The sequence below is a fragment of the Diabrotica virgifera genome, chromosome 7 (assembly GCF_917563875.1).
Source record: "Diabrotica virgifera virgifera chromosome 7, PGI_DIABVI_V3a".
Lineage (NCBI taxonomy): Eukaryota > Metazoa > Arthropoda > Insecta > Coleoptera > Chrysomelidae > Diabrotica > Diabrotica virgifera.
In genome coordinates, this window is record NC_065449.1 from 149,812,582 (window position 1) to 149,956,760 (window position 144,179).

A 144,179-nucleotide genomic window follows, 5' to 3' on the forward strand; every position below is an offset into this window, starting at 1 on the left:
AAAATTTAAAAAAAAAATTGCAAATTGCATATTCTCTACCTTAAGGAAATTTAATAAGTTAAGCTGCTGCATATATATGACACTCAAATATGGATTAAAATTCTACTGATACAATAAGAATAGGTACTGTACTTTCTAAAATCTGTATTTAGGTGGTAATAGTATATATTAGTCGGAGAGATAGAAGCGGATTTTGTGAGTGATAAGTAATATGGAAAAACTATACCGGGATATGTTGAATTAGTTGTGTACAGTACATGACTTTCCCCAACGCGCAACGGCCGGAAACCAGAGTGGGGGACGAGGGTAGTTATAAGGGGTCAAAGTTGCGGTTTTTATTATTTTTTTTGTGACGCTCATGATCGAGATTGTGCACCAAAATTTGGAAATAAGTCGGTCATGACGTCACTAAGTAAAATCTCTAGGGGCGGAACGCTGCGTGGCCGACAAAGGTGTGGGGGTAGGGGTGAATATAAAAAATATAAAGAGGCGACGCTCGTGATTGAAATAGTGATTTACTATGGAATCTCTAACGCGAGAATTTTACTGTCATCGTTGCATTTGGTTGTCTTTTTAAAGACAGATCACATGCTCTGATATTTTTTGTGACAGATATTCTTGAGTTGGGATTGATTTCATGTAATCGAATGAACTATCTTTTATAATAAAGTCGTCCCAGGAACGCAACTCATAAATATTGACGATATCATTTTAAAGTCTTCTACTTTAAAATGTATAATATACGTCTGAATTTCCAATATAAATGAGTCAGACTAAATAAATTATCAGAAGAATTTTTTTACTTAGCAACAACATTTTTGTTTATTTTAGTAGTATTTTGTATTTTGACAACGAAACCCGATTTGGGCTTCGAAACGTTAATAAAATCTTTTTTTGGTAAAATTGTGGCTTATTTCCCATTATAAATAGTTGATTATAAAAATGCCACAAGGAAATAGCTTCAGAACAACACTGAGAAATCTAATAAATATCTGTCCCTTAGAATAAACAAAAAGGTTCTTTTGAATGAGATATTTGGAATTAAAAATCACACTAAATTTTCTCTTTTTTCACCATGCACTGTAACTGATTAAAATAAACATTATGGAAGTTTGTAGGGTCTTTATCTTCCCTCGGTAATAATGTGTCCGTTCATTATTCTGCGTTTAAATTTTTCAAAAATAATTATTAGTTTTCTCAGGATTCTAAAGAAATGAATGCATTTAAAAAGCACTGGCCCGAAATTTTGCGCCTACGCTCTTAAGTCTTTATCTCATCCGAAATGTTGCTCTACCATTTTTCCATAGATTTCATATTTTCCGTCCTTCTTGCTTATTTTCTTTTTTGTGACTAATTTCACTAATTCTACAGAATTTTTTGTATTAGTTTTATTACAAATTATTTGGTTTGTTTATTATTCTTCATATATTTTTGTATTTTTGACTAATAATTTTTTTTTGCATGTCCTTTTTGGGTTCTACTTTAGTTTCCCGGTTCTATCTTTCCTTTTTCTCATATTATTTTGGAATTCTTGATATTTATCTGATTTATATTTCTTTTTTCCTTTTATACCCATTATTCTCCAATTCTGCTCTTCTATAGTCTATTTTTAATCCGTTTTTTTAATTCAGCTTAAAATTTATTTAATATATACTACTCTTCTTTCTACTTTTCATTTTTTTACTTTGCTCTTCTTTCCAGCTTAAATTTATCTTGATTTTCACTTTCTATTCCTTCTTTTGTTCATATGTAAATAATTTTTCTTAGGGCCGGTTGTTCGAACGCCAATCAAGAAGTTGATTATAATTAAGTCCCCTTAACAACGATCAAATAACAACACCCCTCATTCGTACGCCAATCAGTTGATTGTAATCAATTATGTTAATTATTATCATTATGATAATTAACATAATTGATTGAATAATTAATTATTAATTATCATAACAATTATATTAACATAATTGATTAATAAATCATAAATCTCATAATTGTAATCAATTATGTTTTCAGCAACCCAAACAAATTTGACATTGACAGTTGGTGACAGTAATTAAATATTTGATAATGTAATGACCAGTTAGTTGATTCCATTTTTGATTAGCGTTGGAACAACCTGCCCTTAACCTATTATTGGCCAATTTCTTTGAAATATGTTATTTACTACACTATTAGGCAACATTGTAACGTACGTCCGCAAATTACTCAATCAAGAACAGAGATAGACAGCAGAGAAAGAGAAGGAAAAAAACTCACGCACGACAGACAGACAGACAGAACAAGAACAAGAACAAACTGTGAAAGAACAGACACACGTTGTGGTCACGTCCTCGTTACCTTCTGTGCAAAAATTGTGACTTAAAAAAAGTTGAATTACATTGTCGAAGTATTTTAAAAAGTATTTTTGTAAATTCTAAATTAGTGAGATATATTTATTTTACATATTAATAATACGTGAGTATGAGCTTTAAAATTATGTTAAAGTAAATCGTAGTAACCGGTGCTTGCCAGTCAAAATGGTTAAAAATAATCAAAACGTTGCATGATAGGCTCTTGTTTAATATTCAGTTGTTTTTTAACTCGTAAGACGTTTATATGAGGGAATTTTGAATAGTTTAATTTACGAATATATGATTTGACTGAGTTATGTAATTTATGAATGATCCATCGATTTGTTCCTTGTGTAATGTTTGTAATGTAGCATATTACAACTACAAAATGTAACAATATTAATATTATGCACCTGTTTTGTAATTTTATTGTTCTTTAAATCATTGCAATTTTCATTTGTTTTAACAAATTGCGGCCATGTTGCCATACCTTGTGACATGGCGTGACCTAAGATCATAAAACTAGTGCAGGCAGGCGGTACCGTTATTTTGGGATATTTTACGGATTTTCAGAGGATCCCTGAAGATGGAGGAAGCGTAGCACTATTTTTTGACTGACGATCTATTTAAAAATAAATATCCCTTTCCTTGCCAAAGCCAGAGTCTTATTCATTGTCAAGTTCATTGAGTTCAGGATTTTAATCCAATTTACATTTTGTTCATTTAAATGTACATAATAATTTTTTGAAATTTTATTCTACAATACCAAGGAACTAGTTTTAGATTTCCTTGGAGAAAGTCAGTGGATTTCCTAGTAATGTCATACAATTATTTTTTGAAGTAAAATCCTTTGATTTTATATTACCTGTTGAGATTATACAATTCCTGTTTGTAGAAATATTAAATATGTGAATCCCAAATAGTTATGTTATATGGATCATAATATTATGGTATAATGGGAGGGTTTTTTCTTCAGCACAAATTGCCATCATTATAAAAGCTTACTTATTTAAGCCATCCTCTTGTACCTTAAGGTGTTAAGTGCATTTCGCTCAGGGGCTAGTCTCTCTCTCTCCACTCAATATTTCTTTTTTCACAAGCCTTTCCAATATCCCTGTTCCATGTTCTTGCTGACCCGCCTCTTCGTTTCAAGACTGTCTAAATAATTCCGATAACACACCTTTCATGAATTACTGCATTTTTTATACATTCACATCTGGTCTGCCAAGCTGTCTAACATAAATAAACTACGGAGTTACCTAAAAATTAAAGTTAAAAAAAAATAAACTAGTAGCGAGTACTGCCTCCTCTGGCATTTATTGCTGCTTGACAACAATCTCTCATACTGAAAATTACCATTTTCAACTATCAAATTAAAAATTTCCAAACAACTTCCAAATTTCAACTAATCTTAAAACAGTTGATCTAATGGGTTGGTGTGCGTTAGGTAGTTGTCATAATTGTCTCCCTACGATGTCCCAAACATGTTCTATTGGGTTGAGATCGAGACTTCTCCCAGACTAAACCATGGCAGGAATCCTAACCTCCTGACGATATTGCTGCACAATTCTTACAATGTGTGGCCTGGCACTATATTGCATGAGCATGAAATTATCCCCAATAAATAGTGCAAATGGCACGATATGCTCTTTTAAAATGTCTGTAATATACCTGTGTGATGTAAGCCGCCATGATGTATTCTAACTCCATACATGCCACCAAATTAATCCCATCTCACACCATTACTGAGTCGCTACCATACTGTACAGTCCCTACAGTGTTACACTGTGCATACTGTTCTCCAGGCCTTCTGTACACTCTGTTACTCATATCATCAGCAAAAAGACAGTGCCTGGATTAATCAGTGAACAATATTCTTCCCTGACCGTTATTATTCCAAACAACATGTTCACAACCAAAATGCTCTTTGCCTTTTATGGTCTCTGGTCAATAATGGACCAGTGGGTGCCCTTCCAGGGATCAGGTTATTTGTGACAAGTCTTCTCTTTATAGTATTTTGACTGATCCTAAAGTTATAATCCAAAAATTCATTTTGTAGAGAAATACTGGTAGTCGACCTTTGTCTCAGTGTACAAAGTGTAACAACTGATTTTGATTAGGAGTTGTAACACTTCTACTGCCTTGACCGGGTCTTCTTGAGCTACTTCCAATAACAGTAAAACGTGTTAAGACTCTTGAAATAGTTGACTGAGTGACATTAAACTGTTCAGAGATTTCAACTTAACTGTTGATACAGTCACTTTATGACAAATTTCGATTTTTCTGCTGCTGGTGCTTCATTTTAAAGGAAAAATCACTTATGAAGCTTGAAAAACGCCTTTGAACATGCAGCTCAACATTCTAACCCAAATAAATTGGAATTAATATGAAGCACAACTAGCATGTTTTTAATTTGTTTACAAAAAATGATAAAAACATCAGCATTTTTTACCATTCTTTCCAGTTTACAGTATACTGAAGATACCAATAATATTATATTATCACAAAAGTCTAAACAATAAAATTATGGGATTTACCAGAATTTTTAAAATGATGCATTAATTTTGGCGCACATTGTATAGCTATTGGTGATTGGTTTCAAAATTGATCTGAAAGAGGATTCAAAGCAAGTGAAGATTTAAATTCTTAGTTTGGAGAGATTGAATTGAAAAAACCACGAATTATGACTGATGAGGAAATATGTGATGCAGTACAAGAAGAAGAAGAAAGCCTAGCAGAAATATTGGAGCCACCAACTACTACAACTGTAAAAATGGCTTATCTACTAAAGATACATTTCTTCAAAACATGTAAGAAAAAGTTTTTAAACAAGGACTATAAGTTGCAAAAAAGCAACTCTATCTTATGAGATTCCCAATTTATATCGTCCTGTTTGCAATACTTTCAGTTATATCAAGTTCACCTAATAAACTGAGATTTTCGGTTATGATTTTTCGAAGTTTTTTGTGAAGAATAATATCAAATTGTTTTAGAGACTGCTGTATCTGTCCTTTAATCTTCTTAAAATGTTAGTTTTTTGTAGAGAATAATATCAAATTGTTTTGAGACTGCTGCATCTGTCCTCGAATTTTCTTAAAATGTTACTATACCCTGTTTTTAAGCTATGGTCTGTTTTTAAACCAAGAGGAGTAATTTAAATTTACCACACTGTAATGCTTGTTTGTAATAGGGCTTTTCATCGATTGTCATTTGTTTCAAGCTTCTGTCATATGTTGTATAATCTGTGTATAATATTAATATACACGGATTATACGACATATGACAGAAGCTCTATTGGTCCAACCTCATGCAAGTTTACTCCCAGAGACATGTTAACCATAGACCGGGCTAGTCATATGCCACTCAATGCATCAGGGTTTAACACCGATATCAAGGACGCCATTGGTCAATATTCATTTTTAGTGGTCTAGCCATCTTTGTCCGTCATATGAGCGGTATCGCTTAATAAAAAGAGATAGATAGACACCGAGTTCAGAGACATGTTAAGGATAGACCGGGCTAGTCATATGCCTCTCAATGCATCGAGGTGTAACGCCAACATAGGATTGAGTGCCTAGCCATCTTTGTCTGTCACATGCGCGGGATCGCTTGATTAAAAGAGATAGATAGAACTCCGATCTACTGTTTCCATGCCGTTTCCACGTTACACGTTTTTGGTGAGTATGCCTTGTCTGCGCTTAATATGTCAATGCGAGCGTTACGCTTTTTTGCTCAGTATGCCTTGTCTACGGTTAACATGTCTCTGTTTACTCCACTGCTATGATATTTTGACACTAATGACATTTATGAAATGTTGACACTTCTATCAGTTTATAGGTTAATTAACACGTTAATCGCCATGACACCCGACATTTGGGTTTCAGATCCTGTGGTCGAATACGCCCCGACACCCATAGGGCAACCTTCACTACTAGCGTTAACATCAAAGCCTGTAACCCAACTGCAGTGCTTCGAAACGCATTTATCTATATGAAAGTTTTTACAGAAGGGCCTGGCAGGCAATACTAGTGAATGAGCTCAGCACTTTTTATGTGTTTACTATGATTAAAAATTTTTCAAAAAAGTTATAAGGATTTATGAAAAAATATTTTTATTTTAATTAAATAATAAAAACAGTTTTTATTAATTATACAGAATAATGTTGAACATCAAAAAAACATAACAAACAATAAAACTTATTACATGCATCACATGAAAATTTAGATTCTGGTCCCTTCTTCTGAGCGGTTTTTCTGCCTTCTTCAACGCTTATTTTCGCGTAACATTTACACATTTTCGACGATCTTTTGAAGCAACTTCATGTGAAATATGCTTTCTGTTACAATTTTCCGGCACTTTCCGGACATGTACTTCATCGATTTGTAACATACTTAGAGCAATGCTCTGTCTAAAATCCGTTATTGATATTTTGGCATTTGTCACCGTTTTGTATATTATAAAAATGTTTACTACTGTTAAGCCAAGTAATATTTCAAATGCAAGTTTTCTATACCACTTAATCCCTTTACGCAAAGGGGAAGAATATGATTTCAACTGATCGGATAGATCTATGAATGACTTACATGAATAATTATAGTCAACTATAAGAGATGGATTTTCTAGGTCTGTTCCTCTTCTTGTATATTTAGTGGTTGTGTCAGTATGAATAGAGCTTAGACAAAGAATATCACGTTTATCCTGCCATTTTAAAACACCTACCCCAGTATTACTTTCCTTTGCGTAAATGTGTCCTTTATTTAATTTTTGGGCCTCTACATCCTTTGGATTGTTTTTTCTACTTTTCTTTAAAGTACCGACAAGTTTCAACGAATGGATTGTAGACTAAATAAAACATCTGCAATTGTTAGAACTTCGACTTGTTAGAACTCGAAAAAAATGACAACCGATATTCGGGTTTCGCGGCGCTCGGTCGTCAGAGGATCTGAAACCCATAAGTAGGGTGTCATTTTCAAAATACATTTTTAGAGAATTTTGTTAACCTAGCACTTTATAACAGCCAGTGCATAATATCCAGTGTAAAAACCTAATGATTTACTAGAAAAACTAAGTTGGGCCTGGGGGTGGGATATTTTTCACTTCATTTGGGCGATTAACGTGTTAAGTTATATCAGCGATTTTTTGTGTTTTCTGCGTTATTCCTTTAATTAGTAGATTTTCAGTATACTTTTATATAAAAAAGTTGTTTTTAGAACTCTTTAGCGGCATATTAGTATAATATAATATGCATGAATTACCGTCGAAGGCCGTTAAGATAAAAATATGTAATATGTATTTGGTGATTTTTCAAGTGACTTTCTTGGGTGTGAATCTGTCTTTTTAGTTTACGCCTCCTGGTTTAAAAACGAACCATAGGAGGAGTAAACTCAAAAGACAGATTCATATCCAATAATGCCACTAGAAAAATCACCAGATTCAACTTCTTTTTTGGTTGATCATGTCGGCCTTCGCCAGTAATCTATAAATATTGTTACACTATTATCTAATCTATAAATATTATGTATTACACTAATATGTCGCTAAAGAGCTTTAAAACAATTGTATTTATATAAATGCAGACTAAAAATTAGAGGAATAACGCAGAAAACACAAATAATGGCTGATATAACTTAGTTAACCTACAAATATTTTTAATGCCAACAGTGTCAAAATTTCATAATTTAGTGGAGTAAACTTGCTTGAGGTTGGACCAATTACAAATAAGCATTATGGCGCGGTAATCCACAGAGAACGACAGTTCTCACCAGTGGCGCACAACACCCCTACAAGCGACACTATATATACACGAAATTTTCGATTTTCTAAACCTGACTGAATTGAAAATTGGGCCAAATCCCATCTTAAAGTTTAGGAAAAGACTCGTCCATCCATATGTTACCTCTCCATTTTGGTCCAAGGGTGTGGATTTTACGGCCCTTCCCATTTAAGGCCTGTTTTTCGTTCTCGTCCCCAAAACTCCCAAAAATTTCAAAAATTTAAGCTCGACCTTTGCGGCTTCTGATAGCACAGATCATTACCTTTCCAACGCATGTTTAATTTTGAAAATCGGTTATACCATTCAAAAGTTATCGAGCTCAGAAATATGACTCAATTTTTATTTAAAAAATGGAAAATGTTTGTGGATATGTATGTATGTATGTATGTATGTATGTATGTGTGTGGAAAAGTTACACCGATCTGAATTTTTTTTCTGTGTTTCAAGAAGGTGTGAGGGCCGATTCAGAACCGGTCTAATTTTTGACTTCTGACTACCCGTAAGCCAGCTAGAGGACTAGGTAGATACAAAATAGCATATTTTTTGGGCGTATATATCTTAGGTTCAAGGAAAGACAGGAAAACCGCAAATACACCAAATCAATAGGGTTGAGTTAAGCTTTCAAATGGCGTCTAAGCGATCAAGCTGAGACATACACACTGCTCACCATGGCCAAAAAACTGAAAGATTCAACTTTGAAAATTTTGGTTTTTCGACAATTACTCAAAATTTCAACCTACGAATTGCGCCAATAACTGAGCGTTTGTAGAAGAACTCAGGACGCGTCTAACGGTGTATACCTCATATCTGGGAAAATTCGAATTTTTAAGTTATAGGCTTCATAAGTATAATCAAATCTATTTCTTATGGGAAAAACGGTTTTTCAAGCTCAATAATTCCTGTAATACGTTCAGTTATCATACTCGATCTTGGATGCGTCAGATACTACTTGTCAATACGTTTCAAATTCATGTTTAGTGATCAACATCAGGTAAACCGTTCAGAAGTTATAGAGGTCCAAAAGTATAATTAGTCCAGGAACTGAAATTTTTCACTTCGCAATTTTTACAGAATGGATAGATTTGCTTGAAAATTTGACAATAAGTAGTGGATAGTCCAAGTGGATCCAAAATCTATATGATGCCGAAAGACGCTTTTACCATGGGGTGGTTGCCACCTCATCTTGAGGGTGGAAATTTTTTATTATATTTTGACCGCAAATGCTGGTAAAAATATTAATTATAAGCAAAAAATGTTCATTATACATTTTTTTGATAAAATTAATAGTTTTCGATTTATTGGTTAGCGAAGCTGTTAGTTTTATATCGAAAAAATTACCAGAGAACGGCAGTTCTCGCCAGTGGCGCAGAAATACACCCCCCTACACGCAACACTATTATATACACGAAATTTTCAATTTTCTAAATCTGACTGAATTGAAAATTGTGCCAACTCCCATCTTCAAGTTCAGAAAAAGACTCACCCATTCATATGTCAACCATCCATTTTGGTCCAAGGGTGTCGATTTTACGGCCCTTCCTATTTAGGGTCTGTTTTTCGTTCTGGTCCCCAAAACTCCCAAAAACTTCGAAAATTTAAGTCCGACCTTTGCGGCTTCTAACAGTACTGATCATTGCCTTTCCAACGCATGTCTAATTTTGAAAATTGGTTATAACATTCAAAAGTTATAGAGCTTAGAAATATGACTTAATTTTTATTTAAAAAAGGGAAAATGTTTGTGGATATATATGTATGTGTGTTTGAAAGTTAAACCGATTTGATATTTTTCCTCTGTGTTTGAAGAGGGGGTCAGGGCCGATTTAGAACCGGTGTAGTTTGTGACTTTTGACCACCCATAAGCCAGCTATAGGACTTGGTAAGTACAAAACGGCATATGTTTGGGGGTATATATATTCGGATCAAGAAGAGCCAGGAGAACCGCAAATACATCAAATTAATAGTGTTGACTTAAGCTTTCAAATGGTGTCTAAGCCGTCAGGATCAGACATATACACAGCTCAGTATAGCCGAAAAACTGAAAAACTAAACTTTGAAAATTTTGGTTTTTCGACAATTACTCAACATTTCAACCTACGAATTGCGCCAATAACTTAGCGTTTATAGAAGGACTCCAGACGAATTTAATGGTGTATACCTCATATCCCGGAAAATTTGAATTTTTTAGGTTATAGGCTTCATAAGTATGATAAAATCTATTTCCTGTGGGAAAAACGGTTTCTCAAGCTCAATAATTCCTGTAATAGCTTCAATTATCATACCTGACCTTAGATCCATCAGATACTACTGGTCAATAGGTTTTAAACTCATGTTTACTGATCAAAATCGGTTAAGCCGTTTAGAAGTTATTAAGCTACAAAAGTATAATCCAATTAACGATTATTCCCGAAATGGTTTATGTAGTTGTAGTGGTTACGACGCTAAATTTGATCTGGCAACGGGCAATCCGACTTCATTTACCGGTCATCTCAATTTTTTTTTTCAATCTATTTCGAATAAAAAAAAATCTAGTGTACATTCGATGGACACTAGATCATTTGGAAGATAATGCAACAAAGGTGACCATTTATAAAGCTTGACGTGTAATAGAGGAACATTGCATTCAACTTCATACATTTAATTTATAAATAACTTTGAAAAACTCCTGATACAAGAATAAAAAACCGCTAAACGCCGTAAAAATGAGTGGCGCATAAAATATTCCAGCTACAAAAGATCTGATATGAATATTACGTGGCGCGAAAATGGATTTTCATTTGATGCAAAACAAAATTCTAGTTTTATTTTAAAAGATTTTTCCATAATATTTGCTAAATTTGAAGTAAACGCGCCACAAAAGAGTTTCAAAATTCAAACTGTATCAAAGTTACTCTTTTGTGGCGCGTTTACTTCAAATTTAGCAAATATTATGGAAAAATCTTTTAAAATAAAACTAGAATTTTGTTTTGCATCAAATGAAAATCCATTTTCGCGCCACGTAATATTCATATCAGATCTTTTGTAGCTGGAATATTTTATGCGCCACTCATTTTTACGGCGTTTAGCGGTTTTTTATTCTTGTTTTGAATTATACTCCTAGTTTAAAAATGAGGTATAGCAACTAGGATATGATTCGGAATTGATGATTCTTTGTTGGTGATTCTAGAAATGATTAATTTCTTTGTTGGTGATTCTAGAAATGGGAAGTGGTCATATAATTGAATGTCTTCTCTGTTTGTGTTATGCTCACCGAATTGAGTATGCCTACAGTTTAAATAACCTGGTTTTTTTATTGAGCCTCCAAACTGGTGTTTTTATTTAAAGTTTTTAATACAGTTGCCACAAATGAAGAAAATTAAGATAAAAATAATTCATTTTTTTTTACTTTCGAACTTGTTATTTTGAATATTATTACGTTTGAAGAGGGTTTTTTGTTATAATAATTTTTTGTGTGTGTAAATAAAAATAAAAGTCATTTTTTTCATTGTTTAATACTATTATTTTATAAAATACTTTATTAATTTTTTTAAAATAAACCTGGTTTAAACCAAAAAAACCTGTTTTTTTTTTGTTTTTGCCAACATTTAAAAATAATTTTTTTGCACAGAAAAATTTTAAGATTAAGATTGACGCAACTGTAGATAGGGTTAAAAATGGGGGGATGAAATTAAGATAATGAAATTCGAACCAATAGGAATGAAACTAAAAGCCATGATTGTAAGAATGAACTCCATACCGATGCTCCGAACGGTTACTCTCTATTTTAAATATTTAAAAAATTTTAGATGAAGAATAACGCAGCTGTAAAAAGGGTTTACGGGCCGACGGCACGAGCCGTAGAACAATAGACGCCACACGTCCCTGTTGTCGCCCGTTCCGTTGTACTATTATAAACTAGCCACTGCTTTTCATATCACGCGATTAAGATAAATTAACCTTTATTGCCAGTTTAGTTGCGTGTTTGAATTCTAAGTTTCTTCGTAGAGTTAATTTTCATGCAGTTGAAAGACTTCGGGCATCATCTCTTGTATTCAATTTTTTTGGATATTTTTCAATATTTATTGCTTCATTATTATCTGTTGCTTCGTGACATTGATTAAGCATCGAAAATCTAAAAACGATCCAAGTTATTGTGATTGTATTGTTTGTAATTTTGCGATTGACAAATTTATCACTAATTACCAACATTTCAACCCTTCCTATTTCTTGTTTTAAATTTAGAAACTCGGGCATTTGAGTAATCTCGTCGTTTCGCCAGTCTACCGATTTATTTTAATGTTCTTAACCAGGAGACTATTCTAAAATTAGCTCCAAAGGTAATTGTACTCAAAGCTCATAGATAATCGCGGAAGAACAAACATGGTATTGGAATATATTGTCGTTTATTCGATAGTAAACAGTTAAACTATGTGTTTATTGATTATTCAATATACGTTTCGTTCATTTTAAAAGCGACGTATCTCAATATTTTTCATAATATGGGAGTTATAGGATAGGTGGTTATAGTACGTGAGGAAATCGGTTAGAAAATTTAAACGAATATAACAAAATTCAGTTTGCCAACATTGTGTAAATACCCAAGTCTTATAGGATATCAAAAGAACCGTAATTTAGTCCAGACAAATTAATATATTTTTTACCAACCAAAATGAGATGTTAATGAAATAATGTTTCAAATATGATGTGCAAAATAATTTTGATATTCGGTTCCGCTAATTAACTTGCTTTTCTTCTATGTTTGAAATTCGTTAAACCCATGATGTTAAACTGGACGGAAAACTGACGCTGTATTTTTGTTTTCCATTTCTCCTTTCAGGGTCTTCACGTATTAAAATATTGTTTTTATCTGTTTGACATTTTGTGGACCTTTTTTCATTCTACATGTATTCAAATCAACAAATTGTTGTTCTTTAAAATTATTTTTTACCAGCTATATCCTAACTCGTATTTTGACCACACCCGATGTAATTTATTTTTATCTTGTTTACTCTTTAATAATTTGAACATGGTCAATGATTTTAACTATTTAGAATGGGAAATAAGCCACAATATTATTAAAAAATGATTTTTATTAACGTTTTGACGCCCAAATCGGGTGCCGTTGTCAAAATACAAAATACTATTAATATAAACAAAAATGTTGTTGCTTAGTAAAAAAATTCTTCTAATAATTTATTTAATTTGACTCATTTATATCGGCAATTCAGATACATATGATACATTTTAAAGTAGAAGACTTTAAAATGATATTGCCAATATTTATGAGTTGCGTTCCTGGGACGACTTTACTGAAAGATAGTTCATTCGATTACATGAAATCAACCCCAACTCAAGAATATCCGTCACAAAAAAATCATAGCATGTGATCTGTCTTTAAAAAGACAACCACATGCAACGGTGACATTAAAATTCTCGCGTTAGAGATCTCATAGTAAATCACGAGGGAAAACCAGGAAAAAAACCTCGTGATACTATCCCGACATCGTAAGTATTTGGTCTTACATTTAATTTACTCTCAAAATTAATACCAAATTCTGACTTTACTATAATTTTGTTTAAATTATAAATAATATCAATAATATATGGGTATATAAGTAATACTAAAATATAAAATATGTACTAACTCGACTATTGACTTACTAATTGTGGTATTTTCTTTCTATTGACTTCCTCTTTCAGTATGGGTATCCACATCCTACTGCATTCCACCGAGGAATTTGCGACACAATTGGTTTCGTTTAGCATAATTAGAGCCGCTTCTTTGATTTTTCTCTTTTTACTATCTGTTTCTTTCAGGACTATACTTGAATCTCTCCACTGAACTCTATGTTCATTATCCCATGCGTGTTGACATATTTGAGATCTATCAAATTCTCTATTTTTAATATAAGATTGATGTTCACTTATTGTAACGTTTAATGGTCTTGATGTTTCACCTATATAAAACTGTTCGTATTCACAAGGTATTTTATAAATACAATTCTTTGTCCTTTCTTGTTCATTGTTAGGTTTAGTTTTAGATAGAATAGATCTCAATGTGTTGGTTGTTTTGAATGTTGTTGAAATGTTGAATTTATTTCCTATTGTTTTAAGTTTCTCGGATAGTCCTTTTATGTATGGTATTGATATTTTCCTCGTATTATTTCTTGTGAATGTTGTAGGATCCCGTTCTATGTTGTTCTGTTCCATTCGATCCAATCTTGACAATTCCTTATTTATAAACGATAAAGGATAATCATTTTTTAATAAAACAGATGTTAAGAATTGTTTTTCTTCTAAAAAGGAATTTTCGTTAGAACAAGTAATTTTGGCTCTATCATATAAGGATTTTATGATTCCCTTTTTAACGTTGATGTTGTGATTTGATTTGTAATTGAGATATCTGTTGGTATGTGTTGGTTTTCTATACACTTGAGTCTCATATCCAGTATCCTTCTTTAAGACTAAAACATCGAGGAAAGGCAGGGTGTTATTATATTCCTTTTCCATTGTAAATTTTATTGTCTCTTCTTGATCGTTTATAATATTCAGGAATGTATCCAACAATTCTGATCTATGAGGCCATATTGAAAACACATCATCTACATATCTCCACCATACAGTGGGTTTTAAATTTTGTTTAGAAATGATATTAGTTTCGAAATCCTCCATAAATATATTAGCCAATAATGGAGATAAAGAGGAGCCCATTGCTAGATATATATCAATACCATACATAAAAGGACTATCCGAGAAACTTAAAACAATAGGAAATAAATTCAACATTTCAACAACATTCAAAACAACCAACACATTGAGATCTATTCTATCTAAAACTAAACCTAACAATGAACAAGAAAGGACAAAGAATTGTATTTATAAAATACCTTGTGAATGCGAACAGTTTTATATAGGTGAAACATCAAGACCATTAAACGTTAGAATAAGTGAACATCAATCTTATATTAAAAATAGAGAATTTGATAGATCTCAAATATGTCAACACGCATGGGATAATGAACATAGAGTTCAGTGGAGAGATTCAAGTATAGTCCTGAAAGAAACAGATAGTAAAAAGAGAAAAATCAAAGAAGCGGCTCTAATTATGCTAAACGAAACCAATTGTGTCGCAAATTCCTCAGTGGAATGCAGTAGGATGTGGATACCCATACTGAAAGAGGAAGTCAATAGAAAGAAAATACCACAATTAGTAAGTCAATAGTCGAGTTAGTACATATTTTATATTTTAGTATTACTTATATACCCATGTATTATTGATATTATTTATAATTTAAACAAAATTATAGTAAAGTCAGAATTTGGTATTAATTTTGAGAGTAAATTAAATGTAAGACCAAATACTTACGATGTCGGGATAGTATCACGAGTTTTTTTCCTGGTTTTCCCTCGTGATTTACTATGAGATCTCTAACGCGAGAATTTTAATGTCACCGTTGCATGTGGTTGTCTTTTTAAAGACAGATCACATGCTATGATTTTTTTGTGACGGATATTCTTGAGTTGGGGTTGATTTCATGTAATCGAATGAACTATCTTTCAGTAAAGTCGTCCCAGGAACGCAACTCATAAATATTGGCAATATCATTCTTCATTGAACCATTCATTGGCAAAGTCTTCTACTTTAAAATGTATCATATGTATCTGAATTGCCGATATAAATGAGTCAAATTAAATAAATTATTAGAAGAATTTTTTTACTAAGCAACAACATTTTTGTTTATATTAATAGTATTTTGTATTTTGACAACGGCACCCGATTTGGGCGTCGAAACGTTAATAAAAATCATTTTTTAATAATATTGTGGCTTATTTCCCATTCTAAATAGTTAAAATTGTAAAAATGCCACAAGAAAATAGCTTCAGAACAACATGGTCAATGATATGCGTCATTCTTTATCAAATGATTGGTGTAGTAGTAATCTAAGCCAGTTATGAGCGAATATGTAAAACATTAAGTTCGTTAAACTAAGTTTATTACAGGGATATCACCTTTTGTGATAAAGTATATATCCGTTATTATAGAAGGTACCAATAAAAGTTATTTTCTAAAATTGTAGGTAGCTGTAAGTTTCACATTTTAAAATTCGTTACAGATATATAGAGATCCGTAACTAATGTCTTACTCTCTTGGCCTGTAAAACATTTAATTCAGTTTCTTCTGTAGTAACTGCTTTTGTTTTTTCTTTAGTCTCGTATGACACTGAATCATTGCGATTAAATCTATCCATTACATTTGAAATGCTCTTATTCGATTTTTTTGTGAGAGTGGTAATTTTCTAAAGACCGTACCATGTGAATCGTTACCTGGCGGGTTGGATTCAGAGTAAGCGGAGTACATCTGAAAGCAGTTCCTCCTCGGGGGATCTTGCCACCGGATGCACCCATATCCATCTGTGGTACAATGCCTACCAGTACCAACTAAAACCACTCTCGGCTTACGCGCGTAGCACGTCTGTCCAGATCGTTGTCTCGCGCGCGCTGTAACCCTTTCTCTGCTCTTTTTTCTCTCTGTTGCTTGTGTTTACCCCTGTTGTCTTTCTCTTTCTAAAATCTCTTTTCTTTTAATGCTTTTTGTGACAGCCTCTAGAATTTCTTTAAATTCACTTCCCCCCTTGTCATTGTGGTAATAAAATTGCGTGCTCCTAAGATGCTTACTCTTGCATATAGCTCCGCTCTTTCGTTGTGAAACTTTCTGCTTTCGAACACGCAATGTTCTGCTGTGTCGCTTACTCCACAATCCACACAGCTACCATCTATTGCCTTGCCACCTATCCTTAAAGGTATGCTCTAAATGACCCATAGGTGACCCATGACCCGTGAGGAATTACGTAAAAAAGTAATTCGTGCTTTTATACTTGCATTTCACCGACTCCTCCGAGACGAGCAGCAGAGTTCTTGTCTATGCAGCCCTCCTCTCACTTAGCCACTCTTCTTGCCACTTTGTAATGGTTTTCTCCTTTCTTGTCTTCTCCTGATTCGTTGTATCATCTGTTTTGGCCTCTTTTACCTGCAGGTGTATTGGTGGTACCCCAGCTATAACTTGTAGGGCTACTGTCGAGGTCGTTCTGTAGGCGCACCTACAGATAATAGGGCTTTTCTTTGGGCCTTCTCTAAAATGTTATTGTATTTTTGTTTGCTGATTACTTGATGCCACACCGGTGCCGCATATAGAATTGTGGAGTGGGCCACTTCCGTTAGAATCCTTCTTTTTCCCGTACCTGGGTCTTCTATAAGGGCTGCACTCCACTTGCGATTTTAGTCGCGGCGACTAAAAAATCGCTGTCGCAGAAAATCTGATGGGAGTGGTGGGTGCCTCCACTTGCGATTTTTAAGTCGCAGAATTACATCAGTTTTGCAATGGATAACATAGAAACTACTTGTGTTATCGCTCTTTTGCTTCGGGAGAGAAGTAAACGGTAAACATTAATATAATTATTTATACAGGGTGTCCAAAAAATGTTTTTTAAAATTAAATTAATTGGTACAAAAAGATGCATGTATGTAATTTGTTTAATTCTAAATATATTTTATTCGTGCGAGAAAACATAAAAATGTTTTATTTAAAAAATAAACATTGATTTTTCGCTTAAGCGTAATGTTAAACTTCCAAGAGGCAGGTGGGTGACAGCTCTAACATTTTTTTTTAATTTAAGCCAAAAGCAATATTATTATTTGTCAAATAAACATGCACATGTATTCCTGTTTTCTGACAAAAGTAAAACGAATTTTGAATGAAATAAGTTACATACATTCTTCTTTTTGTCTCAATTAATTGAATTAAAAAAAGTATTTTTGGACACCCTCTACAAATAATTATGTTATTGTTTGTATTAATAAATAGGGAATTACATACCCTTGCAAATGAGCTATCACAAGACCTCTATTCTCATTTAAAAAATTCATCGATTACGTTATCAAGCCCAGATGGATGACGTCACTAGTATGATATATAATATATATGCCAAAATATTGTAATTTAAAAATAAAAATCGACCTGTTTCGGAATTTTTCCTTAAAGTCGTCGGTTTAGGAAATAATGAATTTGTCCGTTACTTTATGGACGCACTGTACATTTAAAACACATTCAAAATTTTGACAGGCGACATATTGCTCCTTTCCCCTGAGTGAATAGAACAATTTTTTAGTCAAAATGCATTAATTTTGGAATAAACATTTTTAAAATTACATTTTTTTTATTTATACGCCGAATCCAATTATTAAAAAATTCACGGACATTTGTCTCGTTTGCGAGATCGTATACATTTGTATCTAGTTCCAAAAATTGTAGAATTGCTGAATTTATCTGAACTCATCCAACAAGTCTGGACAAAATATTTATATTAACAATATCATGTAACAGTGTTTCTATGAATCAACTGCCACTTCCGCTGATTAGAAGTTAACTGGCAACTGGTATATGGTATAAATAGGTATATGAAATAATAATTGTGATGCATGCATATGCTGGCCGGTATGATCCATAGAGAAATAAAAAGAGAAGAGAGTGCTTGGTTGCATACATTTGATTGTCACACTAGACGCTAGCGACTCGATGAACTACTTACCGAACTACACGGCTAAAAGCGGGCGTGGCGGGATATTTAAAATTATTTTAGATTTCACTTAGCTATGAAGATCTATTTACAAAAACAAAATAACTGTATTTTTAAGTTTTCTTTAACGTTTTAGTGTAAAAACCTAATTTCTATGAAATAATTTGGAAATTGTAATATTATTTACACATTATTTTATTTATGTCATAAATAATATTACAATTTTAAATTTTTTCATAGAAATTATATTTTTACACAAAAAAATTACAGAAAAAATATTAAAAATACAGTTATGTTGGTTTTGTAAATAGATCTTCGTAAAACATGGGAATAAACACTGGGAAAAAAACTACACACATTTTATTTTTATTAATCTTCACGGCGACCTCTTTATTCATCTTATATTTTACAAAATGCAGATATTACTAGTTTGATTAGTAGCCTAAAAATATCTAAAGAAAAATATTTTTTTTCAGAACTTTCAGAAAAATAGAAAATAATATAAACACTGGGAAAAAAACTACATATATTATATTTTTATTAATCCTCACGAGGACCCCCCACTTACCGCATGCATGTATGGAGTGCTGATAAGACAAAATAAGAAAATCTATGCAGTAAAATTGTTTTGAAATAATGATGTAAAACACAGATCAACACAAAATGCATGCATGTCCCCGCTCTTTATTCTTTAATTATCTTATCTTTTACAAAATGCAGATATATATTACAAATTTGTCTAGTAGCCTAAAAAACCTTATAAGTTATTCTACATTTCCCTCAGAACTTTTTAGAAAAATAGGATACATATATACAGAGTGTAACAAAAATACAGGTCATAAACTAAATCACCTATTCTTTGACCAAAAATAGTTTGAATGAACCTAACTTACCTTATTACAAATATACACATAAAAAAAGTTACAGCCCTTTGAAGTTACAAAATGAAAATCGATTTTTTCGAATATATTGAAAACTATTAGAGATTTTTTATTGAAAATGGACATGTGGCATTTTTATGGCAGGAATATCTTAAAGAAAAATTATAGTGAAATTTGTGTACCCCATAAAAATTTTATGGGGGTTTTGTTCCCTTAAACCCCCCAAACTCTTGTGTACGTTCCAATTAAATTATTATGGTGATACCATTAGTTAAATTCAATATTTTTAAAACTTTTCGGCTCTTAGTGTTTTTTCGACAAGGCAGTTTTATCGAGTTGCGGCTTTTTTTCTAATGTTTAGGTGTAATAAGTTTAGGTGTTTAGGTCTAAATTAGGTGTAATACTATACTCATTATCATGCTGACTGGAAATTGAGCGTTTATTCTTGACTGGGTTATTAATGGAGGAACTATTTCTTTGTTACTAAAAATGTGTACATTTGAAACAGAGATTTCATCAGAAGAATGTGCAGGTATAGGCAAAAGTTGATCATGAACATTGGATATGTGAATTATTTTGGAGGGCACTGCATTATTTAATAGTTTTGTTTTTAAACTGCTTGTAAATTGTGTTTCCTCAAAATGATCTTCACATAAATAACACCTAGTTTCAGTAAATTCAATACCAATAATTTCAAACCAGTCATGACGTCTTTTTAAATCTTTATCTGGAAATCTAAAAAACTTTTTATTTGTATACTCTGGGTCTGTGACAGGATGAAAATACTTGTTATTACAATAGGAAGCTAAACATCCGTGAACATATTTACTGGGTTTGGATTTAGAATTTGACATTGCAAAATGATAAACTAATATTACCTACATACAATATAACCACTATAAATTGTAACTAAACAGAACCTTTATTGATATTTAACCTACCTACTTACAAAACACTGACTTTTGTTACAATACTAGTTTTTTATTTGTATTTACACTATAAAATGATAAACTAATTTTACAGTCGAGTCCATTGGCAGAAAGTGGTTATGACAATCTGTGTGAATAAGGTGAACTTTGTATGTAAATTAATGCCAAAATAAAATTAGTTGTGAAAAACAAACAATAAACAAACCAGAAATGTTGTAAATTGTACTTAAATCTGAAAACGTCCCCAAGCGTCTTTTTTGCACCTCTATTTTTTCGATGTACTGAATCTAGAAAGTTCATAAAAATAACATGTATGTTTACTTAATAACAGGCAGTAGCTGGTTTGTCTTTAGTGTCATGTGTGGAACACAATGGTGCTAAGTAAAAAGTATGTGTTTTATCTCTCCAGGTATTAATGAGAACCATGGACTCAACTGTACCTACATACAATATAACTACCATACCTTTATTAACGTTTAACACCTTGGTTAGCGATCACTTAAACTAATAACCTGTAATTTTGTACCATTTTATCCTTATTTTGAAACCAATATGAGAAACTAAAAACTCTCGCTTTAGAGCATTTTAAATCATTTAATAACAATGGAAGCCAGCGTCTCACACGGTATTACAGTCAATATTTTGTGTGAAATGCTGGCATCTCACACGGTAGCCAAGGTGTTAACCTACCTACTTACATGTACTTACACTATACTTGTTATTCTATTAGTCTACTTGTCTACAAACATGGGAGGCCTATGTCCAGCAGTGGATCTAGAGGGGCTGATGATGATGATGATTAGTCTATATCACTTCTCTGTAATTCCAAGTTCCTGAAAATAAAACAGAAGGCAATTTTAATACAATGCATATAGAGCGTGAATATCGAGGTTAGGGAGTTAAACTAACTCAAAATGTAAAGTGATTTTCTTATTAAATTTGTAAAAGTATTTCTAAGAATACACAAATAGCATTTTGCAACTAAGAAAAAAATAATATTAATTACTGAAAAATATTGAATTAACATTACTTTTAGTAGAATGCAGTAATTAATCACATCATAGTTTTTGAGAAATTAACTCATAAAAGAAAGCAATTTTGATTTGTTGTAAACACCACATGAATGTAATTTAAAAATTTGGTTGTATGTAAATTTTTTACAATAATTATTAAAATTTATTGACCACCATTTTAAGGGTACATTTTTGGACATAGTTATTAATTTAAAAAGTCCACCGAACCCACTGCAGGAAACAGAGATTTTAGTTATCGAGGTCCATAAAACACAAAATATTTGTCATATACCTACCTACCAACAAAGTTCTTTTTTATCTTATGTCTCTGTGGATTAAAGTAAAAATATTTATTATAAATAAAATAATTATTTACCTACCTAATGACATTAATGTTATCTTCAATGTTGCTGTACTTCGTAATTATCCTTTTCAAAAGTTGATGTCTTTGTCGAGTCTGTCTATACTCCCAATCCTAGAACGAAAAAACAAATCAATTTTCTTTTAATGAAAACTAAAAATCAATAAAGAGATATGGTATGCATAGAGACCTATAATTTAAACTTGAATGGTATGAATTAAGAAGTCAATAAATAAAACTGATGATAACATGCTATACACTCTATGTTTTGCATATGATCAGATTCTTACGGCCTAGGGTTATAACGATATTGAATATTATATGACACACAAAATCTTAGAAGAGTACCTGCACTGGGGTTTGGAAATGAATACCAACAAAACGGAATATATGTGTGTTGGAGGTACACAGCAGGATCTATCATTGGAAAATGAAATAACTATTAATCACTGTCAGGAATATAAATACTTGGGTCTTAAAATTACACAAGATGGAACATTGGACAAGAATAGCCAAGAAAAATGCACGCAAGGAAGGAAAGCTATGGCATTATTAAACACATTCCTATGGGACCAAAAGTATCTCCAAAGAAAATAAACATAACATCTATAACAGCATTGTAACATATAGCAGCGAATTTTGACCACTAAAAGAAAAATCCGAAAATCCGAATTCTGGAGAAGAACTGCTCCTATATCAAGAATACATAAAATCAGAAATACAAGAATATTGGAGATAATGGATACGATATACAATACAATTCATACAATATAAAAACAAAGCAACTAAGATGTTTTAAGCCACTACAACGTACGGAAGACGACAGATTACCTACGAAAAGCTGGATAGAAGAAATTCATAGGGAAATGGGAAACTATACATATAGAGAAAGAGGCTTGAAGGAAGATATGTGTTAGGATACAGAAAAAGGCGATTATATAGTATATAAAAAATTGTATTTTCACCTACCGATATTCAATTTCAGCAATTCCGGCACTATCCAGTAATGAAAATATGTCCAGTTCAGTAATATTCAGTACAAACCGCCAAATTATCTATTTATGCCGGGCCGGGAAATTGCAAATTCTCACAACAAAATGGCGTCCTAAAAACACAAAGTCAATGTCAATTGTCAAAAATGTAAATTTTCTTCACGGTACAATCAAAATACTTTATTGTACCATGGGTAAATTTTAGTTTCAGAAACAGCAGCGCCCCTATGTGCTACTTACCTGCGCAGAAAGATTGTGCCAGTTATTCCCTATCCTTTGACGTCTCTCTTTTTTTTATTTCTCTATGGTATGATCCATTTCGATCGAGCGGCAATCGCGTCGAGGTAAAAAGCGTTTTTTTAATCGCTGTGATTATTTAGTCGCAAATGGATTGACTCGTATTTGAAACAATGTGTTCAATATTCGCGACAAAACAATCGCGCGACTAAAATCGCAAGTGGAGTGCAGCCCTAATTGTCATAATTATTATTATGTTGCTCTCTTTTCGATCCTGTTTGCAGCATACTTGACATGTTTGCCAAATATCTGCTTGCTGTCAAGCATTACTCCTAAGAATCTAACCTTTTTGGCCGACATTATTATTTCTCTCTTGAGGGTGAAGAAGATGTGTTCCCTGTTTCTATGTCCTTTTAGTATCAAGATTTCCGTTTTGTGCGTAGCGAGTGTCACCTCTCGAACGTTTAGCCACGTTTTCACCCTTTCTGTACCTGGCTATGTGACTGGCTCATCGCCATTTCAGTTTTACCATCTCTTTCACGACGTTTCCCGACTTTTGTTTCGGTGCTCTTCACTTAAAAAATACTGTACGTAACTACTTGAAAGTCATATAATTTAAAATAAGCAAGTTGTTATATCCTATTCTACGAACATACGACTGTGTTGGATTATCTCGACAACGAATATTTTATTGTGCAAAATATGAAGAACGAAAGTAAATTGCAAATTACATTGTTGTTTATTGGAATAATTATTAGAGCCATTTACTTTCGTACTTCTTATGTTGTACACTAAAATATTCGTTTTCGCGATAATCCAAAACATTCGTATATTCGTGGAATGAACCATAGGACATGAGGTAGGTCAGGCTGAAGCAAAATTAGATAAAATAATAAGATTGTTTGTAATGTGATAATATAAAGAAATCAATTGCTTTCTTATTTTGATAACCTCTGATAGTCAAAACGTTTCAAAGATATATTTTACTTTTATATAGTAGTTATTTACGATATCCGATAAACATGTCCATTCACCAATTTCATTCTACAAATTCTACTGTTATTTTCTAACGATATATCCGCTAAAGATAATATTATTATTGAAATGAAATTTCTTAACTTAATAATATTTCAAATACATGTACCTATAGGAACAGTATATTTGAAATTTCTGATTGACCGATAAAATTGCTGATATGACTTAAGTAATGGGTAACTATATGAGCTTCTCTTTGAAAGAAATAGTGTTATCACTGGCGTATTGTGGGACCGTTGTATACCTCTCTATAGAAACCTATTTCACAAATTTGAAAGAAATTTTTTCCTTTCAGGAAATGGCTCCTCCACCATACGCAGACCTCGGCAAAAGAGCAAGAGACGTATTCGGCAACGGTTATCACTTTGGCCTAATTAAATTAAATTGCAAAACCAAAACAGCCAGTGGGGTCCAATTTAGTACAGGTGGTAGTTCAGACCATGAATCTGGAAAAGTGTCTGGATCTTTGGAGAGCAAATACACCGTCAAAGATTATGGATTGACTTTCACAGAAAAATGGAATACAAATAATACTTTGGGGACTGAGATCGCCATTTCAGACCAAGGTATTAAGGGACTCAAGGTCTCTGGTAATGTTAACTTCTCCCCACAAGAAGGGTAAGTTTTGATTTATACCTTAATTAAGTTTTGTGAATACCAACTTCAATTTTTGTTATTTATTCAATTTCAGTTTAGAAATCAACAAGTGACTTTTATAAATTTTAATTTGTAACGGGTATTTCTTTTCGGACAACAGACTCAGTAAAATACAGGTTCAATTAAAATGAATAAATATATGCTTGTTCTTTCGATACAAAGTAAAATCAAAAATAATAAAGTAAAACAATATTCTGCTCTTCTGTAAAAGAAAAACAAAATGTTAGTCTAATACAAGAAGCTATCACGCTATTTCTCAATACGGGATAACTACACACAGTCTCGCAATCACGGAACCAAACATCAAAAACCACGCACAGATCCATGCGACGACCTCTACCCCCGGACTGACGGTCGCTCGTCGCTCAGTGCGCTACCAAGGTTAATAGATTAGGGCGTAGGTTGTCTCATAACTGTAGACCAATCAAAGGCTGGCTTTTTAAAGGCGGGAATACGTCATCCGTACGACAATTTTAAAATTGTCATAAGAGTCAATGCTAATAAAAGGTTCAAAAACCTAGGTTTTGCAATATATTTTGAGATTTTCTTGGGTATAGGTATATTAAGTGGTTCTTATATTGGTAAATTATATCAATTTTTCCCTTAAAAATCAATAGTGTACTAACAAAAAACTAGAATTCATTTAACACTTATTATGTGTGTTTTAAATGGAGAAAACAATTTAATTAGCACAAAAATCCAAAAAAATAGAAGAAAAAGTTTAAAATCAAAAATACTAATATATGCTAATATGTAGGTACTTACTTATTATGTTTTTCGTGGAATGTGCAGCACTTTTATCATTTTTGGTGGTATGCAACAACAAAAGAACGAATAATATAAATAATTTATTATTAGGTTAAAATATAAAAAAGACGTAACATAATATTAACATATTCAGGCACGAGGAAATGTTTGCTACCTATTTTCTTATGTTTAGAGGCCCATTTATCTTGTAACATTTTATTATCCATTATTGTTTGATAATGTTAAGGTATTTGGGAAATGTCCAAAAACATTATTTTGTTTCCATCTGGTTCAGGAATTTTGGAGTTGCTTTTACATATAGCTATGCTACAAATGTTACCACCACTCATCTAAAAAATGTTTTATTATGATAACATACAAAACTACATATTATTATGTGTAATATTATAATTGTTAAACTAACCTTACACGGTTACGAAAACACACTTCACAAGTCATTACTGCCTTTGTATAGGACCCAAATAAGTAATTATAGTAATATAGTCCTTATATGCTTAAAAACTCAACAAATATTAAACAAATAAACGATATTATAAGAAAATTCCACGGAAATATAACCACACACAACTGTCAAACTTGACTTTGTCGTACGAGTGACGTAGGCATTCCCCTCCCTCTCGCTTCCGCCCACATAGTTATGAGATAACCTAACCCCTATCTATGAACCTTGGTGCGCTACCACCAATGAAGCGATCTTTCAATTCAGAACCGCTCCGTGGCAGGCTCTGACTCAATACGTCGCAACACTGCGGTTGTTTCCAACTCAATTCGTTGGGAACTGGGTGGCCAGTGGCCAAGGTCCCTATACCATAGGTTGTATGGTAACTTTGACATTGACAAATGAAATATTGTCATCGTGACGTCACCCAGACGATCAATTTTACGAATTGTTTGTAAACATAATAGGATACGTGGTTTGGAGGCTATATTTTGTTATTAAATATCGTTAGTGTTTTAATTTGTGTTTATATCTTGAGATATAATGTATCTATAGATAGCATTAAGTGTTTTTAGTATAATAACTTAAACCCAAAACTCTTTTACAAGTGTTAAGATACATTTTAATGTGGTTGTATTAAGTACCTACTTACTTACTGGATTTTCTTTCTGCTGTATTGTATAGTAAAGGACATTCTTGTATAGAGACATTACAGTTCTGTAATGTCTCTTGATGTTCTTCACATCAAGTTTACATCATCTGTGTAGGTTACATTCTGCTTAGACTTATTGAACAATATATCTATAAGTCTATAGATAATAGATCTGTTATATGTAATTGTTTCATATAAAATTATAACCAATATTGCAGCCATCTCAAGATCGTTTGAATAAACAATTATAAATGAATATATAAAATGGGGAAAATTCCCTTTATTGCACTGAAATTGTATTTTTTTTATAATTTACTGTTAATGTAAAACTTCACAGGTATCTATTGAATGGAATCATAATGTTTTAATAGTTTTAGATATTATAATCCAGTACCTAACGTAATCAGATGCTCTTATATTAAACTTAAGGGAAAAACTACTAATTTTGATACATAAATCTTTAGTTGAATCTCTTTTTCACCATGGTTTACATGTTAGGAGGAATTTATAATAATGTGCTACATACATGCATTATCTCCAATTCAAAATTATTATATACCTACTCAAAATCATTTAAAAAGGTAAATTGTATTCAACCCATTATTAATATACCTAGAATATTTGAATGATTTAGTCCCATATATACACAAGAAAGAATCTCCTTCTGCTTTAATTAAGTATTAGTAATGCTATTCTACTGCGTATATTTAATTGCAATTATATTCTATGATTTTTGTAACTCTACAGGTATCTACCACATTTTTTAAAGAATATATGAAATAAATAGTCATTAAAAATCCAAACGTATTTTTTTTAAATATACACATTTTCAATACATTCCTACTTTCCGAGTTTATTTCAATGAGTGAAGTGAATGAATTTGAATGCAGCATTCTGGGTGACGTCACTCCCGCCATTAGATTCTCGACGCTGATTGGTGGAAAGTTACCATGCAACCTGTCTATTTATGAACCTTGGCCAGTGGCCACCGACTGGTGGTCCGTGTGAGTTCCTTTCAGCTCAGTACGCTGGATGCTGGATGGAACTGATTTTCTGTTTGCTGTTGCTCCTCTCTCTATTAAATACACTTTCGGCGGCCCATTTCCTAGCGTCCATCGGTAGTGATGGAATCTAGTGGGACTGCGTGGATTGCGATGCGCGTTCGATACCCTGCCGACAAGCTAGAGGCCAATCATTACAGACGAAACATTGTCATGTTAGAATATGCGGTCCTGGTCCTGACTAGGTACTAACGGAATAAGATGAGTTTCTAGTACGTGCACGGTGCACGTAACGTTCTCCTTGAGTTTGTCAATAGACCTATATAGAGTTTGCCGTGCTTTTATTTCTATGAGTAGTCCCAAGCTTCATTTAGATTGTATCACAATTATGTTATTTGCCAGTCTTTTAATTCAGTTTCTTGTACGTTTATTCTTAACGTTTTATTTATGTCCTTGCTGCTAATATTGGCCTTTGTCTTCTGTGTATTTAGTTCCATTTCGAATCCTTGACAAATTCTGCAATTGTATCAATAGAATAGTTTCTTGTTCTGTACTGTATTCAGTACAGATTGAAAACCTCATTGAATACCCTTAACGTCCGATTTCATAATAAAGTTAAAGAGTACTTTAAATTTAAAGTTGACTTTAACAATGCAATTTTTATAGTTAAAGTTAACTTTAAATTTAAAGTCTACTTTAACTTTATTATGAAATCGGGCGTAAATCGTATAAAGTCCAATGAGAGTGAACAAAGTCTGTGTTGGATCATAAAAATCCAACATTATATTGCTTTATAGTTTATACGTTTTATAACATGTTTGATACTTATTATTTGTAGCTTGGTACCATTTTTTTAGTTCCTTGAATAGGTTCTAGACATATAACTTAAGCCAGACTGAATTACTTTTCGTTCATAATGATTATTTTATGCATTTATTGTACCTGGATTATAAAAAACCAGTTTTTGTAATGAAAGTTGAGGTTGGTTTCATATCACTTGACTACTATTATTCATCATCATCAACCCGTACGCGTCCACTGCTGGACATAGGTCTCCCTCAGCTCTTTCCATTCATCTCTATTTTGTGCGGCTTGCATCCAGTTACCGACAACATGTTTCAAATCATCGGCCCATCTGGTTAGTGGGCGTCCTCTGCTCCGTAGTGCTTCTTCTCGCGGCCTCCACTCGACAATACGTTTTGTCCATCGGTTGTCTGGCAATCTGGCGACGTGTCCTGCCCAATTCCACTTAAGCGACGCGATTTTTTCGACAGCGTCTGTTGTTTTTGTTCTACGGCGTATTTCTTCGTTTGGGATTCGGTCTCTCAGGGAGACACCCAACATCTGGCGCTCCATAGCCCTCTGAGTTACGCGAATCTTGTTCACTACCTTTTTTGTTAGTGTTAATGTTTCGGCTCCATAAGTGAGTACAGGCAACACACATTGGTCAAAGATTTTCCTTTTGAGGCATATGGGCAAGCCCGATTTAAATACATAGTTAAGTTTACCAAACGCTGCCCAGGCTAATCCTATGCGACGTGGGAGTTCGCACGACTACTATTATTATACCAATATAAAACTAAGCGACCATGATGTTACACATTCGTGATTTTTAAGTTTTATTTTATAATCGTATTAAAGTAGTACATATTTGTTAGCCAATAATTAGCTGATAATGAAAATAGCGGCACATACTTAATGCCAATCCAAATGTGTGGAAGTAAACTTCATGACACGTAGTATAAACGGTCGGTACTCACCTGAGGGACCGTAGACGTTTGGATGCAAAATAAACGTCTCTTTGTAAAGACAGTGAAGTCAACTTTACTAGGTAACAAGACATTTACCCAACATACACACTACACATTACTCCGTTGAATACTAATTTATAATCTAAAAAATCATTATGAAATTGACAGGCCAGTTGGTTGTGAAAACCATTGCCAATGCAAAACACACACACACACACATAATAGTATAAACTTCAAAAATCGTAAAATTATAAGAAAATCCGCAATGATCTTCGAAGAATTGCGCAATAAAATCTCAAGAGTTCAACATAACATTACTACAGCGTGATCATCATCATCATTCATGCTGTCTACAGTTTAACATGACACCCCTCAAAGAGTTTCAACTTTCATCTGTTCTGATTTTGTACGTTAAAGTAAATCCAGTCCTACAAGAAAAACCAGGCACATGTGTAGATTTTAACGGTAAAATCGGAGTAAGCCAGGGTTTAACAAGTAAAAGGGAAATTTTCATGTTGTAGTGCTCAATTGTTTTATTGTTGGAAACGATAGAATGGTTAGAACACACATAAGAATATGGCTTAAAACAGAAAGTTACAAAAAATTAAAAAACAAACTAAGTATAAGGCAGACTAATGAATAAAAATAAATTTCTTTCTTGAAATAACTTTCAAAAGTCATAAAACTGTGAATATATAACTATGAAGAAAACAAGAGTATGCAATTATTCAGTGGGAACAAGACACACCAGAAAATTTACAAGATTTAAACAATAGAATTAGATTGGAAATTCCTATAATTCTAGAAGTGATCTACTAATAATGTTTTATAACTAGAAGATTGTTATAGTTTCAATTAGGCCGGATTTGTTAGGACGGGGACAGGGACGACACGGCTGTCTTACGGGGTACGTTGAAGAATCGTCTGATATGAAAAGCATTGATTAGCTTATCATACAACGGAACGGGGCGATACCGGGGACGTCGGGACGTGCGCTTTCTATTGTTCTACGGCACGTGTCGTCCACGCCCCTTTGTAAGATAAACTAGCCCTTACCGCCAAGAGAAAAGTGAGTGGAAATTTAAATATTTAATTTAAGCGAAAAGCTTATCACTGAATAGAAAATTAAATACCTTACAAACGACCCCCCATTCATTATCATTTAAAGAAATCGATTAAAAATCATAGTTTTAAAAATAAAAATAAAATAAAACGACTGTTTCGGGATTTGTCTAGAAAGACGCTTATTCTCGAAAAAATAAATTTATTTCATAAGTTATAAATCAATCAATATATTTAAAAATGAAGAGAGAGTAATCATCAAGTCGCTATGTTTTGGATATGTATTATAAATCACATATGTACATAGCAAATGAGTTTCCCTGATAACTTTGTTGTGTACGATAATTATAATGCAGTATGTAGATTAGATAATATTTTAACAACAATTACAGCTTAGCAATTAATAATTTTTTTCAAGTATCATGTAAAGGAATTAGTACATTCTTTAACGGTTTTTGCTGTAAATTTTAAAGAACCGCTTGGATTGACATGAAATTTGGCATAGGCATAGCTAACATGTCAAAGAAAAAAAGTGATATGGTGCCGATGTCTGCTTTTGCCCTGGGGGTGAGTTTCGCCCCATCTCGGGGATGAAAAAATATATGTCCAAGATAAGCCCCGAAATGGATAAACTGACTAATTTTAAGCAACTTTTGTTCTATAGAGTTTTATATTTTTATTTGCAAGTGAATATGTTCATTTTTCAACAAAATAACCACGTTTTTAGACGGTTTTTCGCAAATAACTCAAAACGTAAGCATTTTATCGAAAAAAATATTCTTTGCAAAACTATAGCCTATAAAAAAGTGAAAAAATGGTGTATAGTCTATTAGGTCTGTATACCTAGCAAAAGCTAATGAAAAATAGGTTCATATTCGAAAAATTTCAAATAGAATAATTCAATGTGAAATATCCAAATAATGAAGCATTTAATGTTGTTCTGAAGCTATTGTTTGGAATCTCTAGCGAGAATTTTACTGACATCGTTGCATTTGGTTGTCTTTTTAAAGACAGATCACATGCTATGATTTTTTGTGGCGGATATTCTTGAGTTGGGGTTGATTTCATGTAATCGAATGAACTATCTTTTAGTAAAGTCGTCCCAGGAGCGCAACTCATCAATATTGGCAATATCATTTTAAAGTCTTCTACTTTAAAATGTATAATGCCTGAATTGCCGATATAAATGAGTCAGATTAAATAAATTATTAGAAGAATTTTTTACTAAGCAACAACATTTTTGTTTATTTAGTATTATTTTGTATTTTGACGACACCCGACTTACGCGTCGAAACGTTAATAAATTCATTTTTTTGGTAAAATTGTGGCTTATTTCCCATTTAAAATAGTTCATAATGAAGCATTATTATAGAAAACACATTACAACTTTCTTAAAGTGTTTTAAAAAAAGCTTTATTTCTGTTTTTATAAAAATAAATTCTAGCATCAACTGTAAGCAAATTACGCTAAAAATAAAGTTGGCCCCTTTTGTTTTGGCAAAAAAAATCAGGAAGATCATCCCCCAATTAGCAATTTAAATGAAATTAATCGTTACCGCTTCACAAGTTACTTTACATATGTTGTGTTTATATGATCTGTAAGTTTCATGGATTCAAAGGTGCTTATTTTTGAAAAAAATTGGTTTTAAAGATAATTTTTAAAAATTTTTATTTTGAAAAAAAATGTTTTTTTTTTTCAAAATAACTTAAAAATTGTTAGAGATACCAAAAATCTTAAACAATAAAAAAAGTCGACTTTACTTTTCTGAATATTTTGTATTTTCTTGTTTTTCTGTAAAACAAAAATTGGTTAAGATTCGGTGTTTCTAAATTTGCATACACTCGTGATAAGTGACTCGTTCAAGCTCTTTTAACTACAGCTCTTTCAAAAATAAGGACTTTGAACCGATGAAACTTACAGATCATATGATCAATACATACGCGAGTAAAAAACTTGTGAAGTGGTAACAATTAAGTTAATTTCAAATGCTAATTAGGGGGTGATTTTCCCGATTTATTATCAAAAAAAGGGACCAACTTTATTTTGAACGTAACTTGTTTACTTTGATGCTAAAAATTTTTTTAAAAAGCAAAAATAAGCATTTTTTTAAACACTTTAAAAAAGTTAAAATGAGTTTTTCCCAAAAAAGTACTTCGTTTTTTGGTTATGGCACGTTAAAATATTTGATTTGGAATTTGACGAATATGAACCTGTTTACATTAGCTATAACTCTGCTTCTACTAGGTGTAATGACCTAAAATATACACAATGTTTTTCACTTTTTTACGTGATATATTTTTGATAAGAATTTTTTTTTCGACCAAATACTTACTTTTTGAGTTATTTGCGAAAAACCGTCTGAAAACGTGGTTATTTTGTAGAAAAATTAACATATTCACTCGCAAATAACTCGAAAAGCATTAACTTGGTGAAAAAACTTTATAGAACAAAAGTTGCTTAGAATTAGCCATTTTATCCATTTCCGGACTTATTTCGAACATATATTTTTTACCCCCAAAAGGAGGTGAAACTTAACCCTAGGGCAAAAGCACACATCGGCACAATATCACTTTTTTCTTTGACTTGTTAGCTATGTGTACGCCAAATTTCATGACAATCCAAGCGGTTCTTTAAAATTTAGAGGTTTTGCAATATTTTACCTTTATAGAACCTACTAAATGCACTATAAAATGTAAATAACTCGTTAAATAAGAAACAATTTATTTCATATTTGTGGGTTATTCAGAGGATATTTGAAAATTTTGATGCCACAAAAAACAGCTTTAAAGCACTGAATTCTTAGATTTATATCATCAATCGGCATTTGTAGTATAATTGTAAAACTTAGTTTTTATAAATGTTCCATGATACATCAATTCAATAGAGTTCATTAAGGGACCTTCAGTCAAATACATAGTTGACTTCCTGACCCCAATCGAAAGATTCTCAGGTTTATAGTGGGGCTGCTGATTGGACACCGTAGGCTCAATGAGCACTTGAGTCGTATGGGCTTGACGGAAGAGGAAACTCGTCGGTTCTGTCTAGAAGAGCAAACTTCTCTACACGTCAATTGTGAAAGCTTCACAAGGTTGCGGTATCTAGAACGCGGAGAAGAAAAACCAGAAGTATCAATCTATTCGCGGTGTGCAAGTACTTGGAAGGGGAAACGAGAAACGACCCTGCGCGAGTCGCGGAGAAATATTGCAACTATCTTAAATAATTCATATTGTCAATTTAAATTGTCAAATTGACGTATATTTCATACCTTCTGTCAATGAAGCAGAAAAATTATATATTGCTCCACAATATTGATATGATATGCAATTATTATATAAAGGTAAATTTAATTAATTTTATTTTGCTTGCAGTACTGCATTTTAATAACTAATTTTATTTACTACATACAATTGTTGACGATTTCATAACATAACCTGAATCTTATTTTTTCTTCTTATTATTTTTTTGGACTATGGCCTTGACAATTATCCAGTAACCAGGACTAATATAATTGGCCAATATAATTAAAAGTGCGAATTTTAGTATAGAGCGTAGAAATAGGGGTCGCTTTGCCGAACTTGCACGGTCCCAATATGAAAGGACCCCTCTCAAGGCTGTAGACGCTCTTTAAGAGGGTAAGGCTGGATGAGGAGATTTAAGTGATAAATGAAAGCACAAGTGGAAGATTTTTTAGTACATTGGAATTTATTTTGGTTAATCCGACACTACCTTTAACTCGTCTCTGCTTTGAGTTCAGGATGTACATCGACGACTTTAAACTGTTATTTGCCCAGGAAATGGTAATTTCTTATGAGTGAAGAACATCTACAAAGAGAACAAAAATATCAATGCGAGTGCTCGGATGTACACTAATAAAACGGTTTATGTATTAAATCTACTCTAGAGGGACATGAACATTTACTGGAGAAAAATACAAGTCACAAACTCATTAAAGATCGCATTACATTTTTACTAAATAGGCATTAATATTACTCCATTGAAATGTTACATTTAGGGTTGCATTTCTTAGAGGAGTCAATTTTATTTTTTTAATGTGTAGGGTGGTTCAGTAGAAGCTTAAGTTTCAAGTTTTTTACACATATAATTTAATTACACATAAAATGTAGCAAATTAAATTTTCTACAATTTTATATGTATTTCTTTTTATCGTTAAATGACCAACAAAAAAGTTATAAACAAAAATAAGAGAAAATTTTGTAAGAAGTTTCCTTTTGGAGGTTATAACTTTTTTCCGTTCATTTCACAATAAAATAACATCATAGCGATTTTGTAGAGGATTTTTCAACGAACAATTTCCACTATAAAGTTGTTTAATTTTATTTATTTATCTAGGTTTTTAGGTTTTACAGCGCTCCAAACTTGACCAGATTCTCGAATTCTAATAGAAATACAATAAAAACAAAACTTTAGGCTTACTTTTGTATCTATATATTTACTTATTATGATTTTAACATTCCTATGCCATTATTAAGCCATTTTTGACCCTTTTCCTTGTCACCTATGAGGGAGAGTCTATAGGCGCCTTTTTTGTGTGGTATCCCCAGTAGGCCTAATCCACGGACAATTTCTAGACAAAATAATATTATTTATTATTATAATAATATGTTGAAAAAGATATATCATAGTTATTATTTTGTCATTTTTTTCGATGATTCATGCTGCGAGTCAAGATCTGAATCAGTATCCGAGGTGAATTTTTGTGATATAATGAGACTCAGAGTTGGCGACATTGTCGGTAATTCATCTTCCAATTTATTTTCTTCAATAATTAATGTTCATGTGTCCACGATGTTGCTGCAACTTTCATCACCACAATGGAGGCACACTGCTGAACATTTTAGGTCTGCTTTTCGGCAACCACATGCACTTCTAGTTTCCATTGCATCTGCAAAAGATGAATTTAATAAGCTCAGGGGTACTGGAGGCTTGGAAGTCTGGATTGGTATCCAAAAATTTCCATGCTTTTTCCAGCCCCAATCTTCTGGATCACAATGTTTACCGAGCCATGACTGCATCTGGTGATACACTCGGAATCTATGGAAACGGGCTGCATCTTGTGTTGGAGGAAGTGAGAAGAGATTAAATGCATTTTTTGTCACTGTTTTAGCGAATCGTTTGTATCTCAGGGTTTCCCGAGAATCATCTTTATTTCCGCCATATAAAGAGACGAAAAACGTTCGCCGATAACAGTGAGTAAAGATGGCTCGACTTTCCCACTGACAAATAATTTTCCCCGGAGGTTTCTTACAAATAAAATAACCACCACTCATGATGCGCTCTTACAAAAACACAAAGTGCTTATCTAATCACAAAAATATAAATATTACTTACAAGACCCTCAATAGTATTATCTATAAAACTCAAAATACTTTTCACAATTTTTAATACGACTGCACGTGGCCAAATAGGTAGCACAACTGTAAGAATAAGTTAAGTAGAGGGGAACCGACTGTTGCGCCACCTAGGATAAATTATAATAATAAAAGCAATAGCAGGCAGATATTCAGTCCGGTACGGAAGAAGAATGACGTAACTGCAAATTTTGTCAATTCCTGTTTATTGCGTAATTAACTTCTAAAATACTATGTACAGATAATACAAAAACGACCGAACTGTAAAAATGTGCTGAGCTACTATTGGGACCGTGCAAGTTCGGAAAAGCGACACCTATTTCTATGCTCTGCACTTTTATTCGCCCTTTTGATTATATTGGCCAATCATATGGTCCTGGTTACTGGATAATTGTCAAGGCCATAGTCCAAAAAAATAATAAGAAAAAATAACATTTAGGTTATGTTATTTAAACGTAAACAATTGTATGTAGTAAATAAAACTAGTTATTAAAATGCAGTACTGCAAGCAAAATACAATTAATTAAATTTACCTTTATATAATAATTGCATATCATATCAGTACAGTGCAGCAATATATAATTTTTCTTCTTAAATGACAATAAGTATGAAATGTACGTCAATTTGACAATTTCAATTGACAATATGAATTATTTAAGAAAGTTGCAATATTTCTCCGCTATTCGCGCACGATCGTTTCGCGTATCCCTTCCAAGTACTTGCACACCGCGAATACGGTAGTTGCGTCGTTAATGAAATACGCGCTATGTTAGACCTTGTTTCTGATGCATAATGACGCAACTGTAGATAGGGTTGAAAATGGGGCGATTAAATTAAGATAATGAAATTCGAACCAATATCGATGAAAATAAAAGCCATCGTTGTCAAAAAACAAACGCCATACCGATGCTCCTGGACGATTACTTTTCATTTAATCCCTATTTTAGATATTAAAAAATCGTTTTTCCAATTTTGCATTTTACGGTTGCGTCATTCTTCTTCTGGACCGGCGAATTTGTCCTCAAACAACTTTGGGCCTTTCCTATATTTGCTTAGGGTTCTAAGTTTTATGGTGGGGAAGAAAGTCAAAAATACATTAATAATAGAATAGGAATGATACAATCATAATAAATTGTATGAATAAAAAAATATATAGATAGAAAAGTAAGCCTCACGTTTTGTTTTTATTATTTCCCTATGAACTTTCGAGAATCTGGTCAAGTTTGGAGCGCTGTAAAACCTAAATAAATAAGTAGAATTATACAACTTTATAGTGGATATTGTTAGCTGAAAAATTCTCTACAAAATTGATATAACGTTATTTTATTGTGAAATGAACTGAAAAAAAGTTATAACCTCCAAAAGGAAACTTGTTAAAAAATTATTACTTATTTTTGTTTATATCTTTTTTGTTGGTCACTTGACGATAAAAAGTAATAGAAGCAAAACTGTAGAAAATTTAATTTGCTACATTTTATGTTTTATTAGATTTTCCGTAGGGTTGGTAATTTACGAGATACAGCACGAGACCCATTTGCACCCTTTTTCCAAGATGGCGACCGGGGGACAAGGGTGGCGACCCCAAAAACTTAAGCTTCTACTGATCCCCCTACACATTATAAAAATAAAATTGACTCCTCTAACAAATGCAGGCTAGTCGCACTGCTAGTTCACAGAAAATTTGTACACCAAGTACAAGAGTGCCGATATATCTCCGAAAGAATAGTTAGTGTAAAAGTCAAACTGGATGTCAAACCTCTGAACGTGATAGCGATCTATGCACCTGAGAACAACAGGGATGCCACCATAAGAGAAAACTTCTATGAACACCTTCAGACTGTAATAAACGAGATCCCAAATGATAAATATATAATCATTATGGGTGACTTTAATGCCCGTGCTGGCAATGACACAGTTCCGGGAATAAAACAGCGATATAATGAGAATATCAGAAATGAAAACGGAGACCTTCTGACAGACCTCTGCAGCATAAATGAAATACGAATTAACAATACATTTTTCCCTCACAAAGAACAATACAAATACACTTTTGAAAACACTGAGGACAAAGATCTATGATAGACTATATTCTGTCGAATAGAGAGTTACACCCGTCTCTAATCTTGGATGTAAGAGCACTAACATCAGCAGAAATAGGAAGCGATCATAAATTGGTATTGTGCAAAATCAGAATGAAAACACATATATGTGATAACAAAACAGCAGAATACACCACCAAGATTAAAGTCGAAAGCTTACGGGACGACTCCACAAGATACCTATTCCAAAAAAGACTAACGGAAAAAAGCAGCAACACGTATATCACAGAAAGTGACGGAGTCGAAGAAAGCTGGGCAAAAATTAAGTCTAATATCTTAGCCTCAGCCAAGGAAGTTCTTGGTGAAAGAAACATTAATAAAAATAAATCGCTTCCAAGACGAAGAACTCCATGGTTTTGTACAGAAGTGAAGGAAAAATGTAAAGAGAAGAAAAAAGCATACCTAAAATACATGTCAACTAAAACACAAGAGGCATACGATTATTATAAGACTATAAGAAACGAAACACATTCATTAGTAAGAAGAATAAAAAATGATCACTGGGAACGTTTTTCGAAAGAAGTGGAACATGATTTTTATAGTCTCCAAAAGGAAATATGGCGCTTTATAAGAGGTCAAAGAACGGAGGTAAAGGAACTAATAGAACCAAAACACATAGAAAAGAATACATGGATTGACTACCTAAAAAAGCTCTATGCAGAGGAAGAACAAATGATGCTAAAACCGGAAACACCAGAAATTACCACAAATGAAGATGTTAATATAAGTGCACAGGAAGTACGAAAGACACTCGAAAAGCTGAAGAACAGAAAAGCTGCAGGTAAGGATGGAATACCAAACGAATTACTGAAATATTGTGGAGCAGCAATGACAGAACAATTAACAACATTAATTAACAAAATCATAAAACACAATAAAATACCGGAAGAGTGGAGAACGAGCGAACTAATTCTACTATTCAAAAAAGGAGATAAAAAGCAGCCAGAAAACTACAGAGGTATCAACTTGTTAAATACTACCCTAAAACTTACAACTAAAATCTTACAAGACGTAATGAATCAGAGGATAAGTTTAGCAGATAAGCAACATATTCGTCATGAAGCAAATTACTGAGAAATCACTAGAGTATAGTAGACCAGCATTTCTATGTCTGATTGACTTAAAGAAAGCATTTAAAAGAGAAAGACTCAAAGATGTAATCCATCTTCTGTATAATAGAGAAGTTCCTCTAGATATCATAAAAACTATTGAGAACATCTACCAAAATAACAAAATGGAAGTCAGAATAGATGGACAACTTACAGAACCTATAGATATAGGCAGCGGAATAAGACAGGGAGACTCATTGAGTCCTATGCTGTTCAATTTAATCATGGATGAAATCATTAAAAACGTCAACAAAGGAAGAGGTTATAGAATGGGAAACAAAGAAGTAAAAATACTCTGCTACGCAGACGACGCAATATTGATAGCCCAAGATGAAGGTAGTCTGCAAAAATTAGTCCACAGATTTAACATAAGAGCAAAAGAATTCAATATGACAATTTCATCTCAGAAAACCAAAACAATAGTAATCAGTAAAGAACCAATCAGATGCAAAATAGAAATTGATGGTATCAGTATTGAACAAGTAATGGAAGTAAAATACCTTGGAATTACATTGTCAAGTTACGGAGACCTAGACAAAGAAGTGAGAAATCAAGTACAAAAAGCAAATAGATTGGCAGGATGCCTTAATAACACTATATGGCGAAACCGACATATTAACACTGAGATGAAGTCAAGAATTTATAAAGCCAGTGTAAGACCAATAATGACATATGCATAAGAAACAAGACCCGATACAGCCACAACACAAAGACTATTGGAAACGGCAGAGATGAGAGTACTGAGAAGAATTACAGGAAATACACTGAGAGATCGAAAGAGGAGCGAAGATATTAGAAGACAATGTAACGTACAGTGTATAAACGAATGGACACTAAATAGAAAAAAAGAATGGAACAACCACATAACCAGAATGGGGGAGACACGTGTGGTCAAAATAGCACGAGATAAATCACCAATCGGCAGAAGAAGTATCGGCCGACCGCGCAAAAGATGGAGTGACAACCTTCCATAGAGGTATCAATCCGCCAATGAACAAGCAGAATTGCTTATAAAGAGGAAGAAGAAGAAGAACAAATGCAGGGTTAGGGCCTAAAAAATGTAACATTTCAATGGACTACATATTACAGTGATGAGCGCGCTAATAACCGGCAAAATAGCACAAAAGATGGAAAACGTATAAAGTTGTGAGATGAAAAGAAATGAAACTAGTCGAGCTGGGAAATTTAGCTATATTAACCTATTAATTTACATTATATTGATTGTTTCCCACCCTTTACACGTATCGCACGAGTTTGGCAACTACCACTGTCACATTGACAGTTTTAGTTGACATATTCCTCTGATACGTGTAAAGGTGGGAAACAATCAATATAATGTAAATTTAAAGGTTAATATCGCTAAAACCAGCTCGACTAGTTTCATTTCTTTTTATCTCACAACTTAATAGGTTTTCATCTTTTGTGCCATTTTGCCGGTTATTAGCGCGCGCATCACTGTATGGAGAGTTCCGTAAAATTATTGTTCCACACAATTATGTCACGAAATTCACATTGTTTTAAAAAGAGTTAAGACTAAATCTGTAAGTGTAGAGTATCAGGCAAATAAAAAAGTTTGGATAGCAAGTGAAATTTTCTGCAATATAACTTTTTCTGAAATAAACTGCAAATCTGTTGAACCGAAGAGGGTGAGCGCCGAGCGGTGAGCACCAATGTATCCATTATGTGGAGCTGCTACACCGAGCACGGCGCACCTACGTATGGATACGTACCTTTATAATCTTTGGATCAGGATGTCATAAAAAAATTTCAAACACATACAGGTCATTGTGAAAAATGTTGTTGTTACTTAATAGTCGAACAGGGCAAAAACAAAAGCTGCTCGGTTATCCCAGAATTCGTGGCGCCAAGTGGCACAGTCAACAATAATTTCAAACTGTACTCATAAATTTGGATGCAGTCATATTGAGGAAGAAAACGAAAACGCTGCAAAAGTTAGACCTATAGTGAATTGAAGAAATGGACCGTGCAAATGTTCGTTATGAGAATTAACTGCGTATGAAATATTGGCAATGTGCTGTGGGTTATTGATCATTGTGATGTACCACTCAGGATATACGAGTATCAAGAGATAATATGAAATAGAGGAATCAGAAGTTCCTGCAGTGCATGTCGTAAGCGCACAAATTTTCAAGGTTCTTAAAAAACAAAAAACCGTACAGCAAAGAGTATGATATATATTTTTTAATATCTTAAAATGGATGTAAACACTGATCCTTAACTGCATATCTACAAAGTGAACGTAATTTTCATTGGATTTTTGCCAATAACTGCTTGCTATTATGCTTTTTAGATGTGTATTAATTAGTAGATGCAAAAAATCGGAAGTATATATTTTAACAGAAAATGTTATAGAAAGTAGCTACTTTATTGTCACAATTTAAATTTCTAACATTATTTACTAACCTTCTTTGTAGTAAAAATCGTATTTTACGTCTTATTCTTATTGTTACGTATTTCCTGTGTATCTCAGTGTTTAAATTTGTGATGTCAAAATTTTTATAGCGTTTTTTTAATCGGTGAGTAGGATATATGTTTATTATCAAATAGAATAACGTCCTGGGTTTATGTGCTATGATATTAAACACGAATATATTCTAATATAGTCTAATTAGTATTATATTTCTTGGGAAATTAGTTTTTTCTAATTAATATTATATCTTTTTGTTTTAAATTAAACTCCGCAGGTTCGGAAAACCAACATACAAAGCATCTTACAAACGTAAAAATGACGCTTATACATTTTCTATCTCCGCGCTGTGTAAAAAGTAAGTACATTTTAGAAACGATTTTTTTTTTCATTTTGTAGCTATGGCTACGGTATATACGTACCATGTAGTTTAAATATTTGTCGCAAAAAGTACAAGGTTGTTTAAATTAATTCATTTTTATGTCTTAACGACTGTAACAATGATCGAAGTCTCAGAACTGTTTTGCACCACCAATATCTTGTGTCGATCACTTTTTTTTGTGTAAAAGATCTAGGGGAAAAATCCCCATAGAAAAATCTATCCCTATAAATATCACATACAGGCGAACACTAAAGGTTTTGCACAAATAATGAGTCTTCAAATAGGAGCTTTGGGTGTTTTTTGTGTCAGTATTTAGTCGTTGGTTGTCATCATGTTTACCAGTTCCTGAAACCTTTTTCTATCGTCTGCTGCGCGAAATAATTCTACTGTGGAACCACACCATTGTCTAATATTACTTGACCATGAAAGCTTCTTTCGACCAATCCGTCTCTTTTCCCTCCACCTTTCCTTGTATTATAAGGCGAAGTAGCTAATCATATAGCCGAAGTATTTTGTTTTTCTCCTCTTTATGATGTTTATAAGCAAACGTTCTGAATTCATTATTTGGAGAACATCTTCATTGGAAGTGTACGAAACCCACGATATCTTTAGGATTCGTGGATAACACCACAACTCGAATGCTTCTAATTTGTTTAGCATATTATATGACTTTTAAAGTCCATATCTCACAACCATACAATAAGATAGATCACACATAACATTTCAGGAGCTTCTTGCGAATATTAATCGACAGGTTTCTGTTCCTTAAAATTGGTTTACAGGTCTTAAAAGCCTTATGTTATTACCTCTTCAGCCGCAATTTACATTTAACACACTGCCAAGGTATTTAAAATAATGGTTTACCCGTTATAAATATCACCTCTCCATCAAGAGAAAGCACACATTGATATACATTAATCTTTCCAACTGCTATTCACTTTACCCTTGCAATATTGATTTTTAAGTCTCTCCGATAACTTGCTGCTTCACTGACTAGATTTACTGGAGATCTTGTAAATTTTCTGTAAGAAGGTATGTATCGTCAGCGTATCTGATATTGTCGATTACTTCTCCGCCCAGCTTTACTCCTTCTTGTCTGTCGTCCAAAGCCTCCCTAAATATTTCTTCAGAGTACAGATTAAAAAGACTGGGTGACAAAACACAACCCATTTCATACTCCACGTTTGATGGATAGTTTTTCGGTACGACTATCTCGAACTTGTATAGAGGCTACTTGATTTTAATATAAGTATTTTAACAGTTTTATATCGTAGTGGTCAAGTCCTGCTGCTCGCAGGTAATCGAAAAGTGTATCGTGTTGTTGAATCTACATCTGCCAAATTAGCTGTAATTTATTCAGTCTGTTTTGCGAAATGATCATGGATAAAATATCATACAACATACGTGCAAATGACAAAATGGTTTTATCAAAATGGATGTTGCGTTTAGGAAATGTTCGCCGCTCTTCTTCCATTTTACGGTCGCCATAATCGTCCTACCGAGAGAACGACTGGCAATGTGGTAAATTTTGAGTCCATTGGTTCAATAAACAATCAACTAACATCCAGATGACGACGAAACGCAAGATCTGCCAAAAACATCGCAGCTGTCCGTGAGATTGTGCAGGAGAATCCGAGCAAGTCGATTTCACGTCGCTCACAAGAGCTCTGCCTTTTACAGATTACAGAACAACGAATTTTGCATCTTGACTTAGGCCTGCACCCATACAAGATTCAACTAACCCAGATGCTGAAGATAAACGACCATAGAAAACGACGTGTGTTTGGTGAATGGGCTCGGAAGCAGTTGGAAAGTGCCCCTATTTTCCATCAAAACATTATCTTCATTGAATAGACCCAATTTTGGATGAATTAAGTGAATAGAATTGTGGAGTTTGGGACGATACTGATCTAGATGAGATGCTAAAAGGTCCAATGCATCCTGAAAAAGCCACTGTATGATGTAGATTTTGGGCTGACGGAGTCATCTCATATTTCTTTGAGAACTACTTTGGCTAGGCCATCACCGTCAACGGCGAGCGATAGGTATAGGTCGATTATTATCAACTTATTTTTGCCTGAATTGTTTAATATGACGTACCTACTCAGATTAAGTTTTAAGTGAGGGTATGTGATTTTTTCTCTCAGTCATGAGACAAACATGCTGATTTTTTTTTGTTTTATCCAATTTTTCAGTTCTAATAAATATAATGGTATCCAAATAAACTGAACTTCTGCATGATTGATATTTCGTATAAGAGCACATCACTAAAGTCCCCCAAATATGTAGTTAGTTCCCCCTTCAACAAAATATTATGTTTGTAGGGAACCAAATTCATAGTAATATATTCTTGAGTACTTAACTGAATCAATGCAATTGTTCATAGTTTTTATGACGCTGTATTAAAAATGGCGGACAGACACCATTCTGAAAAATATTTTAAATAAGTACATTATCATATAGCAAGTAATATGTAGTCTGTTGCAAGATAATCTAGAAAGCGGAAATTTATGGCAAACTCTTCACAGCTACGGTGATCAGAGTCGGCTTCGGTTGAGTAAAATTGTAATACTTAAAGCAAATTATAAAAAAATAATAAGATTACTATTGGCATATATTTCAAAAATATTAGTATAAAATGCTTGTTTATTAAAAAATATTACAACTAACAATAAAATGTTTGTTATGATACGACAATAAATAAATTTAATAAAAGTTATAGATATCTAAATCACTTTCACAGTTACATTGTTCATATTCTGAAAATCACTGTCATCAGTATCCTCGACATTTATTACAATGTTTTTGATTGTATGGTGAAATGACATATTTTTCTTCAATTTATATGGATGCTAGATAGCATATTGCACAACTGTTGACAATTGTCAACAGTTATGTGGTTTCATTCAAGTCAACAAATACATTCCTTAGTATGTTAATTACAGACGAACACCCCCTTGTGAGTTCGAATCTTATCAGGGATAGATTTTTCATTTATTAAAAATTAATAGGTGAAAATAGTTTCTATCCTTGTGGGATCAGTACTCACCAGAGGGACCGCAGACGTTCGGATACCATTAGCGTCTCTTTGTAAACACAATGAAGTCGACTTTTCAAAGTAACAAGACATTTACTCAACACACACATACTACACTAGGTATCTTATCTGCAAAATCAACTGTACCATGCTGCCAATGTTGTGGTCAATGGTCCACAATGGTAGTTGTCAATGGTCGAGGCATTAAGCTAAATAAAAAAATACAGAAGAAAAGGAATTCGTAGAAAGGTTATTTCCACGAGAAATGTTTTTTTAATTGTGTCCAATAGGGTTGATCATACCTACATTAGGAGGGTGTTAAACGTAAAACTTTAAATCCATGATTCTTGGTGATGTCTATAACATATTCAGATTTAACAATAATTGAAATTCTAGTACTTAACCATTTTTTAAATAATTCTGTTTTAAAAATTATATTATTCTCCATAAGAAATTCTTGGATTAAGAATTAAGTACAATTACGATTTGGGTTTTTTTTCGTACCAACTGGGAATGATATGGGACGTCATCTAAAAACTGTCTCGTACATCCTTTGCAGATAAAGGTCTCATATAAAAAATAAATAGTTCTTGTTATCTCGTCTATACTGAGTGAAGATAATCCATTTCCTATTTTTATAAATAGCTGGATTTCATGATTCTTCGTCTTTTATCGATTGTCTTAAATCCGTTGGATTTTAACAATCTCCATACAGCAGTTTTTTAATAGTCTTAATATTGTTTTTCTTTCAAAACTAAAATTAATTATTTATTTAAAATAAGAAAATTATTTACAACGGACATATTACAAATCTTTGCATCGGTTTAAAAATCTGTAATGTGGAACGAGATTATCCAGAATCTTTTCGTAGAATAGAATAGAAATATGTTTTATTGTCATTGAAAAGTGTACAATTTTATAGCCAAACCTTACAAAGAGTCAGAAAAATTAACAAATTTACTAAAATTACATAAATCGTCAATATAAAAAAATAATGAAGTAAAACAAAAACAATATATTGCAAAATTTAAATAAATTGCAAATTGCATAAACAACCTTAGGAACTAATAAGTTAAGCTGCTGCATACGATACAAATACAGATAAAAATACTACTTGTACATAAGGGTACTATAATTTCTTAGTTATTCAGTAAGAAACTCTTCTACTGACTAATAATATGGTCTTTAAGATAGATAGGCTTTTGTCATTTTACGGAACTTGGGGAAAGATGTTGCAAAATTAATGTAGAGCTAAATGTCATTAATCCATTATATTAATGATAGCCCATTATATCTATCAATTGTGTAAAAGTGATCTCCTGTTGCAATTAAAAGAAAGGAAAGAATTTTGTGTCACTAACCCTACCCAATAAGTCCCTACGAAGTAGAGGACGACCACGAAGAAGATGGATTGATGATGTGGAAGAAGACCTAAAGATTCTAAGGGTCAGAAGATGGAGGGAAGTGGCCAGGAATCGACAGGAGTGGCGACTTCTTTGCGAGCAGGCCAAGATCCACAACGGATTGTCGAGCCACTTATGATGATGATGAACCCTACCTAATGCTACCTTGCTACATTTCACTATCCCTAAACACAACTATCCCCAACTGTGTTATCGCCTGTGTGTTTTCCCCAACTTTGGTTAACGTATACTCAGAAATAATTTTTAACGAAGCCTTGGAAGGGCAATGTGGAGTTCGAATCGGGGGAGAAACTATTAACATCAGATATGCAGACGACACCGCGATCATCGCTGAAAGTATCGAAGATCTTCAATTCCTTATAGATCGAGTCACTAGAGAATGCTAAAATAACGGACTTGGCATAAATACAACAAAGACGAAGTTACTTGTGGTTAGCTAACAAGACGTGGGCCCTATGCATCTAATTGTCAATAATGAACCTTTAACAAAAGTTAACCATTTTAAACGAAACACTAAATCCCGATGAAGAAATTAAAACTCATATAGAAATTGCAAGAGGAGCAATAGGCCAAGGCGAAGGTGACTTAATCAAGATGATAAAAAAAAGCTTGAATATCTCAGACAAATAATGACAGGTAGCAGATACAGGATGCTGCAGTTAATACTCAACGGAAAAATCGACGGAAAAAGTGGAATTGGTAGGAAGAAATATTCATGGCTCCGAAACCTTCGTCAATGGACTGGCTTATCAGCAGATCAACTGTTGCATGCCGCACGTACTGTTGCATGCCACGCCTAACATTTGGGCACGGTACTTAAAGAAGGAGAAGAAACAAAACTAACGTAAGAAGTTTTACATTCCACGTGGCACATTTATAAGCACAATTATTATCAGGGCCCATATTCTTGAATTTCAGGGAGTAGAAATGGTAAGAGAAAGTGACGTAAAAGTAGGCGTGGCTCCCTAAAACCGAAAATGCTGTATTCTTGAAAAAAATTCTCTCAATCTTTGAGAGAAATGTCACTCCCCAAGGGAGTAATAATTTCTACTGGTAGTATGTAAGAGAAATTGAAAATGGGGGTGAAAATAACAATACATAACCTTAAAAAAGCGGAGAGAAGTCTCAAAACCGTTTATTTTATTTCTATATCTGCTTTCTTCAATATCCATGTTTCGAATACCTAATATTATGTGGCTATGGGAAAAATTAGAGCTCTTACCAGCTTTTACTTTGTTTGCATAGTTATGGTTAAATTTTTCCAAATTGTTATGTTTCATCATATTCATAGCTGTTTTTGTGATAGTAAGTCTTCTATGCATCTCTCTGTCACATAATATAATCTTTTCTGTCTGAAATATTTTAGCTGATCCAATTGTATCGAACTCTGGTTTTTAATTACAATTTAGAGAGGTTTTTTTATTGAGAGTTCCCAATGTCAGATTTTGTTGTTTTACACTGAAAGTCCACTGATTGAAGTTTACACTTCAATCCACATGTAGATGTTATAATGTAACTTCTATAAATATGCAGATTTATGGATAAATTTCTATCTATCTCCATATCTAAGTATGGAATAATGTCTATTAGATATCCATACAAAGCTATTCCAACAAGTCTGAATTATAGTGACTTCGAAGTAAATATTGGGAAGTCCTTCAATAACTAATATTTACGAATTACAAATGGTAACAACTCTATAACGTTTAGTGAAGATGTCACACATATAGTTTGTCATAAAATGGTAATTGTTTTAGTTCCATTAGTGTAACAATTCGAGTTATTTCATTTTGTAACTGATTTTTTTCCTAAGCGTTTTATTTTCTTAGTTGCAAACAGTTATATTTCTAAATTTTACACTTCAGAGTTAGCTTTGAATGTTAAAAAATTCAAAGACTGAATGTCCAAGGACAGGTGATGGAAGAAATATGTTTGCAAGAACAAGAAGGCATATATGTATATTCTTTTCCTGTAATGGAATCTCATTCATTACTGCTGAGCTCGCACACAGAGAATATATTTACAGGGGGGCTTGAACTTATCTGAAATGTATCGGTTGTATCTAAAGCAGTGCACAGAAAATAATTGTCAGTCTATTAAAGAGCATTTATATGGAAATATTTTTCAACATCAATACTCAAAACTGTAGTATGTATGTTGTTTTGACTTGTTAGCAGTTCAGGTTGTTCCAAACGAAGACAGAAGTGACGTTTTTTTATAAAAGAGGGCTTGCCTGTTACAATTACACAATTTACGATATACATAATAAACAAGGATATTGTTTTTTATGGCACGACAGGTAGTTTGTAGGGGTGTTAACAAAATAGGTGGTTGTTTGTTAAAATATTTGAGGGATCATGTTATAGTAAAATGTCATATTTGATTTTATTTATTCAGTTAAGCTCATTTGTACCTTTCGGCATTGGGCTCAAAAACGTCATATTTTACTCAGATAACTGCACTGGGCAAAATAAAAATAAATTTATATGGGCTCTTTAATCATACATTGTCTTAAATACACATATTAAAGCATTACTCGTAAGTTCTTTGTGGTAGGACACATCCAAAACTAGGGCGATACAATGCATGCTCTTATAGAATGTGAAAAATAAAATGCTCTGAAAGTAGGACCACTCTATGTGCCTTCACAACTAACACCTATATTAAATTCGGCAAATAAAACTGGAAACCCCTATATTACTATTGAATTTCGAGATTTCATGGATATTAAAGCTTTAGTTAAAAACGCAGCTAACTACACCAAAAATAACAGCGGGGAAACAATGAAATGGAATGATGTGCATATTGTTAAAGTACAAAAATTAGCCCCCTACACAATTTTATACAAAAAAATCATTTTTTGAGAAGAAATTCCAAAGTATAAATGTTGACTGGAGAACAAGAGGATAGCGAGCACATATTGATATCAGACTTCTCATATATGCTGATCAGTTATAATCAACGTATAATTTTATTATCGATAAATAAATATCGTCGCATCAAAGCAACAGTAGGGTATGTCATATCCTACTGTTGCAGGAGTGCACCGATCAACCAGTTAAGTGATATTGGACCGATGTGATGTGTGTGTATATACGCATATATGGTGCAATCATGCAACAGTAGGATATGACATCCTACTGTTGCTTTAAGGCGACAATATGTAAGTGGGTGTACAGATATTCCAGCCCTCATAAAATTCTTTTTTATACATACAAAAGTGTATGATCTCTCATTTTTTTTTTGGTTTAACATGAGGCCAAGTTATAATCATATTTTTGTGCTATTAAAATCATCTTTTGTATTATTTTATCCTGCTGTATAACAAAATTATTTTAAATAAAATAGATTAAAAAAATATGAATTTAATTTGTTGGTTACTTATTTATTCTACAAAGTTAGGTAGGTATAGTTTTATATATATTTAAAAAAAACAACCAATAGAGACACTGAATAACAAACAAAACATGTAACTTTAGTGAGACTAGGAGAAATCTTTGTCAACGTTGTGTACATACAGAAAGAGAAAATAAAGGCTGGCTTAATCTTAAACACAGTTTAATCAGTGGCGTAACTAGTCTGGCTGCGCCCCAATGCAAGTATTCCCCGTGCGCCCCTAATCGTAGACTCATTCTCCCCCTCCCCATAACCGGGAGTTTTGCTTCAAAATATTTCTTTGCTAAAAATTTTCCAGAATCAGTTTTTTGCGCCCCAATGCACCGCATTGGTTGCATTGGCGTTAGTTACGCCACTGAGTTTAATGTTGAGTTTAAGAAACCTTGACAAAGAAATAAAACTGGTAAACAATAATACTACTATCACAGCATGTATATGCAAAGCAACTGAAAGCCACAATCAAAACAACTAGCAGAGAGATCTATTTAGGAAAATACTCAGATACTCTACAGAAAAACTGTTTCTTTTTTGTTTGTCGAAGTCGAAAAATGGAAAAATCATTTAATGTAAACAAAAACAAATGATCAGGTTGACAGTGACAGTTGACGGTATCATGTCATTTGCCAATATTTAACTTTTGTGATTGGTTCAAATTTTCAACAACAATCCGGCAACACTGTTCGCAGTTTCTCTCATTCCTTTCTACTCCCTCGATTCAAGAATACAGCTTTTTAAAATCGAGAGAAATTATGAAGGAGTAGAAAAGTGAGTTAGCGTAGTGGGGAGTAAAATTTTCTCTCGATTCAAGAATAAGCGCACAGACTTAAATTCGGAAATGCTTCCTAACCTCAACATCTTTTTAAAATTAATGATGTAACAACTGATACATGTGAACATTGCGGGAAAAAGGAAATCTTAAACCATTTTTAGAGTGTTTAAAGCATATATGGATGCTTCAGAAGTCAAACGGTGTAAGTCACAGTCTCCCTAAAAATGACTTATGAGATGCAACACATATTACATACTATAATATTATATGTGTTACATATATTATATAATAATATTATAATTTCCTTATTTGTATTTATCAATATATTACCCATATTATGATAAATAAAGACGGTTTATTTGTTTTTAATAACTACGTACTTATATTTCTGTAACTACTTTCAGAAACATCTTAGTATCTCATTTTAAACACTTATTGACTTACACCAATTGGCTTCTGAGGCATCGATATGTAGATCGATCGAAAACCTTATTTTATAATCTTTTTAACATTATTTATTATTGACGTCTGCTGTACTTGTCGTTTTATTTCCAATAAAAATATTTCAAATACATCCTTGAATTTATTTTCCTTGCAGATACCAGTCAGGAGTTGTGAAGTCTGAATACGGCAACGAAAGAATACACCTCAACGCCGATGTTGACTTAAATAGTAACGGACCTGTCGTAAGAGGTTCGGCTGTCGTGGGCTATCAAGGATGGTTGGCTGGTTACCAGGCTGCCTTTGACGTTCAAAACTCAAAATTGGCCAAGAGCAATTTTGCATTAGGATTTTCAACATCAGACTTTGTTCTCCATACATGTGTGTAAGTATATAGTCTAAGCACAAACTATGGCCATACTACGAATATATGCGGATGTATTTATTGATTTTCATTCGCGTATTGATACCTCTATGGAAGGTTGTTACTGCATCTTTTGCGCGCCCGACCGATACTTCTTCTACCGATTGGTGATTTATCTCTTGCTATTTTGAATACTTTCTGCTTCCCCATTCTGCTTACGTGGTTATTCCATTCTTTTTTTTTTCATTTAGTGTCCATTCGTTTGTACACTGAACGTTACATTTTCTTCTAATGTTTTCACTACTCTTTTATGTTTCGTGTATTTTCGTATTTCCTGTAACTCTTCTCAGTACTGTCATCTCTGATGTTTCCAGTAGTCTTTGTGTTGTGGCTGTATCGGGACTTGTTTCTGATGCTTAATAGACAAGGCGAAAACGGCGGGTTCGAAGGGAAAAATATTCCCATGAGATATTTTTGCATAATCACATTCGTGAGACATCCCAGAATAAGGTTCAAGAAGTCGACCACGTGAAAAGTGGGCCAATTTTTTTTAACAATTCTTTTTTAATCAAATTGCAAGAATCATTATTTTGGCCCGAACAATTTTTTCTTTAATTTTTTGGACCATTCTGGACAAAAAAGGTCTCTTATAATTTTTCTCTAAAGTTGATTGTTTTCGACTTATAAGCAATTTAAAATTGAAAAAAAGAAAAATGGCGATTTTCAAGGCTTAATAACTCGGTTAAAAGTTATTATGAAAGTCAATATATGACTAAATTAAAGTTTAAAGCCCCCCCTACAAGATCCTGAAGAAATTTTTGTCATGATTTTATTACTAAGCTGTTATTTTTAAGTAATAATAATAAGCGCCATGCACGTGTGCGGGGCTGTAAATGCTGAGTGCGAGAGAGAAGCCATTCCAGTAGTCTAATTTTGCATCTTACTCGCACTCACATTTACAGCACCGTCAATACGATCTAACCACTCATTGTTATTAATTAAAAATAACAGCTTAGTAGTAAATTAATGACACATATTTCTTTAAGATCATGTAACGGCGACTTTAAGCTTTGATTTAGTCACTTTCTGACTTTCAAAATAATAATTTTTGACCGAGTTATTAAGTCTTAAAAATGGCCATTTTCGCGTTTTTCAAATTTTAACTTGCTTATAACTCGAAAAAGATCAACTTTAGAGAAAAATTATAAGAGACCTTTTTTGTCCAGAATGGTCCAAAAAACCTAAAAAAAATAGTCCCGGCCAAAAATATTGATTTTTGCAATTTGATTAAAAAAAAAATTGTTAAAAAAAATTGGCCCACTTTTCTCGTGGGCGACTTTTGAACCTTATTCTGGGATGTCTCACGAATGTGATTATGCAAAAATATCTCATGGGAATATTTTTCCCAACGAACCCGCCGTTTCCGCCTTGTCTAGAAATATGTCATTATTAGTCTTACACTGGCTTTATAAATTTTTGACTTCATCTCAGTGTTAATACAGGGTGAGTCATGAGGAACTGTACATACTCCTACCTCGTATAGAGGCTCCTATGGGGAATAACAAATGACCATTAAAAAGTGTCTGCTCCCATTGTTTAATAATATACAGGGCGAGTTTCGCATTTTGACAGAAATTTGTATTCGTCATAATTTTTGAACGGTCAGATCGATGTGTCTCTTATTTTGGCCAATCGTTACACTATTACCACCTAATCAACTAATTTATTCAAACTAGAGAAAAATCAGGTCCGGCTTTAAAAAAATTAGTTCGTTTGGGTCTTAGAAAAAATTTCACCCTGTATACGCTTTTTGAAAACTCTAATATGAATTTTACAAATTAAACAAATAGGCAATTAAAATGGCATATTTATTTTTTTCCGCACACGATGACTTAATTTTTTATAAAAAAATCAAATTTCATTATGAATTAAAAGTTTGGTAAAGTGAACCATAGATTTAAAAAAAATAACTTTTATTACAAAAATTAATTTTTTTTGCACAAATAAGTAATTTATGTTACCATCCAATCAACTGATTTATTCAAACTAGAGAAAAATCAGGTCCGGATTTAAAAAATTAGTTCGTTTTGGTCTTAGACAAAATTTCACCCTGTATACGCTTTTTGAAAACTCTAATATGAATTTTACAAATAAGACAAATAGGCAATTAAAATGGCATATTTATTTTTTTCCCCACACGATTACTTAATTTTTTATTAAAAAATCAAATTTGTCAAAATCGGAATTTTCTAAAAATGAAAAAAAATTAACTCACGGTTTAACTCGCTACAACTCTGTTCCATTTTAATATTTTTTTTCTGAAATTTTTACAGCACATACCTCTTACCATTATGAAGACTATGAAAATTGTTGTAGACTTTCAGTCTTCTTCTTGTAAAAGTTGCAAACTTGTAAATCACAAAAATTAGGTGGAAAAATTTAAAATTTACGTCTATCGTTTGATCACGTCTATGTTAAACTATAGAGTCCAAAAGAAGTGTTATGGGAAGTTTTAGATCTAGACGTGTTATAGAAAAAAAAAATGGTAAAACTTTTAATTTTAAGAAAAACGTTGTTTTTGTAAATTAATTTTTGTAAAAAAAGTTAATTTTTTTAAATCTATGCAAAAACTTTGCCAAACTTTTTATGCATAGTCAAATTTGATTTTTTAATAAAAAAATAAGTAATCGTGTGGGGAAAAAATAAATATGCCATTTTAATTGCCTATTTGTCTTATTTGTAAAATTCATATTCGAGTTTTCAAAAAACGTATACAAGGTGAAATTTTTTCTAAGACCCAAACAAACTAATTTTTTAAATCCGGGCCTGATTTTTTTCTAGTTTGAATAAATCAGTTGATTGGGTGATAACATAAATTAAATATTTGTTCAAAAAAAATTCATTTTTGTTATAAAAGTTATTTTTTTTAAATCTATGGTTCACTTTACCAATCTTTTAATTATTCATAGTCAAATTTGATTTTTTTTATAAAAAATTAAGTAATCGTGTGGGGAAAAAATAAATGTGCCATTTTAATTGCCTATTTGTCTAATTTGTAAGAATCATATTAGAGTTTTCAAATAATATTATAAATTTTTTGGTAATGTTCACATCCTTTATAATTTGCGGGGTGATACCCACCACATAATGCACATTTTGCTGGAGTTTCTCTAGTCTTCTTACAAGTTGTGGTATTATGGGCTTCTCCGCATTTGACGCAGACAAATGGTTTATTGCAATATGACTTGGAGTGACCGTATAATTGGCATCTCATGCATTGTATTATGTGATTTTTGGTTGTTCCGGAAGGTTCAATTTCAATAACTCTATTCTGTAGCCCCCTTAAGTTATAAATATCTTTGTTATTTGCTGCCGGTTCGAGATCCACAAAGAACAAATTAAGTGGCTTTTTAGTAATTCTGTGTTGTGCATTTATTATATTTCGAACTTTATGACCCAGTTTTAGGAGTTCGCTTTTATGTCCTCGGTGTTAGTAGAGTGGTGAAGGTATTTTATTACAACTCTATAGGCTCGATCCTGTTTTAACTGATATGTGTGGTGATAAATGTTATGTTCATTAAAGTATCTAACCATTTTTCTATATGTATCTAGCGTGCCACAACTTAATTTTACGACATTATTAGTTAAACTTTTTGTATGATATTCTTCCCTTTCTGCTACATCCTTAATTTTTTGTACCATTTTTTGATAGTCTTGTACACCGTGTATGAAAATTGGTGGAGGGTTTGCTGTGTTGTTCTCCTTGGGAGGGATAACTTCATTTTCTAGCGCTTCAAATCTATTTTCTGTTACAATAATATTTGTACTGTTTGAATTATTATTGTCTGTTGTTTTTCTGATTTTTCTTCTTTTTGTGCTTCTAATTTCTTGCCAATCGTTGCCGCTAGCTGGTTCGTTGTTTTCTTCCTCTTCTTCACTGGTGGATGGCAATCGTTGTAATTGATAATTTGAAGCAGAACTATGATATGTGATCGGCACTAGTGGAATTTGTGTCTGTGGTAGTGGAGGGTACAAGTTAGGTGGCATTGGTTTAGTTGGTGCTGGTTGCGACATCGATATTAGATATGGCGTGGTTTGTATTATTTCATGGCTATTTGCCCTTGGCTATTTCATGGCTATTTCATACATTCATGGCTAGTTGCCCTTGTGTGTTGACTTGTTGATACATTTGTGGGTTGGTTATTGAATTATTACTAAACTCTGTATTTATCCCGGATGGAAACATATTTTGAAAAATATATTTATCATCATTTGCGTACCTGTTTATTAGTTTTCCCGGACTGGGCTTGACACAGTCTCGAACAGGGTGTTTTTGCTGTACTAAATTACTTCGATATGTCGATACAAGAATGGACTGAACAAATTTTATCTACGTTAAATAATCTGTGGTTAAATCACAAAATTCGAAGAGAAACTTTGAATTATGTATTTAAACTTTGACAGTTATTTTGACAATAAGTTGGAAGTGACAGAAAAAGGTATGTCGGTGATTATACTCATTTATAAAATTTATTTTAGTTGTTGATAGATTTTTTTATGGCATAGACTTGGGTGTCAATTAGCCAGATGGCGCTATAATAAAACAATGATTACGTATTATCTATACGACTATAATAATCTGTACAATTTATACGACTTTAGAAATCAAAGAACATACCTTTTTATGAATGCAATAAACACGATTGATTTGTTTTTATACCAAATTGCAAATAAAAGGGTTATACTGCAATAACCTTTTCATATTTGGCTGGTTACGATTCTGACAACTGTCAGATTTAACTAAAATGTCATGTAATTATTATCTACCTCTACATTCTTAAAATCATATATTATGACGTCAAAATTAATGAAACACTGAAAGACTGAGAAGAACTTTAGATTTTAGTCGTATGGATATGTAATAGGTAAATCATTTTTTCCGATTATAGCGCCATCTACCAACAACTAGAATAAATGTTGTAAATGTGTATAATCACGGACATACCTTTTTTTCTGTCACTTGTGACGCACTGAAAAAAGCCTGTGAGAAGCACCATAATATCACTTGTGTATTTCGGCTGCTATAATGCGGCATTCCCGATTACAACTTTTTAACCGGATGTAATATAAAAACCGGAAGTACATATATATTTGTTGTCTTCTTGCTAAGACGCGTCAAATAATATATCGCTTGTACTATTTCGGTGTCATATGTACTATAATTCAAGGTTTTCACATTTTAATTTTGTGAAGTAGGTGAAAATAATATTTTACGTCAGTCTCGCTGTTTAATTGTCACATCTCGTAGGTACAATATAATATGGTACATACGCGCTGCAAAACCTATTGCGATATCTTGTTGATTTTTGCATTTTTTTAAAATTATTTTTTTATTGGAACACTAGTACCTAAAGGGCATATATTAGTTTGTTAGGCATTTTTTAAAATTAATGTTATTCTAATATTTAGTGAACATGACAGTAACGACGGCCAAACGTTTGGCGGTTCCATCTACCAAAAAATCAACCCCAAATTGGAAACAGCCATCAACTTGTCTTGGGCAGCTAGCGGAGAAAAGACCGACTTCGGTTTGGGCTGCAAGTATGACTTGGACGCCGACGCATCTCTTCGCGCTAAGATTAACAACGCCAGTCAAATCGGTTTAGGATACCAACAAAAACTACGTGATGGTAAGTTAAAATCATGTTATTTGCTATTTTCATTGTATGTGTTCATACAGTGATGAGTGCGGTAATAACTGACAAAATAACTTTAAAGGCGAGAAACATAATGCGTTGTGTAATAAAAAGAGATGGAACTTGTAGAGATGGGAAATTATCAATAGAAACCTATAAAATTACATTATATTAATAGTTTTCCACTTTTAGACGTATCGGTGGAGTTTGGAAACTACCATTGTGACAGTGATAGTTGACTTACTTCTCCAATACGTCTGAAGGTGGGAAACTTAGTGCACTCATCACTGTATATTCAGGCATAATTGCCTGTGTTTCGATAATTTGAAAGTAGAGTTATTTATCTAGTAAGTGTTATATTATATATTATTACTTTTAGTAACTTTTTTGTTTAAGTTATGATTTTAAATCTGCTTGCTGTCTTTACAGAGCACTTAGGAAAAAATCGATCAATTTTTAAATACAGCACCTGCAACTTTTTGCATAGTGTTCTAGGTGACGTCAAGAAAAAAATCTACAATAGAAAAATGGGTTTAAATGCATAATTGCAATTACAGTGCATAAAATGCATCAAAAAGTGCATAAACATCTAAAAATCACTATTTTAAGAGCCAAATTTTGTGACTCAGGGGTTCTTAGGGCCGCTGAACATGAATATGCCAGAACTGACTTCCAGAACACCTGGTGTCCAGGGTTAATAGTAAGGCATGTGGAGCTTCGACGGTTTTCGGCACTAAACTGATGCAAACAGATTATTCGGGGGATTTTTGGGGCCGTTGAACACGAATATGTCATCAGAACCGAGCACTGAAATACCTGATGCTCAGGATCACTGCTGAGGCACGTGATCTTCTGGAGTTTTGAAAGTTTACACACTAATTTGATGCAAACGATTTCTGGCAAGTTTTTGGGGTTGTTAAACATGAATATAACATCAGAATCCACCCTCGGAGCACCTAGTGCCCAGGGTGACTGCTATACACGTATCGGGCAACAAGTGCACTGAGGGGTCGGTTCTGATAGCGTGTTCATGTTCAGCAACCTCAAAAACACTCAATAATTTTTTAATCAATTTAGTACCGAAAACACTCGAAAACCCTGAAGATGACGTGCCTTAGCAGTGATTCTGGGTAGCAGGTGCTCAGGAGGTTGATTCTGATTACATATTCGTGTTCAGCAACCCCCAAAACCCCGTGTAATCTGTTTGCTTCAATTTAATGTCGAAATCCGCCCAAACTCTAGAAGATGATGTGCCTTAGCAGTGATTCTAGGGCCCCGGAAGTCGGTTCTGATGGTATACTCATGTTCAGCGACCCCAAAAAAAACCCGACAACAAAATCTGGCACTAATATACTGATCTTGACACGTTTATGCACTTTTGGATGCATGTCTACCAAGGGATGTGGTGTATAACCTGTATTATTATTACAGTGCCGGCAAAAAATCTTTAAAAAGTGAATATAAGTATAAGTTAACTAAATTGTAAAGCGGTAACGATGAATTTCATTTGGGATGTTAATTAGGGGGTAATTTTCACGATTTTTTACAAAAAAAAAGTGGCTAACTTTATTTTAAGTAACTTGCGTAGTTTTGATGTTAAAAACTTTTTAACACTTTAAAAAAGTTTTGATGAGTTTGAGGTGCCGAAGAAGAAACAAGTGACGGCCGTAGCTCAGCGGATAAGATACTGGCATATCTAGACGGACCAAGAGTTAGATTCTCGGCACGTAATTTTCAATTTCAAAAAATTATACTAGTCGTGTTTCGGAGGAGACATCAAGCCGTCGATCCCCTTGGCAATACGATATTATTATTATTATATAGTCGTAAGAAATCCTAACGGAAAAATTGGACACCAAGTATGACTAAAATCGGCGCACACTTGAACTATAACCCTAAACAAAATTAGGAGCGTTATAAAAACTTCGACGGATCGTGCTACCCAAATGTGTAAAGCCGGAGGAAGAATTTAAAAATCTAGAAAAGCCGTTAGTCGACAAAGATTTCTTGCTGCCTATTAAAAATGACGGATCAAATCGGGAAAATGTTGGCAGAACATTGTGCTTCAAAATAACGAAACAGACCAAAAAAATTTTAAGTCAGCCAAAGATACAAGAAAACAACGATGCTATAAATGATACTCATATTCGACAAGCACTTTTAGTTATGAAAGGTTGTTATAATATTTACTGCATCACTTTTGGGAGTATCTATCACAGTCTCAGACGAAATATCAGGATAAAGCAATTCCATACCACCGTTTAAGGTACGTACCCATACAAGGGTGAACCCCACTCCATGTTTCAGCTCCACATAGTGGATACGTTGGTGAACCCCGCTCGGCGCTCACCCTCTTCGATTCAACCGGTTGGCGGTTTATATGTAGGGGAGCGCATGTCGTATCCGTTTGTGCTGATACACGGAGCGGGGTTCACCCTTGTATGGATACGTACCTTAATACTCTCGGAAAACTATATTACTGCTTCATAACGTGTTTTCATACAGTTCATTCCTTCATGAAATATACATTTTTCCTTAATTGTACTAAAGTTATGGACTTTACAGTAACCGCCACACTAGTAGACACACGGGTACATTGAGCTAATACAGTCATGGGCTCTTAACTTATTTTACTGTTCACTTTTTTTTGTTATTGCTTTATTCATTGCTAATTTACCTTTACTTATTGAAGCTATACTTCTTTACAATTGAGAGTGACATTTTATAATTCTGGGCGCATGCGCACACAGACAGTATGTAGTTCGTTGCTAATCTTTCAAGTTATGTATGTACAGCGCAAATAAGTCATTAAAACAATATATTATTGTTTTTCGTAAATGTATTATTTATTATAATTTTTGTGTCTTTGGATTTCTCTTCCTCGGGAGTAAGATAATTAGTCCTGTCGCCAGGGGGGGTACAACGGCCTTCTTAATTCAGATGGACTTACACCCAAGTTTTTTTTATGTATTTTGGCCCGTAGAACACGAATTTTTTGGGTAACAGTTGATCCGGATGTCGATAAGATTGTTATAAACAAAGAACTTGAGGAATTACATAACAGCGATTTCTCGAAAAACAAAACATTTTTTTGTATTTTTTGGGTCATTCTAACCAAAAAATGTTCCTTCAAGTTTTTTCGTAGGATGCATAGTTTTCGAGATAAACGCGGTTGAACTTTCAAAAAATCGAAAAATTGCAATTTTTGAACCCGAATAACTTTTGATTAAAAAATAAAATAGCAATTCTGCTTACCGCCTTTAAAAGTTTGAGTCAAATTATATCTGTTTTGAATATTTGCATTGATAAAAATTTATTTTTTGATTGATAAAAAAAGCTGTAAACACATAGTGTTTCCCGTGCCTAATACATGCGTTTTAATGCATGCTACATAGAAATAGCCCCGCTTGCACTTCTACCTCTGCTACCTACTCGTTCGATTTTAAATGAGAAATCATTGAAAACATCACTCAAGCACTAGCTGTTTATAGCTTTGTTTAACAATAAAATAATAAATATTTGGCAATACAAATAATTAAAACCGATAAAATTTGACTTGAACTTTCAAATGCGGTAAGCAGAATTGCTATTTTATTTTTTAATCAAAAGTTATTCGGGTTCAAAAATTGCAATTTTTCGATTTTTTGAAATTTCAACCGCGTTTACCTCGAAAACTATGCATCCTACGAAAAAATTTGTAGAAACTTTTTTTGGTTAGAATGGCCCAAACAATACAAAAAAATGTTTTGTTTTGCGAGAAATCGCTGTTATGTGATTCCTCAACTTCTTGGTTTATAACAATCTTATCGACATCCGGATCAACTGTTACCCAAAAAATTCGTGTTCTACAGGTCAAAATACATAAAAAAATCTTGGGTAAGTCCATCTGAATACAGGAGGCCGTTGTACCCCCCCTGGCGACAGGACTAAATAAAATATCTATTATAACATTTTTATACTTCACTTGATCTATTTGTCACCGTGATGTGTAATTATATCCGAGACGTTACGTACACGGGGCTTGATAGCTTGGTTGGTAGAACATTGGACCAGAGATCGAGAGGTCCCGGGTTCAAATCCCGGACGAATCATATTCTTTTTTTTTGTATTGTTTTAATAAAATTTTTTTGAGTAGTGGTAGGTAAGAAAGTTAGTTTAATGTTTAAATAAAATACAAATAAATTGTTAAGTATATTTATTTCGATGAAATTATATAATAGAAGTATAACTTCTTACGTGCGTACAAAGTACACACACATTCTTTTTATTGCTAATTGTTTACTTTATGTCTAGTGAAAATTACATGACAGAAAATGTATAGAAACCGACTATAAACATAGACAGTTAACAGTTTATAGAACAGTAGTTGTATAAGTTATTTTAAAGCAGAGTAACAATTTATATTTTTGAAGTTATACTTATTTACGATTGAGAGTGAAATTTTATAATTATGGACGCATGCGCAATCAGACAGTATATCCGAGACGTCACGTACACGGGGCTTGATAGCTTGGTTGGTAGAGCATTGGACCAGAGATCGAGAAGTCCCGGGTTCAAATCCCGGACGATTTATACTTTTTTTTTTCTTATTTTTGGTATTGTTTTATCCGACGCCCTGAAAGGCACTAAGGATTATGAGAAAGAGTATTGTTTTAATAAAAAAATTTTGAAAGTGGTAGGTAAGAAAGTTAGTTTAATATTTAAGGGGGGGTATGGTTTGAAATCAACATATCAAGCACATTTTTGTGAATTTTTTCGACGCTATGGTAGAATTATTTTATTTTTAAATTAAATAAACATATTATGTACAATTCAAAGAATATTAAAAAAAATAAATCCAAAATATTGAAAAATAAGCCATTGGCGACAAATTTTGGCAGGCAGCTCAAAAGAAATTGATTTTGCGGTGGACATCAGAACTCATCACTGGATCATACGAAACAAAAAATTTAAAAAGATTTAATTAGCTTATGAGTTTCACGAGGTAACAACGTCGAGTTTTTTATTTTTAATGATTTTTGAATTTTTTTTATCACTCAGAAGTCAAAAATACGAAATTTTTGATAAAAATTGTGTGAAAACCAACAGATTTAATATTGTTGAACAAAAAATAAGCACAAAACGAAAAATATCTCGACGTTGTTACCTCAGGAAATGTCTAAAGAAAATCTATGCAAAATTTCAGGTAGATCGGTCAATAGTTTTTCAGTTACAATGTCCACCGCATTTGAAAAAGCAGTTTTGAGAAAAATGAGTTTAAAGTTTTGACAACTGCATCTTCATCTTCTTATTTGTCTGCCAAATCGTAAAGTGATGAACATTGGAATATGTTTTTTGAATTGCGGAGTAATCTACAAAAGAGAAGGCGAACAGTTGTTTAACGTTTCTCACTACGCTCAAGCGTGCTGGCGCGAAGCCGCGGCAAAGCGAGTCGAAGGTAGGGATATTCAACACCCTGTATCGCTGGTAATTTTACTCCGATTATTTTGAAATTTTCAGAGAGTATTCTTGAAAGTATGCACTTTTATTTGAAATAAAAAAAATTAATTATTTCAAACCATACCCCCCTTAAATAAAATACAAATAAACTGTTAAGTATATTTATTTCGTTGAAATTATATAATAGAAGTATAACTTCTTACGTGCGTACAAAGTACACACACATTCTTTTTTTTTATGGAAAAACAATAATTTTGAATAGTTTCATGAGTCACATGACATGACAGACATGAAAGTCACAGGTGAGAACGGGCCGATTTGCCCAAGCCTAGCAATTAGGTACCCGTGTGTCAACTAGCATGGCGCTTACTGTGCATTCTAAATATTTCTCATGGATTTTATAGTAATTTTAATAAATGCTCAATAACTTGTCACATTTACCTATTGTATTGCTGATTTTAAATAATCACGTTCACATGAAGTAAATATCTATTTATATGAAGCGTTTGTTTCAGGTGTAACTCTAACTTTGTCTACCCTCATCGACGGCAAGAACTTCAATCAAGGTGGTCACAAGATTGGTTTGGCCTTGGACCTGGAGGCTTAAATATGTTATTACATCTTGTTCCACAAATACATATTAGCGCCCATTTAATATATTTAAGAATCCTGTATTGTAGATAATAATTATTTAAACGGGACTTTAGTGTTATACTTTATTACTCCCGTTGTGTTTATTTCAGTTGCTCCTCCCAATTACTCCTTTTTTACACGCTATACGTATATATTGTTTTTATTATTAAACTCTGAAAGGCGCGCTTTTCTGGATATTTTCAAAGATTGATGTCAAGTTAGGAGCATATGCATTTTATGTCAAAAAATTAGATTGGGATTGTGGGTCTTAGATGGCTACAATCCGCTTTGTGTAGTTTTGCAATTTTGCAAAAAATTGCGAATTTTGCAGTAAATGTGGATTTAATAATAAAAACATTTCTTCTCTCCCAACGTGTTATTGTTGGTCTGTGGGGGAGTATCAAGTTTGACCTGTTTATTGTATGTCAAGCAGAGAAGAAGAAAGCTTCTAATGGTTCCAGTCTTTTTTTTATTTTAGTTGAAAGTTTTGTTTCAAATTGATTGTTCCGGAAAATAATATTGTACACAAAATGATTCAATATAAGATTTTAAAACTAGTTTTATTCAATAAATCCTAACCACATTATTCCATTAAAAAAATATATAAAATACACTCGTCACAAAAAGTATCGTATAAATGTATTAAGTCTAGATGTTGTGATTAGTATCTCCTAAATTTTTTTGGAAATGCCAAGGAATGAAACGAAGGAATATGTAACGGTGGTTTATTCCAGTAAAATGAAAAATTAAAGACTAACGCCAAAAAAATGAAAGTAACAATTGTTCAACAAAAATGAACAATACGAATGTACGAAATAAGGAATTTCAAGGACACATTGAACATTTTAGTATCTGGTATTAGCACCTCTGGCTCTAATGACGTCCCTCACTCACTGTGAAAGGTTTTTTTTTATCAGAGACTGTATATGCTCCAAATCCAAATTTTCCCATTCTTCCGTTAAAACATTTCCCAGTTCATCCTGGTTATCTGGAGCGACGGTACGGGCTCTTATATTCCTTTCTAGATAGTTCAAAACATGCTCAATTGGGTTTAGGTCTGGGCTGACTGCTGGCCAATCGAGAACTTAAATACCAACCCTTTGAAAATATTGCATTGTTATTCTAGCAAGGTGCGGGGGAGCGTTGTCTTAATAAGAACGAAGTTATCTCAAATAATTGACATAGTGAACAGGTCAAATAGGGAACTTGCGCATTTTTTTATTACATAATAATGTACAGTTTTGTTTAAAAATGAGATTTCCAAAATATCACACCTCAAAAACTGATAACAGCAATACAAATTTAAAATCTTCTGTGTATTTAAACCATTTCAAACGACCCAAAAAGCGTGCGAACACTTGTGACGTCACATCATTATATTTTATAATTACATTTGTCGTATGTCATTGTAATAATATATCGATGCCTCAGAAGCCAATCGGTGTAGTCAATAAGTGTCAAAATAAGATACTAAGATGTTTCTGAAAGTAGTTCCAGAAAAATAAGTAGTTATTAAAAACAAATAAACCGTCTTTATTTACCATAATATGGCTAATACAGTGTGTCTGCGTAACTTGGAACCATATGGGAAACTTTTTTAATATAAATTTTACGAAAAAAAGTATTCTTCATAAAGTGCTCTGCATAGTCTAAAACCTATGGTGGACTTTTTCGTTTCTGTTTTTTAATTATCGTCTATTGAAAAAAAAAATGGCCCGATTTTCATTGAAAAGTCCCGGATTTCAGGTATTTTTTTCAGCCTTGTCCCGGATTCGACTGAATTGGAGTTGGTCACATTAGATATGGTAGTGAGGAATAATGGGAAACACGTTCGAAAGAGGTGAATTGCGTAGCCACATAGATGTTATCCTGGCATCCAAAAACTACGCTAAAAAGATTACAAATACTTAACGTATGTTACTTTCCCAATGAAACACCCTGTATAACATTGATGTTTTTCTATTCTAACGCTTAATGGTCTTGATGTTTCACCTAAATAAAAATGTTCGCATTCAGAAGGTATTTTATAAATACAATTCTTTGTTCTTTCTTGTTCATTGTTAGGTTTAATTTTAGATAAAATATATCTCAATATTTTCATTTTTTTTTTAATTTTGAATTTATTTCCTACCGTTTTAAGTTTTCCCGATAATTCTTTTATGTGCGGTATTGTTATTTTCCTCGTAGTAGTAGGTATTTCTTGTGAGTGTTATAAAGTTGTTCTGTTCCATTCGGTCTATGCTTCATCATCATCTTGGTGCTACAGCCCTTAGAGGGCATCGACCTTCTCAAGCTTTCTACGCCATTCTCTTCTGTCCTTTGCTTGCATTTCCAGTTGCCGACTCCGATCTTCTAGGCATCTTGTGTTACCGCGTCCATTCACCTCAGCTTTGGTTTACCCCGTCTTCTCATTCCCACGGGTTGCGCTGTTAGAATCTTTTTTATCATGTTCGATTCAGGGGCCCGGCCTACATGTCCTGCCCACTGCAGGCGGATTCGCTTAATTATAGTGGTAATATCTTTTCCACCAAACGTATGCTTGTAGATATTCTGCAGTTCAAAATTATATCTACGCCTCCCTCCTCCATATTCCGTTCTCACAGACCGCTCCGAAAATCTTGCGAAGCACCTTTCTTTCAAATATTGATAGAGCGGATTCATCTGTTTTAGTTAGCGTCCATGACTCTGATCCATATGTAAGAACGGGGATTATCAATGTTCTATACAGCCTCATAAGAGTTTTTTGAGACAGACGTTTGTTAGCTAAGTACTTTGATAGACTATGATAACACCTGTTTGCAATTATTATCCGTCTTTTTATTTCCCCTGATGTGTTATTATTGGGGATTTGGGTTAACTGATGTCCCTAGATATATGAACTCTTTGACCCCTTCGAAGTTTTGGTCATTGATGATTAGATCTGCGTCAACATTTCCAGCTCTTGTGTTTGTGTTAGTCGCCATGAATTTGGTTTTATTTCGATTTATATGTAACCCCATTCGTTATGCTGCTGCTACTAGCCCGGTTAGGATTTCCGCAGTTCTCGCTCTGGTTCTTGTTATAATGTCCACGTCGTCTGCATGTGCTAGAATTTGGAATGATTTATTGAATATTTTTCCCTGCTATCTAAATTAGCGTCTCTTGCGACTTTTTCTAAGGCTACGGCTCCACGGGCGGGAAATTGACGCTAGCAGTAGCAGTAAAATGAACTTAAGGTTCCGCAAAACGGAATGGGAATAGCCGAACTGAACCGACTACGCACAAGCCCTGTAGTCGGTACAGTTCGGCTATCCCTATTCCGTTCCGCGGAACCTTAAATTCATTTTACTGCTACTGCTAGCGTCAATTTCCCGCCCGTGGAGCCGTAGCCTAAGGCTACATTAAAAGTTGACACGCCAGCGCATCTCCCTGCCTTAACCCCCTATGTATTTCAAATGGGGTTGACGAGTCGTTTTGAAATTTTACTTCATCTTCGCCATTGTCACTTTTATCACACATGAGTTTTTTTGGAATTCCTAACTCATTCATAGTGTTTTAAAGACCTGGTCTTGACGACAGATACTGGAAAAAGCGCAAGAGTGTAACATGGATATGTACCATATTTTTGTCGATTTTAAAGCTGCATATGACTTTCATCAGAACAATTAATTTTTATACAAGTAAATCATAATATAAGGATTTAATGATTCCCTTTTTAACCTTGATGTGATTTGATTTGTAATTTGGATATCTATTGGTATATGTTGGTTTTCTATACATTCCAGTCTCGTATCCAGTATCCTTTGAGATTAGAACATCGAGGAAAGTTAGTGTGTTATTATATTTCTATTCCATGCTAAATGTTATTGTCTCTTCTTTGCTGTTTTATTTAGGAATGTGCCCAACAACTCTGATCCATGAGACCATATTGAGAACAAATAAATAATAAAATAAATGTAGTAATGAAACACAGACTTACTCACAATCATTTAATTATACTTTGACGACCGGTTTCGATCTCTACATTATTCAGATCATCTTCAGGTCGGCGTTACAAGTAGTTAAATGCTACAATTAAAGAAAACCAGAGTTAGAACATTGTCTGGTTGCACAGATGCTAATAGAAAGCCAAATTTGAAAATTTTTGAAATAAAAGTTTGCAACTGTTGACATTTCAGAAATTCGATACATACAAATGCACACCTATAAGAAACATACTCATAAGCATGTATAAGCACATGGATGCATGCAGTTTATGACTATTTGTTGAGAAAAGGGTAAAACTTTAAAATATTAAAAAACTAATAAAAAATATTAATCAAAATTACATATGCTACCAAATTCAAAAAATATTTTTTGAATTTGGTAGCATATGTAATTTTGATTAATATTTTTTATTAGTTTTTTAATGTTTTTTAATATTTTAAAGTTTTACTCTTTTCTCAACAAATATTCATAAACTGCATGCATCCATGTGCTTATACATGCTTATGAGTATCTGTTTCTCATAGGTGTGCATTTGTATGTATCGAATTTCTGAAATGTCAACAGTTGCAAACCTTTATTTCAAAAATTTTCAAATTTGACTTTCTATTAGCATATGTGCAACCAGACAATGTTCTAACTCTGGTTTTCTTTAATTGTAGCATTTAACTACTTGTAACGCCGGCCTGAAGATGATCTGAATAATGTAGAGATCGAAACCGGTCGTCAAAGTATAATTAAATGATTGTGAGTAAGTCTGTGTTTCATTACTACATTTAATATGGACTCACATATGCAACCCATTCAATATTTGAATAATAAAATAATATTCAAATCGAAACTTCAAATAAACTTAATTTTAATAGGTTTGTTCTAGCATCAGTTTCAAACGGTTTGAAACCATCAGCGAATAGTGGACCAGCGCGAGTAGAGGGGATATCACTGGTGACTGTATTATGTTCTCTCACTGACCAACTGTTTGCTGACTAGTTTGACTGTTTGCTAGAACAAACCTAATGTAAAATTGTGGCTTATTTGATTTTAAAGAGAAAAAATGATTAAGGGCCGGTTGTTCAAACGCTAATCAAGAAGTTGATTATAATCAATCATTTATTGTAATCAATTTTCTTGATGGGAATCAAATCGCGACATGAAAAATACATGTAAAACACTAATCAGTTATTGATTGTAGGTAAAACAGTAATTAAAATATAGCCGCAGCTCTTAAATTATTAAAAATTGCTTATTATTATTATTGATTTGTAAGTAAAACAAGAAATTAACATCAGAAAGAGTTTAATTATGTTTTATTTTAAATTAAAACCAAAATAATAAAATAAATCAGTCAACATAACCTCAAAATGCGACATCTGTCAGAAGTACGCTTAATCAAATATAATTGTAATTAAATATTTGATAATGATCAGTTTTGATTAGCGTTCGAACAACCGGCCCTAAGTAAGCTTTGTGATTGATATTTAGATAATAAAAATGAATATTGACTGATTTATTCACTATTGCGAATAAATTGAGCTAAGAATCTTCTAAGGTAATGTTAATTGGTGATCAGTTTTGAAGAAGTAAGGTTGTTAGCTAATGGTTAATTAGGATGACACAGGATCAAATCAAACATGAGTTTAAGACAAGATTAAAGGGAAAGGTGAACAGTAAGTGTAATATTAAGCATAATTGACAATGGATTCCAAGTCTTCATACAGATATGATTGCAGTTTTCTCTTAGTTATTGTGTAGATTGACGCCATCTACACAAAAAATGGTGGTTGTTAAATTTTAAGTGAGGAGAAAAGCCGATGTGTTGTCTCTTTTAAAATGTCCTAACGATATGTATGGTCTGAAAAATGCAGGTGACATCACAATCGGAGCATGATAGTTTGTAAACCCCACAAAAAGGAAAGTAAGTCAACAGAAACAGCATTGGACCAAGTAGGTACTACTTAGAAAGAAAAACGTAGGCCTACCTAGGCAACGTTCCGTTCTCAACGTGAAACGCTCTATAGATGAAATATCAGTCATATAAGATCAAAATATAAGTCAAAAATGCTTCCAAATAATGCCGATAAAACCATAAAGCATCCACCAAGGAATATATTTTCAATTTATGGAAGACTAACTTCAGATATTTTAAGACAATATCCAACGAGTCAAAAATCTTACAGAAGCTGTTCGCACTAAATTACCACACCTACAAATCGGAAAAACGCATACTGCTCAAAGAAACAATGTGAAAACAAACAATAGAAGAAATCCAAGAAAAACAACTTTTCGTCTAAGATCCGAATAGGAGGTCAAAATGTACCCATCTGCTTGCCGGATGAAACATTTTTTTTATTAAATTTCATACATGGACAAACACGATCAGCATGGGTTGCCTATCAAAATCGTGTCACAGCTATCCTTAAGGGGGGGGCGTAGGGGTTGAAATCAACATTTCAAGCACATTTTTGTGAATTTTTTTGAAAGTAAGAGAAAATTATTTTGTTTTTAAATTTAATAAGCGTATTCAGTATAATTCAAACACTACTAAAAAAAATTCAAGGAAAAATAAGCCAGGCAAATTTTTAAAGACACCTCGAAAAAAAAATGGATTTTGCGGTGGACATTCGAATTTATCATTGGATCATAATAAACAAAAAATTCAAAAAGATTTTATTAGCTTATATGTTTATCGAGATAACTCTGTCGAATATTTTTTTAGTTATAACGATTTTTGACTTTTTGGTATCAGTCAGAAATCAAAACAACGAAATTTTTTGCACAAAAAAGGGCGAAAATCAACATTTATTATTAAATAAAAAATAAGCATAAACCAAAAAATATATCGACAGGGTTACCTCACCAAATGTCTAATGAATATATAAGCAAAATTTTAGGTGGATCGGCGTAGTAGTTTGTGAGTTACAATGTCCACCGCCTTCGAAAAAAGCAGTTTTGAGAAATAAGCGTGTGAAGTTTTGTTAACTTTTGTTTTTAATTTCTTTTTTGTGTATCAAATGGTAAAGTGATGCACACCGGAATATGTTTTTGAATAGCGGAGTTATTTATAAAAAAATGGGAACAGCTGTTGAACATTTCTCACTACGCTCAAACGCACTGGACAAAGCGTGTTATACGGGGTCCGAATATAGGTCGACCTGTACCCATCTGCTTGCCGGATGAAACATTTTTTATTAGATTTCATACATAGACAAATATTTCTAGCATGGGTTGCCTATCAAAATCGTCTCATAGCTATCTTTAAGGGGGGGGGGGGACGAAGGGGTTGAAATCAATATTCCAAACACATTTTTTTAAAGTATGGTAGAATTATTTTATTTTTAAATTAAATAGGCATATTCAGTACTATTCAATGATTACTCAAGAAAAAATTTAAGGAAAAATACTGAAAAATAAGCCAACGGTGGCAAATTTTTAGAAAACACCTCAAAATATAATGAATTTTGCAGTGGACATCAGAACTCATCACTGGAACATGGTAAACAAAAAATCCAAAAAGATTTTATTAGCTTACGAGTTTCTCGAGGTAACGCTGTCGAGTTTTTTAGTTTTATCTAATTTTGAGTTTTTGATATCACTCAGAAGTCTAAACAAAGAATTTTTTTGCAAAAAAGGGTGAAAATCAACATATTTATTATTGTTAAACAATAATAAGCATAAAACAAAAAATATCTCGACAGCATTACCTCAAGGAATGTCCAATGAAAATATATACAAAATTCCAGGTGAGTTGGTCAATTAGTTTTTGAGTAAGAATGTCTACAGCCTGAAAAAAAAAACAGTTTTGAGAAAAACGCGATTTAAGTATTGTCAACTTTAATTTTCAATTTCTTTTTCGTCTGTCAAATGGCAAAGTGATGCATACCGGAATATGTTTTTAAATCGCGGAGTAATTTACAAAAGAAAATAAGAACAGCTGTTGACCGTTTCTCACTACGCGCAAGCGTGCTGGCACGAACTTACTGCGAAGAGAGTCGAAGGTAGGGACGTAGGGAGATAGTGTTGAATAGCCCTATCTTCGACTCGAATTGCAGCAGGTTCGCGCTAGCACGCTTGAACGTAGTGAACAACGGTCAACAGCTGTTCTCATTTTGTTTAGTAAATTACTCCGCGATTCAAAAATATATTCCGGTGTGCATCATTTTACGATTTGAAAGACAGACAAAAAATAAATTGAAAATACTTTAAACGCTTTTTCCTCAAAACTGATTTTTTCAAAGGCTGTAGACATTGTAACTCAAAAACTACTTAACCGACCCACCTGGACTTTTGTATATATTTTCTTTAGACATTCCTTGAGGTAACGCTGTCGAGATATTTTTTGTTGTTGGGCCGGTGTAACTAAGCGGTAGTGTGCTTGGCTCGCATGCCGGTAGTCCGGAGTTTAAATCCTACCGTTGGCAAGAACAACTAGACATTTTTAAAATGTTTATAGACCCCAGGTTGACTCAGCCTGAATAAAATGATTACCTTGGGTAAAACCAGGGGTAATAATAGGCGGTTGAAGCGTAGCACTGGCCCTGTTACTTTGCTTGTATACCGTAGGCCCTAGATATAGCAGACTACCCTGCTATACTCCCAAAGCCACGTGAGCGGTATAAAACGGGAGACTATTATTATTATATTATTTTTGGTTTAACAATAATAAATATGTTAATTTTCACCCTTATTTGCAAAAAAAATCGTTTGTTTGATTTCTGAGTGATATCAAAAAGTCAAAATTAGATAAAGCTTAAAAACTCGACAGCATTACCTCGAGAAACTCATAAGCTAATAAAACCTTTTTGAATTTTTTGTCTACCATGATCCAATGATGCGTTCTGATGTCCACCGCAAAATTCATTATATTTTGAGGTGTCTTTTAAAAATTTGCCACCGTTGGCTTATTTTTCCTTGAGTAATCTATGAATTGTACTGAATATGCTTATTTAATTTAAAAATAAAATAACTCTACCATACTTTCAAAAAAAAATGTGCTTGAAGTATTGATTTCAACCCCTATGGCCCCCCCTTAAGGATAGCTATGACACAATTTTGATAGGCAACCCATGCTAGTCGTGTTTGTCTATGTATGAAATTTAATAAAAAAAATGTTTCATTCGCCAAGCAAATGGGTACATTTCGACCTCTTATTCGGGTCTCGTAATATTTGTTGATACGGCCATGTACAAAGAATGGAGGAACATCGACTCCCAAAGCTGATACTGGAATGGCAACCTCCGGAAAGAAGGAAATCAATGTCTGAGAGAGATTTACAACCAGGAGATTGGATAGATCGACGCGGCTGGAAAATAGGAACCGGAAGGCGCAGGATGCTATAACTCTGTGTTAAATAAATATGTTATCACTGTATACCGAGTAATGATTTGTAAATTGTCTTGAACCACTGCCAATAATTCTTAGCAATTGATGCAACATTATTTTTTTTTGTTCTTATTTTTGTTCAAAGAAGAACATATTTTAAAGTAAAAATAATAATAATGGCATTTATATAAAAAACATTTATTCAGTCTTTCCTTTTTACATACAAACAGCATCCACTGGCCATCTTAATTTTACTCCTTCAAATATTGCGCGAATCCATATACCCACGGCGTGAGCTCCAGGATCGGGATACTTTTTATCTCTCTTTGTCATACTGATAGCCTCTTCGGACTTGCGTACAGCTTTTTCAAAAGCTACTAACGCATCAGTACCTTTCCCCAACTCTTCTTTGGCGGTCACACAAAAGATGTAAATAGGATCGAAGAGTGTACCTTCTCCGAATCTCGTATTCCCGTACTTCTGCAACGCATCAGCAGCAGCCTTGAAAGATTCCAGCCACATATCTGTAGTAACATCTAAAATATCCTCAAAACCAGCGAATTTTTTGGCCGCGGCTTCAAAGAGAATACTGTATATGCAACCACTAGTACCTCCCAGACTTTTCTCCAGAAATCTGCTCATCGTTTCGAAAAACGTGAAAGGGTAATTAAGAATGACTTTGTCTTGGCGCATTCGTTTGATTAGAAGTTCTGCCACCGTTTTCATTCTTGTTCCAGTATCACCATCCCCTGCAAACAGAAACATGATTGTAAGTACTAATTTATGAATCAATGCATCATTACATCTGCATTGCAATACAGAATTTAGCAATGTTTACATAATTACATTTTTTATGAGAATATCAATTATGGAACCCCGAAAAGACGCAAAAAATTTTGCCGCTCCTACCCTAAAACTCACATACGAATAATAAAAAAAGGCCAGAATAAAAGCCTGGTATATATTATAAAAAATGGTATATATTATATTTCCACAAGCTGATAGAAATTGAATGAACAGTTTAGCAGCTATTAAATTGTTAATTAACAATTTACAGTTGCTATAATAACAATAATAATTATGATACATAAGAACAACTACGTATGCTGATTATTGTATCAAATGACACTATTCCTATGTAATGTACTTTACAGAATTGAAATTGAACTAACAAAATGAAGAGTATATACCAAATCGGTATAGACTCTTCCTGCACTCTCCGATTAGAGTATTATGTAGTCTCCTTACGAGTATTATGCAGCTGCTGCATTTTCGTGTTGCAAAGAAATTGAAAATGTTTATACATTTTTGAAATTGAACTATTTATGCGGCCTCAGGACAATTTTAAAATTATAAACAATTTTTTGGCTTATAAAACAAATAGAATATCGCGGCAACTATCAAATTAAATTAAATTATGAAAACGGTATTGGAAAGAACGTGACAGGACGCTTCTTTTAAAAGAAAAAACGTTTAATTATGATGAGTGGTTCCTCAGATACAACCGGTCAAAATTGACCTGCATTTAAGGCAAAGATATAAACAATAGGATCATAATTTTCGAACCATTACCTTTTTGTTTCGGTCCTCTTTCTCCACACCAATTTTCATATATTTAAAATACTCATAACATATATTATTATAATAAAAACTATCGATATTACGAGTGAAAATTGCAAAATAGCAAAATTCCAATTAAAAATTAGGTTATAGAAAATGTAATCTCAAAGTTCAAAATGGGTATTAAAAAAATGCATTTTCTCGGCTTCCCATGGAGCAATTTTCTTCATTCGTTTCTTGTTCCCAAGTAACTCGAGTAGAGCCATTAGTCCATTCTTTCACGGTTTTTGCTCTAAATTTTAAAGAACCGCTTGGATCGACATGAAATTTGGCATACGTATAGCTTACATGTCAAAGAAAAAAAGTGATATTGTGCCGATGTGTGCTTTTGCTATTGGGGTGACTTTCACCCCCTATTGGGGGTGAAAAAATATATGTCCAAAATAAGTCCGGAAATGGGTAAACTGACTAATTTTAAGTAACTTTTGTTCTATAGAGCTTTTCCGTTAAGTCAACACTTTTCGAGTTATTTGCTAGTGAATATGTTCATTTTTCAACAAAATAACCACATTTTTAGACGGCTTTTCGCAAATAACTCAAAAAGTAAGTATTCTGTCGAAAAAAACTTTCTTAGCAAAAATATTGCATATAAAAAAGTAAAAAAAATGGTGTACACGTTAGGTCTCTGGATATCGTAGAACCAGAGTTTTTATAGCCAATGAAAAATAGATTCATATTCACCAAATTTTATATAGAATATTTCGACGTGAAATATATAAAAAATTAAGCACTTTTTGGGGAAAACTCAATATAACTTTTTTAAAGTGTTAAAAAAAAGCTTTATTTCTGTTTTTACAAAAAGTTTCTAGCATTAAATTTAAGCAAGTTACGCTCAAAATAAAGTTGGTTACTTTTGTTTTTGCAAAAAAAAAATCGGGAAGACCACCCCCTAATTAGCAACTTAAATGAAATTAATCGTTACCGCTCCACAAATTATAATACTTATGTTGTGTTTATATGATTCAAAGTGCTTATTTTTGAAAAAATTTGGTTTCAAAGTAAAATTTTTAAAAATTTAAATTTTGAAAAATATTCTTTTTTTCAAAATAACTTAAAAATTGTTAGATACCAAAAATCTCGAAAAACAAAAAAAGTCAGATTTGCTTTTCTGAATATCACGTATTTTTTTGTTTTTCTGTTAGACAAAAATTGATTAAGATTTGGTGTTTCTAAATGTGCATACATTCGTGATCAGTGAGTCGTTGAACCCCTTTTAACTACAGCCCTTTCAATAATAAGGACTTTGAACCGATGAAACTTACAGATCGTATAAACAATATATACACGAGTCAAGAAACTTGTGAATTCGTAACGATTAAGTTCATTTAAGATACTAATTAGGGGGTGATTTTCTCGATTTTTTTTACCAAAACCAAAACTTTATTTTGAGCGTAACTTGTTTAATTTTGATGTTAGAAATTTTTTTTATCAAACAAAAATGAATCTTTTTTTAAACACTTTAAATAAGTTGTAATGAATTTTCCCCGAAATGTGCTTAATTTTTGGTTATTTCACGTTAAAGTATTCCATTTGGAATTTGACGAATATGAACCTATTTTTCATTAGCTATAACTCTGCTTCTACTAGGTGTAGAGACGTGATATATACACCATTTTTTTAAAATTTTTTACAGGCTATATTTTCGCTAAGAATGTTTTTTCGACAAAATACTTACTATTTGAGTTATTTACGAAAAACCGTCTAAAAGCGTGGTTATTTTGTTGAAAAAATGAACATATTCACTGCCAACTCAAAAAGTATTGACTTTGTGAAAAAACTCTATTCGCGGTGTGCAAGTACTTGGAAGGGGAAACGAGAAACGACCCTGCGCGAGTCGCAGAGAAATATTGCAACTATCTTCATATTGTCAATTGAAATTGTCAAATTGACGTATATTTCATACCTTCTGTCAATGAAGCAGAAAAATTATATATTGCTCCACAATATTGATATGATATGCAATTATTATATGAAGGTAAATTTAATTAATTTTATTTTGCTTGCAGTACTGCATTTTAATAACTAATTTTATTTACTACATACAATTGTTGACGTTTTCATAACATAACCTGAATCTTATTTTTTCTTATTATTTTTTTGGACTATGGCCTTGACAATTATCCAGTAACCAGGACTAATATAATTGGCCAATATAATTAAAAGTGCGAATTTTTGTATAGAGCGTAGAAATAGGGGTCGCTTTGCCGAACCTGCACGGTCCCAATAGAAGAAAAGTTACTTAAAATTAGCCAGTTTATCCATTTCCTGACTTTCTTTGGACGAATATTTTTTCACTCCCAAGAGGGGGTGAAAACCACCCCCAGGGCAAAAGCACATATCGGCAAATACCACTTTTTCTCTTTGACTTGTTTGCTATGTGTATGCCAAATTTCATGTCAATCCAAGGAACGGACTACATCTAACTAACGCGTTAGTAGCGATCAACAGGTAGCCAAAACGCGTTCCAAGATTGCGGCTGTAATTTTGAATATTTTTTCGAGATATTTGGCACACGTATTCGTAATATAATAAAGAATGGCGGTACAGAGCCCAATTTGAAAAATATATTAATATGTGGAAATTACTCTGTAATTAAATACAATATTAAAAAAACAAGTCTGTACCGCCATTAAGAAGAACAAAAAAATACACTTTCTTCAAATAAACTTTTTTATCCGATGCCTAGATTTTGTGTCATTTTGGAACTACTAATGAAATAAAAAAATTTAGTAGTTCCAAAATGACACAAAATCTAGGCATCTGATAAAAAAGTTTATTTGAAGAAAGTGTATTTTTTTGTTCTTCTTAATGGGCGGTACAGGCTCGTTTTTTTAATATTATATTTAATTACAGAGTAATCTCTACATATTAATATATTTTTCAAATTGGGCTCTGTACCGCCATTCTTTATTATATTACGAATACGTGTGCCAAATATCTCGAAAAAATATTCAAAATTACAGCCGTAATCTTGGAACGCGTTTTCGCTACCTGTTGATCGCTACTGTTTCCTCTTAAATGCCAAAGTTGCTTTTGTTATAATAAATTAATTTATTTATTATAACAAAAATGTTTAATTTGTTTAAACAAAGATTGTTTAAATAATTATACAGCTTTCAAATGAGAATATTTGTGTTTTTAACGTTAAAAGGTACACTTGTAGATTGTTTATCTAAAAAAAGTCAACTGAAAAAAATATGTAGTTTTCTTTTCTTATAAATAAATTAATCTATTATAACAAAACAAAAGTAAACTTGAGACATTTAATAATGCGTTAGTTAGATGACTCTACTCGAGTTACTTGGGAACAAAAAAAGAATGCAGAAAATTGCTCCATGGGAAGCCGAGAAAATGCATTTTTTAACGTATACCGATTTTAAACTTTGAGATTACATTTTCTCCAACCTAATTTTTGATTGAAATTTTGCTATTTTTGGCAATTTTCACTCGTAATATCGATAGTTTTTATTATAATAATATATTTTAGGAGTATTTTAAAGATATGAAAATTGGTGTGAAGCAAGAGGACCGAAAAAAAAGGTGATGGTTTGAAAATTATGATCCTATTGTTTATATCTTTGCCGTAAATGCCGGTCAACTTTGACCGGTTGTATCTCAGGAACCACTCATCACAATTAAACGTTTTTTTTTAAGAAGCGTCCTGCCCCTTTTTTTAATATTGTTTTCATGGGGTTTGTTCCAACTCGATACAAAACCGTTCTTGAACGGTTCGTGAACCGCGCAGTAACGAAAAATGTGTTACTGCGCATAATTATTCGTTATTGCGCATGAGCGTAACGATTCAAGAACGGTTTTGTATCCAGTTGGAACAAGCCTATGATTTAATTTAATTTAATATTTCCCGAGATATTTTATTTGTTTACAAGCCAAAAAATTGTTTATAATTTTAAAATATTCCTTAAATAGTCCAATTTCAATAGGGAACTTGCATAAAATTTTAAATTCGAAAAATATGTTATAAATCACAACAGAACATAATTTAAAACATGTATCAAAGATAAAAAAGTTTTGTTTGGCTTTCGTTTGGCCCCTAAAGACGATTAAAAATTCAAATTATTCCAGCCAGGCCAAAACGCGTCGTGACGTCATCCGTTTATATGTTTACATTCTTCCAACAAAGTAAACAGAATTTTAAATTAGACGTTATAAAGGTCAGTAGAAAATTCAGTTATGTGACGTTACAAGTGTTTTTGATCGTTTGAACTATTCATAGAAAACTTGTACTTTTACAAAATGGTTTTATTTTCCGTAGTAAACCTTCTTTCCTTTCCTTCAATAACTACATCAAACTCAAATGTCAACAAACTGGTATATATTATTACAATGACATACGATAAATGTTAATAGAATATAAATATTTTTCCTTTATTCCGCGACGAGGTATAACCAAGTAGGTGGAGGCCAATAAACTAAAGAAGAAGAAGAAGAATATACCTAATTATAACCATAAACGAAATCATATAGTTAAACTGTGTGACGTCACGGGTCGTTTGTAAAATACAAGACTTTAAATTTGTACTTCTAAGTTATTATGAGTTTTTGAAGCGTAAAATTTTGGAAATCTCATTTTTGTACAAAACTGAACATTATTATGTAATAAAAAAAATGCGCAAGTTCCCTATTCTGTAAAGTACATTAGATACGTTGTTCAGACCCTAGCTTAGCTTAAAAACATTGTCCAGCGCGATGCTTGGCAACGAGAGTTTATTAAAAGTTGTAAAAAGATACACACGTATTTTTTTATTGCTCTGCGAAAGTATAACTCAAAGTATTAATTTGCAATCGAAAGTACACAATAAAAAATCTAATTTAGTTCAGAGAAATAAGTAAAAAAATATCCTGTTAGTGACACAACCACCTCCAGGCCGAAACCAAATTTTTTGAGTAGTATGGAGATCTATAATAATACCCTATATGTTTCCTGCAGCCGATTTTGATGATATACATAGTTATAAACAAATGAAGATCAAGCAACGGCAAATTTTCGCTTTTTTCGTCTATTACCAAAAAGTTAAGCATTTTAAACAAATTTGAGAATAAGAAACTCATACATCATATAAAAAACTTTAATATAGTGTTCGCTGAATGTCTCTTTCCTTATTGGTTGCTTAGAAAATCGCAAAATAAATCATAAATTTTGAGTTTCTATAAATATTCATAACTTATGTAAAAATTAACTTAGAACGTTCTTATTAAACGGAATGCTGAGACTTCTGGTGCTTAAATCATACCCTAAATTTCAAAGCAATTGGTAAAATAGTTTAAAGTTATTTAATTTGTTTATCTCAAATTAATTTTTTTTGCAACACTATAAGTCAGAAAATGATGAAGTTACAGTAATACTTTGGATAGTTTATGAAAGAAGAAAATTTACACTATTAATTAATTAAAAATAAATGACAAAAAATAATTCTAAATATTGCAAAATTATTTTGCAAGAACATGTGAATTAAAAAAGGGGGCTAACTTTGTCCCTAATTGGCCTAGTCAATTGTTTTTCTTTCTAAATGTGTAGAAAAATACACTCTTTCTAAATATGAAAAAATAATTTTTCTACGGGTAACGGTTAAAAAGTTATTCTAATTGTTTGTAAGTAAGCAAAAAATCGACATGTTTTGCAAAATAATTTTACACTGTTTAAAATTACTTTTTGTCATTTTTTTGAATTAAGTTAATAGAATAAATGTTCTTTCATAAACTGTCGGAAGTATTACTGTAACCTCATAATTTTTTTACTAATAGTGTTGCAAAAAATGAGTTTGGGATAAACATATTAAATAACTTTTAGGGCCGGTTGTTCGAACGCTAATCAAAAATGATCATTATCAAATATTTAATTACTGTCATTAACTGTCAATGTCAACTTTGTTTGGGTTGCTGAAAACATAATTATGGATTACAATTATGAAATTAGTTAATCAATTATGTTAATAATTGTTATGTTAATTGATTAACTAATCTTATAATTATAATCAATTATGTTTTCAGCAACCCAATCAAAGTTAACATTGACAGTCGGTGACAGTAATTAAATATTTGATAGTGATCACTGTTGATTAGCGTTCGAACAACCGGCCCTTAAACTATTTTGCTAATTGCTTTGAAATTTAGGGTATAATTTCAGCACCAGAAGTCTCAGTAATCCGTGTAATAAGAAGGCTCAGGTTAAGATCAGAAGTTAATTTTTACATAAGTTATGAATATTTATAAAAACTCAAAATTTATGATTTATTTCGCAATTTTCTAAGCAACCAATAGGGATAGACATATTCAGCGAACGCCATATTGAAGTTTTTTATACGATTTATGAGTTTGTTACTCCCAAATTTGTTTAAAATGCTTAACTTTTTGGTAATAGACGAAAAAATCGAAAATTTACCGTTTTTTGATCTTCATTTGTTTATAACTATGTATATCGTTAAAATCGGCTGCAGGAAACATATAGGTTATTATTATAGATGCCCATACTACTCAAAAAATTTGGTTTCGGTCTGGAAGGGGATGTGTCACGAGAAAAATCTTATTTCTCTGGACTAATTATAAATCATAATCATAGGTACAGTATCTTTTTATACAAACATCATATGCTTCTTTTCATGAGCATTTTTCAGTGCGTCACAAATGATAGAAAAAAAGGTAAGTCCGTGATAATATACATTTATGACATTTATTCTAACATGACATTTTAGTTAAATCTGACAGTTGTCACATTTTATTTGCAATTTGGTATAAAAACAAATCAATATTGTTTATTGTATTTATAAAATGGTATTTTCTTTGATGTGTATAGTCTTATAAATTGTACAGATTATATTCGTAGATATATTATATAATTCGTAAATAAGTTTTCTTCGATTATAGCGCCATCTATCAACAACTAAAATAACTAGAATAAATGTTATAAATGTCAGACGTGCCTTTTTTTCTGTCATATACAATTTAATGCGTTAGAAAGAAATCGAAAAACTGTGACGCACTGAAAGATGCTCATGAGGAAAAGAATAGTTATTCTTATGTATCATAATTATTGTGATTATTATAGCGACCGTAAATTTTTAATTAACAATTCAATTGTTTCTAAACGGTTCATTCAATTTCCATCATCTTCTGGAATTATAATCTATACAAAAGAGCTTTTACATTACCAAGTTATTTAATTATTGATAAACAATTACTTATCTAAAATTTTAGTTGAAAATTAAAGATTTTGTGGAAAAACCCGCATTTTCCGGGGAAAATTTTCGTCGAATTAAATCGAGAAGAGCACGTCGCTATGCAGAATTTAATTACGGTGAATATTTATTTGGGTGTTTTTGGTGTAAAATTTTAATCTTTGGAGTTATAGAGCACAAATTAAAAAAAAAAACACCATTTTCGATCGCCATTTTGTGTACAAAAAAAAGTAGCACACTATCTGCGGACTTTGCATACCTATATTATTAATACATAGAATCATAAGATTCGATTCCAGCAATAAAATTGCTGGTAAATAACTTTTTCCACCTACCTCTACCGAAAGTATACTTTTCCGGACCTGATTGTAGGGAGCAAAGTTGTACTTTTCCTCCCTAGGGAGGAAAATATTTTTCGTCCCTAGGGAGGAAAAGTAAAAGTGACGTCATGGTATTTCATTCATGACGCCCTGTACAATATCTATTTTCTATTACGTAAGTATCTATACATTTTAACGTTTATTTAAAAACACTGTATTTTGCAGAATGGTAAAAAACAGTAAATTGTTATTTTAATTTAACAATGTTTACATAAATAATTTGACTTATATTTTGACAGTTGACAGTTATATTGTACCTACTTGTTAGTTTTAGTTCTAATAAATTTTGTTGGTTAGTTACATTAATAAATTAAGTAAAAATGAAAAAATGACTTGTTATTTGAGGAAGGTGGAAAAGCCATATGTATAACATGGGAGTAAAGTGCCTTTTCCTACCTTGAATGATTACTGCCCTCCGCTACGCGTCGGGCAGTAAACTTCATTCTCGGAAGGAAAAGTAGCACTTTCATCCCTTGTTATACAAATAGCTATTCCTTGTATGTTGCTAATTAGCCCAGAGTATAACAAATTTAACAAAAATGGTAAATAAATATTACAATATTAACATAAAATAATATGTCATATGTGCATCATAATCTGTTTAACGTCAAATTATTTTCGCCAAAAATTTCAGGCGACTACGCTAGGTGTCGCGTCAGTCATGCACGGAGCGAATACACGAATACATATAAATGAAAAGTTTTTTAATGCTAACCACAAACCATACATACTTATAGACGTTTCACGACCATGTTAATCTTTCGGATCGAATTAACGCCATCTCTTGATTGGAATGGGAACTAAATTGACAAATTTTAGTTACGTGAGAATTTCAAATTATAAATTTTGCGGGATTTTTGATGAAATTTCGCAAGAAATTAAAACAACAGAAAGACAATTCAATGTTTTATTCCATATTTTACTGAAAACTTCAAATATTCCAATTTGTTTTCAAAATGCTAAACACTACTGCTATGTGTCACGTGAAAGCACTGATGTGTATCGAGTTGAATGAAAATTTTTGAAAGAATCTTGTACATAGGATGATTGTTTAGATAAATATTACCTTATAATCTTTTACAAACTTCCAAAAATATATAGTTCCGAAATGTTGATGACACACTTGTCTATTGGAATAAACTGTTTCAGGATCTATTATATTGTTTTTTTTAATGTGGAGAAACATAACACGGGATGATTAATGTAAACTAAAAATTCTACTCATAAAAATGGAGAGGAGGTTAATACACTTATTAAAATTGTGATTAAATCTAATTAAAAACGTAACACCACTATAATAAAATAATTAAGCCACAAACTGTAAAATAAAAAGAAAATAAAAAATTAATTTAATTGTCAACTGTCAGTTGTTAAATATGACAAGAGAATTGACTGACAGCGACATCTCTGGATTGGAATGGTAACTAATTTGCTGTCTTGACCTTGACAATTTACGTGAAACGTCTATGAGTATGTATGGTTTGTGATGCTAACCTTTCTCGGAGTCAATAACATTGAGCTGCTTCTCACATGAAATTAAAGCATCACAGGCAAATTGCATAGCAAAGTACATAATGTTTGAAGCTTCATCGCTAAGTTTCGGTCCTCTAATGGGTGGTGTAATTCGCTCTTTCCTTTTTAGGTTACCTGGCATCGTGACTGTTGTTGTTAGTGATGGTCCAATACTTTGATTTACAGCCCTCCATCCTACAATTAAAAAATGTAGGTGATATTGTCGTTACCGTTATTATACATGGTGTTTGGTAAAGAATGGGCCATAGCTTTAGGTTAAAATAGACCGATTTAAGCTAACTTACCTTAGTACAAAGTTTATAATAACCGAGATACAGGGTGTCAAAGTTAAACTTTTTTTTATTTATTATTGAATATTTCCTGACAGGTATGAGATAACAACATGAAATTTGGTATGTGGGGGTTTTTTAGGTCGAGAAAACTAAATTCCCTACCAAAAATTATGTATTGCCCAGAGGACGCCACATACGCCTTTCAGCACTCATTTATTACGTTCATTTTTTTTATCCCTCACTCTGTATAATTTTGACATTAAAATTTATTCTCCTATTAATTTTACTTAAAATAGGTATACTTTTTTCATCTCCCTAAACTCAACCGTTTTCGAGATAAACGCATTTTAAATCTGCGATACACCATCATTTTTAGCATAATATCATTGTAGTTATGTACACCCGAAAAATAACTTAAAACCATAATAATTGTGCCAGTTCTCAAATTTATGTCATTGCATCGCAAATTCCATTTGAAGAAATTTGCGATACATATTTGGATAATTTTATGGTTTTAAGTTATTTTTCGGGTGTAACTACAATGATATTATGCTAAAAATGATGGTGTATCGCAGATTTAAAATGCGTTTATCTCGAAAACGGTTGAGTTTAGTGAGATGAAAGAAGTATACCTTTTTTTTAAGTAAAACTAATAGGAGAATACAAATTTTAATGTTAAAATTATGCAGAGTGAGGGATAAAAAAAATTGAACGTAATAAATGAGTGCTGAAAGGCGTATGGCCCTCTGGGCAATGCATAATTTTTGGTAGGGAATTTAGTTTTCTCGACCCAAAAAACCCCCACATACCAAATTTCATGTTGTTATCTCAAACCTGTCAGGAAATATTCAATAATAAATAAAAAAAGTTTAACTTTGACACCCTGTATCTCGGTTATTATAAACTTTGTACTAAGGTAAGTTAGCTTAAATCGGCCTATTTTAACCTTAGGAACCTGAGGTTAAGCTATGGCCCATTCTTTACCAAACACCCTGTACATATCTTAATGTACGACTAGTATATTATTTGACAAATAATGACATGATGTCAAAGTCAGTTAATGATATACACATCGCGTCAGAAAAAAAGGGCCACCCACAAAATTGGTCCTTTTTAATAAATGTCGAATTTTCTAAACCTGTTGTCCGATTTAAGTAATTTTTTAAATATTTTATAGCCTTTTACCAATTTCGCTGTAACAATATTGTTGCTAGACAGGTAAATTGCTATTGCAGCTATACCGGGTGTGCCAATCAAACTGTGATTGTTTCTGTTAAAGTTCGCGTGACCCTGTGGAATATTCTAACATTTATAAAATACTGAACTTAAAACCCAACTATAGCCTCAGGTTTTCTTAACATTATGTTTTTTGATTCATTAGCTTATGTTGGACAATAAAAAACTTAGGTACCTTAACAACTAGCCATGTTCTTCATCAATATAGGGTGTTTCTAAATAAGTGCGACAAACTTTAAGGGGTAACTCTGCATGAAAAACTTATAACTGTTTGCTTTATAAATATGTCCGCAAATGCTTCGTTTCCGAGATACGGGATGTTGAATGTTTTCTTACAAACTGACGATTTATTTTTTGCTCTAAAACCGGTTGAGATATGCAAATGAAATTTGGTAGGTTTTAAGAGGTAGTTATTGCGCATTTTTTGACATACAATTACATTACCATTGACGTGCATACGGGGAATATGACAGAGATGAGAGTATCCGAAAGAATTACAGGAAATATGCTGAGAGATCGAAAGAGGAGTGAAGATATCAGAAGCAAATGCTATGTACAGTGTATGAACGAATGAACACTAACTAGAAAAAAGGATGGAATATCCACAAAAGCAGAATGGGCGAGACCCGTGTGGACAGAATAGCGAGAAATAAATCACCAATCGACAGAAGTATCGGATGACGGCGCAAAAGATGGAGTGAGAACCTTCCAAAAGAGTTATTAATCTACCAATCAACAAGCAGGATTGCTTATAAAGAGGAAGAAGAAGAAGAATAATGTCCAATATCGTTCCTATGGCTCCCAAGTATATTTAATTTTATATCATTCGTGTTTCCTATCTTGTTCTCTTTTCCCGCATCGCTTTGTTCCCATCATTTCCCCTTTCAGACATCCTTTCCTTTTTCTTATCGGTTTCCACTCAGTTATTTTATATATTTACTATTATTTCTAGCTCTTCAATAATAGGGAACTTGCATAAAATTTTAAATTCGAAAAAAATGGTATAAATCACAACAGAACATAATTTAGAACCTGTATCAAAAATAAAAAAGTGTTGTTTGTCTTTCGTTTGGCCCCTAAAGACGACTAAAAATTCAACTTATACCAGCCACCCCAAAACGCGTCGTGACGTCACGGGGTTGTATGATTACATTCCACACCAATTGTATATATAATTTTAAATTAGACATTATAAACGTCAGTAGAAAATACAGTTATGTGACGTTACAAATGTTTTTGATCGTTTGAACTATTCATAGAAAATTTGTACTTTTACAAAATGGTTTTATTTTCAATAGTAAACCTTCTTTCCTTTCCTTCAAAAACTGTATCAAACTGCAATCCCAACAAACTGGTATATTTTATTACAATGACATAAGTACGATAAATGTCATTAGAATATAAATATTTTTCCTTTATTCCCCGACGACGATCTGGCTAAATACCCAAGTAGGTGGAGGCCAATAAACTAAAGAATAAGAAGAATATATGTAAATATAACTATAAACTGAACCACATAGTTAAACTCTGTGACGTCACGGGTCGTTTGAACTATTTTAAGATAAAGAAGACTTTAAATTTGTACTTCTAAGTTATTATGAGTTTTTGAAGCGTGAAATTTTGGAAGTCTCATTTTTATACAAAAGTGAACATTATTATGCAATAAAAAATGTGCAAGTTCCCTATTGTACATAATATTTATTTACTATAAAAGGTCTGGCCATTAGGTACCGAATCTGTTGGTATAACATCTTTATTTTTAACTATTTAGATGGGAAATAAGCCACAATTAAATTGAAAAATAAATTTATTAATGTTTCGACGCCCAAATCGGGTGCCGTTGTCAAAATACAAAATACTACTAAAATAAACAAAAATGTTGTTGCTAAGTAAAAAAATTCTTCTAATAATTTATTTAATCTGACTCATTTATATTGGCAATTCAGACGTATATTATACATTTTTAAGTATGTCGGGATAGTATCACGAGGTTTTTCCTGGTTTTCCCTCGTGATTTACTATGGAATTTTTAACGCGAGAATTTTACTGTCATCGTTGCATTTGGTTGTCTTTTTAAAGACAGATCACATGCTATGATTTTTTTTTGTGACGGATATTTTTGAGTTGGGATTGATTTCATGTAATCGACTGAACTATCTTTTAATAAAGTCGTCCCAGGAACGCAACTCATAAATATTGGCGATATCATTTTAAAGTCTTCTACTTTAAAATGTATAATATACGTCTGAATTGCCAATATAAATGAGTCAGATTAAATAAATTATTATAAGAATTTTTTTACTTAGCAACAACATTTTTGTTTATTTTAGTAGTATTTTGTATTTTGACAATGACATCCGATTTGGGCGTCGAAAAGTTAATAAAATTATTTTTCAATTTAATTGTGGCTTATTTCCGATCTAAATAGTTAATCATAAAAATGCCACAAGGAAATAGCTTCCGAACAACATCTTTATTTGTAATTTTTTATAATTTTCCCTTTCCCCTTCAATATACTCTTCTACCGCATCTATACACCGCTCAATCTATACACTCTTTTCTCGGAACCGCAGGGTGTTAAATCCGATGAATAGAGCGGGTGCTTAATGACTGCGGCCAAGTTTTAAGCCAAATAGTCCTTGACAGTGTACGCGTTGTGTTTCGTACGTTGTGTTCCACATTTCGGTCTTTTTTCGCAAATTTTTCTCGGAATCGTCGTAAAACCTCTAATTAATAATATTGATTAACTGTCCGACCTTGTGGTACCTCTTCTTGTGAACTACACCCAAGGTGAGAGAAGAAAACACTGAATATGAAAATATTTTCAAAAATGAATAACCATTTTCAATTTCGTTGCAAAACGAAAATACAGCCGAACCATATTCTAGTCCAATCAGAGAGTGCAGCAAGCACCTCTACCGATTTCGAAACTTATTAGTCTTTCATCAGGAGGCACATATGCTCCTCTCTCTGATCCAACCAAAACAAACCACAGCGTGCAGTCCCGGATTGCAACGAACGAAATGGCATAGATGCCCTAGCGGCAACTGCTAGCAAAAAGACTAAGTTTTCACTCTAATGGCATATAAAACAACACACATAATGCTATTCTACATCCCACCAGAATAAAAGCAATGGGAACCTTTGTAACGATCAGTTATTACTATCGTCACTAAAATAGTTATTTCGGTAGGAACTAGGTATGCAACCAACTTTACAGACACTTGTATATGAAGTTGCAGGTGATCGACGACGATGTTGGTAACTTTTGGGGAATTCAGGGTTTATAAGTTGGTTCGTGTGTCGATACGGCTTCCGACTGACGTGTTTGTCATTGCTGCAGGAAGAGCTAGTCGTCACTTAATTTTCAACTCTTGTGCTGTCAAGACATCAAGTCTCCAGTGGCCATTGTAAGAATTTACCTTTGGTTGAAATATTAAGTTATAAGAAGATTAATTTATGTTGGAGGATGTTTTGTTTTGTTTGGGGTTGTGGAGTGTTAAAGAAGAGTTTTTGTTTCCAATTGCTTTTTTTTTGGAAAGCAATGGGTACGTAGATATGTTTTTTTCATTTCTTTTCACTGTTAAAAAAAATAACCATCTAAATCATTTTAATACCATATTCAGATTATATTAAAAGTTGCTGTCCTTCAATTATCACATTTTCAATTCTTAAATACTTCTCATCTACGTTCTACAAAAAAAAAAATAGAATTCTTAGAATTACACTTTCACTCCATAAGTTTGAAATCAATGATCATTCTCATTCTCTCCTTTATATATCTCCATAGAGTAATCTCGATTATAAGATCCATATTTACTTGTTCAAATACTTCCTTATATTCGTTTAAAAAGGCTTTTTCCAGTCAAGGACAATCAAGGTCAATGACACTTCAAGCATGTACTTCAAACCTCATTTTTTACTTAGATTTTTTCTCTGTCAAGTTCTGATAAGGTGGTACACCTTTTTGTCGAGGCCCTGTTTCTTGTGTTCTCAAGGACAATCAGCTGATCAAGGTTTTTTTATTCTTTTAGCCACTGGAGAAAAAGAAGATTAAGTCAATTTATTTTTTATTTTACCTTTATGGAATTGGATTAATAATTATTTTGGAATCTCTTTTGGATGGAATTTGGATGTTTTGCTTTTGGTTTCTTTTGGAATAGTCTTTGGGTTTTCCGATACTATGAAGTATCTCCTTTGATGTTGAGTACCTGACTAGGTGAAGGGAAAACGGAAGATACCTTATTTGGCGCTACCCTCATCAGCTTCGCAGGATTTGGAGAAGCAATACGCCTACTTTTTGTAGCGACAGGTTTTTATAATTAAATTTGCATTTCATTTTGTTCTAATAATATTTTTCAATTTTTACTATTCTTTTTATGTCAATAACTTTAAAAACAAAATCCTCTAATAATAATATACCTTCATCTTTTCTTAAAATATAGTCAATAATATAGTAATATTCAATAATTTTTCAACATATTTTATATTCCACCGTTGTATCATTCATTTACAATAGTCTGGCGATTATAAACTATCTGCGAAGATACTGTGCAAATTATCTAAAGTTGTTCCCTTATTTAAAACCTTTATTTCATGTGTCAGGTATTATACTCAGGTTTGTCGCCTCCGAGCAGGTGTGCGATTGTCAACCAATATTGTATTCCTCATTAATAATAAGTTTGTACACACATATCTACATCAATTTACTGTCTAATATAATAAATTCATTACATATTTTTTTTCCATATTGTAAAACCTGCGTTATCGACAGGAGCGTACTAGCCTAGTACATCGGATGGTTAGCTAGTGTATAAAAATTGTATATAGGGTTTATAGGTATAGTTCATTAAATTTGTTGGTTGTAGGATTATAAAATTGTATATAGGGTTTATAGGTATTTTTTTTTCATTAAAATTTGGTTGTACATACTTATATGTTTTATTGTCCTACCATTTTATAGTATCTATTAAAAGTATTAGTTAGGTGCAGCAATACAAGTCACTCGGCGAAGCATTTATTAAATCCTTCCCTGGCGCCCTCATACGTTCTCAGTAATATCTTCTCGGTCAGTAGTTCTCTTTCTTTTCATTACTCCTTATATTCATTTATTTTCTTTAATCATTCAAGTATTTCAGTAGGTACCGTCTTATTAGGGCATGCAAATTGGCCTAATCCTCCCCTGAGCCCTACTGAGAAAGTCTCTTAAATATCCAGCTAGCCTAGTTTCAGAAAACTTCCATAACTAAGTAAACTACCCCTTTAAAGCTTACATCATATATCTATTCTGTTACATCAGAACCTCTACGTTACACCTTCTCTGGTTACACCTCCGAGGCTTCTACAATTTGCAAGCCATACGGATGTTGAGACTAAGGAAGATGAGGGAATTCTACAATTTACAATTCACGTCCCATCTGCTCAGCGCGGTAAAGTTTCAACGAGAATGGTTAACTTCGTACTCCAATAAGAGTAAATGTAAATCAAAAATGAATAACCATTTTCAATTTCGTTGCAAAACGAAAATACAGCCGAACCATATTCTAGTCCAATCAGAGAGTGCAGCAAGCACCTCTACGGGTTTCGAAACTTATTAGTCTCTCATCAGGAGGCACATATGCTGCTCTCTCTGATCCAACCTAAACAAACCCCAGCGTGCAGTCCCGGATTGCAACGAACGAAATGGCATAGATGCCCTAGCGGCAACTGCTAGCAAAAAGACTAAGTTTTCAATTTAATGGCATATAAAACAACACACATAATGCTATTCTACATCCCACCAGAATGAAAACAATGGGAACCTTCTCTGGTTACACCTCCGAGGCTTCTACAATTTGCAAGCCATACGGATGCTGAGATGATGGGACGTGAATTGTAAATTTTAGAATTCCCTCATCTTCCTTAGTCTCAGCATCCGTATGGCTTGCAAATTGTAGAAGCCTCGGAGGTGTAACCAGAGAAGAGGTAAATAGGGAGAAGTGTATTTTTGAAGTGTGTAAATTAAATAATTCCTAACTGAGCGCTTTCGGCTTACAAAGCCATCTTCAGAGCTATGGTCAAAAGGTTCAAAATACCACTAAGAAGATAGATGGATCCCATGTATGATATAAAAATACTTCTATTTCTTATGCAGTTTTTTATTTGATGGAAAAAAACCTTGTCTGACTGTTGAAAAAATGCTCAACTATGCTGTTGTTTTTTAGGTCGGAAAAGTTAAAACATCTATTACAAACACAAAGGACTTTCACACGAAAAATTACATTACATTGCACAAGTCCTTTGTGCTTGTAATATATGTTTTAATTTTTCCGACCTAAAAAAACAACAACAAAGTTGAGCATTTTTTCAACAGTAAGACAAGGTTTTTTTCATTAAATAAAAAACTGCATAAGAAATAGAAGTATTTTTATATCATACATAGGATCCATCTCTCTTCTTAGTGGTATTTTGAACCTTTTAATCATAGCTCTGAAGATAGCTTTGTAAGTCGAAAGCGCTCAGCTAGGAATTATTTAATTTACACACTTCAAAAATACACTTCTCCCTATTTACCTGTTGTCATAAGTGTGTACAAAACTATTTCAGTCTTTACATTTATTTAACCAGAGAAGGTTCCCATTATTTTCATTCTGGTGGGATGTAGAATAGCATTATGTGTGTTGTTTTATATGCCATTAGAGTGAAAACTTACGCCCGGTTTCATAATCAGTTAAAGTGGACTTTAAGTTTTAAGTTGGTACCCTTGTCAATGCAATTCATATGGGTAAATGTCAACGTTAAAGTGAACTTTAGTTAATGTTCACTTTAAGTTGATTATGAAACCGGGCGTTAGTCTTTTTGCTAGCAGTTGCCGCTAAGGCATCTATGCCATTTTGTTCGTTGCAATCCGGGACTGCACGCTGGGGTTTGTTTTGGTTGGATCAGAGAGAGCAGCATATGTGCCTCCTGATGAGAGACTAATAAGTTTCGAAACCGGTAGAGGTGCTTGCTGCACTCTCTGATTGGACTAGAATATGTTTCGGCTGTATTTTCGTTTTGCAACGAAATTGAAAATGTTTATTCATTTTTGATTTACATTTACTCTGCGTGAAGTATGAAGGGAACCATTCTCGTTGGAACTTTACCGCGCTGAGCAGATGGGACGTGAATTGTAAATTGTAAAATTCCCCCATCTTCCTTAGTCTCAGCATCCGTATGGCTTGCAAATTTTAGAAGCCTCGGGGGTGTAACCAGAGAAGGTTCCCATTGTTTTCATTCTGGTGGGATGTAAAATAGCATTATGTATGTTGTTTTATATGCCATTAGAGTGAAAACTTAGTCTTTTTGAAAATATTTTCATATTCAGTGAAATAACTTCACAGGCTCACTGTGAGTCAAATCTTGCACATCATAAATAATAAAAATACATTTGTTATTAAAAGAAAAAAATATACTTACCTGGAACATTGCCGTAGTTAGCATCCAGATAAGTCAATACACTGCTATCCTCCACTTTCAACAAAGTTACTGTTAACGCCGGATTATCAGAACATTTAAGAAAATTTCCAACATAGAATCTTACTACATTGATATCAAATGCCGTTAAATAATCCAGTATATCTTTAACACAAATATTTTGCTCAGTTGTAGTGATTACTGCATTGTTATTTAACAAGATCACCAGACTATCGCTACTGCAGACTGTTAACTTTGCTGTGTCAACAACTTTTGATTGGTCAATTCTGAAACTGTTGGTGTCTTGTATTATATGGATCATAGTGGCCAAAGGTACCTATAAAATATAATAAAAATTCAAAGATTTACAATAATCAAATAGTGCAAATCACTGAAGGTGGATAATGAGCTATTACCTCCGATTTCGTTGAACCTACATTGATTCGAATGAAAATTGGTGAGTGGTTAGATGATACCTCAAGAAACAAAAGTGACATGGTGCCAACTTGCGCTTTTTACCCTGAGGGTGGATGCCACCCAATCTCGAGGGTAAAAATTATTTTATTAAAAATAACATCAATAAAGGGACAAATTCTAAGCAAAATTTGTTATCCAGTTATTAAAATAAATCTATACTTTTTGAGTTATTAAAGATCAAAGATTTTAATAGGTTTGTTCCAACACAACGAAGAACCGCAATGTAACAATCACGTTACTATAAAATAATACGTTCCATGCGTTCTGTGTCTGTATATCGTGCGTTCCATGGGTTATTTTGTTTACTGCGCAGGACGGTGATCGTTACATGGGCGGTTTCTCGTTGTGTTGGAAAAAACCTAATATTTCGTAAAAGATGCATGTTTTAAACAGGTTTTTCATAAATAACTCAAAACTATGTATGTATTTAACTAAGGGCATCGGGGCAAAATTTCGCGCAAATGTGTTTTAAATGCATTCATTTTTTTATGAATCCTGAGAAAACTAATAAGTATGTATTTTTGAAAAATTTAAACGCATGTCCGCAAATGCTTCGTTTCGGAGATACGGGGTGTTGAAATTTTTCTTGACGATTTATTTATTGCTCTAAAACCGGTTGAGATACGCAAATAAAATTTGGTGGTATTTAAGAGGCAGTTATTGCCCATTTTTGACATACAATTAAAAATTTTATGTTCACCATTTGCATACATACGGGTAATACGGGGTATAAAATTCCTAATTGTATGTCAAAAAATGCCCAATAACTACCTCTTAAAACCTACCAAATTTCATTTGCATATCTCAACCGGTTTTAGAGCAATAAATACATCGTCAGTTTGTAAGACAAATTTCAAAATCCCGTATCTTGGAAACGAAGCATTTGCGGATATATGTTTATAAAGCAAATTGCAATTATTTTTTCATGCTAATTACCCCTAAAAGTTTGTCGCACTTATTTAGAAACACCCTGTATTGATGAAGAGCATGGCTAGTTGTTTAAGTACCTATTTTTTTTATTATCCAACATAAGCGAATAATTCAAAAACCAGAATTTTAAAAAAACCTGAGGCTATAATAGGGAACTTGCACATACAAATATTTTTGCATAAAACTGTTAATTTGTGTTTAAAAATATCATATTCTAAATATTTCGTCTTAACAATTAATAGTGTACGTACAACAACTGATAATAATTCCGCGCCCAAATTTACCCTTTCAAACAACTTCAAAAGCGCGCTCTGGGGTCTGACGTCACCAACCATGATGTTTACCACTATTCTCGTTTGGCTAGTGCCAGGCATGTACTGTACAGACAACATTTTGAAATTTTACAGACTTTCATTCATTTATAATATTATTTTTAGTTTAGGGAAATACATTATTTTTATTTTACAACCTATCTCAAATGCCAATATATGTCAACACATAAAGTTTGGATAAAATTAAATACCTATATACCTATTTATTAGGGTGGGCAGAAAATTTTTTTTCTGGAAAATAACAACGCCTGCGGTCAAAAAAGTTGAGTAATACTAAAATACAAATTTTAAGTCCAAAATGAGTAGTTAAAAAATATTTTTTTCCACTGCCACAAAGACTCTATATTTTTTTAATATAAAAGGTCATTGTGGCAGTGGAAGAAATAGAAAATAATAATTATTTCAAACGCAGATCTTCATATTTTTTAATTATCTAATTTTTGAAACATCAGGGTTATTCATTTTGTAACTTAAAAAAAAATTGAAATAAAATCTGTATTGTTCTGGCGGTTTGATGCATACTTTATAACGTATAGTAAACTTTATTTGCCTATTTTTCCACTAAATAATAAGTAGACAAAAATTTATTTTAGGAACCTACTTCAAAAAGTGTGCCCAAATTCCCTAATAACAATAAAGTAGACGTTAGTATAAACAAAGTTAAAATTACCGATTATAATATATTATTATCGACTGTAAAGAGCATTTCTTCTAGACCAAAGAACTTGCTGCAAAATGAAAATCGGTGCACATTTCAAAAAGTTGAATCCCAGAAACTTTTGCAGAAGGAGGAAAAAGCATTCATAATGGCTTCGTCACATACATCAGAATCAACTAGTGTAACAGTCAATAAAAAAGTTCAATCTTCTTGTGAATCACCGACAGATGTGTGTGATAAATATGATACTGAAGATTTTGACCCAGACTTCTCTATTTCATATGCAAATACTTCAAAGTTTCCCGTATTTAACTTACAACCTAGCTTATCGAATTTGCCCAGTACCTCAGAGGGCATTCAACGCAATCTGAAAGAAATACCAAGATTAGCTGAAACACTTGACCGGTATTTGGTTTCAGACCGAGCAGGAGCAGCTATTGCATCAGCGGTGCTACTAGATTTTGGTGCCATAGATCCACAAAATAAAAAAATATCATCGATAAGAACCAAATAAGAAGAATAAGAGAAAAGAAAATAATTGAGGTTCAGAACTATTCCATTCCATTATGTCTTCATGGTCTCTAAAAACTGTGGTGGAAGAGCATATCACAATATTAGAAGAACCTGGTTCTATGTCCCTGGGTCACATTTGTCCTACGTCTGGCACTGCTACTAATATAACAAATGCAATCTTGGAGTTTACAAAAAAATGTGATGTGGACCTCAATAACTTAGAAGACAGCCTTCTAAGATACAGCCTGGAAAATGGTTCATTCTCGGTGGCTTACCACTATTTCCCATATCCTTCGGTTATATGTAGCAACCAGAAACCCCTCGGAAAATTTACAAATACTCAGCCATTTTGTAATGAAAGTGTATGCGCCCATGTGATTTTGTATTAAGACTCAACCGTCATGCATTTATGGTGCAAGACATCTATTCAAGACAATAAGACTCTGCGACTATTTACTACCAGAATTGAAAGATCTAGTCTATAAATGTATTCAAAGAAATGGATACTTTCGAAGCCCAGAAAATATTATTTTGGCTATGTTATTTGACGAATGAAAACACATAAGACAATTGGGTTTCCAAAGAATTTTGAAGAGCAGACAGTTAAATTACAATGATCAGCGACATTTCGTAGTACCAGAATTATTTTTTGACGCTAAGGAGTACTTTGACATTATCGACTGCCAGAAAGTTTTATGGGCAGAGCCTCCTGTAACTATGAAGCTATCAAAAGACCAACTAAGAGAAGTTGTTGAAAATCCCGAAAAGAGTCTTGTCATACGTAACAGCATACCCTTGTCACACACAAGCGGTTGAGAGGTCCGTAAAAATAGTAACAGAAGGTTCAGATTCTGTCTATGGAAGTGAAAAAAGAGACGGATATATATAAGGAACAGGCTGAAATCAAGGGAAAATATGCCGAAATATGAATCAAAGAAAGATTTTTTTTGAAATAATGTGATTGTTACTTTTGAAAGGCATTCTGTTTTTTTATCGTTATAGATTTATAGAACTATTTTTGTATTTGTATTTTTGTATTATGTGTTCAAAACAATGTTAGCTTCAGTATAAATTAATTTTTTGTATAAAAAAAAATAAATCTACCATACAATAAAAAATATATTTTTCCGCAAATCGCCAGGAAATTTTGACATTCCTGTCAAAATTTCTTGAAGAAAAAGTCAGGACTTCCTTACTGTAAGGAAATGTCATTTCCTTACTGTAAGGAAATGATATTTCCGTACAGTTGTTAGTGTTCTACATAAATGATAGAAAACATAGTAACCATAGTAACCCAAGTAATTTTATTAGGAATTTCAAAGCACCATTTATTTGGGAATAAAATTATCGCGTTTTTTTTAAATCAATCAATATCTGTCGAATTTTAAACGATTTGCGGAAAAATAGTATGTTTACCTCGTAGGAAAAGCCACATTCCTGGACTCTGTGTTGCTAAGTCTCGGCTTGCGCCTCGACTTAGCAATCTTCACAGTCGTCCAGGAATGTTAAGCTTTTCCTACCCGGTAAACAATGTACTATTTTTTGAAAAATTCTTATTTTGATACAGCGCTGTGGCAGTAGAAAAAAAAATAGTAGTTGTCAAACAAAATACTATGATGAAATTTATCTTATAAAACACTTTTTTTTGACTCGGGCAACCATAATAAATTAAAAAAAAACCAATTTGACATATATTAAATGATTGGATTTTTTCGTAAAAATCTCATTATTATATAGCTCTGTGGCAGTGGAAAAAAATTAAATTAATTATAAAAAAACACTGTGAAGTAAGTTATCTTATCATACATCTTTTCTGGGGTCAGGCAACTTAATTAAAAAAACAAAACAAAAACACATTACTCAACGGCCCACCCTACTATTTATATCATATTTCTTAAAAAATGTAAGGATATATTTGCAACTATACTTGTGCATTGTACATTGTAACATTGGTTATTTTGTTGTCTATTGGTTATTAAATGTTCCAAATATACTTCTGGTCGTAATATTTTGTAATAAGCAAAACTAAAACCTATCATTTATAAATATTTTAAATTTATAACAAAGAAAGAAATTAACTTAAAAATAAACAAAACTTTTAGTGAAGTATAAATGTAAGACTAACTAAAAACTATTGTTATAAACAAGTTAAACATGCTTATTAATAATACTTACTTATTTGCCTTAACGCCTCGCATTTCTCCAACAGAATAACTTTCACTGATTTTTATAAAATTTACCACCATGAAGACATCAACTGTAGATTGTCAGATTGGCCTTGTGAAAAACCCTAGTCAGTCATATTATGCGTTTATATACTTTATAAAGTAGCACTTAAATTGATAAATTTCAGTTTAAAACAATACTAGAACAAAAATACCCTGGAATATCCAATTAAATACGATTAAAATGGAATTAATACAATCCCCGAAATACCTTTTTTTTTCAATCAACTATGTACTACATGAGAGTTTTGAGTAAATGCGAATGAATTTGTAAATAAATTTTGAAATATCCTAGCGGCTTTGTTGTCGACTCATAGAACTCTAGCAGATAGACCGGGGGTCGTGACGTCAGACCCGTTTACGCGCCTCTGAAGAAATTTGAATTTTATCGCTTTTTCAAAGCCTCGTAATAAGCGTATGGGTTAAAAATATTTGTTTTTTTTTGCATGCATGCGTTTTAAGATGATGTTGCCTTATGGTTTTTAATATTATTTTAATATTTAAAAATATATGCAAGTTCCCTATTGGGTTTTAATTTCAGAATTTTATAAATGCTAGAATATTCCACAGGGTATGGTGAACTTTGAAAAAAAAAACAGAGTTTATTTGGTATACAAAAACAGAGTTTATATACAATAACAATTTACCTATCAGGCAACAATATTATTACAGCGTTATTGTTAAAGAATAAGGCTATAAACATCACTTAAATCCGACAACAGGTTTAGGAAATTCGAGGCATCAAAAATGACTCACTTTGACGGTGGTGCGTTTTTTTGGAGTAGTGTATATATTCTACTGCTCACCAATTTTCATGAAAATCGATGACGGTTTAACGAAATCGGAGGTGAAATCCTTCAGTGACTGCACTAACATGGGTCTTAAAAAAGTTTGTGAGCATGCCTTACCAAATATGTTATCTAACCTTAATAGTTGCTACTGTATGATCCATTTGTGACAGTGTTGCCTTAATACTACTAAATGTGCCATCAATACACATACACGTAGAATTTGGTGTCACATAAGGGTTGGGTAAATTGACTTCCATACTTTGTACTTGCTGACATATTTTCTGACAATACGAATATATTTCCATAAGAGACTTTTTGGCAGCAGACATGGCCCCAGCTATCTTATATAGTAAAATAATGGCACTTAAAGTTCTTTGTGATATTTGTTGGTGTTTGTCATTAAATAAATCATCAGATACAGTCAACATCTTTAACACCAATCCATCATTTATAGCTCTTTCTATGGCAAGACCAAAATTTAACGTACATCCTGATGAAGCAGGTATAATAACAAGAGTGCCCATCATGTGATTGTATGACAACTCTCTCAACGTACGCAAAACGAGACTGGAAGTTGGAGCTGTGAAATTATCTCCTAAAAAATAAATGGATGATAATTAACCTAATTATGGAATGACTGGGAAAAGAAAAGTATTTTTTCTACAACCACTATTCAAAGTGCACTTTTCTGCACGGTTTTATGTTAGCAAACTTGATATTTTCTCACAGTATAAGATATTTGACATTAGTGTGCCGAAAAGTGACGTTTCTGTGCCGCAAAGTGACGTTTCTGTGCCGCAAAGTTCTTTTCTGCACAGTTGACTACCTCATTCTGAGTAACGTTATATTCTGTTTACATCCGTAGACTACCGCATTCTGAGTAACGTTATATTCTGTTTACATCCGTGGTTAAACTTTAGACAAATATATAACCTATAAGACAATTATTATATTTAACTATAGCATAGAAACTAAATTATGGATGTTACAACTGTTTTATTTTACAATTTTACTCTTATTAAACATTTTATAATTATCAAATAACCAATAAGGATTTAGCAACCTGTGCAAGAGACGTCGAATGAAGTAGGTTTTGTGTAAATCCGTGACTGCATAAATATAATGTCAATAATGTGTAATAATTGTTTAAATTTAAACAAATTAAGGCAGTGCATTAATTTTTTAACTGATTTCTGTGCAATTTTTTTAAGTATAAGGAATTTAAATTGATTAGTAGGTATTAATTAAATACAGTTTAAAATTTATCACATAGGTACCTATTATAATTAATCGTCGTTTGGAAATTGTGATTTTTATTTTTAGGAAAAACTGTGCTTGTAGAAAAAGTATAGTGTGAAACACGTGCAGAAAGGTAATTTCTCACTCGTTTGAATTGCGGCACTCGCTTGCGCTCGTACCGCAACTTTTCAAACTCGTGAGAAATTAGTACCTTTCTGCACTTGTTGCACAATATACTATTTTCTACGGCCGTGCCTAAACAACCACTTTCCCGCACGCATTTTGTTTCCGAAAGTTGCACTTTCCCGCACTAGTGCGGAAAAGTAGAATACCTTGTAATATGGCATTATAATATATTATAATATATGGAATAAACTAATATTTAGATATTATTTACTAATTTATTTCAAATTTATCTTATTGTGTTCATGTTTTAATGAAATTAACGCGAAAATTCTTTGAAAAAGAATTATTTTGACATCATTTTCATAAGTCAAATCAGTGGACAATCACAATAGTTTTGAATATCGTCGTCATTGAAACCATTATCGTCGTCATAGTAACCAAGTTTATTGAAAGTTTGATTTTGACAACCTTGTCAAACAACGTATGCATATGTGTGTTTTCGCTGCAATTTTTAAAAAATTACATGGATTCATCGGACGAAGAGATCCCGGAAGCTGTCTTGATAGCCGCCGCGGAAGCAAATTTAAATTTGTTGCCTGCCAAATCCAAAGAGAGGTATCAAAAACAATTTGTCCATTGTGTGAACTGGTGCGAATCCATGAAAGTAAGGAGCTATAAAGAGGAAGTATTTTTGGCATACTTTTTAGAATTGAGCAAAGTGCTTAAATCAAACACACTTTGGTCACGCTATTCCATGACTAAAAGTTTAATGAAAATAAAGCACAATATTGATATAAGTAAGTTTTATAAATTAACAACTTTTTTGAAAAAACAAAATATGGGTTTTCGAACACAAAAAGCAAAAATTTTTAGTAAAGAAGATATAGCCAAATTTATGTTACACGCACTAAACGAGATATATCTTATGATAAAAGTAGTTACCATTTTTGGTTTATCTGGGGCTTGTCGTAGAGCCGAACTTACGAAAATCACTCTCGACGATATTGAAGACAAAGGGAATCTAATAATCGTCAAAATTACGGACTCGAAAAACAACTCTGCGAGATCATTTGTTGTCTCAGAAGAAATAAACAATGGAATGTTTTTGAAGCTATACAGAGAATACGTCAGTTTACGATCTTCAACCACAACTCATCGGCATTTGTTTATAAAATACCAGAAAGGAAAATGTACAGTGCAATGTGTAGGAATTAATACCCCATTACCCAATTACCCAATTAATCTACCCAATCCTGAACGTTACACAGGACACAGCTACAGACGCTCATCAGCAACCTTCCTAGCCGATTCTGGAGAAACGATTACAAATATAAAACGTCTAGGAGGTTGGAAAACAACTTCTGTAGCCTAAGGTTACCTAGAAGACTCTGAAAAGCAAAAAGGGGATGTGTGTAACAAAATTTTAAGTATCGATTCTTTAGAACCATCTCCATCTACGTCGAGTGATCACAGCGAGCACAGGTCGAGGGAGAATACACAGTGCCAATTCAAGGATCAGCTTGCATCCGTTATAAATTTGCAGAACGCTACGAATTGGTCATTTATCTTTAATATTACGAAGCAATAAATAGACGTTCTTCTTTTTCCACTAAATATTTTGTTGTATTTACTAGTAAATAAAAATTGATATAACTCTATTTGTTGTGACTTTTTTCCAAACATACGGCCGTAGAAAAAATATTGTTCCTAACTCATGCGGAAAGTATCACTTTCCGCACTAGTTAGGAAAATAACTATTTGAAGTAATTTCAAGCTGAGCGCTTTCGGCTTATAGTGCAGTCAATGAGGGTATTTGTCTCCGAATTCCATCCTACTGCATGGATTTTAATGAAATTTTGGAAACAGCCTCTACTTATCTCCTAATTCAAAGTCCCCATGCCGATGTGCGATTTTATCTTAGGGGTGGTTTTTTGGTCAAAATAACCACGCAAGTGGCTAGGGAACCTAATTCTAAGCAAAAACTGTTCTATAATTTTTTTTTGAAAACTATACTTTTTCAGTTACTCGTGGTAGAAAAATTTTCATTGAAAAATGTCACCTTTTTGGACGGTTTTTTGCGAATACCTTGAAAATTATGCATCTAACGAAAAAAACTATATAAAACATATTTGTAGCTTATGAAAAATCAAATTGATTCGTTTCTTCATAAATCTTCTAGATATAATACAAAAAGGGATAGGTGAAAAGAGATTTTTTTGGTGCATGCTCAAATTAGTGTGTTCAACTTAAAATAATAGAAAAATGGGGTCGATTTTAGGGGTATAATTCTACGGATACCTTTTGTAGTGGTTGAAAAGACCTTTAAAATGAGCATTGTTAAATGTCGATTACATTCAAATTAAGCGAGATAGGGTGCAAAAAAAATTATGACTAAAGTATTTTAAGGAAAATGAGAAGTATATTTTTAACCCCTCATCTGCCAGAATTTAAATGCCAGTGGCGGCTCGTGGCTTTAGGGACAGGGTCGGCAAGGTTTTGTCTCCTCAGATAGGTATGCCATCTAATTAAAAGGCTTCAATTTCATAGGAGATTTTTGGTTTTTGTTTTTTTTTAATTTAGAACCTAAACCTGTTTATAAATTAACTCTAGTCTATGTCGTTTCGAAGTAGCAAAATGGGTTATAACGTCGTTATAAAATTTATTATTGTTTTGGAGAGATTTTAAAAGTTTTTTTCTATTGACATTTGAGACAAGCTTGACATTCTCTCTTGTTTCATGGTGTTTCAACAACACGTTTTGACTCTTTTGAGACAAGAGAAATCTCGTTCATTTTAGGCAGATTTTGCCCACATTTGAGAACAATAATTTATTAATTTCGGGAACAGTTTGTTGTACCTAATGAATTGCAGTATATAAAATTATACATATTTTGTAACTTATCCCACCTTCCGAAAATATTTGGATCAGCATATACAATTTCATTTTCGTATTTTATTTGATTAAAGAATGATGGATAATTTTTAATGAACTTGCCTAATAGATATTTTGAAAATTCTTTGGCGTAACTTTTAAATTTTGAATCGTTAAAGAGGTAAATGACTTATGACAGTGAGTAAATAAAGCGAGGGTGAAATAGTTTTAACTTTTGCCTGGAGACCATACAATTCACCGGACATAAGTTTGCCTTACCAATTTATTTTTGATATCAAAAAATTTTAATCTGTCCTTTAAAACACCAAAAATATATTCTGTCTTATGGCTTCTACTCACGTCTGAAAACCTAAAACCTCTCATAAATATTAGACTTAACGCTTATCGAAGAACAATTGATAATTGTGAATGACATGTTACCTCTATCAGTAGTTTCGTCTACTTCTCCCGAAAAGGATCAAAATGTAACTACTAATTGATTCTTTCATTCTGTGCTGTTTTAGGTACGCCGCTAAATCTCTTCGAGACAGAAAGTAAATTAGAAAATTCCAGATCGTATTTGTTAAACAATTTTATTTGTTCTCTATAATTAACTTGATTTAACGAATTCTCCGATTCATCCTGTCCCCTAAATGGTAATTCCTGGAAACTTAAAAAAACTACAATATCAATAATTAAACGACGTAAAACTACTTATTTCATAGTTTCATCCCGGGCGCGCTAGCAAGGTACGTGGCTAGGTACGTGCCTTGCTGCCGTTTGCAGATCACCGAACGGCAAATTGGTATCTGCCGGACTTGGCATTCAAATGAATACGGGGAATGTATAATTGGTTGCCTATCGGCTAATATTCCATAGCTTCTTATTACAAGCAAATCGTCAATCTGGGGACGGCTTGCCGAAGCGGGCCTATCGCAATCGGGTGCATGGCTATAGGGTCATTAATTTGAAAAGTCTCTTACGCACAGCGCATAGGGATCACTTAACGTATCGGATCGATCGAATTCTTTTAAAAACAATGAATAAAATTTAGTCTGTATTATCTCACAGATATTTTTTTATTTCACAGAAACGAATATCATCAACTCTGATTAAACTAAATATTTAAAAAAATCTATATAGGGGAGTGCATATAGATTTTCACTTTGGAAAAAATCAAACAAGATAGAACTCTTTGTAATTTCATTAAGAAATGTTTAATAAACAACATATCAAAAAGTTCTACTCGAAAAGTGGTTGCTGCATTTTTTATTAAACAAATGAACTACGAAATTAAATGTTTTTTAAATAACTCCGAAAATATAAATTTTAGAAAAAAAAAATGACTTGACCATTGAAAAATTCAGAAAATTTTACAAAAAAAAACCTTATACAGTAATGAGCGTGCTAATAACCGGCAAAATAGCGCAAAAGATGGAAAACATATTAAATTGTGAGATAAAAAGAAATAAAACTAGTAGAGTTGTTAAATTTAGCACTAGTAACATATAAATTGACATTATATTGATTGTTTCCCACCTTTACACGTATCAGAGGAGTATGTCAACTAAAACTGTCACTGTGACAGTGGAATTTCTCAAATTCGACCGATACGTCTATAAAGGTGGGAAACAATCAATGTAATGTCAATCTATAAGTTACTATCGCTAAAGTTAACACCTCAACTAAGTTCATCCCTTGTTATCTCACAACTTAATATGTTTTCCATCTTTTGCGTTATTTTGCCGGTTATTAGTGCGCTCATCACTGTATAAAGAATTTTCTAAAATTAAATCTGTATCTTCTATAATTTTTTATTTATAACGCTAAAGTCACCCTTCTCACAAACATTGGCGCACTGTAAACTAACGTACGGCGAAGTGCACGGTTAAGTTATTTTAATGAAATTCTTTAACTAATGGATCAAACGAAATTTTACAAATTGAACATGAAAGAAGAATAATTGAGCTATCTTATGGTAATAATAGAAAGAAATAAAATGTATTGGCATAAGTACGGTGTGGGCGGAGAGTGAGCCTTACATGAATTTGGTTTAAAAATTATTTAAAAATGTGTAACTAATACAATTTTTCTTTTAAAACTCTCAATTTTACACAACTTACCTTTCAAGCATTTTACTAAATAATGTTTCATTCAAAAAAAATCTAAAAAATTTAATTCAAACGATATGACGTCTCAAAAAATGTAATTTTTGAAATCTTCTTAGTTTTATAGAATTACCACTAGTCCCGTCGCCAGTGGGGGTACAACGGCCTCCTTAATTCAGATGGACTTAGCCAAGTTTTTTATGTATTTTGACCCGTAGAACACGAATTTTTTGGGTAACAGTTGATCCGGATGTCGATAAGATTGTTATAAACAAAGAAGTTGAGGAATTACATAACAGCGATTTCTCTCAAAACAAAACATTTTTTTGTATTTTTTGGGTCATTCTAAGCAAAAAATGATTTTACAAATTTTTTCGTAGGATGCATAGTTTTCGACATAAACGCGGTCGAATTTTAAAAAAATCGAAAAATGGTAATTTTTGAACCCGAATAACTTTTGATTGAAAAATAAAATAGCAATTCTGCTTACCGCTTTTGAAAGTTCAAGTGAAATTATATCGGTTTTGATTACTTTCATTGCTAAATATTATTTTTTTATTATTAAACAAAGCTATAAACACAGTGATTGAATGATGTTTTCAATGCATTTCTCATTTGTAATCGAACGAGTAGGCGCGCATACAGACAATTTCTACGTATTACGTACATTAAAACGCATGCATTAGGCACGGGAAACACTATGTGTTTATGGCTTTGTTTAACAAATAAAAACTTAATTTTTAGCAATGCAAATAATCAAAACCGATAGAATTTGACTTGAACTTTCAAATGCAGTAAGCAGAATTGCTATTTTATTTTTTAATCAAAAGTTATTCGGGTTCAAAAATTGCACTTTTTCGATTTTTAGAAAGTTCAACCGCGTTTATCTCGAAAACTGTGCATCCTACGAAAAAACTTGTAAGATCATTTTTTGGCGAGAATCACCCAAAAAATACAAAAAAAAAATGTTTTGTTTTGCGAAAAATCGCTGTTATGTGATTCCTCAAGTTATTTGTTTATAACAACCTTATCGACATCCGGATCAACTGTTACCCAAAAAATTCGTGTTCTACGGTAGTCCTGTCGCCAGGGGGGGTACAACGGCCTCGTTAATTCAGATGGACTTACTCAAGTTTTTTTTATGTATTTTGACCCGTAGAACACGAATTTTTTGGGTAACAGTTGATCCGGATGTCGATAAGATTGTTATAGACCAAGAACTTGAGGAATCAAATAACAGCGATTTTTGGCAAAACAAAACAATATTTTGTATTTTTTGGGCCATTTTAAGTAAAAAATATTTCTACAAGTTTTTTCGTAGGATGCACAGTTTTCGAGATAAACGCGGTTGAACTTTAAAAAAATCGAAAAATTGCAATTTTTGAACCCGAATAACTTTTGATTAAAAAATAAAATAGCAAGTCTGCTTACCGCATTTGAAAGTTTAAGTCAAATTATATCGGTTTTGATTATTTGCATTGGTAAAAATTTATTTTTTTATTGTTTAACAAAGCTATAAACACGTAGGGTTTCCCGTGCTTTTACATGCGTTTTAACGCATGTAACGTAGAAATAGTCTTGATTGCACTAGTACCTATTCTACCTACTCTTTCGATTTTAAATGAGTAATCATAGAAACATCACTCACGCACTAGTTGTTTGTAGCTTTGTTTAGCAATAACACAATAAATTTTTAGCAATGCAAATAATCAAAACCGACATAATTTGACTTGAACTTTCAAAGGCGCTAAGCAGAATTGCTATTTTATTTTTTAATCAAAAGTTATTCGGGTTTAAAAATTGCAGTTTTTCGATTTTTTGAAAGTTCAACCGCGTTTATCTCGAAAACTGTGCATCCTACTAAAAAACTTGTAGAAATATTTTTTGCTTAAAATGACCCAAAAAATACAAAATATTGTTTTGTTTTGCCAAAAATCGCTGTTATTTGATTCCTCAAGTTCTTGGTCTATAACAATCTTATCGACATCCGGATCAACTGTTACCCAAAAAATTCGTGTTCTACGGGTCAAAATACATAAAAAAAATTTGGGTAAGTCCATCTGAATTAACGAGGCCGTTGTACCCCCCCTGGCGACAGGACTACGGGTTAAAATACATAAAAAAAAAAACTTGGGTAAGTTCATCTGAATTAAGGAGGCTGTTGTACCCCACTTGGCGACAGGACTACACCACTTTAAGACGGTATTACTAAAGTTTGAACATATCTATTACAGTTTTATAAATGCTTTTTTAAAGCTTAGGATGTAAACTTTAAATGCATTAAATTATTTTACTTTAGAAATGAAATAAACTATTTCTTTTTAAGAAAATTAAGAAAGATAACAAAAATGTAATACAAAAACCGAAAATTACCAGCTAAAAAAATGTTTATACAAAGTGATAAAAACTTTTTTCTGTAAAACTTCCCTAAAATACATTTAATAATAAGCTTCAACAGTAATAAATGTTCAGCAAAAAAATTTGTTTTTGGCTCTTTATAAGTATGTCTGCGTAACTTGGAACCTATTGATAACTTTTTTATTATCAGTTTTACGAAAAAAAAGTTATTCTTTATAAAATACTCTGCATCGTATATAATCTAAGATGCAATCATCAAATATCAAATTTAATTAATGTTATACGAGGTATGTCAAAAAATATGAATTTCCCTCAAGAGTAAAGTAACTTTACATTTCACAATATCGAAAATTGTTATTAACAAAAGTTGTTTGGAATTAAACAATTTGTTTTAGTGTTCAATTACATCCTTCTAATTAAAATATTGTGAATAATAAAGGCACTCATAAGAAAAATTCATATTTTTACATACCTCGTATAAAATTAAAAAAGTTTGATATCTGATGGTTGTATCTTAGATTTTAGACCAGGGAGAACATTTGATGAAGAATATCTAACTTTTTTCGTAAAAGTGATAATAAAATATTTATCATAAATTGTAATAAAATGATGATGCGTACCTATCCGTAATTTGAGAAAAAATTGAGTTTTTTTTTTCGATTAGAATGATGTAATTTTATATTTAGACATAGTTTTTAATTTGAAACAACTTTTCATTATAGCATTTTTTGATATTCTGGAATATAAAGGTATGGTACGTTTAAGGCCGATGCCACATTATGCGTTTTTACCGGATGCGGTGAAAACGCATCCGTTTCCAACGCAACCGGACCGACCTGTCACACTATGCGTTTAGTCTGGTGCAGTTTGTAAGCGCGTGCCGATGACTCAAAACACATCCGTTTCCAACGCAACCGGACCGATCTGTCACACTATGCGTTTCCAACGGATGCGGCGGAAACGCATCCGGTCAAAACGCATAATCTGACATCGGCCTAACAGTGAATGGTTGACTTCAATGGTCAATACTTGTACTGGTACTTCAATAGTATAAAAGGCCCGGTTTCAGGTAAAATTTAAGGCACAGTCAACTGTCAGGGTCTCTCCAAAAAGAGACCCCTCATCAAGAATATCCTGTCGAAGCATAACATCCAGATCCTCGCACTCACAGATACTCTGTCGAAAAGCGATCCACACTTCGCAGGATATTCGATCATCCATCGAAGCCGCTGTCAGGTTTCACGCGGGAATGGTATTCTCGTTAAACACGGAATACCGCACACCACACACACATTCCCACAAAATTTTCGTCCACCTGATGTGGACTTCCTGGCAATTGACGTGCATATCCCCAATAACGAAACCCTCACGATAGTCTCTTACTACAAACACCCGGATCAACCACTCAACAGGCATTTGCTGGAGTATTTTTCGAGGCTCGGCAAAGCTGTGTTGATGGGCGATCTAAATTGTAGACACACACAGTTTGGTGATCACCGTCAAAACCCAGAAGGCATCCGCCTCACGGATTTTCTACTAGACCTTCCTATTTCTCGAATCACCAACACTGAATACACGTTTCTGAACGCTGCTGGGGCCTCTATTGTCGACCACATCCTAGTTACAAGTAACATTCTGGATCGGTTCGAGGATAGGTGCCACATCGGTGACTCGGTAACGTCAGACCACGTACCACTTCTTGTCAACACTGACATACTAACTCCAAAACAACCCAATCCTCCAAGAACTATAAGAGACTATCGTCACGCTAACTGGACTGAATTCCAAAACTTCATCACTCAAAATCTCCCTATGTTAGGCGAACTTGATACTAACGACAGTATCGACACCGGTGCAATCGAAATTGAGAACCTCATCACCGAGGCGATCACGCACGCTATTCCACTTAAACAAATAACCTATACATCACCGGTACTTCCACAATACATCATTGCCAAAATCCAACAAAAAAGACGTCTTCTACGTCAATATAAGGCCAACAGAAATCCACTAATCAAAACAGAATACAACCGGATCTGCGCCAGGATAAAGAGAGAGATATCTGACCTAACGGCTCGCCGGTGGGAAGATGCTACCTCAAAACTGGACTACAGAGACGGTAGTAAATTCTGGCACAAATTCAAAGTCCTAACAAAACAAAAAGTATCTCAACCATCTCATCTGTTGGTCAACAATCATATTGTCAATTCCCCAGAAGGGAAAGCCGAAGCATTCAAAAATTCGCTTCAAAACAACTTTCAAACCCCAGACAACCCGAACTTTGATCACTTGTTTAAACTCAACACAGAATACATAGTAAATGTTACTCTCAATCACCACGTTCCAGTCTATGATCCAATCATGGACCCCCTCACAAACAGGGAAACGGAGAGCTTTTGCCAAATAGGTAAAAACAGCGCTCCCGGACCTGATGGCATCAACCGAAGATGCCTCAAAAAACTTCCAGAGAGTATCATCCCTCTTCTAACTAAAATATTCAATGCATGTCTCAAAAACAGCCACTTTCCTACTCCTTGGAAAGTGGCCAATACCATCATGCTTTTGAAAAAAGGCAAACCCCCAACCAACGTGGAATCCTATTGGTAGGGGAGCAAAGTATGCTAAATGTGCAGTCACTCGAGCGCTTTGGAGACCTATTGGGTTGTGAAGAGTAGGTCTTAAAACCAAAAAAAAGTTAAGTAACATTTTCCATTTTAGTGGGCGCTTGCCATTTTTTAATTTAATTTTCCATTTCCAACAATCGTTTTTTCCGATTATAACGCCATCTATGCATAATTCGAAAAAATGTTTCGAATAAAAGTTACTTCTTTTTTCGTAAGGAATCCAAATCTGCAATAAAAAATGGGGCTCCTTTTTAAGATTTTAAAGTAACCACCCATCCCACCTCCGTGTGGGATCGTGTTTGGTGCCATTCGATAGATTTTTTAAAAATATTAAATAAGTGTATTTTACAGTTTTTCGATCAGATGTTCATTTCGCGAAATATCGCGGGATTCGTATTTAAAATATTAAATTTACCCCCCACCCCTCTCCGTGGGAAGTCGTGTTTGGTATCATTCGATAGATTTTTAAAAAATATTGAGAATATATTTTTTAGTTTTTCGATCTGTCATTCATTTCGCGAAATATTCGCTTTTTTCTTGTGAAACTTTGGGACCCGCCCATTTCCTTACGCCCGGCTCAAATCGTCAGATTTTTGAAATATACACTCTTTTGCATGTGCTTAACTTACCTTATCTTAATCTGACAATTTCGAGTATTTTTAAGGATAGATTTTTTTTTCGGGCCCCCCTTAACGAACTCCCCTGTGTTAAGAGCCAATATATGGTAAAGGTACATCTGCAGGGTACCACGTTTCTCCCCATATGATAATCTGACGCGCTCGAGTAACTGCAAAAATCCCCGCTTGGGCTCCCCTACCATATAGACCAATTTCTTTAATCAACACTCTGGGCAAAGTTCTTGAGCTAATCCTAAAAGAGAGGCTCAATGACTTTCTCGAAAACCATAATATCATACCAAAATTTCAATATGGATTCCAGTCAGGTAAATCTACCAAACATGCAATAACTGATTTCACCACTAAAGTTACTCAAACCATCAACGATGGTTCATTCGCCATAGCCACATTCCTGGATGTGCAGAAGGCTTTCGATCAGGTCTGGCACGACGGACTTGTTCGGAAACTTTTGGACATCGGGCTACCATTGCAATTTACCAAAATTGTACACTCATACCTCCACAACCGAACTGTCAGAGTGAAAATAAGTGATCAAAAGTCCACCCCCTTCACTCCACAAGCTGGAGCTCCCCAGGGTTCAGTCCTAGCACCGCTGTTGTACATCATCTACAACAGCGATATCACTAACCAAAATATCCCAGGTACTCGGCTGTTTCTCTATGCGGACGACACGGCTCTGCTCACAACAACCTCTCGATACAACCCAAGACTCCTCTTCAGAAGAGCCCAGGCTCTGTTGGACGGTGTCGGCGAATGGTGTTGTAAGTGGAGAGTCACGCTGAACGCGAACAAAACAACAACAATTGTGTTTCGCGCCCCTTCTGTGTCACATAGAATCATAATTAATGAAGACGACCAATATCCTCTGAGATTGTTGGGAGAAAGGCTTGTTATTAGCCCGACTGCGAACTATTTAGGAGTTCTGTTCACCAGGACTCTTAACTGGAACGCAGATCTAAAGGCAACTTTAGATAGGGTAAGGAACAGGGCCAGACTTCTCAACTCTCTCTCTGGACGAATTGGCAAGACACACAAGAAGACTCTCATTCACACGTACAAGACCTTTATTCGACCCGTCATGGAGTACAAATCTTGCCTCTACTCTCTTTGCGCTGGAGCAAAACAAGAGTGGTTGTTGCGCGCTGAACGTAGAATCTTGCGTAGATGTAACTATGAGCACTGGCGATATCCCTCAAACGAAATCCATAACATCTCGAACATCCCCAAAATCACCGAGAGAATAAACTCTCTGAACAGGAACTTCACAATCAAAGTAATCAACGGCCCCCCCTCCGACACACAAGAATCTCTCAAATGTTCCTGTTCATCTTCCGGCCACGTACTCCACCGAAAGCCCAAACGCAAAAAGATTCATTTACCGTCCGCTCTAATGCAAACATGCATTGATGAACTCCCGGTGGAGTACGAAAACATCCTCGAGGCTACCCCGTTAGCCTACCGTACCCACCTCTAACATTTCCTCTTCCCTACCCCGAACAGGGAGAAGTTGGTTTTTTGCGGTTTCCCAACTTCATTGCACAATTATACCTGTTCGTCCCAAGAAAATAGCCGCAACTATTTTCTCCACTCGAACGCACACTGTCCACGCTGCGCTCAAAGCCACCTCCTGACCGCCGACGAGGGACGCAGGTTCGCCTGTCGTTGTACAATGGTTTCTAGGGAGACTGGTCGAGAGCAAAGCACGGACAGTACACGTAAATGTCTATGGAACCAACAACAATCCATCAAACTTTCTTCTCTGTTGACTTCTTAGCCTTCTGGACACCACCGTCCGGCATAACCCAGGATCCAAAAACACCAGGACACGGCGCTTGCCCCAGTGTGCTTTTCGGACTGTTTGCTTTTGCTGCCAACACTACACATTCACTACAAACCCTGAAGAGGACAAAATCCTAAACGGGGACAATCATTGATCGCATTTCCACATAGCATTTTATCTATACACGCAAATCAAACATTGATAGTAGTAGTAGTAAAATTTAAATATGTTTGAATGTTTGTTTTTCTATAATCTTAGCAATTAAAATAGATTTAATTTATTTTAAAACTCATTTGAAAACATTAATTTCGGGAAGGCAAAACAAGGTTGTTTTGCCTTCGCATTGCAACTGAATAAAAATGGAATTTTTATTTTATTTTTATATTGATCGTTACTTCTTTGAGTAACTAGGTCCATTTTCTGTTGGAATTTACCAGCTGAACAGACGGGGTTGTGAATTGTAAGTTTTTGAATTCCCTCTTGTCTTCTTCGCTTCAGCATCCATATGGCTTGCAAATTTTAGAAGCCATGGACGTGTTACCAAGGAAATGGACCAATAAGTTTTCAATTTAAAAATATTTTAGTAACATTTTAATATTTTTAAATATTATTAATATTGCTATTAGGATTGAAAACTACTTCATCGTTAAATGTTTATTTGATAAATAAACATTGTTTTTCGCTTAAATTCGATGTTAAAATTGCCACCCACCTGTCCCTTAGCAGTTTGAACATTGAATTTAAGCGAAAAGCAACGTTTATTTGTGAAATCAACATTATTAACCCGTGTTGAGCTGCCCCCCCCCCACTTGCAAAAATTACAAAACAAATAGCCTTGATTTATGAGCTTTCATATTCCGCAAACTAAAAATTTTGAGCTCGTTCCACTGAGCAGGAATTTAATACTCTAGTGGGGGGGGGCTGAGTCAGCCCCCCCCCCCCACTACTTAAAAATAGGAATATTGAATCGGTTTTTGCGGCAGAATTACGAGCTATTTATGAGCTCTTGAAATTATATAGTTTCGATTTTTGAGCTCATCCCCTTCACCCCCAAACAACCCTTTAATTGATTTAACTTAAGAGAAAAATGCTGAGAAAACTTAAAATATATCGTATTGCGGATATAATTCCTATAGCTTATATACTCTAAGAATAAACTATTAAATCACGTGCATTTCGATTACTGAGCTACAACCCCTTCGCAATAAAACCACCCTATCCTCCCGGCTTAAGAGAAAGTTGTACTTAAATGCAATAAATTAATTATTTGGCGACTACATATCGTTTAATAATTTATAACCTTCCAAATTACGCGCATTTAGATCAGTAAATTGCAATTTATTTTGTATAGTGCAGTCACTGAAGGTAAAAATCAACGATTACCTTCAATTTCGGTGAACCTTCATCGATTTTCACGAAAATTGGTCAGTGGTTAGAGGAGACCTCAAGAAACAAAGGTGACATGGTACCACCTTGCGCCTTTACCCTGAGGGTGGATACCGCCCCTTATCGGGGGTGAAAATTATTTTATAAAAAATAACTGCACAAATCTATAAAAGAACAAATTATAAGCAAAATTTATTATATAAAGTTATTAAAATAAGTCAATACTTTTTAAGTTATTAAAGATCAAAATTTTTAATTATTCCTGAAAAAATCCATGTTTTGAAGCGGTTTTTCGTTATTCACTGAAAAACTGTAAGTTTTTACAAAAAAGTTAATAGTAGTTTAATTCGTATAGCTTATATCTCAAAAGAGATTCAAATCACTCAATCTTAAGAGAGAGTTGTACTTAAAATAATTTAAATTAATTATTTGGCGACTAGATATTGTTTAATAATTTATGAGCTCGCAAAATATACGCATCTCAATAATTGAATTGCCAGTTTCTTTCTATAGTGCAGTCACTGAAGGTAAAAATCAACTATGACCTTCAATTTCGGTAAATCTCCATTCATTTTCACGAAAATTGGTGAGCGGATTTTGATGCTATCAACTTTTTCTGGAGCTCATTTTTGATAGGTATTTCTAAGTACTTTGACAAGTATTTAGTACCTAAGTGTTATAAAATGCATCTCTTTCCCGTTATTTTAGTTTGAATCCTTAGATTTGAACAGTCGCAGAAAAAAATATACATTTAATTACCAATAACTTACTTTAAATTAACATTAAAGAGCTTTTCAAGTAAGCAATTTATTATATTTTTTATTAGCTTCAATTTTAGTGATGAAAACTTTTTTGTAAAAACTTACAGTTTTTGAGTTATTTATGAAAAATCGCTTTAAAGCATGCATTTTCTGTCACAAGAATTAAAATATTTGATCTTTAATAACTAAAAAAGTATTGATTTATTAATAACATTATATAACAAATGTTGCTTACAATTTGCCCCTCTCTCGATTTGTGGGGTTATTTTTAATAAAGTAATTTTCAACCCCGAGAAGGGGTGACATATACCCCAGGCTGAAACCGCAAGTTGTTATTGTCAATTCGTGAAAATGAATGGAGATTTGCCGAAATCGAAGGTCCTAGTTGATTTTTATCTTCAGTGACTGCACTATAGAAAGAAAATGGCAATTCAATAATTGAAATGCGTATATTTTGCGAGCTCATAAATTATTAAACGATATGTAGTCGCCAAATAATTAATTTAAATTATTGTAAGTACAACTCTCTCTTAAGCCGAGAATATGGGATGGTTTTCTTGCTAAGGGGTTGTAGCTCTATAATCGAAAGGCGCGTGATTTAAGAGTTTATTCTTAGAATATAAGCTATACGAATTAAACTACTATTAACTTTTTTGTAAAAACTTACAGTTTTTCAGTGATTTACGAAAAACCGCTTCAAAACATGCATTTTTTTCACGAATAATTAAAATCTTTGATCTTTAATAACTTAAAAAGTATGGACTTATTTTAATAACTTTATATAATAAATTTTGCTTTTAATTTGTTCTTTTATTGATTTGTGCAGTTATTTTTTATAAAATAATTTTCACCCCCGTAAAGGGGCGGTATCCACCCTCAGGGTAAAGGCGCAAGGTGGTACCATGTCACCTTTGTTTCTTGACGCATCCTCTAACCACTGACCAATTTTCGTGAAAATCGATGAAGGTTCACCGAAATTGAAGGTAATCGTTGATTTTTACCTTCAGTAACTGCACTATACAAAATAAATTGCAATTTACTGATCTAAATGCGCGTAATTTGGAAGCTTATAAATTATTAAATGATATGTAGTCGCCAAATAATTAATTTAATGCATTTAAGTACAACTTTCTCTTAAGCCGGGAAGATAGGGTGGTTTTATTGCGAAGGGGTTGTAGCTCAATAATCGAAATGCACGTGATTTAATAGTTTATTCTTAGAGTATAAGCTATAGGAATTATATCCGCAATACGATATATTTTAAGTTTTCTCAGCATTTTTCTCTTAAGTTAAATCAATTAAAGGGTTGTTTGGGGGTGAAGGGGATGAGCTCAAAAATCGAAACTAAATAATTTCAAGAGCTCATAAATAGCTCGTAATTCTGCCGCAAAAACCGATTCAATATTCCTATTTTTAAGTAGTGGGGGGGGGGGCTGACTCAGCCCCTAGAGTATTAAATTCCTGCTCAGTGGAACGAGCTCAAAATTTTTAGTTTGCGGAATATGAAAGCTCATAAATCAGGGCTATTTGTTTTTTGATTTTTGCAAATGGGGGGGGGGGGGCAGCTCAACACGGGTACATTATTATCTGTTTTTGTAATAGCAGTAAAATGTATTTTGAATTAAATAAATTGCTTACATTCTTCTTTTTGTGTAAATTAATTTAATTAAAAAAATATTTTTGTACACCCTGTATAAATAATTATCTTATCTATAGTGTTTATATTACTGAATAGAGAATTAAATAACCTTTTAAATGAGGTATCACATAACCCCTACTCCCATTTAAAAAAATCATCGACTACGTCATCACGCCCAGATGGATGAGGTCACTAGTATGACATATCGTCGGCTTAAGATGCAAATGGCCTAACTCCACTTTTAGCTCAAATTAACATTTTAGGTTGGTTGGGTTCATAAAAATTAACCGCGTCGACTTAAATACGCCTAACAACCGAAATGTCAAAAATGCCGCGACAAAATACCAGTCGAAACTCGCCTATCTCCGGCTTGATTTTCAACAATACGCAGTTGGCCTAACTCCCAGTGTGTAATGGTAATAACAGGTGAAACGTTGTTGTTCTTAATTTTATGTGCATAAAACAATATCTGAGGTAAGTATCAATAATTTTTTAATGCTTTAATTACCTTTGACGTTCAAATTATCTAGAGAATATAAATTTAGTATTTAATTTTTGTGCGTTCTTGGGTAAATCTGATGTTAAAATATCGTGTTGGAGTTAGGCAATTTTCATTTTATATTTACTTAGTTTGGATAGGAGATAGGCCATTATAGTTTCGATGATAAACCACATAGGTACCTACCTTTAATATTTTTTTCCCTATAATAACATTCTGAATTTTTGCTTAGCTAGGTACATAAAAGTATACTTTCTAATTAACGCTGTATATTTCAGAATGAATCCGCAATCCCGTGCGATGAAAATGCTTTTATTGGCTAAGCAAAACATCCAGGAAAAGCCCAACAGACAAAGCGATGCCGAAAGCGATGTAACAAGAGATTTGTTAACATTTTGTGATACTTTTGATCAAGATAAGGATTTATCTACACTCTTAACTGATAGTACTAATCTAGCAAGCTCCTCAGCATCTAATCACCACTTATTAGCTGACGACAATTTAATTACTGATGATGATTTACTCACCCTAGCTGAAGAAAAAGTTGCTAACCTGAATTTTATCTCCTCAAATTTTCCTGAAGATGAAATCAACATTGAACCAGAAGATCGTCAGAATTTCGTTCCAGAATCAGTTCATGGTGAAGAAGTGCCAACCTCCATTTTGGAAGAAGAAGTTATTGAAGCTTCTTCTAGTCGTTCAGATAAATCTTATGAACCCAGTGAAAATGAAACAAGTTCAAGTGAAAATGAAGTAGTAGAAGAGCTACAAAATAACACTCCAATGCAAACCCCTTCACGGACACGCAGAAAGAGACGTCATGTAGATCAAAAGGAATGAAAGAAAAATAAAAATAAGATTTTGAGACAAGAAGGAAAGGAATATTTTGGAAAACAAAAGCAAGAAGAAAAATGGAATTATGATATTAAAAAAAAAGCAAAAGCTATAGGACCGAGATGCAAATGCAGTGGTAAATCAGTAATGAATAATGGGAAATCAGTAATGAAGTGCAATGAGATAACAGAAGATCAAAGAACAGAAATTTTTACAAGATTTTGGAATTTTTTGTGGAACGAAAAACAATTGTTTCTAAGGACGCTGGTTGAAAAGAAAAGTACTTCAAGAGCTAGGGATCGAAAAAAAGAGAACGAGTCAAGAAGGGAATTTTCCTATATATATTTTCTTCAAACAACATCCAAGATAAGGGTGTGCAAAACAATGTTTTTCAATACTCTTTCAGTTGCACCAAGAACTGTTGCACATTGGTTGATTGAAAAAAATAAATCACAACACACTGCAAATGATTTGGTGGATGATGACCTTAATGATACGCGTGATAATAATTCCTCCCAAATAGTTATTCCTAGAAAAGCGAAAATCGACAAACAAAAAGAAAATTTGTGCAATTTCTTTACAGTTCTTCCAAAACTAGAGTCACATTATTGTCGAAAGAGCACAAAGAAATTATACCTTGAAAGATCTTGGCAAACAAAAATGGAATTATACCGGTTTTATAAGAATGACTGGTGTACAAAAAACGATTCACAACCGCTATCTATTGCAGCATTTAATAACAGTTTCGACGATTTTAATTTAGCACTTTTTTCACCTAAAAAGGACGAATGTGATACGTGTGTGGGTTACAAGACTGGTAATATTGACAAGGCTACCTATCAAGAACATCAGAAGAAAAAGGAGGAGGCACGAAAGGAAAAAGAGGTTGACAAAACAAAAGAAGATGTAAAAGTTTTTTCAATGGATTTGCAATCAGTTCTACTGAGTCCAAAATCTAATGTCAGCGCTCTATATTATAAAACAAAATTAATAGTCCATAATTTTACAATTATGGACATTAAATCCTTGGATGGATATTGTTTCCTCTGGCATGAGGGTCATGCTGGACTAACTGCCAACACATTTGCTACCATCATTTACAAGTTTTTAGAGACTAATATTATACCCCAAAAAAACTCTACTAGTAAAGTCATTTTGTACAGTGATGGTTGCACTGGACAAAACAGAAATGCAATTCTTGCCAATGCACTTTTCAACTTTGCACAAAAGCATGGGATTACAATTGAGCAAAAATTTTTAGAAAAAGGGCATACGCAAATGGAGTGCGATTCAATGCACTCCACAATCGAGCGAAAACTAAAAAACCGAGTCATAAATGTCCCAGCAGACTATGTCAATATTTGTCAAACTGCTCGTATAAATCCGAAACCCTACGTGGTGGAGTACTTGGATCATACATATTTCAAAAACTTTCAAGAAGTTCAATACATTAGTTCCATCCGTCCTGGTAGATCGTCAGGTGATCCTACTGTAACAAACATTAGAGCACTTCAGTATAATGAACACGGAATTCTCTTTAAAATCAGGCATACAGAAGAATGGATGCCTTTGCCTTACAGAATCACGAAAAAAGATAAAAAAATCTGGAATTTAGAAGAGTTGCCGTTAATGTATCCGACTCCAATACCAATTAAATCGGAAAAATTTCAACACTTAATGGACCTTAAATCGTCAATTCCTAAGGACTTTCATTTTTTTTATGATAACTTACCACATTTGTAAAATGCCTCTTTCTTTTTGTCTTTTGTCTTGTGTTGCCGTCTTTAAATTTTTTTTATACTTAAGTTGCACAATTAATTAGATTATTGCCTATCTCCTGATGCCAACCCATGCTCAGGGAACGCATATTACCTAACTCCCAATTTTTCAAGAATAAAAGGATCCCCCAAACCGACGCGAAAGTTTTGCGACGCGAATTTTCCGTAGCGGAACATTCGCAGGCGGAGCGGTAGCGGACAAGGGTTCCCCATACTGACGCGAAAGCCGACGCGACTATTCGCCATACAAATGTGAACAAATTATATTTTTAAATCGGCCAACAGGTTTAGGAAATACAAGACATCAAAAATGACCAAATTTTTAAGTGGGCGTAATCTCTATATTACTCTCTATATTACTCATTCTCTCAAATTAATAATAATATTATAATATATAATGAAAACTTATCATTTTCTCCTAATTCTGACCCTATACTATTCCAGACTTTATCCTTTTTTCTTATATTTTTATAATCTTCGTCCGTTAAATCATATATTATAGGATATTGTTTAACAATTTCAATGAGTTTTTCTGTAACAACCATTTTAAAACACGCGAAACTACAACGGTAGTTCTGCCGCGACCGTTGCGGATTCCGCGCAAAGTGGTCTGAACACCTTCATAATCCGCCGTGAATATCGGTTCGCCGCGATTCCGCGTAGGTTGCGGTTGCGAAAGTTTCGCGTTGGTTTGGGGGATCCTTAAAGCCTATTTTTGACAAGAGCAAGTATTTTCTATGTTGTAGCATTAAACAAAATAAAATATTTTGGAAACTTACCTTGTTTTATTATTATTTTCTAATTCTGACAAGTTTTTGCATCTCCTGAATAATTTAAATTTTTGGAGTTAGGCCATTTGCATCTTAAGCCGACGATATATACCAAAAAGTCATAATTTAAAAATAAAAATCGACCTGTCTCAGGACTTCTAATAAAATTCACCTATTTTCGAGATAATGTATATGAATGTTTATATTAGTGAATAGAGAATTGAATACCCTTTCAAATGAGCTATCACATTACACCTATTCTCATTTAAAAGAATCATAGATTACGTCATCACGCCCAGATTGATGACGTAACTAGTATGATATATATATATATATATATATATATATATATATATATATATATATATATATATACATCCTACTATCAATTTGGCATCGATACATTATGCATTTACCATCGATTTGGCATCGTCTTGCAAAGTGGCATCTGTATATCGATGCCACTTTACACTACCTTAATAACTTTATTCCTGTACTTGCTACCAGAAGTCTAATCAGCTCGGTAGTTAGAGATTTGATTCCTTGATGTTACTTTAATATATCAGCTTTCCTTGTTTACCTCTTACTAAGTTATATAAGTTTATTCCATAAAATGTTTGAGTCCAAAATGATCGTACAGTGAAAATATTATATACATTTAGTTCAGTGTTTTACCGTTTTGTCGCTGCCGTTATATACATGAAAACGTATATCCCACTTTCATTATCAATCATTTTGGCATCAGAAATTTGGCATCACTGTTGAATACAATATTATTCACAACGAAAAATAGACAATTTGAGAATGTATATATTATTTTCATAAAGAAATCAGTCTGGCATCATGTTTTATTGTTTTCACCCAATTTTGAAAAAATGTGAAAACTTTGTATTATCCACGTCCGTCTGTCCGTCTGTCTGTAACCACAACTCCTCCGTCAATATACCAGCTAGAATGACAAATGAGGTATCAAATGAAAGCTGATAATCCAAGGATGGTACTAAAGGTGAGATATTTGACCTTGGCGGTCTGTCCGTCGGTCTTTACGACCGCGAATATAACTCCTCCATCATTATACCAGGTAGAATGACAAATGAGGTGTCAAATGAAAGCATATAATCCAAGGATGGTACTAACGGTGAGATATTTGACCTAGGCTGTCTTTCCGTCGGTCCCTCCGACCGCAAATATAACTCCTCCGTCATTATACCAGGTAGAATGACAAATGAGGTGTCAAAAGAAAGCTTATAATACAAGGATGGTACTAAAGGTGAGATATTTGACTTAGGCGGTCTGTGACTCGGTCCCTCCGACCGCGAATATAACTTATCCGTCATTATACCAGGTAGAATGACAAATGAGGTGTCAAATGAAAGCTGATAATCCTAGGATGGTACTAAAGGTGAGATATTTGACCTAGGCTGTCTTTCCGTCGGTCCCTCCGACCGCGAATATAACTCCTCCGTCATTATACCAGGTAGAATGACAAATGAGGTGTCAAAAGAAAGCTTATAATACAAGGATGGTACTAAAGGTGAGATATTTAACTTAGGCGATCTGTGCGCCGGTCCCTCCGACCGCCAATATAACTCCTCCATCATTATACCAGGTAGAATGACAAATGAGGTGTCAAATGAAAGCTTATATTCCAAGGATGGTAATAAAGGTGAGATATTTGACCTAGGCTGTCTTTCCGACGGTCCGTACGACCGGGAATATAACTCCTCCGTCATTATACCATGTAGAATGAGAAATGAGGTGTCAAATGAAGGCTGATATTCCAAGGATGGTACTAAAGGTGAGATATTTGACCCAGGCTGTCTTTCCGTCGGTCCGTACGACCGCGCATATAACCCCTCCGTCGTTATACCAGGTAGAATGACAAATGAGGTGTCAAATGAAAGCTGATAATCCAATGATAGTACTACAGGTGAGCGATTTGACCTAGGCTGTCTTTCCGCCGGTCCGTACGACCGCGACTATAACTTTTGCGTCTTTATACCAAGTAGAATGACAAATGAGGTGTCAAATGAAAGCTGATAATCCAATGATGGTACTACAGGTGAGCGATTTGACCTAAGCTGTCTTTCCGCCGGTCCGTACGACCGCGACTATAACTTCTGCGTCTTTATACCAAGTAGAATGATAAATAAGGTGTCAAATGAAAGCTTATAATCCAAGGATGGCACTAAAAGTGAGATATTTGGCCTAGACAATCTTTCTGTCGGTCCGTACGACCGCGAATATAACTTCTCCGTCATTATACCAGGTAGAACGACAAATAAGGTGTCAAATGTAAGCTGGTAATACAAGGATGGTACTAAAGGTGAGATATTTGACCTAGGCGGTCTGTCGGTGGGTCCGTCCGACCGCGAATGTAACTCCTCTATCATTATACCAGCTATAATAATAAATGAGGTGTCAAATGAAAGCTTATAATCCAAGGATGGTACTAAAGGTGAGATATTTGAGCTGGGTACTCTTTCTGTCGGTCCGTACGACCGCCAATATAACTCCTCCGCCATTATACCGGGTAGAATGACAAATGAGGTGTCAAATAAAAGCTTGTGGGTGAAAACCTAGGACTTACGAAGTCCAATTTAAAAATAGGGCATATCAGAGATATGCCTTAGACATCATAGAAGACAATGACACAGAAAAATCAAACAAGCAATATGTCAAAAGGGCCTTAGTTATGTATCTTCGGTCCTGTTGGTCCAATCGTGATGTATAGCACCTCAAATGATAGGATTTGACAAACAGAATACAATGAGAGAAAAATCAAATACAACCTCATGTCAAAAGGGCCTTAGTCGCGTATCTTCGGTCCTATAAGACCAATCGTGACGTACGGCATCTCAAATAATAGGACTTGACAAATAAAATACAATGACACAGAAAAATCAAATACAGCAACAAGTCAAAAGGGCCCTAGTTATGTATATCTAGTCCTATTGGTCCAATTGTGACGTACAGCAGCTCAAATGGTAGGGTTTAATGAACAGAATACAATGACACAGAAAAATCAAATACAGCAATATGTCAAAAGGGCCTTATTTACGTATCTTCGCTCCTATTGGTCCAATCGTGGCGTACAGCACCTAAAATAACTGGATTTGACTAATATAATACAATGACGTATGAAAATCAATTACAGCATCATGTCAAAAAGGCCTTAGTCTTGTATCTACGGTTCTATTGGTTCAATCGTGACGTACAGCGTCTGAAATGATGGGATTTAACTGGCAGAATAAGATGGCGTAGACAAATGAAAATGACGGCATGTAATAACACTTTAAAATTGTAGAAATAAAATGGATTAACACACATGGTATGACATATTAGGTGAGAGTATTTAACAAATAGAATACGATTACATACGTCCAGTTTTTGACAGGCGACTTCTCTACATATGATAAACGCGAAAGGGCCCCAACGTTCACTGCTCGACATAGGCCTCCCGTTCACTGCATATACCCACTGCTTTCTGACGCTGTGACTTGAGAGGATAGGATTTAACGAATAGAACGACAAAGAAGACTAAACAAGGCAGCTCACGGGAAAAACACAACTGTCCGTTTTATACTCTACAGGGAAGCATCAAATATTCAACGTAAGAATATATTAGAGTATAACGGTATGATAAATCTTTTTCTTCTTTTTTCATTTAGTGCATTCCGTACGTTTTTTAAACATAATCAGGAGAAGTTGTTGAATTTCTGAAGTCTATAAAAGAATTTCTTAACAAACCTTTTTTTAATTAGGTTATGGATTATTTTTAAGAATGTGTTTAAAAGGCAGTTCGCAGGCTTATTGTTCAATGGTCTTATCACTTTCAAGCGCCTGTCTTTTTTGTAGGACTATTAATTGTTACTTGTGATTTCAACCATTCTAGCGGGGCAATGCCTTTTCTATAACTGAAATGAATATTGTTATCCATTTAATTTTTTTCCTCAATTAATTAAATGCCTCCTACTGGTGTTTGGTCTAAGCTTACCGCTTTTCCCCATTTAAGCTAAACTGCTCGTCAAAAGTTAGGGATATAGAAAATTATGCTCATTTTCATAGCTAATTTTTTCGAGAACAGATTAACGGATTCCACTATTTTTTTTTAATATTTTAGATTTTTCTTTAGTATTTACACAGTTGTGCAAAGGTTTACACAAACTTCTTTTTTGTACTTATACCGAGTGGTAGGTATAAGTACAGAAAAGAAGTTTGAGTAAACCTCTTGATAGGTATTAGTTACGTATCTTCACTCCCATTGGTCCCAACGTGTCGTACGGCGGCTCAAATCATTGGAATCAGCCAACAGAATACAATGACTAGGGAGCGGATTTATATGCGATCAATTTTGATGAAATATTCGCATATATATGCGGTAAAAAATTACGAAATATGCGCAAGATATGCACAAAAATTCAAAAAATGCGCATTTCGGGAAACCACAAATTTTCTGTCTTATTTAGTAATCTTATTTATTATTTTTCAAATAAAATCATTTTTTATATATGCAATTTATTCACAGTTTTTACAAAAACTGCTACCAATAGTTACCTATTTAAAATAAAACAACAATATCACTATAAATATATCTTCGATTATAATTCACTACAATGTGTTTTTCCAAATTCTTTACGAGGAAACATATTCTTTGATCAGACAAAATATTTTTATAACTTGAAAAACTCCTTTCAACATCGATAATTGGTGCGTATTTAAAATAACTTGTTAATTTCCGTTAGAAAATCGTAAAACTTTGGCTAAAGGTGTAAATTCTCTTAACAATAGAGGATTTAAAAAATCACCAGAATTATAGGTAGGTACCTACCCTAATAGCACAAGGACGTCCAATGGACGTCCTTCACGGACTTTAGGGACGTCCATTGGACGTCCGTTTTCGTCCGAGGAACGTCCTTTATACGTCCTATTTTGGTCCAAATGTCGCGCTACCGAACGTCCATTGGACGTCCATCTAATGCCCGAGGGGACATATATTGGATCTTAATCGGACGTAAATTGGACCTTAATCGGACGTCCTAGGGGACGTAAATTGGACCCTAATCGGACGTAAATTGGACCTCAATCGGACGTAAATTGAACCTTAATCGGACGTAAATTGGACCTTAATCGGACGTAAATTGAACCTTAATCGGACGTAAATTGGACTTTAATCGGACGTAAATTGGACCTTAATCGGACGTAAATGGGACCTTAATTGGACGTAAATTGGACCTTAATCGGAGTAAATTGGATCTTAATCGGACGTCTTAGGGGACGTGAATTGGACCTTAACAGGACGTCCAATTTTGGTCCAAATTCCACGTTGCCAAACGCCCAATGGAGGTCCACCTAACGTCCGAAGGGACGTTCGGTGGACGTCAATTGGGCCTTCATAGGACGTCCCAGTTTGGTCCAATGTATTGCTGCCGATCATCCATCTAACGTCCTGGGAGGACGTTCGGTGGACGTCTAGAGACGATATTTATACCTGTGGAGAATGTATTGTGGGAAATAAAAAATATATTTTTTAAGGAACTTATATTACATCTTATATTAATTTACAATTATTGGATATTAGATTATTTACATTAAATTATAATTACATTTCTCCAAGAAATTAACGCACCACCTTAAAAATGGGCCATTTTTGATGTCTCGAATTTCCTAAAGCCATTGTCCCATCTAAGTGATTTTTTTAATAATATTATAGCCTAGGCTATATGGGCTACCTCCATAAGCTTGTCATGCACGGGGAGCTATACTGTAATAATATTATATCACATCGCTGAGGGAACTCTACATTACATATACTTTTCGAATCAAAACTTTTATTCTCTTAATATTATTACTTAAAAAATATATACTACATTCGTCTCGCTAAACTCGAAAAATAACTTATAAACCATAAAAATCTCCAAAAATATAAATGACATAAATGAGAATTGGCACAATTATTATTATGGTTTTAAGTTGATTTTTCGGATTTAACTACAATATTATGCAAAAAATTATGTTATATCGCAGATTTAAAATGGGTTTATCTCGAAAACAGTTATATTAAGTTTAGCGAGATGATTGTAGTACACTTTTTTTAAGTAAAAATATTAAGAGAATAAAAGTAGACTGGTACGCAGTCTGATTTTTGCATAAGAGTTTAATGAAATGGTAACAAATCAATTGGAAGTTCTGTCCGACAAAATACATGGAACGTTTTCGGTAGTCTGATGTTCCAAGTTTTTAACCTGTTCCACAATTAAAACTTCCCCGGTTCCAGTATTCCCGTACATCAAAGTTTGTCCGACTAGACACCGTGAAGCTATTAACAAATTTTCAGCTTGCTGTTAATCAACTTTTTTTATTACGCGGGATCCAGGTCTATAAATGAATACAATAAATAAGTAGGTAGGTACATATTATACACTTATTTATACGAGTACAATTAATAGTAGAGCTGGTTTTTGGGATGTTACAAGCAGCATTTGCATTTCCACAGAGATACTTATGACAGAAATAATAAAATACCGAGACGGACTATTATTATAATAATTTACAATAGGACCCGACGGCCGACGCTATAGGGACAGGTAAAATTTATGACTGAACAATGCACCGAGCATCGATACAAGCAATATGTACCGGTCGAAGGTTATTTTTTATTGTGCCAAATGGACGTATATAGTACCTACCTTTAAAAATCGAATACACAAATTAAAAGATATTTAACAACCATAAAGATTTGTCAAACTCTATCACCGACTTCATGAAAACAAGTATTACTACATTCTTTGATGGTTTTTGCTGTAAATTTTAAAGGATTGACATGAAATTTGGCATACGCATAGCTAACATGCCAAAGAAAAAAAGTGATATTGTGCCAATGTGTGCTATTGCCCTGGGGTGAGTTTCACTCTTTCTCTGGGGTGAAAAACGTTCAAAATAAGTCCGGACTTCGATAAACTGATTAATATTAAGCAACCTTTATTCCATACTTACAAAGTATGTGTACTTACAAATTAGTATGTGAATTTGGGGGGTGAGTTTCACCCCGAGGAGGGGTGATATACAAAATATAGATAGATACACAAAAGATATACAAAAATGTTTCAAAACATCGAAAAAATGTGGTAAAATGCAAATATACATATCATATTATGATAAAATTGCGATTTTGGCGATTTGCCTTTTTGGATAGAATGATGATGATGTTGATTAGGATAAAACTGCGAAGAATTTTTTTATCGAAATATAGTAAAAAATATGAAAAATATACCAAAAAGCTTGAAAAAATATGTAAGTATGTAAGGAAAAACATAAATAATTAAATAAACTTTTGACAACACAACACAAAAGTTTGAAACACTCACTATTTGGATTGGTTGTCCTGGCTTGTGATTTTCTTCTTTGCAGATGACGCTCACGGATCGATGTCAATGTCCAACGGACGTCCAATGGACGTCCAAAGGACGTTCATATTTATTCAATACGTAAGTACGTCCAACGTCGGACGTCCGAAGGACGTTCATATTTATTCAACACGTAAGTACGTCCAACGTCGGACGTCCGAAGGACGTTCATTTATAGTCCATCCGCATTAGGACTAAAACTGGACCTATTTTGGGCACACGTACGCTCAACTTCAAAAAGATGCTCTCAATATTCATCTGTAGTAAGGATACATTGATAAAAATTATATTTTTGCTTATTAGAATTAACCACCAAACTTCTATCATCTTGGTAACGGGAATAATAAAACATTATAAAGTCCACTTTACATCAACAATAATTGAACAAGAAATTGACGACAAGTTATTCAAGGTCAAATTTGGCTTATACAAAACACAATTCTACTTCCAATTTTGCCGTGAATAAACAGAAAATAAAGAAATTTGACAAAATAAAACATATCCAATTGTTCTATTTCATCAAATTCCTTCATTTTCTTTTACAAATCATACATTTTGTACTCGTCAAATTTGGCCTTGAATAACTTAGTCAATTTCTTGTTCAATTTATTGTTGATATAGAGTGGACATAACGAATAATTTACCGATCAGATTTTCACACTTTACATAAAAACAAAAACATGTATTAGATATTAAACTACATATACAGTTTTGAATTAAATATGATTTATAATCTTTTCCATTTAAACTATTTTATTAACATAATTAAGTTAATATTTTATTAAATAATTTTGCTGTTTAATCCCCTTATTGGTAGAATATGTCCAATATGGACGATTGGAAAAGGTCCGTATTTCGTCCGAGTACGGACGTCCAAAGGACGTTCATATTTATTCCACCCGAAGGACGTCCAACACCGGACGTCCGAAGGACGTACATATTTAGTCCACCCGAAGGACGTCCAACGCCGGACGTCCAAAGGACGTACATATTTAGTCCACCTGAAGGACGTCCAACGCCGGACGTCCAAAGGACGTACATATTTAGTACACCCGAAGTACGTCCAGCGTCGGACGTCCAAAGGACGTCCGTTTATGGTCCATGGACGTTAGGACCAAAAATTGACCTATTTTGGACGTCCAAAGGACGTCGTGTGCTATTAGGGTATTAAATATAACAAAAGTATATAAAATTCGGATTTCCGGGTAAAACATCCTTCGTCATTTTAACATCCTACAATCATTTCATAACGGCGGCGTATTATCCTATAAGTACTTTGTGTAGAGATCGTTTATTTTCTAAGAAAAAATGAAAGGCGGTTAATGAGCTGTCTTTCTTGGTTCTCGAATTAATACAGACCACAGCCTGTGCGTGGAAATATTTTGTCGAATTAAAAAATTTAAATTTTGTTTTGGACTAATGAAATAAAACATTTTAGTAGTTCCAAAATGACACAAAATCTAGGCATCGGATAAAAAAGTTTATTTGAAGAAAGTGTATTTTTTTGTTCTTCTTAATGGCGGTACAGGCTCGTTTTTTTAATATTGTATTTAATTACAGAATAATTTTCAAATATTACCTAATATATTTTTCAAATTGGGCTCTGTACCGCTATTCTTTATTATATTACGGATACGTGTGCCAAATATCTTGAAAAAATATTCAAAATTACAGCCGCAATCTTGGAACGCGTTTTGGCTACCTGTTGATCGCTACTGTATCATCTTAAACAATTTTTTAAACAAATTCACAAAAATAATTTTTTTATTACGAACGATTTTTTAGATAAGTTGGGTTATTCTGAGCAAAAAAGGTATCTTGAGATTTTTCTCTAAAATTGATTTTTGTCGAGTTATATGGCCATTTTCGCATTTTTCAGTTTTTAAATCGCGTATAACTCGACAACAATCAATTTTAGAGAAAATTGACAAGAGACCTTTTTTGTTCAGAATGTCCAAAATTATCTAAAAAAAAATTGTTCAAAGTGAAAAAATTATTTTTGTGGATTTGTTTAAAAAATTGTTTAAACAATTTTTCGACCACGGCACCTTGTGAATATGTTATAAGGACCTCTTTTTGAGTAAGTTTGTGCAAAAAAATCGAATCGGAATAATTTCACTAACAGGGGCGACGATAAATCCGGGACTATAGCGCTAATTATTAATAATTAAAAATAACAGCTTTGTAATAAAATAATGACAAAAATCTCTTAAGGACCTTGAAGCAAGGGTTTGAAACTTGATCTGCTCACTTTTTAATTTCATAATAATAACTTTTAATCGAGTTATTAAGACTTAAAAATGGCCATTTTCGCATTTTTCAAATTTTTAATCGCATATAACTCGACAACAATCAATTTTAAACAAAAATGGCAAGACACCTTTTTTGCCCAGAATGACACAAGTTATCTAAAAAAAATTGTTCGAAATGAAAAAATTGTTTTTGTGAATTTGTTTCAAAAAAATGTTTTAAACAATTTTTCGACCAATGCACCGCCCGGCACCCTTTGGATATGTTATAAGGACCTCTTTTTGAGTAAGTTTGTGAAAAAAAATCGAATCGGAATAATTTCGCTAGCGGGGGCGACGATACTGCCCGGTCTACTTTTGATGCTGATGGTGATAGAATAGATACTTTTTATATAACAAAAATAAAACTTTTTTTAAACTCTTTAAAAAATTTGTGGCGGGTTTTCCCCGAAAAGTGCGTTATTTTTTGGACATTTTACGTTGAACTAGTCGATTTGGAATTTGACGAATAAGAACCAACTTTTGATTAGCTCCAACTCTGTTTTTATTGTGTGTCCAGACTTCATACATACATCATTTTTTTTACTGTTTTATAAGCTTTATATTTGCTAGGAATAGTTTTTCGATCAAATACTTACTTTTTGATTTACTTGCGAAAAACCATCTAAAAACAAAAGTTACAAGGAATTTAATTAGTTTATCCACTTACGGACTTATTTGGACCTATATTTTTTCACACTCGAGAAGGGGGTGGTACTCATCCCCAGAAAAAAAGCACACACTGGCACTCTGATGTTCATTTCGCGAAATATCGCAGGGATCGTATTTAAAATTTTTAATTTACTCCTCACCCCTTTCCGTGGGGGCTCGTTTTTGGTATCATTCGATAGACTTTTGAAAAATATTGAACACGCATTTTTTAGTTTTTCGATCTGACGTTCATTTCGCGAAATATTCGCTTTTTTGTGAAACTTTGTGACTCGCCCATCATTTCTTCAGATTTGGGAACACTTAATAATCGGAGGGGGCCAAGTCAGGAGAGTAAGCCGCATGAGAAAGTAATTAGAACCCCAACTCGAATTTTTGCTACTGTCACAACGCTCTTGTGAGTCGATGTATTGTCTTAGGTCTTGAGAACACTTTTTTCTTCTGCTTATGGAGTCGTTTTTCATTCATCACATACCGGAACTCACCACATAAATTTTGAAGACCCTGACATCAAAACTGTATTAAATTATATGTGATCTAAGTAAGTTAATGAAAAGTCAGAATAGATAGAGTAGAACACTTATAAAAAAAATTGTAACAAGCAATTGGACATCGTAAGTTCTAATTTTTCACAAAAAGTGACCGGAAGTTGAACCGGCAGTCGATATTTGAACCCTTCGTGTAACTTTTTGTCAGCTGATATGACGGATGAATTTTGTTCACCTACAGATATGGACGAACAGACAGGCATGAAACCGGAAGTATGTATTTGTTCTGGTCTTTCTTAGTCGTGTTGACCAATAGTTTGTACTATTTCGACGAATTTAAAACAGTACTTTCGGTTGCAACTCTGGAACAGGCAGTCCGAGGTCAAACTTCTCACATGTAATATCATATTTTGGTTATAGGCTTTCATTTGACACCTTATTTGTCATTCTTTCTGTCCTACTAATAGACGAGTTGTGTTTATTGACGGACAGACATGGATAATTCTAGGTTTTCACATTTAATGATAAAAACAATAATTATACAATTCAGTTAACCTGACTATATCATTGTGATAATGACTTCTTATCTAAAAGTGACAACGGCAATAATTGCCGTTGTAATAATTATTATTCCATTCACTCACGATAAAATATCGCAAAACCTCCAGATTTTAAAGAACCGCTTGGATTGACATAAAATTTGGCACACACGTAGCTAAAATGCCAAAGAAAAAAGTGAGATTATGCCGATATGTTCTCTTGTCCTGGATGTGACTTTCACCCCTTCTTGGAGGTGAAAAAACATACGTGCAAAATAAGTCCGGAAGTGGATAAACTGACTAATTCTAATTCTAAGCAAATTTTGTTCTATAAAAGTTTTAGGTCAATACTTTTCGAGGTATGTGCGAGTGAATATGTTTATTTTTCATAGAAAAACACGTTTTGGACGGATTTTCGCAAATAACTCAAAAAGTAAGTATGTACATATTTTATCGAAGAAAATATTCCTAGCAATAATATAGCTTATGAAAAAGAGGTGTCAGTATAAGGTCTGTAGACCCAGTAGAAGCAGGGTTGCAGCTAATGAAAAATAGGTTCTTATTCTTCAAATACCAAATCGAATATTTCAACGTAAAATAACCAAAAAAATAAAGCACTTTTCGGGAAACACTCATCATAACTCTTTTAAAGTGTTTAAAAAAAATTTTTTTTGGTGTTTTTAAAACAGTTTCTAGCGTGAAAAGTAAGCAAGTTACGCTGAAAATAAAATCGTTCCCTTTTTTTTGGCAAAAGAAAGTCATGAAAATTAATTGTTACCGCTTCACACGTTACTTTAGATAAATGTATTGTTTATACAGGGTGTCTCCGAAAATAGTGCGTTCCTTTAAGGTGTGGATATAATACACAATTTAGAACAAAAAGGTGTTGTAACATTTTTTCCTAAAGTTAACCGTTTCAACAAAAATTACGTTGTTCTCCATAAGAGTAAATTTTTATTTTCATAAATTTATATGACCTGGCAACATGGCGTAGAAGAACCTGTGACTGTGAAATTTAATCTAATGGGACCCCTTGTTTATTTACTAATTGAGTATCAATTTGCATATCAAAATGTATTTTCGTTTTTTTGGTCAAACGGCTGAATTTAGAATAAAATGTTATAAGACTTTTTTGCTCTACATTGTGCTTTCTATCTATACCTTTAAGGAACGCACTATTTTCGGGGAAACCCTGTATATGATCTGTAAGTTGCATTGGTTCAAAATGCTTATTTTTGAAAGGGGTTTTGTTGAAAGGCCTCGAACGAATCACTAGTCACGAGTATGTATATGTAAATTTTGAACAGCCATATCAATTTTTGTCTTCCAGAAAATCAAAAAATTCCAAATATTTAAAAAAGCAACACCTACATTTTTTACTCTTTAAGATATTTGGTATCACTAATAATTTTTAAGTTATTTTGACAAAAGTCTTTTTTTCAAAATTAAAGATTTAAAAAAATTTACTTTAAAACCAAATTTTTCCACAAATAAGCACTTTGAACTGATGAAACTTACAAACACAAACAATACATAAAGTTACTTGTGAAGTGGTAACGATTAATTCCATTTGGGCTGTTAATTAGAGGGAGTTTTTAGAATATTTTTAACCAAAAAAAAAAGGAACAACTGTATTTTGAGCGTAACCTGCTTACTCTTGCTGCTGGAAACTTAAAAAAAAAAATAAAAATAAACGTTTTCTTAAACACTTTAAGAAAGTTGTAATAAGTTTTCCCAGAAAAGTGTTTCATTTTTCTTATTTCACGTTAAAATATTCGATTTGGAATTTGAGATATAAGAGCTTATTTTTCACTATAGTCTGTTTTTAAACAAGAGGAGTCATTCAAATTTCCCGCGCCGTACACCTTGTTTGTAATTGGTACAACCTCAGGCAATTTTACTCATATCAAATTTTGACACTATTGGCATTTCATAGGTCAGTTTATTTATTTTATCAGCAATTTTTGTATTTTCTGCGTTCTTCCTTTTATTTTTAGATTTTTAGTGAAGATTACCGTCAAAGGCCGATATGATCAACCAAAAAAGAAGATTTATCTGATGATATTTCTAGTGACTTTCTTGGGTGTGAATCTGCCATTTAGTTTACCTACTCCTCTTGGTTTTAAAACAAAGCTTAGCAATAACTCTGCTTCTACTGGGTCTACAGACCTGACACATATACCATTTTTTCACTTTTTTATAAGCTATATTTACTATTTGCTAATTTTTTTTCAATAAAGTACCTACTTTTTGAGTTATTTGCGAAAAACCGTATAAAAACGTTTTTTTTTTTTTGTTGAAAAATGAACATATTCACTCGCAAATATCTCTAAAAGTATTGACTTAGTGAAAAACGCTATAAAATAGAAGTTGCTTAGAATTAGTCAGTTTATCCAATTCCGGACTTATTTGAACGTATTTGTTTTCATACCCTATAACCGACGAAACTCACCTCCAGATCAAAAGCACATATCGGCACAATATCACTTTTTTTCTTTAACATATTAGCTATAGGTACGTGTCCCAAATTTTATGTCAAACCAAGCGTTTCTTCAAAATTCTGACCAAAAACCCTAAGTAAATTAAACGAAAATATAAAATGAATTTTTCAAACAAATATTTTAAGTCGGTATGAGAAATTTTAATTTAACAGATGAAATCAAATAAACACAATTCAACTCGTAAAATATTTAGACCCTTGCTTGGTAATCCAGCTGAACAGGTAAAGAACCTACCTTTTATGTAGTTTATAATCTGAGAGGATGGAATATTTTACCAAAATATTCCATCCTCTAAGTTTACAATAGACCTTTTCTACCTGTCCTCAAAAGATCGGTATTTTTAACTCGTGGCAACGTCGAAAAGCGGCAAAATGATGGGAAATACACATTTTTATGTGGTGGAAGTCAAAATGGTTATGAAGTGTAAAAATTTTTGTATATAATTTAAATTTTTAAAATTAAAATTTTAGAAAACTGAGAACGATACAGGGCGTTAAAAAATGCGCTCAACAAACATACACGAATTAAAATTCGAAAATGATAGTATTTCTTGGTGATGCCAAATGACTGCAACATGAAAAGATGACATAATGATAGCGGGATGTATATATATATATATATATATATATATATATATATATATATATATATAACAAGGTTGAAATATTGGGGTAGCAGCAATCTCAAAGAAAACTCTTTATAATAATTCCAAGCTTTCGATAATGTTTATTATCATCTTCAGGAAAATTATTTGAGGATGTAGAGCCTAGTTGTTAAATACTGACATAACAATGAAATTTTGTCTTGGTAAATAGTAAATAATATAAATTAAAGTAAAAACTATATAAAAATATATATATATTATATACCTGTTATTTATATATATATATATATATATATATATATATATATATATATATATATATGCCAAAAGATTGTAAATTAAAAATAATTTTTCCTTAAAGTCGCCTGTTTACGAAATAATGAATTTATGCGTTACTTTATGGACGCACTGTATAATTTTTTTCGTTACAATCATAATGTTAAAGTATTCGCAAAAACCGTCCAAAAAGCTGACAGCTTTCAATGAAAATGGTAAATTTTCAACCAGAAATAACTCAAAAAGTATTGAGTTTAAAAAAAATTATAGAACAGTTTTTGCTTAGAATTAGGTTCTCTAGCCACTTCCGCGGTTATTTTCACCAAAAGATTTTCCGACAAGGGGTGGGGACCACGCCCAAGATAAAAGCGCACATCGGCATTGGGTAGACTTTGAATTAGGAGATAAGTAGAGGCTATTCCCAAAATTTCATTAAAATCCATGCAGTAGGATGGAATTCGGAGGTAATATCCTGCTTTTCTCTCATGGACTGGTGTATTACAAAGTCTAGGCCACAAAATAAAGTATTAATTTGTAAAATTAAAATAATAATCATTCTGATTTATGTGTTTTATTCACTTTGTAAAGATTTCTTGCCAGCACTGTAATTTAATACAGGTTATAGATACATCACATCCCTCGGTAGACTGCAAGCTAGAGCAGAAACGTGATGCCAGACCACATACTATTACTATAGCGACACCCTCATTTGTTAGCCAAAAATTTCAGGATGCACACTTCTAGGATTCTGCTGAAATAAAACTTTTTTTTTTTTTTTAACTAAGTTAATGGCACTGGCGTAGCCAAAAGGCCAGTCATGTTTTCTTATAGTTTTATCAACCATTGCTTACTTATACTTACATTTATATACGTGGTACATTGAGTAACAATAATTTGTATACAATACAATATTGGTATGTTAGTAAATGCCTAATGATTTTGTTTGCATATTTTATTTTTTTTTTTATGTATTTTTTTTGTTTTTTTTTGGTTTTTTTTTAATTTTTTTATTTCTCTTCGTTTTATTAGGATTTATGTATTTTTTTATTGTTTTGTTTTTTTTATATTATTATTATTATTTTTTTATTTTTTAGTACATATTTTATTTTGTTGTTTGTCTTTTTTTATTTATTTTTTTAATTATTTTTTCGGTTTAGGCTTACAATGAAAAAATTTTTTTTGTCTGTCGCAATACTGCTTACAATGTAATGTTAGTAGATTTTACATACTGATATATAATATTATAAATACTATTATCCTCTAATGTCAATAGATTTGAAACATTTATTGGAAATTTCATATTGTAAGATATTAAATTTTGATAAAGCTTGTCAATTTCTAATTTTTTTAAAGGACATTCTAAAATAATATGTTGTAAATCGGCAATTTCATCACAAAGACATTTATTATTATCTAACAAACCTATTTTACATTTATACACGGGAAATAAGGCATGATTACAGCGCATTCGACTTATAATCCGAATAATTGAACGATTACATATATTCTCAAACCATGGTTTGTCCCTTATTTTTGGTTGTATATTCTTAAAAAACTGTCCCTTCTCTCCTAATTCATATTTTAGCTGCCAATTTTCCTTTAGTTCCTTTCGAAAAATTGGAATAAAGTCAGACTCTGGTATTTTTGATCCGAGTATTCTTCCATTTTTCGCACCATTTTTTGCTAAAGAATCCACTTCTTCATTTTCTTCTATACCTGAATGGGCTTTGATCCATGAAATATAAATTTGTTTTCCCATACTTAATACATTGTGATACAATTCCAAAATATCAAGAAGTATATAATTTAAATTAGGATTTAAACAAAGGTTTTTAAGTTTTTCTACAGAACTTTTAGAGTCTGTGAATATAACAAATTTATCATCTTCTTGTTCCAAACACATACTAATTGCTAGTTTTATGGCAATAAGCTCTGCACTGAAAATTGACAACATTTCTGGTAGTTTGTATATTAACTTAATATTTTTAGAAGGGTAATAAACGGCACAACCAACTCCATGTTCCGATTTCGATCCATCAGTATAAATTTTTCCATACTCCTTCCACTTAACTGTACATTCCCGATAATGTTCTTTTTGTATAATATCACTGTTTTGACACAAGTATCTAACATTAATATGAGTCTTTACTGGATATAGAAACATTTCATAGGGATAATTCCATAAAGGGATACCATTGGATTGATAAAGTTGTTCATATCTGTGTACATTGGTAATAAAACTTTCAACTAATAACGGTGTTTTTTTCTTCTCCCAATATTTAGATGTCAAAACCATACTGGCTAAACTGGATATTTTAGCCAACACCTTAGATTTCTGAGAACTTAACTTTAATACGAATTTGTCAGATAAAAATCTTCTACGCAGGTTCAGTGGTGGTTCACATGTTTCAGCTTCCATGACGTCTATAGGCGTGCTTCCCAAGTATCCAATACTGAATCGAAGACATTTGTTTTTTATTTGATCTATTTTTTTAAGATTTGATTCCGCTGCTGAATGGTAAAATAAAGAACCATAATCTAAAATAGATCTGACAAGTGTTTTATAAAACAGTAACATTATTTTTGGATCTCCTCCCCAGGAGGAATGACTGAAAGTTTTTAATAAATTTACACTATTTTCTGTTCTTTTGATTACATAATTTATGTGTTCTTTCCAATTTAATTTACAATCTAAAATTACTCCTAAAAATTTAATAGAAGATTTGTAAGGAAATACATATTTTGATAACTTTATTTGAGAAGGACAACGAAATCTTTTTCTTGTAAAAGTAACTAATACTGATTTTTCTTCGGAAATTGATAAGCCATTATTGAAAGTCCAATTGTCTAAATTTTTTACTGCATAATTAAGTTGCTTATGGCCTATCTCAATGGATTTGTGACGAGTGTAAATAACAATATCATCGGCATATTGCAAAATATATACATTTTGTGGGATGTCAACAATTAAATCACTTGAGTAAATTAAATATAATATAGGACTTAATATACCACCTTGTGGCAGCCCCATAGATGTTTGTCTGCATTCAGAGAATGAGTTATTTTCTCTGAAAAATAGATTTCTGTTGTTGTATAGAATATATACGTGTTTAGCTAGACTTTGAGGAATTCCCATTTGACACATTTTTAAATATAATATATCTAATTTTACGTTGTCATATGCCCCTTTTATGTCTAAAAATAAAGCTGATGTTGACTGGTCATTGGAAAGTGATAGTTGAATATCTGTAACAATATTGGCCAGGTTTTCATATGCCGATTTTTTTTTTCGAAACCCAAATTGAGAACTATGAATAAGGTTATTAGATTCTAAAAAAAATTCTAGTCGTGATTTTATCATTCTTTCATATGTTTTTAAAACACATGATGATAAAGAAATGGCCCTATATGACGATGCTTGATTTTTTGGTTTTCCTGGCTTAAGTATGGGAACTAAAATATAGTTTTTCCATTGTGAAGGTATGTCGATTTTATTTAACCAAATATCGTTTAGTAGATTTAGAAGCAAAATTTTTCCTGGTTTAGAAAGATTAAACAACATAGAATAATGCATATTATCAAAACCTGGGGCTGTATTGGCAGACTTTTTAAGTGCCGTATCTAATTCTTGTTTTGAAAACTGATTGGTGAGATAATTGACACTACTATGATGTTCTGTCACCCCTGGACAGTCAAGAAAGATTGGATCAGGTGATACATATGGAGGAGTTAAAATGTTATGAAATTCCGCTCGCCATTCTTCTTGATCTGATTGAGTTTGATTAGAGATTTTGCGATTTTTAAAGTTATTTACCTTTTTCCATATAGTCTTAAGGGGTACTGATCTATTGAGAGATTTACAATAATTTATCCAGCTATCTTTTTTAGTTTGCTTAAAAGTTTTTTTTGCTATAGCATCAGTTCTTTTATATTCTAACAAATTATCTAATGTGGGATTATTCATATATTTATGAAAACTATTTTTTCGTTTCTGTACTAAATACTGGCATTTTTCATTCCACCATTGTTTATTTTTATTTGAACATTGATTGGATTTAAATTTAGGTATAGAAAGGTTTGCTGTGGTTTCTACAATTTGTATAAAAGAATTGTAATCACCAACTTCTGTTTTACTAAACTGTTCATGGGACTCCATATAATATAGATCCCAGTTAGCCTTTTTAATATTCCATTTTCTACAAGATAATGATTTATTAATTTTGGGAGACATATATATTTGTGTAATGCATGGAATATGATCAGACCCGTAAAGATCCTTCAATGTTTGCCAATGTAGTAAATGTTTTATACAAGGAGAACAAATTGTCAAATCGATAGCTGACTGAGTTTGTAAATAATTTCCTATAAATGTAGCTGTTCCATCGTTTAGATAGACAAGATTATTTCGATCTAGGGCTTTCATAAGTGTTATGCCGTGGCAGTCTGTGTTTGGCCCACCCCAAGCAATATTATGCGAATTAAAATCTCCTGTAAAGATTACAGGTGGCTTAAAAGAACTGAAGAATTTATCCCAAATATGCAAAGAAATTTTAGTTTTTGGTGGAACGTATAGCGATACAATAGTAATATTTTTTTTATCATTACATTTTACAATAATGGATGTTTGATTACAATTAGGAAGGAGAACAGAGATCGGTAGTTCCGTATACAAAAGTTTCGACTTAATAAGGATGGCCGTTCCACCACCACTGCGGTCTAAACGGTCATCCCTCACAATATTGTAGCCTGGAAGATTAAAATATTTATTGGATGTAAATCTAGTTTCTGACAAGCAAGCTATATCAATGTTTTTCTCATTTAACAAATATTGTAAGTTTTCTTTATTTGAATTTGCCGATTTAAGATTCCATTGACAAAGAGTTATCTGATCCATGTTCAAAAAGGTTATTTAAACTAGCTTTAATAATATTTGTAATTTCGTTTTCTTGTATATCGAATTTATTTTTGCTCTTTATTATATTTATGGTTGATAAAACTATCTGAAAAATTAAGTTTGAAATTTCATTACCTTCGTTTTCTGAATTATTTTCTTTTTGGATATTGGAAAGATATTGTTCTGTGCTCAAAATTCCTCCTTTTTTAAACGGAAGGTTAACTGAACTAACAATGGACTGGTGCTCTGACAATGTAGGATCGGGAGATAAAGGATACGATCTTTTACTTTTTTTTGGAAAGCTATTTAATTGTGCTTGAGAATATGAATGTGGATTTGATCGTTGAGAAATGGGTCGCGTATTGGACTGGTACGATATTGGTGGAAATGACTTGGACGATGTAGACGGTACATGAACATTAACTGAATTTAATAATGAATTTTGTTCTAGATTAGAATTAACTATTTTATTATCAATTGTGGTTGTAGTTAAATGCTTAGATACTATATCAGCGTAACTTTTTTTAGGAACACTACTATTTGCATCCTTGAAGGAACAATTTGACTGTGACATAATTTGTTTAATTTTTTCTTGTCTATTGTATTCTGGGCAGGGTATGGTGCTGATAGAAAAGGCATTCAGGCATCAAATATCCAAAAATCTTTTCAGGCCATAATAATGAAAAGACCTTCTCCAAACGAAATAAAAACTTATACTGAAATGATGGCATCTCCTGAGGTAAAATGTTCCGGAAGTAAAATGAGCCTCCATTCGGATCTCCGGGTGAGGACTATCTCAGGGGGAACACCATTGCAGGTTAGAAAAATCAGGATAGGGTCTTGGAATCTTGGTAGTCTTACAGGTAAGAGTCTGGAGTTAGTGGATGCGCTCAAACGAAGAAGAGTTCAAATTGCTTGTATTCAAGAAACTAGGTGGAAAGGACAAAGGGCGAAAGAACTAGGTGATGGATATAAATTGTGGTATGTAGGGAGTAGTAACACTAGAAATGGAGTTGGTATAATTGCTGATAGTGAAATGAAAGATAACGTAGTAGATGTTGTAAGAACGAGTGATAGAATGATGTCAGTGAAATTTGTAATTGATAAAGAGGTATTGAATGTTGTGTGTGTGTATGCTCCTCAAACAGGTCTGGGTGAGAATGAAAGAAGAGCTTTCTATGATCAATTGGGAGACATACTGAGTGATATTCCAGCGGAGGAGAAAGTTATAATAGGAGGTGATTTCAATGCACATGTGGGCCAAGCCAAGACAGGATATGAAACAATACATGGGGGATTAGGCTTTGGAACTAGAAATGAAGCTGGAGATGACATGCTAGAATTAGCAACAACATTGGATATGGCGATTGTTAACACATTCTTTAAAAAGAGAGAAACTCAACTTATTACCTACAAAAGTGGACAACATCAATCCCAAATAGACTACTTCATGATAAGGAAAGAAGACATACGTGAATGCAAGGACTGCAAGGTAATAGTTAGTGAGACAGTAAGCCAACAACATAAGCTGCTTGTTCTGGACATCGAAGTAAAAAGCGAAACTAAACAAAAATATCGGAGAGGACCACAAAAAATCAAGTGGTGGATGCTAAAAGATGAGAAGGAAGGTCTATTCAGGGAAAGAATAGTAGAAAAAATATGTTGGAACATGAAAGGAAGCCCTAACACAATTTGGAGAAAAATGGCCAATATTATTAGAGAGACGGCTATTGAAATACTTGGGAAAACGTCAGGAAAGAAGTTTGAAGATAAAGAGACTTGGTGGTGGTCAAATGAAGTACAAGGAAACATAAAAGAGAAGAGAAAATTATATAAAAAGTGGCAAGAAACCAGATCGGACATAGATCTTCAAAACTATATGGTCGCCAAAAAGGAAGCGAAAGTAGCAGTAGCAAAAGCTAAAGCAGAAGCGTATTCAAACCTATACGATCAACTTGATACCAGGGAAGGCGAAACGAAGATATATAAAATAGCCAAACAGAGAGCAAAGAAAGCAAAAGATTTTAATCAGATTAGATGTATCCGAGATGAAAATAATAAAATACTAGTTCACGAAAGGGATGTCAAAAAGAGATGGAGAAAGTACTTTGACAGCTTATTAAATGAAGAATTTGACAGACAGCCTGTAGAGTCAACGGAGACAGTAGCAGCAATGGTCACCAAAATAACCAACGAGGAAGTGGCTCAAGCGCTTCAAAAAATAAAGAAAGGAAAAGCGGTAGGACCAGATGATATTCCTGGGGAAGTATGGAGAGCATTGGGAGAGACAGGAACAAGGTGGCTAGCAGGTCTATTTAATAGAATTATGGAAGTTGGACAAATGCCAGACGAATGGAGAAGCAGTATACTGGTACCTGTTTACAAAAACAAGGGAGATATACAACAATGTACAAACTACAGGGCTATAAAACTGCTTAGCCACACCATGAAAATATGGGAAAGAGTAATTGATAGACGGATACGTGAAGAGACCGAAATATCCGAGAATCAATTTGGCTTTATGCAGGGTAGATCAACAACAGATGCAATTTTCATTATAAGGCAGTTGATGGAAAAATACAGGAGTAAAGAAACAAACGCTCATATGGTATTCATTGATCTTGAGAAAGCATATGATAGAGTTCCTCGAGAGATTCTGTGGTGGGCACTCAATAAGAAAGGAGTCCCTGGTGAATATGTAAAGATTGTGAGGGATATGTATGAGGGAGTAACGACTAGTGTTAGGACAGGTGTGGGAGAGACTGATAAATTTCATGTGAAAGTAGGATTGCATCAAGGTTCTGTGCTTAGTCCGTATTTATTCTCATTAGTTTTGGACCAGATAACAGCGAAAATACAGGGTAACATTCCATGGTGCTTAATGTATGCTGATGATGTCGTGTTAGTAGGAAATAGTGAAAGAGACTTAGAACAAAAACTGGAACAGTGGAGACAAGCTCTGGAGGAAAAAGGTTTAAAACTTAGTAGGACAAAAACAGAGTATTTGGAATGTTCATTTAAAGATGGAGCTACTACAAATAAAATGGTATCTTTGGATGGTGAAATGATTGTAAAAAGCAATAGTTTTAAGTACCTAGGATCGGTATTACAGAGTAATGGAGAAATAGATGGAGATGCATGCAGTAGAATTAGGGCTGGATGGATGAAGTGGAAAGAAGCGAGTGGTGTGTTGTGTGACAGAAAAATTCCAATGAAGCTGAAGGGAAAATTCTATAAAACAGCCATAAGACCAGCTATGATGTACGGAACTGAATGTTGGGCAGTGAAAAAGAAAGAGGAACAGCGAATGCATGTGGCGGAAATGAGAATGCTTAGATGGATGAGTGGAGTGACAAAGAAGGATAAAATTAGAAATGAGTATATTAGGGGAAGTCTAGGTGTGGCACCAATTGATGCCAAAATGAGAGAGCATAGGTTAAGATGGTTTGGTCATGTTCAACGTCGAGACGTTAACCACCCAATACGAAGAATAGCTGAAGTGCAGATTCCTGGAAGGAGTAGGAGAGGAAGACCAAAGAAGACCTGGGGGGAGACGATAAGGCAGGACATGTTGGTAAAGGGGATTAACATTGATATGGCCCAAGATAGAATTGTGTGGAGAAATGCAATTAGGGAAGCCGACCCCGCATAGGGATAAGGCAAAGAGAATGATGAATTGTATTCTGGGCATCTACTAAAATCGTTTGTAAAATGGTTTCCATTGCAAGAAAAATACTTTACTGTAACTTCTTCTGATGAGCAGGTTACTGTGTCATGATTCTGAGAGCATTTCAAGCATCTTATTTTAGAACGACATTGCTTACCAATATGTCCGTAACGATAACAATTATTACACATTACAACCCTTTGTTTATAAACTTCTACTTCGTAAAGAACCTTATTTATTTCTACATACTTAGGTAGAGTTTGACTTTTGAAAGAAACCAAAATGGTACTTGTGGGTATTAATTCTATTTCGTTATTTGAATTTTTTATTTTTCGATTCATTCTTTTAACAAATTCAACTTCAAATTTACGATGAAAATCATAGGCCCTAATTTTATTTTTCAAATAATCAACTGGTAAATCTTTATCAATGTGTCTAATAATTCCCAAACAAAATATTAAAAATTTAGGAATGTATGCAGACAAATTTTTATTTTTTAAAATGTGTGATTTTATTAATATATTAGCACTTAAATAATCTTTCAACAATACCCGAATACGATTTTTCCCTATAGACTGTATTTGTTTTATTTTATTATCTAATTGCGGATATGATGTTAATATTATTTCTCCAATTTTTATTGCATTTAACTGCCCTGTATAATTATCCGTATTGTTTTCAATATAAATTTGAAAAGGAGCCGTGTCCGTAGACTGATAAAAGAATGTTGTTTTATCTTTTTTATCGTTGTCATTAGAAACCGATAAACTCGGTGTTGGATTTAAACTAGAATCTACAAACTTTTCTTTCGATACAAACTGATTTTTGTTGTTTTGTTCATTTGCATGTTTATTTATTAAAGGAGAATCTATAACTAAATTTAAATTATTTGAACCACTTATCTGATTTACAGGATCTATATTTTCTCCAGGATCTGGTTGAGGAGGGGGTTTCCCCTCAGTATCCACCTCCATATAAATGCACTAGGAACTCACAATATCCTTATAACTCTAAATATATTTATTAAATAATAATTAATATTACTACTACACTATTAATAATTGTTCTATACTTTAACGATGTTCTCACCTACGCTGTTGAAGTACGACTGGAATAAAACTTGGATAAACTGTTATAGCTATCTAGAATGTCCATTGAGATAAATTTTTAAATAATACAAAATAAAAACGCAAAAGGCACTACCGAGTTGTTTCCTGAAGCACGAAAACGGGAGCTTAAAATAAACGAAGTACATGACTGTCAAAAGAACACCTGACAATGAAAATTATATCACAATAGACAAACTGTACTATTGAACGTGTGGATGCTTTTACATATCTGGGCACAGAAATCAATCAAAAGCATTCTAGTCCAGGGCGCATATGTTTTGAGATGGACGTTGAGAGGTGACTCAAATTTTTTTTGCAGAAATTGCTTGAAAATAACTCAAATAATAATATTTGAGTTATCCTCCCACTCAAAATGGTCCGGAACATTGTTTAAATAATCAAAATGTCAAAATATGAAGGCAAAATTCGATTTTTTT

General features: G+C 33.2%; 2 protein-coding genes and 1 long non-coding RNA gene across 4 annotated transcripts in view; 1 reads left to right on the plus strand and 2 right to left on the minus strand.

Moving 5' to 3' along the window:
* Positions 1-2,219: 2,219 nt before the first annotated feature.
* LOC114338616 (voltage-dependent anion-selective channel) lies at positions 2,220-63,571 on the plus strand. 2 transcript variants are annotated; one of them, XM_028289216.1, is made up of 5 exons: positions 2,220-2,451; positions 24,394-24,716; positions 51,040-51,267; positions 56,716-56,936; positions 62,897-63,571. In XM_028289216.1, exons 2-5 carry the CDS (start codon positions 24,397-24,399, stop codon positions 62,986-62,988), a joined length of 861 nt encoding a protein of 286 aa, XP_028145017.1. In that variant the 5' UTR covers positions 2,220-2,451; positions 24,394-24,396; the 3' UTR covers positions 62,989-63,571. The 2 variants fall into 2 exon arrangements, with proteins under 2 accessions (XP_028145017.1, XP_028145016.1); XM_028289215.1 differs by lacking the exon at positions 2,220-2,451 and having other exon boundaries at positions 56,728-56,936.
* Positions 19,009-23,137, minus strand: LOC126888293 (uncharacterized). Its single transcript, XR_007699489.1, has 3 exons — positions 22,804-23,137; positions 21,854-21,948; positions 19,009-21,293 (listed from the first exon to the last, which is right to left on the minus strand). It is a non-coding gene; the product is annotated as an uncharacterized LOC126888293 (long non-coding RNA).
* Positions 63,572-72,478: 8,907 nt separating the features above from the next.
* The window catches only part of LOC114338615 (triokinase/FMN cyclase), a 93,629-nt gene continuing 21,928 nt past the window's right edge, over positions 72,479-144,179 (minus strand). Inside the window, exons 2-5 of the mRNA XM_050656422.1 lie at positions 98,025-98,485; positions 91,968-92,301; positions 82,984-83,196; positions 72,479-73,045 (exon numbers count right to left, since the gene is read on the minus strand). Of these exons, the coding sequence (XP_050512379.1) occupies positions 72,513-73,045; positions 82,984-83,196; positions 91,968-92,301; positions 98,025-98,485 (1,541 nt within the window). The 3' untranslated portion in view covers positions 72,479-72,512. The remainder of the gene's footprint in view (positions 73,046-82,983; positions 83,197-91,967; positions 92,302-98,024; positions 98,486-144,179) is intronic.

Coding starts and splice junctions, on each gene's coding strand:
- LOC114338616 (XM_028289216.1), top strand. CDS start 24,397: ATGGCTCCTCCACCATACGCAGACCTCGGCAAAAGAGCAAGAGACGTA. Junction 24,717..51,039: donor AACTTCTCCCCACAAGAAGG/GTAAGTTTTGAT, acceptor TTTTCCTTGCAG/ATACCAGTCAGGAGTTGTGA. Junction 56,937..62,896: donor CCAACAAAAACTACGTGATG/GTAAGTTAAAAT, acceptor CGTTTGTTTCAG/GTGTAACTCTAACTTTGTCT.